Source organism: Colletotrichum fructicola, assembly GCF_000319635.2.
Source record: "Colletotrichum fructicola Nara gc5 chromosome Unknown KSG_Nara_v1_contig03, whole genome shotgun sequence".
In the NCBI taxonomy this organism is placed as follows: Eukaryota; Fungi; Ascomycota; class Sordariomycetes; order Glomerellales; family Glomerellaceae; genus Colletotrichum; species Colletotrichum fructicola.
This window is the reverse complement of record NW_027094053.1, coordinates 196-116,173: the sequence shown is the minus strand read 5'-3', so window position 1 is coordinate 116,173 and position 115,978 is coordinate 196. Positions and strand designations below refer to the sequence as shown.

General features: G+C 51.8%; 31 protein-coding genes across 31 annotated transcripts; 19 read left to right on the top strand and 12 right to left on the bottom strand.

Annotated features, from left to right (window-relative positions):
• Positions 1-2,867: 2,867 nt before the first annotated feature.
• Positions 2,868-4,599, top strand: CGGC5_v004782 (putative transporter; the record flags this gene model as incomplete). The annotated part of the gene is made up of 5 exons (XM_032025630.1): positions 2,868-3,155; positions 3,222-3,468; positions 3,529-3,987; positions 4,037-4,506; positions 4,564-4,599. 5 exons carry the CDS (start codon positions 2,868-2,870, stop codon positions 4,597-4,599), a joined length of 1,500 nt encoding a protein of 499 aa, XP_031893537.1.
• Positions 4,600-7,970: 3,371 nt separating this feature from the next.
• Positions 7,971-9,581, top strand: YTP1 (the record flags this gene model as incomplete). The annotated part of the gene is made up of 3 exons (XM_032025515.1): positions 7,971-8,219; positions 8,300-9,145; positions 9,201-9,581. The coding sequence occupies 3 exons, from the start codon at positions 7,971-7,973 to the stop codon at positions 9,579-9,581; spliced, it is 1,476 nt and encodes a 491-aa protein (XP_031893538.1).
• A 564-nt stretch (positions 9,582-10,145) lies between these two features.
• Positions 10,146-10,538, top strand: CGGC5_v004780 (uncharacterized protein; the record flags this gene model as incomplete). Its single annotated transcript, XM_032025402.1, has 2 exons — positions 10,146-10,413; positions 10,468-10,538. 2 exons carry the CDS (start codon positions 10,146-10,148, stop codon positions 10,536-10,538), a joined length of 339 nt encoding a protein of 112 aa, XP_031893539.1.
• Positions 10,539-10,953: 415 nt separating this feature from the next.
• Positions 10,954-13,107, bottom strand: CGGC5_v004779 (uncharacterized protein; the record flags this gene model as incomplete). The annotated part of the gene is made up of 1 exon (XM_032025287.1): positions 10,954-13,107. The coding sequence occupies one exon, from the start codon at positions 13,105-13,107 to the stop codon at positions 10,954-10,956; it is 2,154 nt and encodes a 717-aa protein (XP_031893540.1).
• Positions 13,108-13,503: 396 nt separating this feature from the next.
• Positions 13,504-14,949, bottom strand: CGGC5_v004778 (Uncharacterized protein; the record flags this gene model as incomplete). Its single annotated transcript, XM_032025174.2, has 1 exon — positions 13,504-14,949. One exon carries the CDS (start codon positions 14,947-14,949, stop codon positions 13,504-13,506), a length of 1,446 nt encoding a protein of 481 aa, XP_031893541.2.
• A 1,314-nt stretch (positions 14,950-16,263) lies between these two features.
• fabG-15 (3-oxoacyl-[acyl-carrier-protein] reductase FabG) lies at positions 16,264-17,073 on the top strand (the record flags this gene model as incomplete). Its single annotated transcript, XM_032025064.1, has 2 exons — positions 16,264-16,829; positions 16,881-17,073. 2 exons carry the CDS (start codon positions 16,264-16,266, stop codon positions 17,071-17,073), a joined length of 759 nt encoding a protein of 252 aa, XP_031893542.1.
• Positions 17,074-17,630: 557 nt separating this feature from the next.
• amt1-2 (Ammonium transporter 1) lies at positions 17,631-19,306 on the bottom strand (the record flags this gene model as incomplete). Its single annotated transcript, XM_032024952.1, has 4 exons — positions 17,631-17,976; positions 18,025-18,702; positions 18,846-19,165; positions 19,214-19,306. The coding sequence occupies 4 exons, from the start codon at positions 19,304-19,306 to the stop codon at positions 17,631-17,633; spliced, it is 1,437 nt and encodes a 478-aa protein (XP_031893543.1).
• Positions 19,307-23,485: 4,179 nt separating this feature from the next.
• On the bottom strand, positions 23,486-23,825 carry CGGC5_v004775 (uncharacterized protein; the record flags this gene model as incomplete). The annotated part of the gene is made up of 2 exons (XM_066151344.1): positions 23,486-23,724; positions 23,780-23,825. The coding sequence occupies 2 exons, from the start codon at positions 23,823-23,825 to the stop codon at positions 23,486-23,488; spliced, it is 285 nt and encodes a 94-aa protein (XP_066009222.1).
• A 1,553-nt stretch (positions 23,826-25,378) lies between these two features.
• Positions 25,379-26,160, top strand: CGGC5_v004774 (Zinc-type alcohol dehydrogenase-like protein; the record flags this gene model as incomplete). Its single annotated transcript, XM_032024837.1, has 2 exons — positions 25,379-25,549; positions 25,690-26,160. 2 exons carry the CDS (start codon positions 25,379-25,381, stop codon positions 26,158-26,160), a joined length of 642 nt encoding a protein of 213 aa, XP_031893168.1.
• A 1,329-nt stretch (positions 26,161-27,489) lies between these two features.
• Positions 27,490-30,225, bottom strand: CGGC5_v004773 (Vegetative incompatibility protein HET-E-1; the record flags this gene model as incomplete). Its single annotated transcript, XM_032024726.1, has 1 exon — positions 27,490-30,225. One exon carries the CDS (start codon positions 30,223-30,225, stop codon positions 27,490-27,492), a length of 2,736 nt encoding a protein of 911 aa, XP_031893167.1.
• Positions 30,226-31,185: 960 nt separating this feature from the next.
• Positions 31,186-32,697, bottom strand: CGGC5_v004772 (Satratoxin biosynthesis SC1 cluster protein 4; the record flags this gene model as incomplete). The annotated part of the gene is made up of 6 exons (XM_066151343.1): positions 31,186-31,598; positions 31,693-31,860; positions 31,919-32,013; positions 32,072-32,274; positions 32,339-32,584; positions 32,656-32,697. 6 exons carry the CDS (start codon positions 32,695-32,697, stop codon positions 31,186-31,188), a joined length of 1,167 nt encoding a protein of 388 aa, XP_066009221.1.
• Positions 32,698-36,222: 3,525 nt separating this feature from the next.
• On the top strand, positions 36,223-37,029 carry SR1A-2 (Spherulin-1A; the record flags this gene model as incomplete). The annotated part of the gene is made up of 3 exons (XM_032024612.1): positions 36,223-36,359; positions 36,407-36,549; positions 36,602-37,029. The coding sequence occupies 3 exons, from the start codon at positions 36,223-36,225 to the stop codon at positions 37,027-37,029; spliced, it is 708 nt and encodes a 235-aa protein (XP_031893172.1).
• Positions 37,030-37,950: 921 nt separating this feature from the next.
• On the top strand, positions 37,951-39,768 carry Padi2 (Protein-arginine deiminase type-2; the record flags this gene model as incomplete). Its single annotated transcript, XM_032024500.1, has 1 exon — positions 37,951-39,768. The coding sequence occupies one exon, from the start codon at positions 37,951-37,953 to the stop codon at positions 39,766-39,768; it is 1,818 nt and encodes a 605-aa protein (XP_031893171.1).
• A 1,829-nt stretch (positions 39,769-41,597) lies between these two features.
• Positions 41,598-42,929, top strand: CGGC5_v004769 (Zinc carboxypeptidase A 1; the record flags this gene model as incomplete). The annotated part of the gene is made up of 1 exon (XM_032024390.1): positions 41,598-42,929. The coding sequence occupies one exon, from the start codon at positions 41,598-41,600 to the stop codon at positions 42,927-42,929; it is 1,332 nt and encodes a 443-aa protein (XP_031893170.1).
• Positions 42,930-43,980: 1,051 nt separating this feature from the next.
• CGGC5_v004768 (uncharacterized protein) lies at positions 43,981-44,691 on the top strand (the record flags this gene model as incomplete). Its single annotated transcript, XM_032024279.1, has 1 exon — positions 43,981-44,691. One exon carries the CDS (start codon positions 43,981-43,983, stop codon positions 44,689-44,691), a length of 711 nt encoding a protein of 236 aa, XP_031893169.1.
• A 56-nt stretch (positions 44,692-44,747) lies between these two features.
• Positions 44,748-46,232, bottom strand: CGGC5_v004767 (uncharacterized protein; the record flags this gene model as incomplete). Its single annotated transcript, XM_032024167.1, has 1 exon — positions 44,748-46,232. The coding sequence occupies one exon, from the start codon at positions 46,230-46,232 to the stop codon at positions 44,748-44,750; it is 1,485 nt and encodes a 494-aa protein (XP_031893176.1).
• A 5,581-nt stretch (positions 46,233-51,813) lies between these two features.
• Positions 51,814-53,264, top strand: mug137 (Meiotically up-regulated gene 137 protein; the record flags this gene model as incomplete). The annotated part of the gene is made up of 4 exons (XM_032024056.1): positions 51,814-51,940; positions 52,023-52,193; positions 52,247-52,362; positions 52,431-53,264. 4 exons carry the CDS (start codon positions 51,814-51,816, stop codon positions 53,262-53,264), a joined length of 1,248 nt encoding a protein of 415 aa, XP_031893175.1.
• A 1,043-nt stretch (positions 53,265-54,307) lies between these two features.
• CCL1 (Cyclin CCL1) lies at positions 54,308-55,563 on the top strand (the record flags this gene model as incomplete). The annotated part of the gene is made up of 3 exons (XM_032023941.1): positions 54,308-54,859; positions 54,917-55,225; positions 55,306-55,563. 3 exons carry the CDS (start codon positions 54,308-54,310, stop codon positions 55,561-55,563), a joined length of 1,119 nt encoding a protein of 372 aa, XP_031893174.1.
• Positions 55,564-57,634: 2,071 nt separating this feature from the next.
• On the top strand, positions 57,635-58,859 carry CGGC5_v004764 (Fasciclin-like arabinogalactan protein; the record flags this gene model as incomplete). The annotated part of the gene is made up of 2 exons (XM_032023830.1): positions 57,635-58,518; positions 58,577-58,859. 2 exons carry the CDS (start codon positions 57,635-57,637, stop codon positions 58,857-58,859), a joined length of 1,167 nt encoding a protein of 388 aa, XP_031893173.1.
• Positions 58,860-60,696: 1,837 nt separating this feature from the next.
• CGGC5_v004763 (uncharacterized protein) lies at positions 60,697-62,216 on the top strand (the record flags this gene model as incomplete). The annotated part of the gene is made up of 7 exons (XM_066151342.1): positions 60,697-60,858; positions 60,907-61,045; positions 61,113-61,273; positions 61,346-61,382; positions 61,434-61,505; positions 61,565-62,103; positions 62,166-62,216. 7 exons carry the CDS (start codon positions 60,697-60,699, stop codon positions 62,214-62,216), a joined length of 1,161 nt encoding a protein of 386 aa, XP_066009248.1.
• Positions 62,217-63,067: 851 nt separating this feature from the next.
• CGGC5_v004762 (L-pipecolate oxidase) lies at positions 63,068-64,519 on the top strand (the record flags this gene model as incomplete). The annotated part of the gene is made up of 2 exons (XM_032023717.1): positions 63,068-64,239; positions 64,303-64,519. The coding sequence occupies 2 exons, from the start codon at positions 63,068-63,070 to the stop codon at positions 64,517-64,519; spliced, it is 1,389 nt and encodes a 462-aa protein (XP_031892905.1).
• A 117-nt stretch (positions 64,520-64,636) lies between these two features.
• msy2-2 (Mechanosensitive ion channel protein Msy2) lies at positions 64,637-69,271 on the bottom strand (the record flags this gene model as incomplete). Its single annotated transcript, XM_032023605.1, has 6 exons — positions 64,637-65,598; positions 65,651-66,437; positions 66,507-66,612; positions 66,663-67,008; positions 68,288-68,823; positions 68,892-69,271. The coding sequence occupies 6 exons, from the start codon at positions 69,269-69,271 to the stop codon at positions 64,637-64,639; spliced, it is 3,117 nt and encodes a 1,038-aa protein (XP_031892906.1).
• A 613-nt stretch (positions 69,272-69,884) lies between these two features.
• MUP1-6 (High-affinity methionine permease) lies at positions 69,885-71,657 on the bottom strand (the record flags this gene model as incomplete). Its single annotated transcript, XM_032023492.2, has 3 exons — positions 69,885-70,023; positions 70,082-70,479; positions 70,527-71,657. The coding sequence occupies 3 exons, from the start codon at positions 71,655-71,657 to the stop codon at positions 69,885-69,887; spliced, it is 1,668 nt and encodes a 555-aa protein (XP_031892913.2).
• A 1,893-nt stretch (positions 71,658-73,550) lies between these two features.
• On the bottom strand, positions 73,551-76,995 carry CGGC5_v004759 (putative serine/threonine-protein kinase; the record flags this gene model as incomplete). The annotated part of the gene is made up of 4 exons (XM_032023380.1): positions 73,551-73,579; positions 73,632-75,225; positions 75,286-75,334; positions 75,389-76,995. 4 exons carry the CDS (start codon positions 76,993-76,995, stop codon positions 73,551-73,553), a joined length of 3,279 nt encoding a protein of 1,092 aa, XP_031892914.1.
• Positions 76,996-79,442: 2,447 nt separating this feature from the next.
• On the bottom strand, positions 79,443-81,426 carry CGGC5_v004758 (Sugar transporter STL1; the record flags this gene model as incomplete). The annotated part of the gene is made up of 7 exons (XM_032023266.1): positions 79,443-79,751; positions 79,808-79,913; positions 79,970-80,178; positions 80,239-80,713; positions 80,763-80,916; positions 80,975-81,137; positions 81,187-81,426. 7 exons carry the CDS (start codon positions 81,424-81,426, stop codon positions 79,443-79,445), a joined length of 1,656 nt encoding a protein of 551 aa, XP_031892911.1.
• A 1,122-nt stretch (positions 81,427-82,548) lies between these two features.
• On the bottom strand, positions 82,549-83,478 carry LECC (Lectin-C; the record flags this gene model as incomplete). The annotated part of the gene is made up of 4 exons (XM_066151341.1): positions 82,549-82,689; positions 82,755-82,799; positions 83,024-83,276; positions 83,342-83,478. 4 exons carry the CDS (start codon positions 83,476-83,478, stop codon positions 82,549-82,551), a joined length of 576 nt encoding a protein of 191 aa, XP_066008892.1.
• Positions 83,479-84,825: 1,347 nt separating this feature from the next.
• On the top strand, positions 84,826-86,212 carry CGGC5_v004756 (uncharacterized protein; the record flags this gene model as incomplete). The annotated part of the gene is made up of 3 exons (XM_032023037.2): positions 84,826-85,617; positions 85,669-85,893; positions 86,189-86,212. The coding sequence occupies 3 exons, from the start codon at positions 84,826-84,828 to the stop codon at positions 86,210-86,212; spliced, it is 1,041 nt and encodes a 346-aa protein (XP_031892909.2).
• Positions 86,213-91,919: 5,707 nt separating this feature from the next.
• xptC-8 (Dehydrogenase xptC) lies at positions 91,920-94,047 on the top strand (the record flags this gene model as incomplete). Its single annotated transcript, XM_032022811.1, has 5 exons — positions 91,920-92,112; positions 92,175-92,476; positions 92,540-92,663; positions 92,726-93,963; positions 94,015-94,047. The coding sequence occupies 5 exons, from the start codon at positions 91,920-91,922 to the stop codon at positions 94,045-94,047; spliced, it is 1,890 nt and encodes a 629-aa protein (XP_031892907.1).
• A 1,090-nt stretch (positions 94,048-95,137) lies between these two features.
• dadD-1 (5'-deoxyadenosine deaminase) lies at positions 95,138-96,794 on the top strand (the record flags this gene model as incomplete). The annotated part of the gene is made up of 3 exons (XM_032022699.1): positions 95,138-95,835; positions 95,905-95,957; positions 96,040-96,794. The coding sequence occupies 3 exons, from the start codon at positions 95,138-95,140 to the stop codon at positions 96,792-96,794; spliced, it is 1,506 nt and encodes a 501-aa protein (XP_031892908.1).
• Positions 96,795-99,435: 2,641 nt separating this feature from the next.
• Positions 99,436-100,402, top strand: CGGC5_v004753 (putative phosphoglycerate mutase; the record flags this gene model as incomplete). Its single annotated transcript, XM_032022587.1, has 2 exons — positions 99,436-99,762; positions 99,815-100,402. The coding sequence occupies 2 exons, from the start codon at positions 99,436-99,438 to the stop codon at positions 100,400-100,402; spliced, it is 915 nt and encodes a 304-aa protein (XP_031893260.1).
• A 3,481-nt stretch (positions 100,403-103,883) lies between these two features.
• Positions 103,884-106,193, top strand: CGGC5_v004752 (uncharacterized protein; the record flags this gene model as incomplete). The annotated part of the gene is made up of 1 exon (XM_066151340.1): positions 103,884-106,193. The coding sequence occupies one exon, from the start codon at positions 103,884-103,886 to the stop codon at positions 106,191-106,193; it is 2,310 nt and encodes a 769-aa protein (XP_066008893.1).
• Positions 106,194-115,978: the final 9,785 nt, after the last annotated feature.

Here is a 115,978-nt window from a genome sequence, read left to right as displayed (position 1 = left end):
ACAGGAGACGGTGATCGTCGCCCAATGACACGCCGTAGAAGGGCTGAAGTTGCCGAGGTTGGGTGAGGGGAAAGGGTTGGTCGGCCAGGTCTGGAGCTGCTGGCTCCTTCTGGCGCGGGATCTGTGATGAGCGGCGGCTGGCTGATGGAGGGTGGTGTGTCTGCATCCTCCTCTGATTCGGAATGAGGGCAGAATCGTGCATGATCTGAGTTGCGGCGGTGCGGTGGCCAATGACACCGGGTTTTGTTGATGGCTGCACGAAGCGTGGCATGTAATTAGGGCGCAGGCGGCGAGCGGCATGGAGTCTAGGCCCGAGTATTGTCAACGTGCCAAGGCAAGGGAGACTGGACACGATGTCTGAACCGCGGGCACGGTAGTGGGAAATGTTGTTCGAGTCTTCTCTGTCTGGTATATCCTGGAGGAATGATTGGCGCTAGGGTGTTGCGCATGAGACATGCCTCTCGAAGACCGCTGCGACGGGAATGGACCGTGATTTTGGTCCGCTGGCGTGCCGTTCGATGCATTCGACGACTCGTTGACGAAGAGCTGCGCGGAAGAGGGTTGCACTTGGGTCTGCCAAGGGTAATAGGGCCATCTTGGCGCCATTAGCAGGCGAGGGTCGATGGTTGAAGAGACGGACTGGTTTGATGAGGTCTCGGTTGGTCTGCTGAACTCGGATAAAAAGTGTAATGGAAGCGAAGTTGGGTAGAAGATGGAGAAGTAGCCTCGGGGTCCGACGCGGAATCCATTTCCACACATCGTTGCTGCTGTTCTTCCGGTCATTCCAGCCCGAGCCAGATCTGCCATCTGAAGAGATGGGCAAAAAGATACGGTCAAGATGCATGGTGACAGATGTTCCATCTTGGCCATGTGTCTCCATAAGTTATGTCACTGCTGCAAGAGACCCTCAGATTTTGTCATTTGAATGGAGAACCAGGCAAATCATTGCTGGATGCTATGCGTAATCCGGGTGTCACTCATTGAGTGCCCTGTCTGCTCCGTCGATCTTCCCTCCCACCCCTTCCTCCCGCAACTCCTGCAACCTGTTCTTCCACTCCGCCCGGGGGTCGTATGTAGCGTTGAAGCAGGCAAGAAAGCCAAGAAGAAAGGCAAGACAGATATCCAGGTGTCACGTCGACATTGCTGGGCAGCTTAGTACGTTCTCGGGTCTCATCGCGTGGGCTTGCATGCCTTAGCCTGAGCTTCGCGTCTAACACCGAAACGGGCAATCGACCGGCGGGCCGTCCAATCGCATACCCGCCAAGCCGTCCCGGCGCAAAGTACCGAGTCGACCGGCCGAATCATGACTTTGCTGTTCGGACCACTCGAACTGCTTTGGGCTGTTGGCAGGTCCCGTTACCCCGGCTTTTGCGAACGTGTGGTTCTTTTCTTAGGCTTGGCCGCGCAGTCCATTTCTCTCCGCCATCTAATGATCCTTGATACGGGAAGAGAAAGCTGCGGTTGCGTGGGATGAAGAGAGAGAGGGAAAGGGGGGAGAACCCAGGTAAGACGAAGGGGAGAGTCGACAAGGGAGGCTCCAGACTCTCCACCTTGACCCCATGGCGAACCCCATCCATCTCCATCATCTCCCCCCTCCCCCATCCCATCGTGCGTTTTACCCCGCAGCCAGCGACCGGGACGAACCCACTCCCTCCTCGTACCCCGGATTTGACACTGGGCTGTTCTGTGTTTGCAGGTGGTCCGGGTTGACGGGGGTTTTCCACATTGGTAATTGTCAACTGACTGATTGATTGATTGTTGTCGAAGAGAAGGAGACAAGAAGACATGGGATTGTGGATTGTGGACGCGGGAGATTGCCAATTGACTTCTGGGAACGTGGGCAGTGTCTCTGCCGGGAGAACATTGCGCGCCTGTCTCTGTCTGCGTCTTGCTTTTCTTCGTGCTCTAATCCTGCGTCTTTCTCTGGGCCCTGAATGTCTCTGCCAGTTTGTGTGCTGTATGTACTTCGCCGCATGCCCTGCATCCTCTTCTCCTCCTGCCCATCCTTCCTTATGCCCTAATGCGGCCACACCTCGCCGTGCATCGTGACATGCCTCCATCCCCGGGGTCGGTCGCCGGTGCCGCCACCCTCGGTATCTTCTTGTCTTGTTTTGAGTTTGATTGGTTCCCCCGCAGCCAGCAACACACCCCAGAGCTAGCATCCAGGGTGGGTTCCCCCTCTCCCACCCCGGACGAAGGCGGGGATCTCGCGACTCAAACTGCGGTCCAAGTGTCTTGTCGTACGCACGCCGGAGGGCTGGCTTCGGAGGGCGGTATCCTCTTTTTTTCCTGGGGAAGAGACGAGAAACAAGGGGACGCCAGCGGTTTGGGATGGCTTCGTGGGGATTTCGTTAGCCTCAAAAGGGAGGTCGGGAGTTGTGGGCTGGGGTCGTGTTCACTCTGCCGTCGTCTTTGATGGAGGAGTATATATCTCCTTATCAACGTCGTGTCGTCTGATGCTACCCTCTCTTGTCTCCTCTCCTCTGTGTGCACCCTCCAAGATTTTGTCTTTTGGGTTGAATAACCTTCTGGCCTTTCCCGCCTTCCGAACCACGATTGTCCCTCCTCCTCGTGCCTCCTCCCTGTCCCACGTACGGCCCCAACACACAAAAACGAGCGGGATTCCAGCTCAGCCTCAAGCTCTGTTGTGCAACACCCACGACACGTACAGACAAACCCAGGTTCCAGACCCTTTGCCTGACCAGAGTCTCCCCCCCCTCCATCTCTTGGGCTGGGTAGACGCTCAACTCGCAGCTGCACGTCTGCGTCTTCTCCGTCGACGACTTATTCGTGACCGCCCACTCCCGGTCCTGATCTTCCTTTCCCAGACCACCAACTCAAATCGTCCACGGGAAAGCGCCGCCAACATGAGTCACAAGCACTCCGACCCGTACGCCGGCTCGGACCCCGAGAAGGTCGGCTTCGAGCACGCCGACAACCTTGCCAACTCCGTCACCGGCTCGCACGACGTCGACGACATCGATGGCGGCTTCACCAAAGAGGAGCAGCGCGCCATCATCCGCCGCGTGGACCGACGTCTCGTCGTGACCGTCGGCGCCATGTACTGCGTCTCGCTGATGGACCGCACGAACTTGTCTGCGGCCGCCATTGCGGGCATGACGGTGGAGCTGAAGCTCATGCTCGAGAACCGATACGTGAGTTGACATTGTATCCGGTGGTGCTGATTGGCGTGGGGTTTGCTAACAGATATGGCTGCGCAGAACATTGCCTCGCTTCTCTTCTTCATTCCGTACATCATCTTCCAGCCGCCCTCGACCATCATCGTCCGCAAGATCGGCCCGAGACTTCACCTTGGCGGACTCACTCTGCTCTGGGGTGCGGTGATGATCGGCATGGGTTTCGCGCGTACTTACTCTCACCTTTATGCGTGCAGAATCCTGCTCGGTATCTTGGAGGCTGGCTTTTTCCCGTCCTGTGTCTATCTTCTCAGCACATGGTACACGAGATGTGAGTGCCCCCACTCCCTCATCTAGACTGGAGATGAGAATGAACTGACGACAAAACCAGACGAGGTCGGCAAGCGATACTCCGTCTTCTACCTGCTCGGCTGCGTCGCCTCCGCCTTCGCCGGCATTCTCGCCTACGGCCTCATGCAGCTCAACGGCCGCGAGGGTCTCACGGGCTGGCGCTGGATCTTCATCATCGAGGGTGTCTTGACCTGCGCACTCGGAGTCGCAGGATACTGGCTGCTGGTCGACTTCCCCGACTCCAAGCGCAAGTCGTGGAACTTCCTCGGCGAGCGCGAGCGTGCCTGGGTTGTTGCCCGTGTGAACCGCGACCGTGGGGATGCGCACATGCCTGCGTTCAACTTGAAGAGATTCCTCAGCGCTGGCACCGACTGGAAGATTTGGGCCTACGCCATGATCTTCTTCAACACCACCACCGTGTCGTATGCGCTGGCGTACTTCCTCCCCATCATCCTCCAGGTCAACATGGGTTTCAGCGTCGCCAAGGCGCAGTGTCTCAGTAAGTTTTCTTGCGGAAGATCGGGCGGATGAGTGCTAACGTGGAGCAGTCGCACCCCCGTACGCCTTCGCCGGCATCGTCATGTACGCCACCGCCTGGCTCGGCGACAAGTACAAGTTCCGCGGCCCCGTGATCCTCATCAACATGCTCTTCCTCATCGTCGGCCTCCCGATTATGGGCTTCCATCCGAGCTCCGGAGTGCGCTACTTTGGCGTCTTCCTCACCACCGCCGGCGCCAACTCCAACATCCCCGCCGTTATGGCGTACCAGGCCAACAACATCCGCGGCCAATGGAAGCGCGCCTTCTGCAGCGCGACGCTGGTTTCCTTTGGTGGTATCGGCGGTATCGCGGGTAGTTTGCTGTTCCGCGAGCAGGACAAGCCGCACTACCGCCCCGGCATGTACGCCTGCATTGCGTGCAGCTTGTTGACGATGATTCTCGTGGGGTTGCTGAGCCTCGACTTTAAGCGCCAGAACGGTAAGGCGGACCGGGGTGAGAAGGAGCTTGAAGCGTCTGATGTGAGTATCTCCCCGAACCCTGGGGTTATGAGTTTTGTGCTGACTACTGTGTTGCAGGAGGGTGCCCAGCCTGGATTCCGGTATACCTACTAGTGGATGCGTGAGAGGGTGTCATGAGTATTTGGTAATGAGAGGGAATCGTGAATATTGCAAGATATCCATATTCTGAGGGCTGAGACTGAGATAGCATACCCGAGTGAGACGCGCCAATGAGTAATGAGAGAAAGCTGAAATGACATGCCGTGTCGTGCCTCCTCCCTTGTGATTATATGCCTGTACCATAGTAGAGTAATCGTTTAGTGATCGCCCGTCAAAGCCGAGGCATGCGACAGTTCTTGGTCCTCCCAGACGAACGGTGCATGGTGGCAGCTGCAGGGTTCGTGTAGCCACCCCGCGCTAGACGCTTCCGGCGTCGTGGTTGGATGGATCGCTCCGTTGCCGTGGGGGTTTCGGCGCCGGCGCCGGCCGGTGGGCTCCGAAGGGCAGGGAGGTAAGCACTATGGCGCCGTTGAGCTTAACGTCACGCAAAGTTGGTTAGAGTTGGCCGTTGCATTCGTTGACGCAAGGCAGGCAAAGGCTGCTGCCGACTTGAGGAATTCACGGTGATTACGAATGCATCTCAATAGATTCCCAAGCTATACTGCTTGTCATCTAGTTGGTTGGACTTTGGGGCATCCCGGAGAGTAAGCCGAGGCTTCTTCTGTGTGCTCTCCTCGATGGCATAACAGTAGTGCACTCGAGAAATGATGGAAGCAAAGATCTCCGGCGTAGCAAAAATTGGCTTTGAGGCAAAGCTGCTGTTTCCCTCTAATTTCCTTGCGGCAGCTGTGCTACGGGACATTCGGAAGGGGACATGAATGACGTGGCTGTGGCATGAAGCGGACTCTGATGACCTTACCATGGCAATATTGCAGCTCAATGGAGGTGCCACTGGGTCGACTCTCGATTGATTGTGATTTTCAACATCGCAAAGCACACAATGTCTCTCCAGCAAGCCTCTCGGACATGGTCTGGGTGGAAGGTTGGCCATCGCGGAATCATGCAATATCACGCAAACCGGTGATTTCCAAATTCGATCAGCAGTAACACAATGAACCACGAAGCAGGATGCCATCTGCCATCTGATCGTGGGTGACGTTTTCCCTAGTGAGGGCATGAACATCCGTCGCTCCCGAGAGAAGGTGATTCGATGGTTGAGACCAGGTGTTCGTGGACCCTATCATGCTGTGGTCTGTCACACTCGCTTGGCCGTCATCGTGTGAAATTAGGTCTCTTGGGGCAGGAACCGCTGGTCCATAACCCAGTCTGAGTCTGACGGCAGAGTTCTCGAAACCGAGGCAGCATTAATGGCACGTCCAGGTGTTCGTGAGGGTTCACACTTGCGTTGGCTCAGGTGCAGCCTCAAGGCATGCTCAGCAAAGCACGCTCGAGACCTGTTCATTCGATGCAGACGACGAGTACAGATGCCGCGAGACGAGCGGTTTATGATTGCATGAGATCCCCTACGTTCTGTGCATGTCGTCAAAAATGCAAGCAGATGGGACGAGGACCGTTGACCAAGACGGTATGACAGGCGGGAGGCGCTCAGAAGGTTGGTGGCAGGCGGTGCGGGTAATGCAAGCTATGGCGTGTCAGGGGGTCGAGTGACAGTGGGACCGTTTATTGACGTTTGCTCGTAAAGTCACGATGGGCAAGAAAAGGCAAGCTTGGCTCCTCCCTTGGGCCAAGGCGCTGTTTTTCTTGAGTTGCTCGGCTTGCCACTAGGGATGGGGATGCCGTCTTGGGAGTCTTGGGGAATAATAAGGGAGTGGACAGAACGGGGCGGCGAGCGGGTTTCTTTCGGGGCGGTTAGCGTGTTGTGATTGAGTTTGCAATATCCGCAGGCAATGTAGAATAATAATGAGGGTTCTTGGCAGGGGTTGGTGAGAACGGAGGCGGTGTTTCTGTGTTTTTCGTTCAACGTACGCGTTCCCGTCCTCGACACGTACAGCAGAATGGGAGACGGAGAATTGGGCAAACAGTTTTTGCCGGTGTCGACCGTCTGGAACTGGGACGGGGATTGGGCGATGACGGCATTACTCAGCGCCCCCGCTTAAAAGACGGGGAACGGACAGCTGTGGCCAATGGAAACGGACTCAATGCGGTTATGGTTATGCCACGAAGGGAAGGCAGCGTGGGCCAGGGGGTACGTACCGATGCAGCCGGTCCGAGAGGGTCAAACCGGGGGGACACTGCTCGGTGTTTTGGCTGGCGAATGGGGGGCCTCCTGGATGGATCGTTGCGAAGTGCTACCTGGAGGTAAGGTAACCTGGGGGATTATTATGTATAGTCAGCAGCTTTCAACTGGTAGAAAGGTGCAGGATGCAGGATGCCTGCATTGAATGATACTTTGTGTGGTTTCTTGAGAAGAACACCGAGTTACAGAGAGTTGCTGCAGAGACTCACCTACCTATAATTCTGCAGTGAGAAAAAGTCTAGAAAGGCGTCGCTTGTACCTCCCCTGCCAGATCTGGCGGGGAGAATACATCAGCTCTGCGTAATCGCCCCCGGCATCCCCTCCAGCGATCCGCCCCTTCCACAGCACACACACACACGCTCACTCAGCAGCAATGTACTGCGCCATACAAAAGTGTATGAAAAGTGACCTTGCACCCGCTAGTTCCACAGGCAATATGGGCGTTACCGAAGCCTCCGGGTGTCGCCCAGCAAAGCCACTCTGGTTTGATTTGAGCCAGCACTAGGAACAGAAGGAGCACCAGGACACCTCAGAAAGAGAGAGCGGCACTCCCGTCCTGCTGTCTCTCCTTGCCGTCTTCCGGTCTGCGAGCCTCACTGCTTCCTTTGTCTTTTTTCTTTTCTCCTCCGCCTCGCCGTTTTTCTTTCTTCCTCCTTCGCATCGCAAATTCCGACGACCAACAACACCGACAACAACAACACGGTTCCCGCGACCAACGAGCGAGCTGAAGATAGCGACTCCGGCCCCCCCTGGTCAGCGCGACCGAAGAGTCTTCCCCACGTACCATCCATCCATCCATTACATTACAGATACCGTGGTAGGCATTCGCTTGTTCTACCGGACGGATACAGTCTTCAACTCGACTCACCTCGCTTCTTGCTTGGCTTCCATCCCGCTCTCTGCGCGGTGCGGCACTCGAACCACCTCCTCGCCCGTACGATACTTTCACCACAGAGTCGAGACGACCGCCCGACACCACCCCTAAACACCCACCACTCGTCCGAACCTCGCCAATTGCGTTGCGACGCCGTGACGCCGCCCCGCTCACCAAGCCCAAGTCTGTGACACGTCTGGCTCCAGCCGCCTCCAGGGCCTCGCACTTGCACAGGGGAGCCTCTGCCTTTCGAAACGCCCTTCCGCACCAGCAACACCCTCTGTGCCTACCAAACAAGCTTGGTCTGGTCTGCTCGTGCTGGTAGCAGCCAGCCGCCGCCGTACGGGAGTAGTCATGGCGCTCAACCACTTTTCTACGGCCTCGTCGCCGCCTTCCAGAATCCCATCCTCGATCCGTGTCTCCGCAGCAGTTGCAGTCATCCTCACATCCCTCCCCATGGCTCTCGGTCACGAACACGGCGTCAGCCACATCCAGGAGGGCGAAACAGTCTCCCAAGAGCCCATCGACACGATACTATGGATTCACATCTTCATCATGATGCTGGCCTTCGGGGTCATCTTCCCCGTGGGCATGGTGCTAGGAGTAAGCCACTTCACCTCAATATCCGACACTTGCGCCAAAAGAATGCGCGATTGCTAACATGACCTCTTCTCCCTACCTAGCTCACCAAGAATCGCTGGCATGTTCCTACACAGGTCCTCGGCACCGCTCTCGCCATCCTCGGTTACTTCCTCGGCCACATGCACGGCGGTAGAGAATTCGTCCACGGCAACGTTCACTCGGGCTTCGCCGGATGGTTGATGTTGATGCTCGCCGTCCAGGTCGGCGTCGGAATCTACTTGAAATTGCATCTCGAGAAGGGCTTCAACGGAAAGATTCGCAGGGTCATCAAGCCCATCCACGGAGTTCTCGGAAAGGCGTTCCCCGTCCTCGGCTGGGTCCAATTCTTGTTTGGAGGCATCACTTCACTGGGTTTCTGCCAGGGCGACCATCTGGGACAGTGTCTGGCTCACTTCATCATGGGAAGCGCTTTCATCGCTTACGGCATCATCCTGACCCTGCTGCTTGTCGTGGGGCAGCTGTGGCTCCGACGATCCGGACGATCCCAGGAGTTCTTCGACAGCGTTGTCATTGCCGCGTGGGGCTGCGTCAACACCTTCACCGAGCACCGCTGGGGTACCGAATGGGTTAGGAACGACTGGCAGCACACGACCATGGGCATCATCTGGTGGTGCGCCGGCCTGGCAGGCGTTTGGCTTAGCCGCGATCGCGATGGCAACCCCCAGCGCAACTTCATCCCCGGCTTCGTCCTCTTCATGACTGGCTGGGCCATGTCGGCGCATCCCCAGGAGCTGCCCATCAGCGCCATGACCCACGCCATGTTCGGCAAGACGCTGATGGCCGCCGGCATCACTCGCATCATTGAGATTGCCTTTGTCGTCAAGGACGCCAGTGGCATGTCCGCCGACGGCCGCAAGACCAACAGCTTCCAGTACATTCCCGTATTCGTAAGTGCTAACCCCCCAAGGCCCTCTTTGAACGTTTCTGACATGCCTGTCGCAGCTGTTGTACGCCTCTGGATTTCTCTTCATGGGTGCGACCGAGGAGCAGATGGTACTCGTCGCCAACTCCGGACTGGATCACGTTTCCTACATCTTGATTCTCTACTCCTTTGCCTTCCTGGTGTTCCTCTTCGCCAACATGCTCATCCACCTCTTCGACCGTAACTCCAACGTGGATGGCAAAGTCAACCTGGACGCACCGGTGGCGAATGGGCGTGCGGAGAACCGCCAAGTACGAGACGCTGAGGAGTTTGAGCTGGAGGGCCTCATGAGCGATGACGAGGACGACGCGCAGAAGGGCCTGCGCGAGGATACCGACGACGACCAAGGCCTGGGCAGCCCGAGCACGGTGGGCAAGAACAGCGACCGAGTGGCGCGGTGATAAGAGCGGAAAGCGAAAGCTCGGTGGTAGTGGGACTATAGACAGGGATGGCATCATGCATTGAAGGTTGGCGTTTGGATCCGGTTGCCGCATACTTTTTAATGGGCTGGAAAGCGTCTGGACAAACAAGAATCCTCCTGGTTACGTCGACCTAGAAATGAAACCCTTTTTTGGTTAAAGATCTAATTCGCTTATCAAGACGCAAACTCTATCGATAGCTGGGAATCTTTTGTCATATGAGAAATGCATTAATCGCAATGTCAAATCTTGCATTCAGGATCCAGAGACTTTGGATATGCTCCGGGTGATTCCCTGTCCATGCCTCACCTCGGTGAAGTCAAGGTGTGGTCGGTGTGCGTTGTGTACTGTGGAGTAGCTCGGTGAGGGGTGCGGGGCGAACGGTGCCTGGACCCCGACCGCCCGGCGCATCCCACCAAGCTCCACTAAAAAAAATCCCAATCGCCAAATCCAATCCGCTATCAATCGCACTTCTCGCCCTCACATTCTCCCATCTTCACCTCCGACACCGCACCCGTAAAACACACCACACACAGCTCCGCCACGATGCCGTCCGTCAAGAACCCGAACCACCGCTCCAAGAACCGCCTCGCGGCGCAGGCGAACAAGGCCAAGAAGGTGCGCCAGAAGCGGTCCGAGGAGAACAAGCACAAGATCGCCAAGAGCGACGCGCAGAGGGGCGCGCGGCCGGGGCTGATGCCCAACAGCGGGCCGAACGCGCCGCTGAGCAAGAAGAAGGCCAAGAAGCTCGAGAAGAAGATTGCGCATGCGATTAGGAGGAAGATGGCGGAGGATGGGGAGGTGGAGATGGCGGGTGAGTGGTCTTGTGGAGAGGGTGGTAGTGGTGGTGGTTACTGACAAGTGGTAGATCTCGAGGAAGACGAGGAGGTGGAGGAGGGCAAGCCGGATAATGAGGTGGAGATGGACAACATTGCGTGAGGAGGTAAAGAGAAACATTTCTTCAGGGTGGGAGGACGTGGAGGGGATTCACGGGGGCGGATGTGGACATGCTTTGTGAGTTTTTCTGGTCTCTTCCTTCTATGGATCATGCACGAAAGCTAACTTTCCCCAAGTCTAGACACTGCACAAAAAGGCGAACGAATTCAGTCCGAATACAATACACACGATTTGATACCCCAATAACAAGATTGTTTGCGTTTAAGAGAGAGTTTTGCTGGCCGGGCAGTGAACCCTCTAACCCAGCGTACCTAATACTTCCCACAAGGACGACAGTAATAGAGATAGGTGTGGCGATGAGGACAACGACGATGGGTTACGAGGATAGACAACGACGACGACCACTCCTCGGATAGCCACCTGGCACCGCTATAGCAAAGAACTTGCGTTTTGGCGATTACGGGCCCTCTTTCTCGTCTGTAGACCTGCGTGATGACTCTTCCCTGGTGCTGTGGTACGGAAGCTGGGAGGCGAAGATGCCGGAGGGGCCTTGCTGGGACGGCGCTAGACCGGTACCGAAGAGACCACCTCCGGCACAAGGCCTGCGAGCCGATTCCCCAAAGAGGCTACTTCGGCCAGGAGCAGGGGCGGCGGCCTTTGGAATGATGGTGTTGTCTACGACGTTGCCCCGGGCTGGTGCTGGGTTGTAGAGAGCTTCCCCAAAGAGGCCCCCGCGGCCGGAAGCGGGACCTCCCCGGACTGGTGCCGGGTTGTACTCCTCCGGGCTGAGGGCTTTTTCGAAGAGAGAAGGCCGGCTGGGAGGCGTAGGAGCAGCAGCCTTCGGGGCGAGCTGCGTGTTGCATGCGTCCAGCTCCGCAGGTTCCGTGGAACTCGACGTCGGCGACGGTGATGGGGCTGTCATGAGGGAATCGCTGCTTTCCGGGGTGCACGTCTGCGCCTGCTCCATGGCCCTGCGGGCACGCACGCGGGCGCGGAGGTCACGGGCAGCTTGGCGGGCGAGCTCAGCCTGGCTTCGGCGGGTGGATCTGTCGGCAGTTGTGCGGCTGCCGGCATCGAAGTCAAGGAGGTGGTCGCCTTCGCGGTACATTGCTTCTATCTCGCGTTCGGAGACATCTTGCGACGGGACCATGGAAGAACTGGAGGAAGCTGGCTGCTGGCGAGGTGCCTGAGAAAGCGTACCCTGGGTTGAGGTTGGAATAGTAGAGGGTGTGGAATAGGTGACGTGGAATATGCTGCTGCGCGCTAACTGCTCACGGCGGGACTGACGCTGGCCACCATTAGATATACCGCCGGACCCCATGCGCCTCCCAAAGGTCTGGGGCGGGCCTGAAGATCCGAAGGACTTGGAAGATCCAGCAGAGGGCGTTGCGTCAGGGGGAGGGAGAAGCACCCCGTTACGCTCGATGAAGGAGGGGCCTGGCTGGTACGACTGCCACAACTCCTTCAGGTCGTGTGTGTCGTTCCGATCCTGCAGAAGCTGGTCGAGCTGCCATTCTAGGAGCGGAGCAGGTGGCGTCGGGTTGGGCTGGCTTCTCGGTGCAGTGGACTGCATCGAGGCATAGTTGAAGAGGGATGGCTGGCTCCGAGGAGGAGCTTGGTTGGTATTGTTGGGTTGAGACGGGCTGAAAATGGGGCTCCCGACGGAAGGACCCCCAAAGGTTCCCGCGTTGCCGGGCGACTGAGGCACTGCCGGTCTGTTGCTCTGCAGATTGCGCAATGCTCCTCCAAAGAGACCGAGGTTTCTGACGGTTGGCTCCGTGTGAGTAGGTCGAGTTGTCGGCGGCACTTGTACTCTCCAGTTGCGAAAGATCTGGTTCACGGCGTCGACGGCGCGATCCTCCTGCTGCTTGCTGACAAAGGAGCCATTGATACCAGCGGCCTCTTGATCCGGGAATAAGGGCGCCTTGCCGAAGAAGCGGTCCGAGAAGATGGCCTCGCGCATCAGGCTCATCTTAGCGATCTCCGCGGCAATTCTGTGCTCCGATTCGCGGGCCTCGCGCTCGTAGTTCATGAGGATGGTCTTGGTGTCCATGCCGGCGAGGATCTTGGAGGTCTGGAGTTGGGAGTCTTGAGCAGTGGGCGCAGACGAGGAGTTCTGGAGGAAAGAGCTTGTCGTGGGCGTGTTGAAGGGGGTGCCGGACGAGGAGCTCACGACAATGAAGCCGTCATCAGCCTGCTTCTCGGCTCCGCTGGGGGCAAAGAGCGGTCCTTCGGGGATGTGGAAGAGCGACACGGTGCCCCGGCTGGCGACTTGGATGGCGGCCTCCGGAATAGTGGCCGTGAGCGGAAACGACATGCACATGGGGACGTCGTGGATGTGCGTGTTCTTGTTCATGTGGAAGTCTCTCCGGGCGAGGATGAAGTTTCGGAGAGAGTGGATCGCGTCGTGCCAGCCCACGAGGTACGTTGCCTGGTCGAGGTTTTGCGAGCCCGTGTCGCGGCCTGCGTGGACCTTGGCCTCGACGCTGAGGATGCCGCAGACGGCTTCGAGGGCTTCGCCTGCATCGTCGATCTTGACTGCGTTGTAGATGAAATCTGTGGTGAGAACAAGGGAGTGTCTTGGGTGGAAGACGAGGCGCTGTTCGGACATCTTGGCGGCTTTGGTAAGAGTGGGAATGATTGGAGTTAGGAAGGTTGAGTTATGGATGATGATGGATGAGAGTGACCTGCAGCGAAAGACTGCATTTGTATGTAGCATAAACGGTCACTCTGGGGACGAACTTGATATCTACAAGCTTCTGGAGCTGCGTGGAGGGACGCAGGCTGAATGCGCGTTTGTCTGAGTTGAGACAAGATCCCGCACGACGGGTAAGTGCAGTTTCTAAGGCTTTCATCACTATCTGGCAGAGTGACACGTCTCAAACCCAAGACTTTTAAACGGGACAGTTCAGTCTTTGTTGCAACTTTTGATTTGAAGAAGGTGAGAGGAGTTTCTTATCATCACAGACACCCGCAGAAAGCATAGGCCTCCTCAAACGACCATCAATCAACTGCTAAAGGAAGCTTCGTCACCCCACCATTCAGACTCCCCCCATGGGCCAACCCCCGGTCCTTTGAAGATCTTCCCACCCTTCCACACCCAACCGATGTTATCAATCTTCTGGAGCACCTTGACATCTTCCACCGGGTTCTCCAATACGCCAATCACGTCCGCCTCATACCCAACCTTCAACTGCCCCGTCTTGGGTGCCTGGCTCCCGATGCTCAAAGGCCCGTTCGCTGTGGCCGCCTTGATAGCCTCCAGGTTGCTCATCCCGGCTTTGACAGCCGATTCAAGCTCCATGGCCATGTTGAACCCAGGTCCTGTATCCGTGCCCAATGCGATGGGAAGGCCCTGCTCGATGGCCATCTTGTATGCCACCAGGTGGTTTTCCGCGCAAATCTTGGCCTTCTCGTAGGCGTACTTCGGGATGCCCTCGCCGCCGCTGTCAATGATCATGTCCATGATGAGACGCGTGGCAATGTAGATGGTCCCCTTCTCCTTGATGAGATCGATGCACTCCTGGTCCGCAAACGAGACGTGTTCCACCGTGGTCACGCCGGCCTTGACCGCCGCCAGAATGCCAGGCTTGCCGTGCACATGCGCCGCGACGGCTCTCCCCTGCCTCGTCGCCTCCTCTACGATGGTCTGCAGCTCCTCGGGACTGAACTGCGCATACAACGGGTTATCGTCGCGAGACATGACGCCGCCCGAGGCAAGGATCTTGATGCACTTGGCCCCGCGCCGGATCTGCAGCCGAACCGCCTTCCGACACTCGTCCACCCCGTCCACGAGCATGGTCGAGAAGGTGCCAAAATGCCCAGGTGAAATCTGCGACACGCCGAGGTTAAGGAGGACATCCCCCGCCGGCAGCGAAAAGATATCGCCGTGTCCTGCCGTCTGGCTCAGGCACGACCCGGAGCTGTACACGTTCGGTCCCACAATGGTGCCTTCGTCAATGACTTTGCTGATTTCGCAGCCTAGGCCGGCGACGTCGCGCATGGAGGTGTAGCCGCGCTGGACGGCCAGCCAGCAGCCGCGGGTGAGGCGCGCGCCCATGGCGGAGGGGTGCTCGGTGAGGATGCCCAGGTACGCGTCGCCATTTCCGGCGTCGTTTGGGCTGCCCATCATGAAGTGCGCGTGGCAGTCCCATAGTCCCGGCATGAGGTAGGGCACGGCGTAGGATCTGTGGGGGGCATCGGTGTACTTTGACGGGATGTCGGATTGCGGGCCGATCCAGGCGATGAGCTTGTCCGTGATGACGAGGGCGGAGTCTTTGACGGGCTCACCGTCGCCTGGGATCAGAAGACCGGCTTTGATGACGGTGATGGTCACTTTCTTCTGGGGTTGAATGTCTTCATTTTGGAAGGGGACGGATGAGTATTTGGGGCGAAAGGTGCCGCCGAGGGATGTTGAGTACATTGGCGGCTGCTGAACTAGACGTCTGGTCATCTTGAGGAGATGCTGGGTTGTTGAGTGTGATGACACGTTGTATGTGAAGAGTAGTTGATTTAGAGATCTGTTTAAAAGCATCACAGAGCATTTTATGGGTGAATCTCAGCATTCCCCTTGGAGCTGTACCGCATTGGGATCGAGGGGGCTGACTGTGCGGTTGAGCTGACCTGAACAGGAAGGTGAGGTTGCTGAAGGATCGGTGGCGGGCCAATCGGGAACAAATGTTACACAGGGATTCAGGCCGCTTATCCGCTTGCTAGTGTATGACTGTGAGCAAAGATGAATGGTAAGTTGGCCTCTGACTCGTTCATTTGGGCACGATGCCGAACTTATAATTGTTACGCCGGGATTTCAAACGGAATGATGGACTACTTCAAGGACTTCTATCTTGTCAGATATGGTACTAGGTACGTATAAGCCGATGACATGGTCTGACTCAGTGGGACCGTTTTTCATCATTGCTTAATCCTCACCAGAGCTGCAAGACATCGTAAAAAGAAATTCCTTGTGTTGTCTTTGCTCATGTTCCTGCTGGATCTTGACATGAAGTCGCAGTATGTTCACTCAGCCCTACGGGGCCCCATCAAGGACCCTCTGTGGATGCCTTCCCCATCCTTCACAATGCCCTCATCTCCACCCCAACGCACAACTCGACATGAGATGCCGCAACCCTACCTGCCTCCAGCATCGAAACACGATCATCAACATAGCGCCGATGGTTTAGTGGTAAAATTCTCCGTTGCCATCAAGCAGCGTCGGGGAGCCGGGGGTTCGATTCCCCCTCGGCGCATCTTTTTGCTTCTGCTAATCAAATGAGGGCCACTTTTTTTCATATACGGGCACCCAGTTTCCTCAGCTCGATTATTCCAACGAGCTCGGAAGACTTCAACACACTTTGTGCGGCATAGTGGCGCGAATTCAACTGATTGCGTTACCCGGACCTAGTGTCCGGAAGCCGTCGCCGGATGACCCACCTTTGCCGGACGCGGCCCGGACCCCTCCCGTTCTTGGCCTTGGTCAATGTCCCAGCTGAGCGCCCTCCCACTAGTATATATATGACACAGCGCATGGAATATTGAGATAGAGTAGTTAGGAAGGAATTGGGAACCACAAAAGACACAGCGCATGGTCTGTTTAAACTTTGTCGACTTCGGACGGTCGTCACCTCTTATGCCTCACTGCGGGGGAAGCTCACTTGTGTTTCTCTGGCAGGCAACTCGGCTCCGAAGTCCTGAGCCATATTAACCTGCCATTCACGCTGTTGTCTATCGAAGATCCAAACAAGATCTAAGTACACGAATAGATTTAAAAATGTCTCCTTTATCAGGGAAAACAATCGCAATTACAGGCGCAGCCTCTGGAATAGGTCTCGCAACAGCACGCCGCCTTGTGGCCCTGGGTGCCAAGGTGTCGCTCTCAGACAACAACTCTGCCCTCCTCGCGAGCTCAACACTCAAGCTGTCCACTGCCTTTGGCCCAGAAAACATACATTCCAAGGTAGTGGATGTCCGAGACCGCGATGCCGTAAAGGCTTGGATCACGGAAACTGTTCAAAAGTTTGGCCCGCTGCACGGCGCCGCCAACGTGGCGGGCGTTCTCGGCGCCCAAGGTAACAATGTTCGCATCCCTGACATTGGAGATGAGGACTGGAACTTCGTGATGGATATCAATGCCGGCGGGGTTCGAAATTCGATGAGCGCTGAGATACCTGAGATGGTTGATGGAGGAAGCATCGTGAACGTGTCTTCTGTGGCGGGGAAGATTGGACTGCCGATGAACGGCGCGTATGTAGCAAGCAAACACGCGGTTGTTGGACTGACCAAAACAGCCGCAAAGGAATTCGGAGGGAGGGGGCTGAGGGTGAATGCTGTCTGTCCGTGAGTGCATCTGCTAGATGAGTGCACCGGTATCAAACTGATTGCTAGCAGTGGGACCATCGAGACACCGATTTTGACGCAGGCTCTGGCGGCGCCTCAGGCAGAGTTTGGTCCACCGCCGTGTTTGTTGGGGAGGTTCGGGAAGCCAGAGGAGGTCGCGGATTTGATTGCTTTCTTGTTGGGCGATGGAGCGTCGTATATCACCGGCCAAGCCATTTGCGTCGATGGCGGAATAGTAGTGTAGGGTATATGGCGATTCTGGATATATACCAAGACACGAAGAAAGACATGATGGACGGCTAGACGGGACTCAATGGAACACGGATCTTGGTGGTTGCATCGGGCAGGAGGTTTGGTGTCATCTTCTGCCCAAGTCAGCTTCACATAGGCGGACTCGGAGGCAGAAATCTGATTGTGTCTCTTGTGCTCATCTCAAACACCAATCATCGATCCATTGGTGTCGTGCAGGATTCAATATTGATGTGCCTAAGTCTTCAGACCACGTCAACATGACTGCCTAGGCAAGACATTACCCTGTAACAGTTCAAATTCTTCCAGAATGTGCGACAAGTGCCTCGAAACATCAAGTCATATGGGGACAAGTGAAAGTATGTTATGTGTGAATTGGTCCACAGGAACTAAAAGTAAATCTAGCAAGCGAATGCCATATTGGTATCAAAGCAAGATATGAACAAGAGTATTATAGACGATATCCCCCCTTTTTGATTGTCAATGTGACAGTCTATGAACATTCCACAGTTACCTCCATATTGATATTAGCGAGCTTCTTCCAAAAAGACTCTAAACGGTCTTCTCAGGGAGAGAGCTGTGGGCAGAGCCTCCAACGGTCTGGTCGTGGCTGCTACCGCTGCCAACGAGGTCGGAGACGTGGCGGGTGACCTCGACGTAGTCGTAGGCGAACTCGCCGAGCTGGGTGTCATCGAGACCGAGGTCCTCGTCATCGACGTGGACACGGAGGCTGAGACCGGGGATGAGGTTCATGAGGAAGAGGATCAGGCAGGTCAGGACGAAAGACCAGGCGAAACCGGCGACGGAACCAGCAAGCTGGTAGCCGAGCTGGACGTAGTTGTGCTCGATCCAGCCACCATCGATGACCAAGGCACCATCGAGAGCAGCAATGTAGGAACTGCATTTTGTTAGCTGTGTTCTCCACGAGGAGGTGCAAGGGACTTACGCAGCAAAGATACCGGTCATGATATTGCCGAGGATACCACCGACGCCGTGAACAGCGAAGACATCCAGGCCATCGTCAATGCCAAGGAGAAACTTGAGCTTGGTCGCAAAGTTGCAGCCAATTCCACCAACGATTCCGAAGATGACGGAAGCCCAGGGGGTGACGAAACCAGCACCGGGGGTAATAGCGACGAGGCCAGAAATGGCACCGGAGCAGAATCCGATCGTGGACCACTTCTTCTCGAGGCGGTAGTCGAGCAGCATCCAGGTCACACCACCGACACCAGCAGCGAGGTTGGTGTTGAAGCAGGCCATGACGGCACGGATGTTAGAGGCGAGGGCAGAACCGCCGTTGAAGCCGAACCAACCGACCCAGAGGAACACGGTGCCAAGCACAACATGGGTGACATTGTGGGGACGGTAGGGGAGACCGTGAACCTTGTTGTAACCGGTGCGCTTGCCGAGCATGAGGGAGTAGGCGAGAGCGGCGGAACCGGAGGAAATGTGGACGGGAGTACCTCCAGCAAAGTCGAGAGAGCCGAGGGTGAACAGCCAGCCGTTGCCGTTCCAGGTCCAGTAAGCAATCGGGTCGTAGACGATGGTGGCCCAGATGAAGGCGAAGACCATCGCGGGGAGAATGCGACCGCGGTCGGCGATGGCACCAAGAGCGAGGGCGGGACTTTTTTCGTGTTAGTTCCCGGTGCTTTCGGCAGAAATTGAGACCTGCGTCGCAGCGGGCGCTCTCATGCACATCTGCGGCGTAGACCAAAATCTCACCACAGATGCGCGATGGTATGACGGAGGGGGATGTGGTCTACTCACGTAATGGCAGCGAACATGCCCTGGTAGAGGCAGAACAGAATATCCGGGAGCTTAGTCGAGCCGACGGAGGGCTGGGCGACAACATCCTTGAGACCAAAGTTCGACATGTCGCCGAGGAAGACGGAGCCGGTGTGAGAGAAGGTCAAGGTGTAACCCCAGAAGAACCATTGGAAGCCCACCACTCCGACACATATCATCGATATCAGAATTAGGGACAGCGCCGACTTGCGGCGAGCCAGACCCGAGTAGAAGAAACCGACACCGGGAATCATGAGCAGCACGAGTGCTGAGCAGACCATGATCCAGGCCATATCACCAGACTACCAAAGTCAGACATGCTCGAAACCCCTTGTCGACAGTGAACTGACCTCGTAGAAGACATTGAAGTCGGTGACATTGGTCGAGTAGCCGGCGTCGGCCTCGCCCTCGGTTCCATTGTAAGGAAGGGCGTAGAGAGACATCTTGGTGGTTGTGCGCCGGCGCGAGTGCGGTCAATGGATATTAGTTGGCGAGATAGAACCTAAGAATCGTCTCTTCTTTCGCCGGGCCACTCGTCCTCGTGAACGGCGAGCAGACGTCGAAGAGGGTGGAATGGAAATGGGGTGCGGCAGGGAGGAAAGCAACGGAGGGAAGGGGGAGACCACGGCTATGAAGTCTGGCTGCCGGGTCTAGGCTAGATAAATAATACGGAGCAAAATTATCAGGCAGGCCTGGGCGTGGGCGTCGCCTTGGACCTTCGGTCCTCATGGTAAGCTGGCCGACATTGTGCATACAGTATCTCTTGATTCGAACTCCCCCGAACAGGGTAGGGATGGGCAGCCCATGGAACTGGTGCAGAAGAGATGATGAAGGGGAGCTCAGAGAGCGAAGTGATGGGACGGGGAGCAAGCTGATTGCTCAGTCCTCTATGCCGGGAACACCAATAGCGCAGGGCCAAGGGGTGGGGAGGAAAGCATAAAAAAGGGCGAGATGGATTCGAGCTGCATGCTGAGAAGGGCATCTTGGAACGAGCTTCCCAAATCCTTCTCTGTCTCCGAGAGACGAGACTAGGCCGCGCCGTGTTCCTCTGCCGGGTAGCAGTGGTACGAGGCCCGTCTGGCTACGAGAGAGCTTCATCGAGAACGCCCTACCCACGCTGATAGATACGTACCTGTACACCACATGCTTGCAAACCCATGCTCGTGGCCCATGTCTCCAGGTCTTGTGTGGGTCGGGAAATATGTGGGAACTGATAAGGAATTTGGAGTGAGAGAGACCGGGGTGTGGACGGTCGTGAGGTGAGTCGTCTAGGATCGGGGGACTAGGATGGAAGCTAATTCAGGCCCTTCGACGGTGCCGTGGTTCTTGGCAAGCTGGGCCATTGAACGTTCTTTTGTCCGTTGACCACAGTCAAACAACCTTTTTGGCGCTGAAGAGATCTTCAAAGGCCTGTAAATACGATGAAGTGTTTGCCCCCAACATCACTGATGGCTTGTGCTCAGTTGATCAGATCCCCGTATGCGGAGAGAATCAACAATCCCCAGGGCCATCCACAGGCCCAGCAGCCCGCGGGTCTGGATGCCCCATCGTCCGGTGTTGCTGTTCGTTTGTTTATCGGACGGCACGGAAAACTCTTAGGGAAACGGTAGGTAACTTCGGGGTCTTGCACCGCGGCGCAAGGTAGTCCCTCGGGCTCGAGAGTATGTCGACATTGAATGCAACACTGAAAACCAGGACAAAGTTTTCCTCGTCTAGCGCCCAGATTGCGACACGATCCAGACTGTGCTGGCGCAAGCAACAGCCTGACCCGAGACAGCCAAGGCTGCAAGAAGTAGGCGATCAGAACACTTTGAGATTGAAGGAAAACCGATGAGGAGGCATGCTGTGCCTCAGCAACGCGAGCCGCAACGGTAAAGACGTATTGATGAGGCGCGCGGCCAATTGAAAGTGTTTCATTTCCCTTCCCTGCGAGATGCTTAAGGCACCTCGTAAGCCCGCGCTCGCCGGCTCTTCCTGGCCACGGCCGAGTGGGGGTGAGTTCGGGGCAGCAGCAGGCATCGCCGTGCATCGGATTGCCTTTTTTCAGTTGACTTGCGTATTGTTTTGATGCAACAACATCTTTGTGGTGCCATTCGATAGAACGTCCAAGCATTAAATCTAACAAAGATGTTATTTGTTGCTATCCCTAGCCGCCGCCTGCTGTCTGAGAAGCAATGACAACACATAGCGGCACTGGTCCAAGATTAGAGCCAGGCGCCAAACGAATCCTGCGCGCTGCCGCATTCCAGAAGACTTCCGATCGGAGACGCGGACGGGACTTGGTTTGAAGCGGGCCGCTTGATGGGAGGATGCCTGTCATCGCACCGACTCAAATCTTCGCACGACCGATTGTGTGCGAAGGGATGCATGCGACCGTGCCTGTCGACAGGGTTGGGGGATGGTTTGCAGCTTGCGCGACGCCACAACCTCGTTGAATGTTGACATCAAACATGGAAAGCTGTGTCAGAGTTGCACGACTTGTTCAGGCGGACGTTGTATCTGATCCTTCCAGCTTCTACAAATATCAACCAATCGAGCATTGACAGACGACGCTGCCGGCAGGATCAGCAGTTCCGATTCCCAGATACATTGACGCAGCCACAAGCTTCTGTGCGCGGCGAGAAGGTTTGGATCGTCAGCAAACCGCCGTTAAGGTTTGACAAGACTAGCTTCGCGCCATCTGCTAAGCTATCGAGACGTTCGGGACGGAAAAGCAATAAGGAGGCGGCGTTTTGACATTGGAGAAGATAGCTTCCGGTCCCGTTTGTGCGGGAAGAAGCAACGATACCGGAGAGCCTATTCATCGACGCCCCGAGAGAAAGGTTTTACAAGAAGAAAGCCCGATGTCGCAGACCATGCTGAATCGCGGACTGCGACTTGGGTGCCAAACCTCTTCGAAGCTGGGCTAGGTCTCAAATGTCCAAAAGGTGCACTCAGCGAGACGGTCTGGGAGGCCCCAGGGCCGGTGGACAGAGACCGAATCGCTAATCTGAGCTTACATCGGAACGAGCTGGATGGGGATATGTCGGACCCCAGAAGCGGAAAGGTGGGTTGGTTAGGCGAGCGTGGCCGGGGCTGGTTCTGTGGATGGCTTTGATTGCAGCGGCTGGCCACGTTGATTCGCGCAGGACCGTTGGAAGGATCCTGCAAGACGCAAGACTTTTGCTTTTGTTGGTCTGACTTCTGGTGCTGCGCCGTAGGCTGAAATGTCGGGAATCCTTCAGGTCCACCAATAGATAAGACACTGGCACATGTGCAATAGGCAGGCCGCGGGTGCTCAAAGAACGTTGAGCGGTAAGTAATTGGAATGTCTAAGAGACGCCATCGCGTGTGGCCTGATATGGTGTATCTATTCAACTATGGGGTGGCTGTTGGATATCGATGGTTGACTGATGCAGCCAAGCGACTCGTGGATGACGGGGCTGACTGGTGGCCACTGGCAGGTGACGGCGGACAACTTGAGGGCAAGATAGTATGGGAGTCGCAGGCTTGAGGATATCCATTGATATTCAGAATGACTTTGCTTGATTTCACTTATCGAGCTGAAAAAACAGCCGTGGTTGTGGCGTCGTAGATTGCCCACGATGCGGGTGACGAGAACGCCCAATGGACGACTTCACAAGCCAAAAGTGTGAGGTGGTGTCTTGGAAGAAGCCAAAGTGTCGTCATGGTTGCCCGGATGGAGCACGGAGATGTTAAAGCCAAGACATTGAATTGCCTCCGAGACCTCTCATTTGATGGCAAAGTCTCCTGGTTGTTCAATATGATCCATCAAGAGGGAATGTTGTCGATGGTGGTGGCACGCAGTATGGATCATGGACGGGCTGAATGATTTGAAGTGGATGAACCAAGGCCAGTGCTCACCTCTTTTTCTCCGGATGCCCAGACCGAGGCTTCTCCAATAGCAGCACCGGGAAAGCGTCTTGTACTCACCATGTATCCAGAGGAAGGGTACGCTAATAGGAAGCTGCTGCGTCTGGCTCCATTTCTGCTGCCTTGTGGACAGTGGATAATCTCTTAAGTGACAGGACATGAACCACCCTCCACCCACCCGCCGCGAAAGACTCTCTCCACTGCCACGAAGCCTTTAAAAGAAGCTGCTTCACAGGTGCTTCCCCATTCGCCAAAGCTTCTTATCTCTCGGCACGGTGGAGGCTTGCGTTTAGCGTCATCTTGGCACTGATAAGGCCAGCCAGGGTCCGCTGGAACCAACCGAACCCATGCCCGTCATGCAAGGGTCCCCCCATGTCCCCCTTTCCCTTCTCACCTCGACCGGTTGAAATGGACTGGACCGTTGAAGGTGAGACTGACGGTCGACCAACTTTTACCGAAGGAAGCCTGAGGGAAGCATTGCAGGCAGCCTGTTGGGTGACATTGCACATCTATCCTGCTGCTGCATTTTACGGAGCCCTCGTCCAGTTCACAACCCAGGCCGTCGGGTTCATCCAAACATGGACCACCGGGAAATGCCCCTCATCGTCTAATTCATGCGCTCAACGTCACCAGCTCATCTCTATTCAATGAAATTCAGTCGTCTTATCTAGACATGAGGGATTCAATGTTTTCCATCGTCGATTGAGCACTTGTGAAGTCTTGTAAGAGACGGGTCGTAAAACTGGCCGTCATGCTGCACCTTTACGGTCGACCGCCACAATCCCTACCGTCTCATATCCGCGTCCCCATTCGCGTCCTGATTCGACTTCCATCCCCGCCCAGCCTGGACCGCTTCGGCTCAGAGAAGCCGGATAGCGCTTTTCTGCTCTTGTGATGCAGATAGTCTGATACCGCAGATATCGCAGCAATCTCTGATAGCTGGTCACCGATTGTCTGACACGTCTTTGCCCCTCCTTCTGGCCGTGCGCTGGCGCATTTTGATTCAGCTGTTGATCGCTTTCTGTCCTCGGGGTCAATCTCACCCCCCGCCATTCCCATGGACTTTTGGCCATCATTCTTGCCAAGCATGCCTCTAAGTGAAGATCAACTCAACGCCAGATCTCGACTTTGTGCCCAGCAGCCCCTCGCAACGCGAACAAAACTGTCAATATCGGAGGTCTACCATGGTTTCGAGAAGTGAAGTCGAAATAGGCCATCTTGAACTATTAAAACACTCTTCATCACGTCACACAGCGGCCGCACGGAGCTTTTAGAGTTCTTAGACCACACCTGTTCCTGCTCCTGCCGTCCCGTCAATCTGGTATCGTCCCACTGACTTGCGTTCTTGCGGGCGTTCTCACCCATCCATGTCTTGGCCGAACACCCGACCAGAACCACTCAAACCATCTGTTCGCCATCTGAGCGCTTGCCGTAGCCATTCACGTGTCTGCGGGCGCAAAACTCGCAGGTTACTTGTACCAGCTTGATCCCTCTCTTCAAATGTTTGGTGATTGCGCCGTGAGGGCTCATCTCCTAAGATATTCCAGCGATACTCGAACGATGCTCAATGACGGCATTCGCTCAAACTCCCTGACCACAACTGCAACAACCTCGCAAGCCGAGCCATGCTATATTTTGGAGAAGTCCACCGAACACGCTGATTACGATCCTGAATTGACAATGGATTATGCAAAAGGCTCACGCCGTGAGAGCGTTCTCTAGGTTTGACGGTGAGGGATACGATCAGCAACAGGTTGTTTCTCACTTTGGTCTACTGAAGAAACCAAAGTTCGTCTTACGAAATAGGCAAAACGAGCTTCAAATCGAGGTCTCTGACACCGATGCCAACCAGCGAACACAAGGTTCCGTTCGGTGGGAACGTGGACTCGAGATGAATTTCGCAAGTGCCACAAGGCTGATAAATTAGGCTTTCGAGTGAGCGCAGAAATGTATAGTAAGCAGACTAATCGCTGAAGCAAGTGAAGAGACTTGCAATTTGGCAGTCACATCCACTTTTGCATCTTTGAGATTTGAGACAGAAGACATTATTACTGTATGCAGCAAACACTGGTAGAGGATTCATCCATGCAAAACTTCATCTCTGGTATCCCTATGGATAATTATATCCCTCTTCTAGTCCTTAGCAGTGAAAAAAACGTCTAGAGAATATGGACGATAGTTGGCACGGCGTTGATGAAGAGGTTCTAGCTAGCAGTCTCGTGGGCATGGAGCAGCCCTTGTATGTTCTTCGTCACTAGCATTTGTAATCAATTCCGAGAACTATTTGTAAGGCTAAGAATCAGAAAGAAATTTTTTCCTTCATTGATTGATGTTAGGTTGTGTTGATGGTGGCGATTCCGTCAACGGCGTTTAAACAAGTTGCCGCTTGCTCTACGGGCTCTCGCAAGATACAGCAGCAGTGAGCGTGAACGGCGTCAAAACTACACCACGGGAGACAATATCCGTCCGCCATTCTTTTAGTGTCAAACTGACTCATAATGACTAAAGCAAATTGACAGAATAGCGACAGTAATTAGCTTGCAAGATTCTTCAAACATAGCATGTATATGTGGTTTCTAAAACACAAGCAACATCTTGCACACCTCTCTTGAGACTCTACTTACTGCAAAAGCCTTTTAAACATGTCTTTCCCCTCAAATACCCAGGCCTGGAAGGTCACCGACATTCGAAGCGACAACTTTGACGGACTTCAGCTGATTGAAGATGTTCCCGTAAGCAACCTAGGAGACCATGACGTTCTCGTCCAGATTGAGGCCGTTTCCCTCAACTACCGAGACCTGGCCATCCCCAGAGTACGCACTTCCGAAATTTACTCTAATCGCTTTCCGTTTCCCAAGTGCTGATAAACCCAAGGCTTATATCCGTTCGCGATGAAGACGCCTGTTATTGCGGGCTCAGATGGCGCAGGCACGGTTTTGGCTGTTGGGCCAAGGTCAAAGACTTCACTGCGAGTGATAAGGTCTGCACCTTGTTCAACGAACTTCATCAGACCAATCCTATCACACCTGAGGCCGTGGGTAGTGGTCTGGGCGGAGCCGTTGATGGCACTCTGCGCAAGTACGCCGTGTTCCCTGGCCATGGCCTGGTCACTGCTCCATCGACTTTGAGTTCCATTGAGGCTAGCACCTTCACTTGCGCGCCTTTGACGGCGTGGAACGCTCTTTTTGGTTTGAAGAAACTGAAGGCGGACGATTGGGTTCTCACTCAAGGCACTGGCGGCGTCAGCCTGGCTGCTATTCAATTCGCTGTCGCGACAGGGGCAACAGTCGTTGCAAGTACATCTTCGAGCGAAAAGGCTGACACCTTGAAGAAGACGGGTGTTTCTCAGGTCATCAACTGTCGAGATGTTGCCGAATGGAGATACCGCCAGAGTACTTACCCCGAAGGGACTTGGCTTCGATGATATTCTCGAGATTGGCGGAGCAGCTACTGTGGCCCAGGCATTAAAGGCAATCAAACTCAAAAGCCTCATCACGATAATTGACTTCTTGAACTCCGCCGGGAATGACAAACAGCCAAACTTCATTGAAGCTCTGAGCCATATTCCCGTCGTTTGGGGTATCTTTGTCGAGTCTCGGGAGCAATTTACGGAAATGAATCGTGCAATCGATGATTGGAAGGTCAAGACTGTTGTAGATGCCAAGGCCTTCCGCTTTGGAGAGGCAAAGGTGGCTTATGAGCACCTTTGGGGGAAGATGAACTTTGGAAACTTCGGAAGGTTATTGTCAATATACAACGTCATTTACTTGCCGCTTGAAAGAATCTTTGCAATCGGGCGACGACATATTAACTTGATTATCTACGTATATAACGTATGCCATAGCAAAGAGTGCGAGCTTAGTCCAATCTCATTTGCTGGGCTTATATTACATATGGCATGTGCGGTGAATTAGTGATTAGTTTAACCTCACATTTGTTATGCTTTTTCATTTGACGAAATATTACTAGCGAATTTGTTTTCACTTACAGCAAACTTATTTAGCAAAAGAAATTCAATCAATCCTGGTTGAGCATCTGTGACTTTCTATATGTCTGCTGTACTCCAGTAATAGTGCCTAGTTTGTAATGTTAGCTAGGTTGGTTCATGTCGGCATCGGTTGTGTCAAGTAGCTGGAAGCTTTACAACAGCCAAGGCATGACGGTTGGATGCGGCGGATAATGGGGGCGTTCGACCGTTGTTACATTTGGAGTTTGCGTCAATTGCAGTTGATCGAAACAGCAGGCCGAGAATAGCATACTTTCCAGTCTGTGCAACACGAGAGATTTCTGTTCGGCGATCTGTGTTGTTTTGCTTAATAACTAAGTTGACTAGTTGTAATAAGCAGCTTAATAATCGCCTCACACCCGTGTTTAGAAGTGTGAAATAGCAGTGTACGGCGATGCTCCTCGGCTTGATTAACATCGTAATTACTAGTCTTTAGGAGAAAGTATTAGTTTGCCGGACCTGCTCTACAGGAGGCAGATGATAGTAGGGCCGCATGTTGAGTGTCTATATCGGCAGCGCCGGCCTCTGCTAGCTCAAGAAGCAGAGCAACAAGCGTTTTGTTCCCAAGCTCTACAACATAAGATAAAAGGCCTCTTTTTTCAGAGAATGTGAACTCGCGACAATATTTGTGCCATATGTTTCCGTAGTGATGGTTTGATGTATGCAAGGCTTTGAGTGCCAAGCTGTTGGGATTATTCTCCTTATGGGCGGTCAGAAATGCGTGTACAGCTTCATAACTCTCTGTAACTAGAGCCGCGAGGACCGGAGCTCCATATCTCTCTCATCTTCGACTCTGAAGCATGCTAGCTTTGTGCGCTCAATGCTTATGAGGTGGGCTCTGTTGCGCTCAGCTAGGATGTATAGGAGAGTAGCATTTGCGGTGTGTCGACATCTTTCACGCCTTTCGAAAAGATTGTCCAGAACTATCCAACTAGCCAGATCAAATGTCTGAAGGAAGCTGACTTGACTGACTCCTGCTGCTTCCGCTGCATCGGAATGATACAGGACTTGCTGCGCCGCATACCGCAAAAAGGGCAATCTCTTCTCTGCCGAATTACGCAGCTCGTCGGCTTCTTCGGGCGAGGCGTTTCTAAGAGTCTTGCCAGTTTCCATGGACGTTGCAATACTTAGGTAATTGAGGCAGCACTGCTTCAATCTTTCGTGGCATTGGCCGGCAAAGTTGCTCCCAAACTCGGACCAAATCTGACTCAGCCCATTGTGCTTCAGAAGAAAATCTCTCACCGATTCGTGGATAAACTGGACTCTTGGGGCCTTTGATTTGGTAACTTCAGTGAGGCCCTTGGACGAGTCAAGGATGAATCGCTTCATGGTATTACTTGTTATACCCTCTGATTCCCAGCCAGATAAGGCTTCAGAACAAGTTTCGTCTCCAGACAGTATCGCAAAATACAACTGTTCTGGGCTCAGCGGCTCTTTTGCGAACAGCACCCATTGAATGCATAGAAGCAAGTTGTTTCTGCGGCGACAATCGCGGACCAAGACATCTCGAAACAGAGTATCAAGGTCGCCGGGAATTTCTCGAAGTCGTTGTCGAAGTTCGTGTGTGTGGCCACCATCGGATTCTTTGTTCAAGATATTCACAACTAGAACAACCCACATAAAAACTCCAGATGCCTTTTCTTGGAGTTCATCGCGGATCTTCTGGGCAGCGTTACTGTCCTCGATCTTCAACTTGTCACTTATATAGTTGACAATGTCGTTCTGATGCCCTCGCTGTGTTTCCAGAATGAGGCTTACTGCTTTCGAAATCGTGATGTGAGGGTAATGTCTGCTGGAGAGACAAACTTGGAACCAGATCTTTCTTTGTGAGGTTCTCTCGCCGAGGTGCTCGAAAAACGAGACCATGTCTCGAATTTGATCTTCATCGCATTCATCCAACGCATCTACAAAACAAGTAACGGATGAATCCTCAAGATATAGGACGGCATCTTCAAATATGTCTTTGAGGAAATCGACGGTCCACTCGCGGGATCCAGCGGTGCGTTGCACCAAAGTTGTAATAAAGTCCAAGCGCGTCTGAGGTTGCGGGAAGTCTTTAACAAGTTGGTAAAGTAGTGATCGGTACATCCCTAATGTCGACTTCTCCAACTGATTGCCTCGCGCATGGAAGAAGAAGGTAAGTAGAGTGCTTTCCTTAATTTCGTTTCGATGATGTTTAGAGAGAGCTTTCATCAGTGTTGATTTTCCCCCTCCTGGCTTTCCTTTGATCCACAAGAAGCCATGATGTTGGTCGCGTTTGGTATGATCCAGCCAGTCAAGATACTCCGAACTTGTCAGCACCCATTTGCAGGTGCTTTCGTGTGCTCTCTTAATATTATATTGTCGAGAATCCATTTGGTCGAATTCCAAAGACTCTAGCAGTTGTTTCTTACGTCTGCCAATTATACTTTCCTCGTCAACTGACGTCGCAACTGGTGACGAGGAGCGTGGTGGACTGAGCTCATGCAGGAAGTCTTTTGCATATGCAGCAGCAGCTATTGCTGCGTATCCTTGCCATTTCTTGTTCTTGTGGGAATCTGAGTAGTCGCATATGCCTCGAATAACTATGCAAGGAAAGCTGTTACTTAGGCCCGCAGCTTCCATCTCGAAGCATAGGAAATTGTGTTCAGTAGCAAGCTTGTCGCGAGTTATAGCGTCCTTCATCACCTGGTTGGCTGAGGCAATCACGCCGTAATGAACGACAAGTTTGTCCATAGCCCGTGGAGGTCTCTCTACGAGCTTTGAAGGGTCGTATCCACAGACTGCAACGCAGGGCCCTTCTGAATCTGCAGGATGGACAACATCGCTTTGGTACAGGTTGTCGCTGTCCGGGCCTGGGTGGGCATAATCATTCCTCAAGTTGGGGTTCTTGTCAAGAATGTCATTGATCGTTTCTTCGATTTGGTGCCCTTTCCTCCTGTGCCGAGCCTGGAGTCCATTGGCCGCGGTACTCAAGCGCCGTGGCGTTTGGTCCAATGTGCCAGTTTGCTGAAAGCTTTGACCTTGTATGGTTTTTCCAAAGTCGTATTGGACCACACTGCTCTGCCCATTACGAGCAGTACCGACTACAATATCGCCAAGGCGGATGTCGTTGTTCTCGGTTGGAGCGCCACCACCGATACCCACCATCAGGCCAATTGTGACGTTGGGAAAGCTGTGCATCATGTCCCTTGCAACAGCCGTCGCGGCGGACGTGCCATACCCTGGCAAGACGGCCATGACAACGTTATGTCGCCCAATCTTGCCCAGTGTATAATGGCCCGCATCTTGTGAGGGGAGGTTGTGAGGGCACTCGTGCTCTTCGTCCAAAAGCGCTTGTCCCGCAACGTATTCCGTCACTATGGCGCAGATCCAACCCACAGTATATTCGCGACGCGCGAGTCTAGGTCTCGCCTCTTGTACGGCCTTGCGCCGCTTATTAAGACCGGGTCGTAGTTCATGTTCGCGGTTGTCATGAACATATTCTCGTTTCGGGTGCTCCATTCGAACAGCTACGTAGTGGTACCGACTTCGTCACAGGAAACGGGAGACGCAAACGGGCGAGGGTGTGATGCATCAGGCTGTGAGGGAAGTTAGCGTCATTTGGCTTGTTGGAAATTCTGCCAGTTCCCTACTTTGCAGAGGCGTTGAGCTTCCAGACTGGATTTCATGGAAGTGGTATCAAGGCTTCCACGTATTTGTCGGCGAAGGCCAACGATGCACATTTGCAGCCATCAGGAGAATGCGCGCGAGCGGAGAAAATGGCGAGGGGCAGCAGAAAAAGAATCTTGTCGTGCTCTCCAGCCTGATTGAACCCGTTCCGTCTCACTGCAGCGACTGTGTCACCTTCACATCTACTGCAGGTGTTATTGGCGAGGGGCCCTACTAGCAGCACCCTGCCTTTTGTACTGGCAACTGCCTCATGATTCTCCGCCTAGTAGCCTGTCTTGGGTAGGTATCAGCCGCCAAGCTTCGCGCCTCACCGATTCGCTCGAAGTACCACCAATGGGAGCGGCAGGTTATTTTGCAGACAAGCGTGTGGCCAGTCCTTAAGGGACCGAGTGGCATTATCTCACGAAACTAGCGGGCGATCTCGACCAGCTTTTCATAATGTTGCCGAGCACGGGGGGCAATGTTAGCTTCTATCGTCTGGCACTTTCCAAGATACCGTCTGCAATACTGCGTTTAATCTAAATACGAGCATTATTTGACGAAACTTGGCGGCTGCGTAATTTGATAAGTCTACTGTACGATCTCGCCGCTGGCGACGTCCCGGGCGTCGAACTCGTGGCGTCGGCCGGGCATTTCACAGCGTACTCGAACAAGATCCCCAATTTCTTCACACTTGAGAGGACTCGCATTAGCAAGCTTTGGCTCCTAAAGAGAGTAGTAAGTAATGCGATGTATGATAGTATCATCTGTTTTAGGCCTGGCAGCACCATTCGATCTTCGATGGTAGTATTGCTACGGACTCATCACAGTAGTTGTAATTGTAAACTCTTGATCGACCCGGATGACAGAACGCGTCCTTCGAGACGCGTTGCCTTTCTGTCCTTCCCGCACTTGAATGGGAACAAGCTCCACGTCGCTACGATTGCTCTTCTTCCCATCTGACCAGGAATCGTCTTCCGATTCTCTGCCTCTGCGTCCTGAACGGCAGGTTTCTGCAAATGCAGGTCTATTGATCTCAATGCCGCTCTCGTCGTCACCTCCTGGTCTTGGATTGGCTTCGTGGTGTCTGTTATGTAAACTGTGGTTATGACCGTAAGACCGTTTAGCGGCAGAGTTAGCGTCAAACCGTAGTCGGAGGTATTGACGTAATGATGGGATACAAGCAACTATCAGCGCAATGTGCTCGTCAAGAATAGCCCATATTTCTTGGGTAGATGTCTGTTAGCACTTGAAGTCCCAGGGGTATCTTGAAAGTAGGTATAGGCTCAAGTTTGAGCTAAACTGATGGAGAAAGCTTACGAATCATGGTGAGCGATTTTGAGGACGTTGGCTCAAGTTGTATACTCAAAAACCTCGCTAAGCTAACGGCAATATCAATCAGACCCAGGGCGAAAGTTGTAGAAATGCCAATCATGGTGCTTCTCTTCATCTGTAAACCCTTGAGAATGAAGAATGGCATAGCCAGTACTTCCCACACTCGTTAGCACTCACTTGTGGAAGCCTGGCAGCGGAACTCTCGACTAACTGCATAGATTCGCACTGAAATGGAATGCCCACGACACATGGAAGATAGTTGTCATGATTTGGATGCTGCAGAGACCTGACGGGTTCAAAAACGACCTGGAGAGGCAGCATTAAGCAAGAGACTAGAGGAAGGGCTTTTCAAGGGTCACCATACCAATTACGCTCGATGGGCCAGCAAAGGAATAACTGTAATGAAATCGAAACGATATAACCCGAGACGCAATAGACAATTGTGGCGTAAAGCATTTTGCGCAAGACCGTCATAAATGGTGGGAATAATTGGAGGTATGTCGCGAGTAGTGCAAATTTGCAGAAGTAAAGAGCGCTGAAGAAGGGGAAAATGGTCACCCAGATTAACTGAACTCTAGACATGAGCCTCTTCTGATATTGGGTTCAAGTGGATGCATGCGTGTTCACTCACCTTTCTCACATGTTCAACCTTAGCAGGGTCGGCCTCCCAGTTGAAGAGGGTGTAATTGATATCAGGATGCAGTACGTCTTCGTTGCGCATAAGAATAACCAGAACAGCTTGTGCTAGACAGCTAAACCATGCGATGACCAAAAGTCCATCGCTGAGTGCGAGAGGCTGTGACTGGATCTGCAGCCGAAGCCACAGTCGTGCTAGGATGAGAAGACCTGACAAACCGAGCAGCGTGAACAAGCAGCCCTAACAACAGTGATCTCAATGTCAGCCTCGCCACATCTAAACTTTCACCGCTGAAAAGGTAGGAAGCATACTAGCACTCCAGCAGCAGAGGGTGCTGCCATACTACTGATCATTGGCGAGGAATCGTCGTTGTGATATGTGGAGAGTATTGGAAATGCACCATCTACTCGTAGTATAGATTACAACAAAAAAACAAAAGCGCCAAATGGAATGGATCGAGTTGAGAACTTATTCCGTGTCAAGCAGCATTCAATCGCAGTATCGTAGCAACTTGAGTTAGGATGCAATAGACCCGGAGACTGCATTCCAGATGGCTACACGGACAGTAAAGTCAACGCATCAGAAGATTGGGTCTGTTGATGAATTTTTCCAGGCCCTGGAAATTTAAAATCACACGAGGACTGTTCCTGCCAGGGTTCGACTGCCCCTTGTATTCGTAGTGACTTCTGCAGCAAGCAGTACTGGGAAACCAACGCAAGCGATGTCGACAAGGTTTATGACAAAGTGTTGCGAAATTTTTACCTTGCGATAACCCCCATGCTGTTGTTATCCGGATGTATCCGGCAGGTCTACGGAATTGGACTTACTAGCCACGTGGCCTGGGATTTTGTCGGACCTAACGTGTTCGAAAGAAAAAACGAGACCGCTTGAGAGTTGGGTCTAGCCTCAATTTTCTTGCTTGCGCGTATCTTTTCCATTCTTAAGGGGGAAAAAAGAAGAAAAAAAATAGAAGCGAAGTTGATTATCAGCTCCAAAGTTCTGTAAAGCTATAGATGTCTTGATCTAACATCCAGATGGCAGAGACTGAGCTTGGCTGGGCTACGCAGCCTCGCGCAACATGGCTCGCACCGCCAAGTGAGATCAGCAGTTCAGCACAGCTACCGTGCTCGTGTTCACGGAGACAAATGAGCTGCGGCCGTTTAAGATTGCAAGCCCCATCAAGCCGAGGCAGATCTGCGTACGAGTGTGCCGGATTTTGCAGGAAACGAGTCATTTTCACCGCTTCAGTCGGCCATCTTCGGCCCCACTACCCGGGATTCAGGCCCCATTTTCTATGCCGACCGGGGTTGGCATTCAGCATAGATTCGGAACTGTCCTCGGGGCCGCCTTCACTGGTGCAGACGTTGGTTATCCCCTGTGACCCTGGCAGATTGTGAGTCTGCTATCGGCGGCCCAAAGTCCTACAAAGCCGATGCTTATTCTCAACATGATAATCGATTACCGTTTACGGTGTGGCTTCTGTTGGCCTTGTTTCACTTCCTCCCAGTTAATCTCATGACCTCCATGATGCTTGAAGACTTTTTCGAAACCTCAGCTCTAGTTTCTGCCGTCTTCTTCGCGGGCTTAAACTTCTTCGGTTCGTTCAGTGTTCTTGCCAGCTGTTGCAGAAACAAACGCCCGGCTCGACGCCGTTCTACAATTACTCGCGGTGGCTTCTATTACCCAATGGGCCACCGCGCAAACCATCATTGTCGATGGGGTTACAGTTGGTGGATTTCTGAAAGACAGGCTCTGGGTAAGATATCATGTCACGCACTTTGAACGCAACGAAAGAAAAAGTCGCCCCGGCCGTTAGCTACGTCTCCCGAGAATTTCTCCCTGAAGAGTCTCTTCAACTGACGGATCAAGCTCTCGTCAATCTCACAAGGTTAGTTCATACTGAAGTCTCATATTTTGATTCCGGCGGCAATACCACTGGAAAATGTCAAGTTCATCTCAAAAGCGTGTTACTGAGCGCTGCAAGATGTGTTCCTGAGACCTCCTCTGGCCCAACAAAAGCTCCTGGAAAGCTTTCAATTTATTCCTGAGCGACATTTTAACCAAGACTGTTTCTATCGTTTCCTCATACGTTGATGATTTCGGTAATCAGGACGCCTCTAAATGCGCAATCAACAGTACTAGATAGAACGATTCGATGTTGTAATGAGTCAACTTCAGGGATATGGGCCTACCACGCGCACTATCTGAGCTGATACTCGTGTCCAGCATTTCTAACTCGACCTCGGTAATGATTTCCTTCTATCAAGGGCTCGGATGTCTCCCTTCTGAGAACTATTACACCAACTGCACTTTGAGAGGATTTCCGGAGTACGTTGTTAAAGCGTCCAAGGTAGCCCAGATGCAGCATGCGGCCAACTCCGCCCGCACTCATACCTTGCGCCTTGTGGCCACAAATACCGGCCACGATTTCAGCGGCCGATCTCTTGGTTCTGGTGCTCTAATAATCTGGACGAAAAAGCTGAAAAGACTTGAGTTCTACAAAGGTTACAGCCCCCCAACGCACACAAGATCTGCGATGAAGGTCGGAGATGGAGACCTTATCTACGAACTTGACGAAGCTGCAGATGCGCATGGTGTCGTTGTGATTGGAGGAGAGTTACATTGCGGGTGGCGGGCACTCCCTTGTCAGCCCATTGTACGGTCTTGCTGCTGGCCATGTCCTCGGCATCGACGTTGTGATGCCCGATGGTAAATCCATCCCAACGAGTGGGAAGAAGACACCTGTTTTGGGCTCTCCGGGGAGGTGGCAGAGGCACCTTTGGCGTTGTGACTTCGTAGTTCATCAAAGCCCATCCCAGCTTACCCGTCATCTTCGTTGCCAGTTTCAGCTTCGGTATCAACGGTTCTAGGGTCGGGCACCTATGAAGCATTCTGGGAAGCTGGGCGAGCTGACTGGGAGATGATGCCCACTTTCAACGCCCGTGGAAACTACCAAGATTGGTTATTTCACACCCAAATAGAGGTGGGTAGTGAGGATTGGTACGTGACGGGTCACTTGGACGGGTTGCCTACACCAAATGGTCGTCTTTGTCTTGTGTAGGGGGTCAGCCTGATCTGCCTGCATTGCTGCCATTCGTTCCAAGCATTGCTCAGTGATAGTCGACACAACGAGGAATGCAATAATCTCAAATAAAAAATGGACCCGCGGTGCTAAGCCCTGCTAGCTCAGCTGATTTGCTCTTGACTACTCCCCAGTCTGTTGTCATACTTGATTGGTTCCAAAGCAATTCCTCACGTTGAAATGGTCAACCGGCCAATGAGTTGAGACAAATGACCAAGACAGGCGTTATGCTCACGTCGAGTTAAGCTCGCCGAGACGACGGAAATCTTTCGCGACGTTGAACTGTCCGAATTGTCCGATCCCGATCGGTGAGCCAAACCGGCCCCGTGGGAGATCACACGTCAGCGTGTCAGACCCAGCCTCAAAGCCCATCGCAGGTCAATCGGTGATGCTGCGCCCACCACTAATACAAACCAATCATATTACACTAGTCTTTCGACTGAAATTTGTCATCCCTAACCTCTCGGGCGCTCATCAGCCTGCGTGCGGTAAGCTGGGCTGCGCGACGGGCAATGTTGAAGCACAGAGCAATCATCGTGGTTTATCCACATGAGAGTCAACGACGCTGATGTGATTGATTCGACGTGGAGATATTTGGAATACACACAAAAGGATATCATGATCGATTCTGTATCAGTTTCAACAGCTACCTATATATACGGATCTGCCGCGACGGGTCATCGATGGTCTTCACTCAGAGCAAGCACAACTACCAGCATAAGTAATACAGCTCGCTCAATTCTGAACACAATCATCACCTTCAAATTCAACTCCATCCTCACTTTCAAAACCAAAAATGCTCACCAGCGTCATTAACACCGTTTTCACGACCACCCTGGCTCTGTCTGCCCTGGGAGCCGCTGCTCCTCACCGCAGAGACAACGGCTCGACGCCAGGTCTCAGCCTGACAGCTCAATTGCAACTTGCCGACACGTATGTGAACTCGTGGATTGTGTAGGCATTGCTGACAAGACAATCAGTGCGGTCGACAGGTATCGCCTTCTTCCGAGCGACGAGGACTTTGTCTTTGACTTCAAAAAGACTCAGTCCTTCTTTGCCAACCGCCAAACCTTTCCTGCCCTGACCGGTCTTGGTGGCAGCATGGCTATCGCGGAAGTTCCTGGTAATTGTGGATCTCAGACCCGGCTTTTCATCAGACACTAAGAATTACACAGCCTGCAGTATGAGCTTCCTTCACACTCACCCGCGAGCCAGTGAGCTATTCGCCGTGGTCTCCGGGCGTATCCTCACCGAAATGGTCACTGAAGCCGACGTGGTTGGAGCCGATGGCAAGCCGCGAGTAATTCACGCCGACCTTGGGCCTAGTCAAATGACTGTTTTCCCTCAGGGCGCCTTCCATACTCAGGTTAACCCGGAGTGCAGTCCCGCCTCTGTTGCGGTCTCGTTCACCTCGGAGGAGGCAGGCGTGGGTCTCATCGCGAGCCAAACTTTTGCTCTGAGCGACGATGTCATTGAGCGTTCCTTCGGAAACACCATCGCCGGCGAAGACATTGACAAGGTGCGAGATGCTATTCCAAAGGGAATGGCTATCAAGGTGGATGAGTGCTTGAAGAAGTGCGGCATTCAGAAGCGTGCTGCTTAGGATCTGGCGCAGAAACATCTCTAGGTCCATGAGTGCAAGAAACATTGCGCTCTAAGGCTTTATACAACCATCCCTTTAACCTTTCCTTTTCTTTTGTTTTTCACAAATATTGGCCAAGTTTTCCTGTCCTTTCTCACAACATCAATCATTACCTTTTTACAATCACTTAACCACCTGTTGAATAGCTAGGTGGGATATATAGCAGAATAGAAGAGAACAAGCTCGGCGTCTGATGCTTCCTCACATACAAATTCGGGTCCCGACTGTTCCATAGCAATTGGTGTGTGACGCAAGAGAAGGGCCCAATTTCCCCTGAGGTCAGGCCCGAAGTCGGGGCAATATATCTTGGCAACATATCATCTGCGAGGCAAGACTTGCAGTTCTGAATAGGGCCGAACGTTCGGCAAATTTAACAAGCATGGTGTAGCCGGCAACGGGGCAGCAGCGGATGTCATGACGTGTGCGGAGCTCCGCTGGCATAGGGGGAGGGTCTGTGGTCCTTGGGTCTTGGGTCTGGAGCCGGTGATCTCGGCCCCCGACTACCGTTGCACGTGTTAGTCAATGTTACTTCGTGAGAGAGTAACGCCGACTTTTGTTATATCGTGAGCGGATCTCATGTACAGTTTTTTCCTAGTATGGCGTAGCGACGCGGTTGATTGGTGGAAACGTCTCTCTTAACCGTGATTGCTATTCTCTACGGCCTCTATACTGGATGCCGGTAACTCCAAGGGGAACTCTTGGGAGGAAGGCTGGAATCACCATAGTATTCTTTTCGATGATCGCGCTCATGATGAGAGTGATTTTTTTTTGGATATAAAGTGTGATCATGCAACCCAACTAGATAGTGTATGGAATGAGACCACCAGCGGCTTCTTCTCGATTGAGCTCTTTGTACAATCTCTTCAGCAAACCTTCCTCGAGATGTATCTGTCAGCCAAGGCTGTGGCTTTTGCCTTGCTCACGCTGCAATTCGGAGCAGTTCGTGGCCAGCAGCTTAAGCCCATGATTCTCGCAGATACCAACCGCGACGGCATCGTGGATGACAGCGACGCCACGGATAGAGCATTCTGGACCTCTTCTCGCGGCGCAATCTTCCTACCAAACGTCGGCGACTCTCTTAACCGTTGTCCTAATCAGGATCTTCAGGGAAATCCTCTCAGCATTCACGAACTAGCATCTTGCCACGATGCTTCTGGCCACCTACTCATTGAGCCAAGCCTGGTTGCTCCCCTGAAGACGATCCCATTGGAAGTTTCAAACGACACTATTGCCCATATCTATGCCACGCCTGACGCCGCATCTGAAAGGATTCGTCTCTTTTACATGAACGATTCGTCCGCCAACCCCGCCGAAACTGCCTCTTGGAGCTTTGTGGATCCCGAGTTTACCTTCAACGCAAGCCATGTCCAAGCCGGCATCACTCTCGGAATCGATGGGCGCGAGTTTGTGAAGGATTCGACAAAATGGGACGGCAAAGTGAGGGTGCATTTCGATGTTCACACTAACGGCACTGTCATTTCCGACGCCGTTGAGCTCAAGGTGGCCCCAGTTCTTACACACCACCATCTCCAACGTGTCAGCGCCTTTGTCAGTACCGCAGCAAACGAGTCCGATCCCGTACAGCTCGGTTTTATCGGCCAACTTGATGAAGTGCGGAAGGCAGCAGGGATTCAGGAGCCGTTGTATTTGTTCAATCAGAGTGACGATATTTGGGCACAGGACTTCGTGGAACCAGCGTATGCTAGCATGCCTGGACCCAACGGCCAACCAATCTCTCTCAGAATTATGCTGAGGTCGGCACAGTCAGTCCGCACTGCTGGCCGACAGGTCTTTGAGCAGCTTCGCGGAAAAGGCGTTGGCGGTTTCCAACCTGAGGGCGGACGTGGCGGCTACGGCGACCGAGAAATTAACGCATACGGCAACCTCGAAACAATCCCACCCTACACGTCCAAGAGTGGAGTAAAATATCCCGCCGGCCGGATCATCCATGGCAAGCATTACGACAAGATGCCAGCGGAAGCAACGATCGCCTTCTTGGAAGGCCAGGAGCTCCAAAAGCCTCTTTTCCTTGAGTCCGGCTGGCTAATTATCGGTCACGTTGATGAGTTCGTCCAGTTTCTACCTTCCAACGAGACAGGCCTTGGATTCACAATTGGTATCGCTGACACCACGTCCGCCCTCGACTTGCTCAGAAATACCTCAGCAGCGGGGCATGGTGGCGTGCGAGCAATTTCTTTCAACGGATCTGTTGAAGGGGCTTTTTCTATCACAGAAGAAGAGCTGACCATGACGATTGACGAGCTTCTCGCAAATGAAACCTTTCACGAGGTCAACGCTTACGCGCAGAGGCATATTGACGCCAATCTTGGAATCCTTCTCGCTGAGATACCTATCCTCAGAGACCATGTCATCCGTATTCCCTCGCTGTTTAAGGCTCCCAACGTGACCTCGATTTCATCCTTCACAGAAACGGTCATGAAGGATGAGTATCTTCTGGCCAGCTTCAACCCAGCGGCTATCAACGGCGTCGTGTTGGATAACTATTACGTGAGTCCCAAACCTTGGGGCCCGCTGGTTGAGGGGAAAGACATCTTCGAGGTTGCCGTGCGCGAGGCATATGCAAAGGCTGGCATGGAGGTCGGGTTTGTGGACGATTTCATGTCGCATCACCACACATTCGGTGAGGTTCATTGTGGAAGCAACACATTCAGAGAGACGAATGTAGCGTGGTGGGAGTAAGGCTGACATTCTCGTGGTGTACGGGAATGAGAGGAGAGGATGAGAGGGGCCTGGGGGTCATCATTCTAATAGGCTATGTAGCGGAGAGATCTGTAGCATAACTAGGACGATGTGCTCTGCAGTAAATCACATTCCGTTCGTCCTCCAAATCTTCCCCGGCGCCTATTCCGAACCTAGTCTGCCCCTTCCCGTGATTTCAGTGCATAACATCAACTCTCCTGGTCTGACTCGGATTGCTTCTCAATTTTTGGATTGCGGGGCAAATGGTTACTTCTCAGTGATAGCGGACACGATAGACGTCAACCATACCCTGTGTCATCAAGGCTCGAGCTGCGAGGATGGCAGTCTTAGGGCACGAGTGGTTTGATAAAACTAGCTGACTCGGGAGCATGCTTTTTCTGCTCAAAAGCGCCAGAATACCAATAATTTGAGTTTGTCAGTGGGTATTGTGCTCTAATTACCCTCAGTGTAAGAGCATCTTTATTTCTGACGAGTTAAGTTGCCCAGGCGAGAATCTGAATTATTGATCCGGTGGCCTTCTACGGATGTTCAGGTTATACGTTGACGTTGCCATGTTGGCCCTACAGGTTGGTTGCATCTATCTTGAGTGTGATCAATGTGACAAGACCAGCGTGTCGATGAAGAGGGCCAGAGAGAGTGATGCCACTGACGGATGAAGGCCGCTGCACGTGGGAACATCAAGCAAGGAAAACCAGGCTAGTTTTATCACCATGCCAAGCCAAATCTAAGCTTAAACGGGGTTACACGGGACGAACAGGGAAATGCTTGGATTCGTTTTGAGGAACTTTTGAACGGCCTAGATGAAGCCAGTGTTTCTGCCCTAGCTGTCGGACCAGGCGAATTTGTGGGCATCACCAAAGTCGTGTAAATGTGAGTCAGGGATGTTTCCAGGAATTGAACGGCGAAAAGTCTCATTCTCTGCCACTTAGAAAACATCATCAGTCCGACGCAGTCCCTTCCACAAACACCAACAGCAAGCAACAGGAAGGAAACGTCTCCGGCACCGACAAACAGAACCACGGGGGCGGCGCGCTGGGCCGCTAATTTCGGGGGTAGCATCGACCTGCCGAATCGGGGCAAACTCCCCCGCATCGAACGGAGCTCCCGCGGGGTCCCTGGCGTCTGGCCCAAGGTGACACTGGCGCAACTCGGTGAGGGGAACGGCGCGTGTGGCCCAGAGCTCCCTGGTCGCCTCGCGTGTCTGTCCTTGCAAGATGGCCTTGGCATCGCGGGATTCATCAGCCCATTGGTGAAAAAGAAACAGCGATAAATGATTGTCTGTGGTCGGGCAAACTTGTCATACCGCAAAAGTTCCTGATAAGTGGTTCCTGGGAAGAGAGGTGCGTCAGCAGCTGCATGTCTCGCCAGCTGCCTCGTCGAGTACACGTCGAGTGACGCTTGTCAATAATTGCGTCGGTGTTTTCCATTCTGAACCATCAAGATAAAGTATCTTGAACCAATCGCTAACGACACGCAGAACTGGTCTGTTGGCGACTGATTTCTTACTTGGTCAATTGTCCCTGAACACCGCAGGCGGCTGTCTTCGAGTCCATGCTCACCGGCGTTGGGGACGTTACAAGCCGCGAGGCAGGCAAGGACAGGCCTGGCCAAAGAGCCTGGCGATCAACATCATCATGCAGCTGCGCAAGCCCAGGGTATGATCCGGGCGGAGCAGGGCAAATGAGAAGGCTTGGCAGACATGCTATATAGCGCGCATCACCAGTTTTCGTCGAGTTTGCGACGCCTTTGCTCTCCAGGTCCCAGCCAAGCCTCCCCAGAATCATTCACTCGATCGTCGGTCCTTCACAATGAAGACTTCTGTCGGCGCCCTCCTCTCCCTCGCCCTTCTCGGCGAGGCCTGCCTCCTCCCCCACGAGGCAGCCGGCCGCAAGATCACCCGTCGCCAGATCAACAACAACACCGGCGTAGCCATCGGAACTGGCGACCGCTTCGACGGCGGCAACAAGGTCCCCCGTGGACTTGGCACGCAGCCCGCCGGCACCGACCTCGCGACTCTCTTGAACGTCAACGAGATCAAGAGCGCCGTCCGCGGACTGGTCAACGAGTACGACATCGAGTATTTCGAGGCGCCTTTCAAGACGTACCAGAATGCCACCATCTTCGGCGCAAAGGTCGGCGGCGCAGGCAACTGCACCGATGCGTACCGCGTGTACTTCAACGCGGCGATCCACGCCCGCGAGCGCGGCGCTGCGGACAACATCATCTACTTCATCTCCGACTTGCTGTACGCCAACAAGCACGGCGAGGGGCTGACGTACGGAGGACGGACCTACTCCAACTGCGACGTCCAGCGTGCGCTCGCGACTGGCATCGTCTTCACGCCGCTGAGCAACCCTGACGGTGTGGCGTACGACCAGGCCACCGGCAGCTGCTGGCGCAAGAACCGCAACCCGGCGGCATCAGGAGGAGACCCGGAAGCGGTGGGCATCGACCTCAACCGCAACTTCGATTTCCTGTTCGACTTCCTCGAGGACTTCGCGCCCACCGTCGGACCGAACGTCGCGTCGGAGAACCCTGCGGACGAGACGTACCACGGGGCGGCGCCGTTCTCGGAGCCCGAGACGCAGAGCATCAAGTGGGTGATGGACGAGCACAAGCAGGTGCAGTGGTTCATGGACATCCACTCGTACACCGGCACGGTGTTGTACAACTGGGGCAGCGACGAGAACCAGCTGCGGAAGCCGTACATGAACTTCATGAACGAGAGCTACGACGCCGTGAGGGGCTTGATGCCGGATACGCCCTCTGACGGCGGGTTCTACGGCGAGTATGTGCCGACGAAGGACTGGTCTGACAAGGTGTTTGCTGCGATGAGGATGGGCAACGCCATGGATGCGGCTGTGGGGAGGCATCATGAGGTGCAGCAGAGCGCGTACCTGTACCCGACGTCCGGTGCAAGCGATGACTATGCTTTCTCACGACACTTCTCGGATCCCAGCCTGAGCAAGATCCATGGCTTCACGGTTGAGTTCGGATTCGGAAATGAGGAGGTTGACTGCCCGTTCTACCCGACAGCCCAGCAGTATCACGACAACATGCTCGAGACGAACGCGGGTTTCATGGAGTATCTTCTCGCGGCGTCTGAGATTGGCGTTGGTGAGCCAGCCACCTGTGCTTGAAGAGCCTCCAAGGATGGTGAGAATTGAACATAGCAGAAGATGATATACAGAACTACCATAAGTCCTGAATGGAAGGGGCAAACGATAATGTAATGAGTGTATGAGATACCTGTCCTTCTGGATTTCGAAGTGGTGATGCCCCAGTGAGTTATGTTTCCGGCGTAAATCAATTTAACGAGTTCTGCAAGATGCCGCCATCGTTGGCTGGCAAGGTGACGGAGACTCAATCTTTCATCACGAATTAATGATATCTCACTTGATAGGTAAATTTTGAAGGAGATTGGTATTCGTGCTGACCAGACGACAGCAATGGCATCAATCATGGCACAAGGCCTCATCGCTGCTCGCCCAATCAATTTTTCGATCTCAGACGCAACAAGCCCATCTTAATGCGGTGGTCTCGTCCAGACAGGCTATGAGCCCGGTGCCGGCGACCGCGGGAGTGGAGCGATGGCAACGCCGCCCAGCCGGCCCAACCCCCTTAGGGACCAAATCTGGCCTAGCTTCTACCGGCTGTGTGTTCTAGTGGTTCATGATTTCTCGTTCACAAGATGTGCACTTGATCCCGAGAAGGTCGCAGGTTCGAGCCCTGCCACGGTCATGGCAAAATCTTTTTGCTGGATTTGCAAATGCTCTGTAAGGTGTTCCGCCTTGGACTCGCATGCGCCGCATGTCCGCAGCTCAAGGGCGATTGGTGTCGAGGATAAATGAGTGCAGACGCTGGCTGGCGCTTCTATGTACTTTTGTCGAGAGTCCAAGCGAACCATCTCCCCCAAGCTCAGAAGTACCCAACCGACGGCCGAACATTGGATCCTTCTAATGTTCCCCGCCTGCCGGTGACGACTGACCGAGCTCGCTTGGCACTCCGGACCATCTCCCGGGCTTGTCCGCATGAATCCTCCGGCGCCTCACCCTCCATGAGGGAAGCCCATTACCAATCCACCCAGATCACATCCGCCAGCTTCACAAGTAGATAAACACAATCACAAACAGATAGACGATTCATCCCAAGAGTACATTCTCATCCCCATCATCACCTACAACCAGCACCATGACGACAGCAACAGCCCCGCAACCCTTCCGGGTCCTGCTCTTCAGCAAAACAACCGGCTACCGCCACGACTGCATCCCCACAGCCGTATCCGCCCTCCGCGATCTCGGCGCCCGCACCGGTGTCTTCACCGCCGACGCCACGGAAGACGCCGAGACCGCACTTACCCCCACCTCCCTCGCCCGCTACAAGACCGTCGTGTTTCTCCACAACACCGGCACCGACGTCCTCAGCGCAGCGCAGGTAGAGGCGCTGAAGGGCTACATCCGCGCAGGCGGCGGGTTCGTGGGCGTGCACGCCGCCGCGTCGGGGCTGAAGGGGGATGAATGGTACGGCAAGCTCGTCGGCGCGCATTTCGATTTCCACCCGCCGCCCGAGGAGGGGACCGTCGTCGTGGAGGACGAGGGGCATTTCATCATGGGAGACTGCGGCTGTGAGAGGAAGGGCTGGATGGACGAATGGTACAATTTCACGTCGCACCCCAGGCGGAACGAGAACCTCCACATTCTGGCCCGGGGCGACCCGTCGAGTTTCTCCGGCGGCGCCATGGGGGATGATCACCCGCTTGCATGGTGTCAGGAATTCGAAGGCGGCCGGTCGTTTTACACTGCCCTCGGCCACTTCGATGAGGCTTACAACGACGAGTGGTTCATGGGCCAGCTTCTCAAGGGCATTATTTGGACTGCTCGCGCCGACCAAGGGCGGGCGTAACGTGTAAAGAGTAAAGGGTATCATACGTAAATACACGGCAACTCCGTAATGCCTGACTAGCCCGCCATCGCAATCCCGTTTTCAGGCCCCCCGCTAAATCGCACCTCAATCCTGGACTCTAGGGATTCAGACCAGATGTCATGTTCGAACCCGGGCAGATGAAGCAGAATGCCTAATTCCTGACTCGTATACCAGCTCGCCCGGTCCAGGTTGCCGGACCCCAAGAGGAGGAATTCCCTGTCAACGAGTGTCATCTTGAGGTGAGAGACGACAGGCTCTTCTGGGTCTCGTGCGGCTGTCGCTTGGAGATTGGGCCGGTAATAGAAGATGTCGAGACGGCCTGGGCGTTGGACCTGAGACTCGGCGTCTGCAGTGCGCTTACGAGAAAATTCCGTGCAGATTTGAGAATACTGTTTGATGAGAGATTTGAGGGTCCATTCCGTGGTTGTACACGCCGTGACGAGCTGCTCGATTAACATCATGTTTTTGCTTGTTCTAATGCGGACGTCGACACCACGCCGGATGGCATCTAAGAGGGCATCGACGACGGTCCGGCATGTTAGATTTGGTGTCACGATGTCGATGTCCTTGCGGGCATGGGCGAATAGTGAAAGCAGAGCCGCATTCAATGGGGTTGCGGGCGCTGTTGCGCGGCGCCAAAGAGGGATGTACCGGAAGCCGGGATACCAATGATGAGATGAAGGGAGAATGATGGCCGGACATGCTGGTAGATTCGCGAGGCTCAGCCGCCGATACGCGGTGTGCTCATCCGATGGTTGGCTGGTCTGGCCGGCATCCCCGCCTGCATCCTCCATTACCTGGCCAGCCTCATTCGTGAAATCGGGGAGTTCCCGCGCGCCGTTCGGCTCCCAAACGTTGGCGTAGAACTTCACAAGCTGGCCGACGGCTGGCCCATCGAACTCGATGCAACCCTCAAACCACGACTCCCAGCTCACGTTGCAGCTTGGCATCCAGGCGCGCTTGCGGTCGACAATGACAAACTTTGGGTGCATGACGCTGAAGGGTAAGAAGAATAGGCTCTTGACAGAGAGGTCGATGCGGGCCGCTCGGAGGGTGGTGTCTGGGGGCAGCCCAAGCTTTGGCCACGCGGCGTTCGGGTACGCGTACCCATCCCTGGACCATGGGTGAAAGATCTTTTGGAAGAAGCTGCGCGAAGAGAAGCAGATGCGGACGCGTAATGGGGCAACCGAGGCCTCGCCAGCCACGCGGATTGCCTCTTGTCGGCGCTCAGCTAGAGTTTGAAGGGTTTCGCGGAGGGCATCGAGCGTGTCGGACGGCGCCCAGAAGCACGTAACTAGGATGACCTCGTGTTGAGCGGTCAGGATGCCTGGAAGAATGGCGGTTCTGTAGATGGAAGCGCCGTTACCGACGGTGAGCGTTTTGGGACTGCATGTCGTCACCAGACTCTCAGGATCGGAGAGGTGGTAGTTTGGGAAATCGTTCAGCTGTTCTCCACGGTGAGACTTGAGCGTGTGAACCCAGTGGTCAAGAAAGGACGATGGGAACGCTGGTGATGTCATTTCGGAGATGGTGATTGGCGTGGGATGTGGTGTAAAGTCGATATTGAGGATCAGGGGTTTGTCCTGAAAGTTTTCAGTTCCATTCGGAGGACGGAAAGGCTGTGATTCGACTGGAGGGCTGGGATGTCGTCATGGAAGTGGTTAAGGAGGCCCGACAGCGCCGAGTCATCAGTCGAGAGCGGCTGTCAAGGCTCAATTTTCTCGTAAAGAGGGTTCAGTTGGTTAGATGAAAGGTACGATGATACGCGGTTAGGACATCGCATGGGCCTCGAATAGGAGGCGTTTATGCTGCTTCCAAACGGAGGCAGAGGCAAAGAGCATGAGGATGGGGTGAGATTATTGCCGAGACGCCGGCTTGATCCCAGCAGCGTGGGCCAAATTCGGTGAGAATTAATGAGGCGCAGTCGCGGGAAGCTTCAGCGATGCAGAGCCTCCGTGCGACGAATGAAACTGCACGGCGGTGTTTGACGTGAGGTAGAGCAGGAAGAGCAGGCAGGCTGCGGGTTGCTGACTGATGTGCGCTTGAAGGCGTGTGGGTATTCGTAGCTTGTAGCAGGAGTGATTGATAGGTATGGGCTAGAGGTGACAAGGCTGGGCCGCTAACCGGCGCATGAAGATAGATCGTCTGCTAAGCTCCGTTGCATATAGTTGTTTCCGAATTGTCAATGGAAAAGCGTCGCATGAGAAACAAAACGGTCGATTTCAGTGGCGGTAGAAAGTAATAATTGCAGTAGTAAGAATCTTTTTCGTTAAGTGGGAGACCGGTTGTTGGCGACAGCAAGCGAAGAGAATTAGTTGTTACGCTTCGCCGTAGCTGCTGCCACCGAGGCATCTGATATCGGACCGTGACGCTTGTCGGACATGTGTCGCTCTGCGAGCGGGATGAGTGAGAGACTGTTTTCAGCCTGTGGCACCCTTATGGTTCGGTTAGCACACCCTCACCGCAACGCAGAGAGAATACCTACGCTGCGGTTGGGTAACAGAAGCTTGCCCGGGTACAGGCGGGAGGATTGCTAGCGGATTGCGGCGAGGACAACCCCGGATTTCTACACCTTTCCAGCGTGTGTCAAGTGACCTAGGGCGAAAACTAAGTTTTGTCCTCGGGAACGATGGTTTGAGAAGTATTGAGAACGGCGTGTCGGTTGGTAACGGCGGTGTCTTGTTTTTCTCCAGAATAGTCGCAGTAGGGCCAGTGCCGTTGTGAAGTGAGGCGAGACAGTTGTCGATACAGAGGTCGAGAAACAACCGAGACCAGTTGGAGCAGTGCCAAGACGCCCGAGGAAAGGGCAGCTTGTCCAGTCGTCACCGGCGCATCTGCTGTATTCCAAGCGTCGAGGCACTTGCTGCAGTTGATGTGTCCAAATCATCCAGAGTCCCTTGGATCAGTGGAACCACTTGACCGATGAATTGACTCGTGGCAGCGGCAGGTGGCAGCATCGCTGGCGCCGGTTATCTGCCACTGGCACTGACCAGCGAGGCGACTGTGCAGTATTAGTGAACCTAGGGTCGCCGGCGTTGGACACGACCTGCAGCAGCTCGAGGCCTGGGTTGGTCTGGGCTACCAAGGGGCGTTCGGTACCTACACTGCCCTGCTCATCTACCATCAGATTACTTTGCAGCTAGCTGGTGAGCAGATTTTCAATGGGAAATGATGAAATACGTACCAGCGTTTGGGTCTCTTGATGACCGTCGATGGTCAATGAGCCCATCCATCCCATCCGTCACATCTTTCTAATGGGCAGTGCCAGGCGAGTGTGAGCTCATAATAAGCTCAACCTCCCGAGGAAGGAAATGCAGCCCAATACCTAGAAAAGCACTGGTCTTCCGATACGAGAGCTTCCTGGCAACTTAACCAAAAGCCAAGCCGAGGGAGCTGGGGGTTCCATTCTCGCCCGTTTCTGTCTCTCACGCACGCCTGAGGCTGCTTGGCGGCTCTGATAGCGGTTGGGTAGCCTTTAAAAAAAGTCCACGAGGCAGGGAAGGCAAGGGGAACGGGGTTGAGACCGTCTTGAATTCTGCCTCTGCCAGCGTCGGCGCCAGCAGCAGCAGGGAGAGATGGGAATGAGACTGTGGCCCTGGGATTGATGGATGGTGGACAGACAGCAGGGGGTTGCCCCGTCCCCAACGACCCGTCTCGATTTAGCAAAGCCATTGCTCCGTGTGGGTGGTGGGTGGATAAGATCGGTCGTGTTCCTGGAACCCAGTTGCGCGGCATGGCAGAGGGTGTGTTGATCATTGATCTGGACAATACGACTGGCTGTCATATTTTCGTTGACTGTCCATCGCTGAGACCAGCCAGCAGAGACCAACCAGACAAACAACCTAACGCCGGTCCCACAGGTGGTGGTGGTTGGTAGTTGGTGGTTGGTGGCAGGCTATGGAAGCCAGTTGAGAATGAGTCCAGGTCCAGGTCCAGGTCCGCGTCCCCGCGACATGGCGCCGGAAAAGTCGCCGATGAAATGCGGATGTGCGACTGCGACCCTGCGACCGCTCATCAACCGCCGGATGGCCACGATTGTAACGACAAGTGTGAGAGACCGTCAAACACGCCAGCGACGGTCAAACAAATCCACCTCGGGAAGCGGGCTAGGCTTTTTTCCCTTCGACTGGAGAATGGAGACTGACGGGAAGATGGGGACTGGAGAAAGCTGGAGTAGGTAGATGGGAAACATTGTCTCTCTCGTCGTCCACTCTCTTTTTCGCAAGAGGGCATGTCCCTGCTGGCGAAGACGATGCATTGCGAGAAGAAGTCCCGACAGGTCTGGCTGGCGTGGACGAGGCCGGGAAGGATCTTGAAAAGAGAGGAAAAAGGCGCTCGTTAGTGGTGGAGGAAGCGCGGCTTGTGGCGGTTGGCTGTTTTAGCTGGCTCAACGGTCTCGTCACTGGCGGCTGCGTTCCCTCCTTTTCTGGTCATTCCCTCCTTCCCCATGACGGCAACTGCTGGGGTGAGCCATGGGGGCGCTTTCCCTCATGATCATGGGAGTTCCTTCCCGCTTCGTTGTCATCGAATGACGAATGACGGGAGCAGAGCAGGTACAGCAGGTACAGCAGGTACAGCAGGTACAGCAGGTAGCAGGTACAGCAGGTACAGCAGGTACGTATCTTATGCGAATACCGTATTCCTTACGGAACGAACGAGAAAGCCAGCGAGAGTTCAGCTCAGTGTTCAGTCACATCTACGCCAAACACTCCATTAGACCCCCTCTCATCAACAGCACCTATCGCAACGAGCAATTGGATAATTAGCATCTCCCGTCTCCTCCCATCCACATTGTTCAAGCTGATGGCTGACGGGCGACAAGGAGACAAGCTTCAGGGGGGCAGCACTCCCTTCATATCAGAGGCAGGTAAAGTGCTTGCCTTGCCTGTCCTTAGGTTATCCGGCTAAAAAGCTCTCCACGGCACCATTTCCAACTGGGGCTTCTTGCAGAGGATGTGCAGATTGGCGGCACAGTCTTGCAGCTGCCAACCATTAACAACTACCTTATTCCACCGGCCATCTGCAAGCGAAGGATGGCAACAGACGGTTGACGGCTTCACCACGATCCAGGCCTTGCTTGAGCTGCATGTCGAGCTCCAGTGCGGCGTTGTAGGGTAGTATTCGCAGTATGCAGCAAGCAGCGTGGGCAGGGGGAGACGGCGACAATCTTGGGGTGGTCAGCTCCCAGTCCTTGGTCGTCTTGCAAGCTGTGGGCTGGACCCTTTTTTTCTCTCTCTGATGCTTGCCTGGTGCTCGGAGTTTGGTACCCGTTGAAGAAGAGATACCTGCATCTCCACCCAGTTTCGTGCGACACGAGGAGTAGCTCCCCTTTCTCAGGTACCGGTGGTGATGCTCCGTACCCCGCCTCCAATCTCTTTCCCATTCTCGAAGTCGTCGAAAAGGGTGGGGTCTTCTGTCGCCGTCGTCTTCTTTTTGTTCTCCCACCGATGCTCCCCAGCGGCCCAGCACCCAGCGGGTGGTAACGGCCGGGGCATGCAAGCAGGGCAGCAGGGCAGCAGGGCAACAACATGTTGACCACGTTGGATGGGAAACTGGAACTGGGAACTGGAAGCTGGACATGGCAATGATGGTGGTGTGTGTGTGCTCTGCTGCATGTCATTCATGGCAGTCTACTGATGGATAAGACGGACCTGATACGGTAAATATGAAAAGCAAGTCGAAACTCAGCATGCGCGTACCGTAACAGAAACTCTCTCTCTCTCTATATATCTCTCTCTCTGGACGGTGCTTCCAGCAAGCTCAAGCTTGCTCTTGCCTCCCCGACGGAGTGCCTGCCTGCCTGCCTGCCTGCCTTTTTCCCTCATGCGTGGGCAAGTACCATGTAAGAGTGTGTGAGTGATCCCAGGGAAGGTGCTGCTGCATCCATGATCCCCCCTTCTTTCCTTCCACTCAGGAGTGACACACGACCCACCCCACCAGGTGAGGCACGTACCGCGTGTGCCTTAGCCCATGCCTAGCTTGCCTCCAAAACCCACCTCCCGCAGCAGAACAGCACCACACCCCACCCAATGCTTGGGGACCGCTAGCGTTGTGTGAGGTCGAAACTGCCACAACGCCGCCGTACCGTTCCTGCTGTCTGTATTGGTATCTTGTACCGCCAAACAGCTCCTGCTCCTGCTCCCAATGCTGGACCTGTCTCGACCAGCAATTGCATCGGCTTCAGATGCACCTGCCGCACCTGCCTCTGCACCTGCATATCTGAGAGGTGAGGACCGTAAAGACTGGAAGTAAGTAAGGTAACTGCACACACACCACCTGCCACCAACGGTACAGAAGGTGGCACCTGCATCGCACCTCCTGCTGCTCCTGCTCCTCCTGCTGCTTCTGCTGCTGCCGCGAATGACGGAAATTTCCCAATCCATCAACCGTCCGTCGTCGTCCCTGCCCTCGTCCCCTCGTCCCTCCCCTCGTCTTCAGTCTCAAGAAGCTGCCCCTCTGGCAAGTGCACCTGGCAATCCGTGTTTACGTTCCCAATTTTTTCATCAGCATCTACCTTAGAGTACGGATACCTTACCACCTGGTCGTGCCTTCCCATTTTTAAACCATCTGCCATCCCTCCCACCCCCTTCCACGGCCCTTCCTCTACCTGTCCTTGCTTCCCACCAAACCCACGGTACCTCTCCCTCGCCTTCTACCCCCGTACCTACCACCAGCAGATACCCACGCCGTATATCTTTGCACACGAATCCCGTCACCCTCCCTGGCCCATGCATTGTCGACCATTGCCTGGCTCTGTCTCTGTCTCTGCTGCGTGATAATCGCCAATTCGCCACTGTATCCTCAATTCCTCTCTTCCTCTTCTACAACCCGCCGCCAGCCCTTCGTTCTCTCGATTCCTTTTCCACCAGACAGACACACCACTCTCACTTACCACGCGACACCACTACCCGCCGGCTCGATCCCACCATCGTTCGTCTCCTTTCATCAAGACACACCCGTTGAATGCTGGCATCGACCTGATCTCGACCCCGATCTCGACCCACCTCCCTCCTAATTGCCACGTAAAGCCAACAACCGGCTCCTAATTACCTACCACGAACCGCTATCGTTCTACCAACTGTCGAGACCAATACCGCAACCATGAACTTCACCAAGAAATTCGACCGCGCCTTCCAATGGGCCGGCGAGAAGATGGGCTCCGAGTCCAAGACCGGCCACTCGGACGAGTTCAAGATGCTGGAGCAGGAAATGGCCCTCCGATATGACGGTACGAAACTTTGTCCACCCAGAAACCATCCAACTGGTGGTCCCGATTTACACGCAAACATGCTAACGGTGCCGTTCTGCAGGAATGGAAAGGCTGCAAAAGTCGACCAGCACCTACGTCAAGTGGATTGCCCGCCGCGGCGAGGGCTTCGAAGACAAGGAGAAGGGACTCCCCATTGCCTTCGTCGGTCGCATGATGATTTCCCACGGAGAGGAATTCGAGTCTGATTCGGAATTTGGCGCTTGTCTGCTTGGTACGCTGCGTTCCGCACCCCGCAACCAGACCTGGCTAACTGAGGATTGACAGCTCTTGGCCGAACCAACGAGCGCCTGGCCGGCATCCAAGAAGGCTATGCAACGGAAATCACCAACAACTGGCTGGAATCCGTCGAAAGATCTTTGGCCATGATGAAAGAGTATCAGGTACGTACCGACGTCATTGCTTGCCCAAAAGTGGTTTCAGCCCGTCCCATCTGACACACTCCCCGCAGGCCGCACGGAAGAAGCTCGAGTCGCGTCGATTGGCCTACGATGCGAGTATCAGCAAAATGCAAAAAGCGAAGCGCGAGGATTTCCGCCTCGAGGAGGAACTCCGTACCGCACGTGCCAAATTTGAGGAGGCTGGCGAAGATGTGATGCGCCGCATGCAGGATATCAAGGAGGCCGAGGCCGACAACGTCCGCGACCTGACCGGCCTGCTTGACGCCGAGCTGGACTACCATGAGCGTTGCGCCGAGGAACTCCGCCGTCTCCGCAACGGCTGGGCCGGCAACGCACCCTCATCCCCGACAGACCGCCGTCTTGGCAATGGCCGCGGCCGCTCCAACACTTCGCGCTCTTACAACGACTACTCCTCCCGCAGCCAGCCAGTTGAAGAGGAACCCGAGCCGATGCCTGTTCGCATGCCCATCCGGTCGCAGCGCTCCGAGAGTACCCGAATTGGCGCCGCCGCGGAGCCCGCGAGACCGTCTATCGGTAGGTCCCAGACGTTTCAGGGTCCCGCTGCTGTCGAAAGACGAACGACCGCGAACCCTCCCGTACCGAGTGTGCCCAATGTGGGCTCTTTGCGTGGAAATTTGAGGCCTACAGGCAAGTCTCTGGGCAGAGACGATGTGTTTGCCGACCGGGATGATGACCACACGACAGCCAGCGGTAGCGGCAGTCCGGAATGGGGCGACCGCAGCGCCAGCCCTGCGACGAGCATGGGAAGCCTCACTAAGAGCACGAGTAACTTGCAGTCCAAGAAAGCGCCGCCCCCTCCTCCCCCGAGCCGTGCGAAGAAGCCGGCACCACCGATTCCTGCCAAGAGAGAGGTCGGGTACTAGATCTACAAGGCCTATTGACAATGGGTCTTTAGACTGTGCGGGCATTTTTCTGGCCGCAAAGTGTGCTATACTGTTTGTTTCCGTCTCGTTGCATAAATAGACTGTTCATTCCGTTGTCGGGGGTTAAGGGAATCCGACGGGAGCATGGCGTTGGGGCGCATTGATATCCGTGGGCTGGATCCGCAATCGTTGGTTCCCCTCCTCGCATAGCTTCTGCCGTTGGGAAGGGAGTGATTAGATGGATGGCTAGGCTCGGTTCGAACATGGATACTACTCTATAAACTAGTTGAAAAGCAAAGTTATCCCAGCTGACGCGGCCGAGTTACAAATGTTTAGTGTGACACACAAGGCAATGTAACTGTACGATCGCCCTCTGGAGCTCTTCATCAGCACTGTGGGTGGCTGTCAGAGGAGCGTGCCACGGCATTATGTTCCGAGTTGAAGCGCATCGAGAGGAACTCTCATTCGAAGCACCAAGCAGGCAGTTCGTGTGGTGCCATCTTCTTCCACCTGGGCTCGGGGACGATTGGTGTTGGACCCTGAAAATCTGACTCGTAAATCCCCCGGTGGATGTAAACCGTTCTAGGCATGTAGGCCGGGTGTGTTCCGACGTCAGGACCCGCATCGATCGGAGGTGTGCAGCCGTTCCTTGTCCTGAACTGCCGGTATCCGGGCTTGATGCCGGGAGTCAAGCCACAGCCAGACATGCTCCAAAGGGTGTGGCTGATTGTATCACGTGAGTGTTGTGGCTCGAGCTTCTTATCCGCTCAACCTAGGCAGCGATAAGCAGCCGCGCCTTCTGTGTGAATCGCGGCGCCTTTTCGAACGTCGATCTGCCAGCAGCTTTTCACACAACAAATATTCCCGTCCACCTTTGGTACTGGCGTTGCATTCTGCAGCGATTCAAGCAGACATTGCTTTCCGCGTCCGATTCGCCGTCGCAGCTTCTCCAAACGACGTCTAGCAACCCGCAGCTAGTCGACACTCCGTTTTCTCTCTGCAAGAGTCAATCGTCAGTCAGCCTAGCGCGGTCCGGCGCAACCATGGCGACCGAAGATGCGCGATACCGGCTTTCGACCCAGTACCGGCTGTGGTCCTTCTCCCCGTCCAAACTGGCCGAACTTCGAGAAACGACGAACAGCCTCGCCAAGACAAACATCAGCGCCCGGCTCCTCGAGCTGAGAGGTGGTAACCAGGATGAGCCTCTGCCTGAGTTCCTCTCAGCCGCCGAAGAGACCCAGCTGCTCAAGTTCTTCACCGTCGAGCTTATCCGCGCCGCCACCTTCTGCGGCCTGCCCACCGAAGTCAGAGCTACTGCCACGGTCTTCCTCCGCCGATTCTTCGTGACCAACTCCGTCATGACCTACCCGCCTACCGGATTGCTCAAGACGTGCCTGTTCTTCGGAAGCAAAGCAGAGGGAATTTACACGAGACTTGCCAAATTTGCCGACAAGTTTCCCAACACGAGCGAGGAGGAGATTCTGGCGGGAGAGTTCTTGCTGTGCCAAGGAGTGCGCTTTGCCTTTGATGTCAGACATCCGTTCCGTGCTCTGGAAGGAGCCATCTTGGAGCTGCGAAGGTATCCCGATCTTGAGGTGAGTTGACACATAATACTAGATTTGTGTGGAGGGCATAACACTGACCAAGGCCAGAAATCCCGAGTCGAGACCGCCCACCTTCGCGCTCGAGAGTACCTCAAGTTCAGCTCTCTCGTCACCGATGCCTATTTCCACTACACCCCCAGCCAGATCATGCTTGCCGCTCTCTCGCTCGCTGACAGAGAACTTGCCGAGAAATTCGTACAAGGAGCCTTTGCCCCTCCTCATAACGGCGAGGGCGCCCACAAGATGGATCCGACACCTCGATCTGACCTCAGAGACAAGGTAATGGGAACAATAGAGTCGTGCCGGGAGTTGCTGGCAACAGAGCCTCCAGAGCGGCTGGAAGAGTACTGGGGCCAGGTATGTTCATCAGACAAGTTCATGACGGACAACCGCGATCATGAAAAGCTGTGAACAGCCATTGCTAACAAGACACGTAGCCTGAGAGCACCAAGCTGATCCGGCCCCTTCTTCGAAAGCTGAAGAAGTGCAGAGACCCCGATCGCGCAGACCTGGTGGCCTTGCAGAAGGCCCGGCGGGAGATGGCGGCGCAAAAGGAGCCCCGCCGCCCGAAGGCCGAGGGAGACGGCTCAGCGTTCGGCGGAGAGATCGCAGCAGCAAATGGGAACGATGCAAGGGGGGCGAAACGCAGAAAGGTAGCCGAAGGAGGCGACGATGTCTTTGGCCCAGCGTTGTGATGAGATGAAAGTTCTGGACCGCGGCGTCGAGCTGGCATTCCTCACTGCCCTGGCGCGAATGCACATGGCGTAATAGAGCTCCAGCCACGGCGCTTATAGCCAGGACCAATGGCTGGGCCGGATGATTTGGCTCAATTATTACATACGAAGATACCCCCCAAGATTTTGTTGCACGGCTTGTTTGCTCTGGAAGGTGAAATTGCGACGCGGCAATGGACAAGTCGTCCCGGTTCTACCAGTTCCAAACACCGCCGTGGACGGTTGATGGGATTCCGAGGATGCGCTGCCTTGGGTTTCCCTGATTTTCAACATGTCAGTTCATCTAGACGACGCCCGGAGGCCTCAACGGGTCAACTTTAACGCATTCGGATGAGTCCTGGGGCAATCACCCGTCGAGATGGGAGCGCCAAGCTGGCGTGTCGGTGGCAGGAATGCGCCATTGCATCGACGGCTGGAACAAGCGCCAAAGTCGCGATCGTGTCAGCAGTATCGATGACGCACCCATTTGAAGATGACATCGCTTTTTACTATGAGGAGATGGGCAGAGTCGGCACAGCCGGCCCCTGGAAAGGCTTGGGGTCCCAAGAAGCTTCTCCATTATTCGTGCTTGGCCATGCTCCTCGAGGAGCTAGGCTTTTTACGGACAGCTGTCTTGGGGAGCTAGCAAGGATCTCCCCTCAAGGGCGAGCTCTCGCAGCTTCCACAGACTCGAGACATTTAAGACATGCTAGACATTGACTGGTCGAAGCGAACTCAGGGGACAGCGGGAATGGCCTGAATGGCCCTGCATCTGGTGTGGGATGCGGGTTGTTGGATGCGGGGAAGAAGTCTGCAGTCGATACCCTGCCCCGTCCCCCTTCATCTCTTCTGCTCTGCTGCCCGGGCAAATGAGATACAACACCAAGACACCATGATTGTATTCATCCCCAGTCTACGGCAATCAGCAACAGCAAGGTGCATGAGACTCTCAGTAATGATATGAGGCTTAGCATGCAGGAGAAGACACCCTTTGGGCTTTACGAATAATACATGACTAATTCGCCATGTTGCCGGGTAGCATTGGGAAGCGCGCCAGCACAGCTCGTCGCCGGCGCCGTCGGAGCCACTCCCGTCCCCAAATGGCGCTAGGCGGACTATCCTGACGACATTGACTTTTTTGCCCTCACTCGCCTGCGAGAAGCTGTGCCCAACGGGATGACAAGCTTACGCAGCTCCCAAGACATGGTGCGATGCCAATGGCCTGTTGCGTCTTGCGTCTACTACGTTCCCGGCGGCGATGCAATACTTTGCATTCCGCTCTTCGTTTGGTGCTCTTTTGCGATGACAGCTCCGGGAACGCCCAATTCCGCGGCAATGGCTTCGTCCCAGATTTGCATGTTCAGATGGAGCTTTCCCTGTAGAATCAAGCTCTATCGAAGTGTTCTCAGGGGCTCCATAGTAGCTTGTAGGTTTAAGAGACATAAGGTACCGGCTAGACCGTGTCACCACCGGCGAATCAGGCAACCGTTCCCCGGGATTCGATCCGATCATCACGGGGCCAACACACTCACTCTCGCCGTACCCCCCCGTACCACCGGCGCCCCCAGCTACTTGCACTTTCCCACGATCGACTTGGCACGCTGTTGGCGATCCCGTACCCAAGCCTGCCCAGCGCAGCAAGCGTCGTTGTTGTCGCGCAAAGCTAGGGAGGACTTCTCCACCCCCTTCCCACCCAAGGCGTGTTCGGTCTCAATCCCTGGCGCCGTCGTGATGTCGACCAAGACCCTTGTCTGGGGTTGCCGACGAAGTAGCCTGTGTTTGGGGGCCGCCGGGCAACAAGCTTGATTCTTCCGGCCCAGCGCGATGGGTATTGGCTCCCCTCTCGGTTTCGAGAAAGTGTTTGTCATGACTCTTCATCGGTTGGTCGCGCCAAGGAGTGAAGGAGACATGTTTCTTTAAAGAGTGTGCTCTTGCCCCTTCGCTCTCCCTCTCTGTGACAGCCAGTTCGACAAGCTTAGGATTTGAGTGGAACAGCAACACCTTCTTTACACAGCCCTACAGAAAGCAGCACGTCTGTCGACATCAACACAACATGCAGATCAAGAATCTCTCTCTCCTGGCTCTGGCCGGCACGGCCTTTGCCCAGCAGTCGAACCTCACCGAGGTCCTGACCTCTCAGAACTCGACTCTGTCGACGCTCATTGGGCTCCTTGGCCAACAGCCTGCCATCCTGCAGGGTCTCGCTCAGGCCCAGAACATCACCATCCTCGCTCCCTCCAACGCTGCTCTCGAGGAGTTCCTCAAGGCTCCTGCTGTTATGCAGGCTGTTGCCGCGGACCCGGGCTTGGTCGCGGCTATCCTCTCCTACCACGTTCTGAACGGCACGTACTACGCCTCTGCCTTCACCGAGCAGCCTCAATTCATCCCTACCCTGCTTCAGAACGAGACTTACACCAACATCACCGGCGGCCAGCGCGTGCAGGCCCAGACTGTCGGCGGCAACGTCACCTTCTTCACTGCCCTCCGTGAGAACTCCACCGTCTCGCAAGGCAACCTGAACTTCACCGCCGGCACCGTCCACATCATCGACAAGGTCCTCTCCGTCCCGGGATCCATCAACACCACTCTGCAGCAGGCCAACTTGACCGCTGCCGTCGGTGCCATCCGCGCCGCGAACGTCACAAGCACCCTTGCTGCCGCCAAGGACCTCACTATCTTTGTCCCGAACAACGCGGCCTTCGCTGCCATTGGAAGCTTGGCTGGCAGCATTGCCTCCGCTGAGCTTGCCCAGATCCTGTCGTACCACGTCGTCGGCTCGGTTCTGTACAGCCCCCAGATCACCAACACTTCTCTGACTACGCTCGGCGGCGGCAACGTCACCGTCAGGGTCATCAACGAGACTGTTTACGTCAACGAGGCCAAGGTCGTCGTCCCTAACATCCTGGTTGAGAACGGTGTTGTTCATGTTATTGACGGGTAAGCCAAACAACCATGTACCACAACGAGACGGTATGGAAGACTAACGTGTGAATAGCGTCCTGAACCCCAACAACACCTCTGTCCAGCCCGATACCTCTGCTTCGACTCGTGCCCCTGCCTACTCTGGCGCTAGCACCGCCACTGACGGAAGCAACCCCTTTACTAGCGGCGTTGAGGCTCCCTCCACCACCCCACCTGTTGCCACCGAGACTGGCGCTGGCAACGGCGGCGGCGCTGTCCAGACCACCACCAGCAGCACCCAGGCCGCGCCCATGAGGACCGCCGCCGTCGGCGCTGCTGCGCTGTTCGGTGGTATGGCCGCATACATGAACATTTAAGCAGGATTTATGGTGTAAGAAAAGCGTGAAGGGGTCGCAGGTGCGAGGAAGACTTGTTATATCACGAGAAAGAACGATGTTTTACCGTCTGACTTGCAGATGTTCATTCATTTATATTGTCAATACCCTGAGAGGAGTGTTTTGTAATAGTAGTACGAGAGTGGATGAGGGAAGGTTTTGTAGGATCGTAATGAGAATATCGTCATTGCAGAATCAGTGCCGAAACAAGTACCAGTGTGAAAGAAAAAAGTACCAATGTAGGTGTCGCATGTGAACTTGGATAAGGTACTATCATCCATCTCCGTGACCGTGGCTGACACAGTCCACTTTACGCTCAATTGAAAACGTCTCTCGCACAGATATAGGTCCCCAACACTTCTGACTATGACGCTTCAAGCGCAGGACTAGAGGTTCCTGGGGAGAGAAGCGCATTAGGTCGGACAGAAGAATGTAAAACGAGTTTCAACTGGGGTGTATATCAAGAAATCTGACATAATAGATGAACTTGAATGACCGCACCTAAAGTTGATAAGGGAACAACAAAATAAACGGACTTATGATGTGCCGTAAGATATGATTGGATTCGGCGATACGAGATTCGGACTTCGGTTAGAAACGCATGATTTGGTGCTGGAAATGCGGAAGTACCAACCTTCTTCCACCTCAACACCGCTGAACGTCCGGTCTTTTGAGTGGCCGTCCAGGATTCGCCCCAAGCCACACGACTCAGTATCCAAACAAGCCGTACTTTGAGATTAGTCGCGACTGTGCGGTTATATCAGCACTTGCGTGCTGTTTCAACGCTCTTTGGTGGTGGTGGCCTAGGAATCTTTCGAACCAAAAGAAGTACTAGGCGATGGCTGCTTATCACAATGAGAAAAGGAAACATTATCCATGGATGGCATTTGAATCGCCACTGTTTAAGCGAGAACGCCGAATATTGCCATGCGTTGCCAACTCCAGCTTGGGTGCATCTCCGGACACTCAGATGTTCATCTGTTGACAATACTATGCAGTGAATTCCACCGGCCAATGTACCGCACAAAGACCGCATAGATCAGCTTAACATACAGGCAACCAATTTGATGCCATGTCCAAAATCAGCATGAGCAAGTAATGGCTTCGAGAATAACGCGAGAATTTTACGATATCACTTCTGGATTGTTGGTAGATCAATTCCCCCTTTTGACTGAAGTAACTCCAAACTTTGCCAAACTAGAGCCAATGACGCTCCAACTGTTTGATGCCCGGGTTCGCACTTTCGTCCGTGAATCAAAAAAACGAAGAACCAACAGGTAAATTTTGCCGGCCCGGAAAGCCATCTGAATGTTGTCGCAACTCTTGCGGAAACCTTGTGGGGGAAGCCCAATGGGAGAAACTCCCACCGGCAGCCGGGCCAGTCTGGAGCGTGCCCGCCAGAAAGCATGAAACATAGGGTTCAACTCTGCTGCGCGTGCGGGCGAGTACGAGAGCTCCGTAAGGCAGCTGAAGTCCCTGCGCTTGTGCCTGGAGGCCCGAGCCTTGCATTACCACGCCATTTTCAAACTTGTAGGTGCCGTCGGCCGAAGATTGGCGCAACTTTCGGGTTTGTATGACGGCGATTGGGCCGGGATGGCTTTTCGTTCTCACCTCCCCCATATGTAGGCGGGGTACTTGATAGGCCAGTATTCAGGAGACATGTATTGACTACCGTCTTCTAGAGCTATTCCATTTGAGCCCAATCCTTTATTTCTGCCCACCAGAAAAATAGCTAAATGGTTCGTCGTCGCCACGTGGGCGGGCGGTAGTCGCATACGTCCAATGCTTGCTCCCTCAGCACTTCCGCCTGACGTTGATGATGGAGTTGAGGTTCCAGACACTCTGTATCTGGTTTCTCTGTGGTGTTGCCTTGGCCCAGAATGCGACTGAGCCGCCAGCACCGTTGCCGGTGAACGGTTCGCTGCCGACGAATGGCTCAAGCACTACGAATGGCACGTCTCCCGTCTTCGCTCCGTGCGCTGTACGTTCTCTAGCTATACAACCGTGGTTTCTTTGCTGATGTTGTCAGTTGGACTGCATATCTCGAGAGGTCGTCCTGTCACCCTGCCAGACTATCGACAACACAACATGCGTCTGCAACGACCAAGGGTTCTACAAGCAGGTGGAGAAATGCATCATGGCGGGATGCACTCCACGAGAAGGAATCGGTGAGCAGGACAACATCCCTCTTCCTTTCCGACCGCCATTGCCTCGTACTTATGCGCTGCATAACAGCTACGCAGAAGGCCAAGGCGGAGTACTGTCACGACCCCGTTCGCTCGCAAGTAAAAATGCTCTACGGACTTCGATCACTAGAGATAGCCGCCTGGTTTCTGGTTTTGTTTCGATTTTACGCTCGCTGGGCTACACGACTACGATACGGGTGGGACGACTATGTAATGATGGCAGTAGCGGCAAGCATATCCTTTCGAATCGACAGCAGAAGACGGAGAACTAACTTGTGGTAGATAATATACATTCCCGAGCTGGTCATCAGTCAGTTGAGTATGCTTGATCATATGGCCATTCGCAAGCAGGTTCTAACCATGCTGCTAGTGGATGACAATGCCTTCGGTCGTGACACTTGGAACTTGGAGTGGGACAAGATTATGCTGGGTCTGAAGGCAAGTCTATCCGATACACGACGCCTGCTTATCCTAACCCACCATAGCTCTTTTTCGTTCAAGAACCGCTCTACTTACTGCAGCTGGGACTTACGAAGATTTCTATCTTATTTCTGTACTTGCGAATCTTCCCTGGACGACGCTTCAAAAGAATCACATACGCCTTTATCATCTTCGTCGCCGGCACCACGGCTGCCCTCGTTGGCGGATCCATCGTCGAATGCTGGCCCATTGGATATTTCTGGGAGGCATGGAACACAGAATATCTGATTCACACCACCAAATGTCTCAACCTGACGGCGGCAGTGTTTGTCGCGGCGGGGGCTTCCATATTTCAAGACATCGTTATGATCATACTTCCCATACCACCCCTGCTGAAAACGCAACTACCGAGAAAGGACAAGATAGGAGTCTCTATCATGTTCATTCTTGGCCTCCTGATCACTGGCGCAAGTTGCTTTCGCATGCAATATATCAACGTTGCATACTCACCCAACCCTTTTTGGGACTTCGAGCCAGCCTTGCTTTGGTCTCTTGTCGAACTTGCCATGTCTTTCCTCGTCACAAGTCTTCCAGCAATACATAGCTATCATACCCAGATAGTAAGGCCTAAAGTTAGGGCTTATCTCCAATCACGGCGCGAGGCAAAGTCCTCTCAGAACAGCGGCAGTGGGCCAAGTGGGCAAATGCAGAGCAATGGACGATCTCGTTTTAGGACTGTACTGGTAGGAAGAGGGCAAAGACGCGCAAACAACAATCTAATATCGACACTTCTTTTCACGCCAATATCGTGGAAGTCATCTGCCGACCGGGAATCTCGTCAAACGAGAGAAGGGTTTCCGACGCCACAGGATGAAAGTGTTTTTGGGAGCAAAGCCCCACAGATCTCACTTAAAGATCTTGGTGGAACTCCAGGGCTACGAAGTCTGTCTGATGTGGTTAATAGGAGAGACTCAATACAGGAAGAAAGGGAAACGGCACACGGTTTGGCTTGGGCTAGTAGGTCCGCCCCTCAAAATACCGGGTCAAAGGTTGGAGGTGATGATACCATATCCCCGTCAAAAAGTACACAAACGCCAAAGAGTTGGCTTGTAGGGGATGACATCGTGTAGAAATCAAAGACATTGAAAACAACACTTGTGCATCCACTTCGAGTAGCGAAAGAGACGAAGCGAATTTGCTCAGTCAATCCTTTAGCTTTAGGAAATCCTCACGGCTTTTTGTAAGCGCCTCATAATCAATTTAGATGTCAGTTGAAAGGCTTGTTCTTGAAATATTCAGCCTGTGATAAGCCACGATTGTTTTCTGGATCATCTTAGATTAACAACATGCGTAAAAACAGTCCGTGGGAAGACAAGCTCTAACAGGACAGTACCGCATGGATTACCGTCCAGGACGAAAATCAGACCAAGGATGGAAAGAGGCATAGGATCGAATCATCCTAAGGATTGACTTTCCGAACAGCCGTTCAATTAATTGTCAATCATCACTGGTCAGCTACAAATCCGGTAATCCGAGTCACGTGCACATAAAGCGTGGGTAAAGGCTCCGCTTGGAGATCCGGCAATGTGGAGATTGATCCGGAGGAAAATATCTTTTGTGGAGCTCCGATTCGCCGATACCGGCTGCCGTCAGCCGGGTCAGGCAGCATCTGACGAACCTGGGAAAACTGTGGGAGACCTTTTCAACTCTTGCGAAGCTTACCTGAAATCTGACAGCTGCGATACGGTGCCTGCGTCAACCGTCCTTCAGGTTCCAGACGGATCGAGCTGCGATATCTCTCGCGTCATACGGTTTGATTACGCCGATGAAGACTATTTGAATGTTTCATACGAGGCCTACCTCAAATGGAGCAAAGATCCAAAGTTCAAAGACATCTTTCATCCCTCGCCATACATACTGACGGGTAGCATGACCGGCGGAGATGAATTTTGGATCGACAGGACGACCAGGCAACTGAGCAACAAGGGCTTGGCCTGGACCAAGCTTGATGATGCTGCAGCCGCGAAGAGAGCATTTCCAACTCTTTCCGGCAAGCTTGCTGAGCCAGGATTCAAAGGATACTACAACGACGCAGCAGGATGGGCAGACGCCACTAAGGCAATCATTCAGCTTCGAGATGAGTGTCTTGAACTAGGCGTTTCATTCATTTCGGGCCCAGCTGGAACCGTGGTTGGTCTTGATACGGACTCAGAGAATAAGATTCGATCAGTCCAAACACTCGGAGGCATATCAATCCCAGGCGACCACTTTGTCTTAGCCGCGGGCGCCTGGTCGTCTAACTTAGTTCCGATGTATAACTCAGTACTGGCGACAGCGCAGGTGATAGCGTACACCCCTCTGTCCGACACGGAAGTGCAAAGGTATGAGAAGTTGCCTATCTATGCGAATTTCAACACCGGCTGGTTCAACTTTCCTGCACACGCAGACACAAAAAGTCTGAAGATGGCGGTGCACGGATGGGGTTACACTCGTACTCCTAGCAAGGGGGAAGCGTTGATCGATGCAAACATCTCTACACACCGGGTGTATCTCAGTCGCGAGCGCCCCAACTTCTGTCCTTCCGAGGGAGAAGAAAGGCTCCGAAATGGCCTTCGCGAGATACTGCCGGAACTTGCCGATCGTCCTTTTGAAAAGGTGACCATGTGCTGGTACACCGACACTCCATCAGGGGACTTCATCATGGACTATCACCCTGACTACCAAAATTTGTTTGTGGGAGGAGCAGGAAGCGGACAGTAAGTTGGGATCATGATTAAATAACGGAACAAATAGGTTGTACTAACGGCTGTTGCTCACAGTGCTTTCAAGTTCCTCCCTGTCCTGGGACAATACATGTCACTAGGGCTGAAGAGAACGTTGCCTGCGAATCTGTCCTCGAAGTGGCGATTCAGAATGGAATACAAGGATCGACCCGATGTTTTCGAGGGAGACGGGAGCCGAGGGGGGCCTGCCCGACGTGAACTTAGCTTAGAAGAAAGAGCCCGCCTGGATTCGGCGGTAAAGAGTCACCTCTGAAGTCGTAGAGCATGAGGCTCACAAAGGTCATTATCTTGATTCGATACATATTCTCTGAGAAGGGCCGTCTGTCCCCTAACCCGATATCCCGTATTTCCTATTCCTCGAGAGCGCGGATCATTTACCAGCCCTTGTTTGTCGCATCCCAGTCGCGGATCCAGGAACATCGACAGCGGAACTAACCCCAACCTCTGTTGAAGGCATAGGCAATCGTGCTAGCTTTAAGAAGGCCTCCTCTTCCGCCACTTTGGCCAATCTCATTTTCTCAGCTTCCGCTGCCAAGCGGGACCGAGTAGCTTCCTCCTCGCTCATACCAGGATCGATACTCTCATGTGATTCACTTTTCACATCGTCCCATCGCAAACCTTGTCGGCGGTCCTTCTCTTTCTTGATGTTCTCCCCAAGCTCCGTAGTCGTATTAAGCTGCACAGTGTACATCGGGTTACCATTCTCACCCGCTGAAGGAAGCATTCCTCCAGGCTTTGATAACGGGATAGCCCTGCACGCTGCGACCAACGCACAGTGAAACCTATTGCTGCGTTGAGAGCGAAGCTTGTCGTCGGACCAGTTGTTACGATGAGTGAACGCAAGTCGAAGCTCCATCTTATTGAGTTCATGGAGGCTGACGACATTGAGACCCAAGCTGTCCGGAACGAAGTCTCGTGAATTGTTGCCGAGAAATTCTTCCATAATACTGCGTAGGCGTACAATATCCTTGAAGCCGGTCCTGAAGTCCACAAATATTGAGATTCCTTGTCGGTTAATGCCTGACCTTGAGAAGTTCTCAATGCGCTTCTGAGAAAGTCGGTCATTGGAAATTTGCAGATCACAACCGTTGTCGAGCCGCCTGAAGACCGTGTACAACAGGGACTGGCGTTTGACGACGCACTGAGTTCCAACAGTAGAACCAGGATTGTAGACGTTGACAACGTCCCCCACGTCGTAGGGATGATCAAAGAAGACGAACACGATACCCACCAAAAGATGATGGAACGTCCGGCCGACCGCAAAAGATAGTCCGATCGCCAGACTGGAGAGAATTGTCTGAATCTGTTTGATAGCCGGCACGTATGCGACCACTTTGACCAGTGTAAGCCTATGACCACGTGGAAGAATGTGCACGATACTCACTGATGAAGAATATCATTACAGCTGCAAGAATAAGCAGGAGGAACCAGTCGAATGTGTTGATGCAGTGGTCCATGTTGGTCATGTTGCGATAGATGTTGTGTCGAGTTTTCCCACCTTCGGTGATTATGCCAATGAACTCCTCAATTCGGATGTCGGGACTGTTGTTTTCGTTCACAGTCTTGAATATGCGAATGGCCTCTTCTTTCCGGTAAGGGCCAAGGACGTCGATGATGTCGTTAGCAGTGAGACCTAATTTGCCCTCTGCCACAAGTGGCAGCCATATGCGTCTTGCCAACGCTTCAGCTGAGACCGGACTAGCCCATGCCCGCTCGATAATTGCGTAAGTACTTGCAGGTCGAAGCCAATGTGCATTAGGATCGTCTGATATGAAATTGCCAAAGAGACTCGTCATTTTGTAGCCGTCGATACCCATCCGGGCGAGGTAGCTGCTGACCCTCGTTCGGCCAGACGCGTGGGCGTCACCTTTGGCGTTCCGAATGAGCATATCCTCTCGGGCAAATAAGGTGCGATGAGGAGGGTGAAGATAGACAGAAGCATCGTAAAGTGTGATCAGCGCGTTTTGCAACTCTCTTGTCCGGGTGAGTTTCACATTGTCACCCCGATAATGATAGTGAATCGTGATGTAAGTGATGAAGATCTTCTCGATGAAGTAGAAGCAGACCCAAAGAATTAACTGCTGAAAGACATCGGCAACGACGTCATCCCACCAAAAGGCGTCTGCCGGCTTGTTGATGTTGACTGCCAAAAGATCATTGTCGACAATGCACTGCAGCAAGCCAAATGTTAGCCAATATGCTTGAACCAGGGCTGGTATGCAGTTAATGAATTGACATACCGCTGCGAAGAAGATATAGGTAACCAGTGTTGTGCCGAGGAAGGCTATCGGTCGCCGCATGAACTTGAAAACCCTCCAGTACTTTTGGTGGGAGGGATTCGTGTATCTACACTGGTTAAGACTTGGCCGATTAGATATTCACACTAACCAACATACCTGGCAATAAGCCTGAACAGATACGGAAATCCAAGACCAATGAGGTCTGAACCCACAGCTGCTATCCATGTAACCATCAACCACAGGCAGATGTAGAACACAAGATTGCTGTATTGTTTCGCTTGAATGCTCTCAATGGTGCTGTCATCGGCAAACTCGGCGTCATTGCTCAGCACAATTGTAGGGACAAGAATTGCCACGAAGATAACAGCAGAAATGAGGAAATATCGAAGAGCCCACCAAAATAGTCGACGTCTGTGATGAGCCTTCACAACTGGTGGAACATGCTGTTGAATGGCCTCCGAATTCGTCTGAAATGCTTCCAAGCTTTCAATCTCCCGAGCCCCTGGGATAGGTTGGTATGCTTTGGAATCGGCCCATGTTTTGGTCGGTGAGTCTTGTGTTGTGATGGACCCAATTTGGGGAAGAATCTGAGGATTATAGTTCGTATTCGGCAGGCTCGATGAAGACGACCCGGGGGGGAAAGGTTGAGGCATTGATTGGACTGGCTCTCGTTGGCTCCCTGGAACAGGTTTCCGGTAGCTCGGTGGGAAGCTGTCTCGCGAATTCGAATCCATGTTTCCTCGCAGCCCCAGTAATTTCAACAAAGGTATGAAGGTAGTTCCAATCACTAGAAGAAAAGGTGTGCAAAGTAGTGGGTTACTCAACACTTTTGAGTCCCCCTCTATTTCAGCAAAGCAGCAAAGCTGCAAAGCTGCAGTGCAATGCGGCTTATTCGAGGGGCTGTGATGTACACCCCATACAAGCCACTCGTCAGACATGATACTTGTGGATATACTAGAGCGATTCTTGGCTTGAAGAAGTTGTTTGAGAATAAGTGAAGGGTCTCATGTGCGGCGACTTAGAGTCGTCTCTTGCGCCATCAAATTTTAAGCTCTAGCTTGCCAAGTATAGTGCTGACGGACCCAATCCTTTCATAGCCACCATGTGCACTCTAGACTGTCAATTTCCGCAATTTCCAACGAAAAAGGATCCCTGGCGGCGCAGGGCTGAAGGCCGGACTGTTCACAGACCGATGGCTGAAAGGGCACGGTTGCAAGCGGAAGTGGCATCAACGCGACGCTAGCCTAACGGTAAGAACTTTATGGTGTCGGCTTTGCTCTAACCGTTGATCATATCCCCCACTACTAAGTCGCTTTAAAACGTGGTCCAGCCGCTCGCTCCATCAGGACTCATGTCTTTTTATCTTGTTGCCTGGAGCACGTCCCGCCATGCAATTCTGACTCGAAAGCGGACTTGAATGTGGTGGCTAAGGCGGTGGTCCCAAATGTTTCTCGCGACTCAATGCTTTGTGTCCCTTGTGGGATGACTGGCCGAATCCCGCCTCAACGGCTTCAGTATTTCGACGCAACGGTGCAGTGACATGCTCTTACGGATTACGCGCAATCGCAACGTTAGACTGCAGGGTCTTATACATAAGGAGGTATAATGAGAAACAACATCAAGCTTGCTGTCAATCAGATGCAGGTACGATTGAGAGGGTCTCGAAGCTGTGGATTTCAACAAGCCGCTTAGAAGGAAACTGGTGTGGGCAACTATTGATCTGTGTAGAAACCGTTCATTGCTAGCAGGCTGTGAGAGATTGATGTATCGTACATGTTTACTCGTGGTCATCAGAATGAAAAACAAGAGCTCGAACTTCAATGCTCTCTCGCGGCGGCGCATCTGATCGAGCAGTGGGATCGACAAATGCCGTGTGGGGCACTCTTCGCCCCTTCCATCCGTCTTGGTATCAAAGCATTTGATCAAAATAACTTCCTCCGGCGTAAGGCCCGCTTTGTAATACCACCGGTGTTCAGCCCGATGCTTGACTTGATAAGTCTCTCCACGCCGGTTAGGATAGATGAGATCCGTCACAACCAAATCCGAGTCTGACACGGAGCCGGCCTCGGCGACGGCAAGTGGGTCTCGCAGGACCGTTTTGATGGGTCGCCAGACGTTGATGATCTGCACCCGGCCCTTGAGCAACTCTTCGGCATCCTCCGGCAGATGGTGGGGCACACGGGAGAGCGCGGCCTTGTACGACTGATCGATGTGAACTCTCTGAACGGGGCCGCTGGAGACCCGATCCTGGGTAGCGGCACTGGGCGGCTGTCGACGAATGGTGTGATCGAAGATGAAGATGCGATTTGCTCCAGTGCTATGTAAGTTGTCAGCCAATCTCTTTCTGGGCTTCCAGACGCCGCTATTACAAGGGGAAACCCGTACACGCTCTTCAACAGCTGTTCTACCTCCTTATAATATCCCGACTTGATCTGGGCGTCGTCAAGGAAGTGTTTCTCAGCGGATTGGTGACGATGGATCTGAAAGCCATGCTGGTCCAGAGTGTACTTCTCTTCATCCCCAGACACATCACGGATCTTGACTTGATGAGTCTCGAACGGTCTGTTGTAAGTCTCAGGCTTATCAACATAAGTGGGATGCGGCGGCGAGCCGTCCTCGTTTTCTTTGTGGTAGTGCAGCTCTGCAAGCACGTCTCTCTTCAATGCAAGTGGTGATGTGATGCTCTGGGTTGGTTGATTTTGTGTCGAACCAAAATATGGTGGACCCTCGGAATGGGCAAGATGTTGAATAACGGTCGTGGCCATTGGGCTGGTAGATCCAAATACAGTGGATATGGGAATGAATATCTGATGAATCCTGAGGCTGGTGCAAAGGCACAACATCCGGCAGAAGCAGGGGTCTGGTGTGAATATATACCCCAGATCTACATGGTCCCCGCAAGCACGCAATTCTCGTCCGACAATTAGTGTCTTTGGATTCATAAGCCGCCCAACGAAAATGATCTACGTTCATTACCAATTTCTCCGCACATGTTCCAGTTGTGCCGGGTAGACACAGATACCGGTTACACGTGATCTTGAAGCGATTTCAAATCAGCCCGAGGCTCAAAGGAGGCCAGTGGATTAGTCCGCCGGGGTAGCAGATGCGTCGTACGACACAGAAGACGGAGCAATCATCCGAGTGATTAATAATAATGATCTTGGTCATCCTCGCTGAGAGTTAAGGCGCGGCTATCTGTCGAAGATACTTTATCCACAGAGTAATGTAGGCTGTGAAATAAATTGAGTATCCGTTTGGACGATACAGGGGTTTCGAATATCAAGGCGCGCGTGAAATAGTTCTTATTAATAGAATAATGTACATGGTAACTCCAACTCAACGGCTTTGAACGCCAGTACGGCTTCACACATCTAGTTTTCAGTCTATTGGAGTATGAACAAGTTTGGTAATCGTTGTCCCATCGCCAAGCACCTCTTCCTTCTCTTCAATCCTGTAGCCTCTCCAACGCGGGACCAAAATGGTCCAGACGTACCAGTAAACCACGCCGGCACCCAAGCTTGTATAGTTGATCAGCAGTTAGCCACACAGAAGAGGGGCGTAAGATAGGAACGAACATGCTGACGCCAACGATCGCGTATGTTGCGTAGAATAAGCCGTTAGACGGCTTAACTTTGGGTGGAAAGAATGGTGCGGCTAGCAGAGCCAGACTCAGGCTGATTCTCAGAATCACAGCGGGGACCCAAGCCTTGAATGGTCTCTTCAGATCGGGTCGCTTGAACCTTAACCATAGAAGGCCACCCCCCACTGCCAATGCCATAAACTGGCCTGGATACCCCTCAACCTCTAGAATGAAGGAGTAGACTTCGCCAGAAGGAGGAAGCGCAATGACCAGGAATGACGGGATATAGTGAACCAAGAGACCACCTAAAGGTGAGTTGAACGGCTTTGTGGATGAAAGAATATCGGAGAAGGGGAGGAATCCTTGCCGAGCAATCTCTTGCTTCAGTCGAGCCTAATAATAGTTAGCAATCATCAACAGGTTCAGTCGATCGTCCTAACCTGAGCGAATGCGACCACAAGAACATTTCCTCCAGCACTCAGTGCAACAGCAAGTGGTAGGATAGTTCGACCAACACCTTGCCCAAATATCCGTTCAAAGAACAACGCTGCAATCAACTCGCCGCTTTGCTTGATTTCATCAATGGGGACAACGAGAAAGTACGCTACGTTGATGAGTAGGTACATTCCACAAGCCGTCGTCAATGCTGCCACAGTCACAGACCGTAGCGTGCGAACCGGGTCTTTTACCTCGTTGAGAACAAGGTTGGCGTTGTCGAGGCCGGCATAAGAGTAGAACACTTTAAACAGTGAGGTGGATATAATACCCCAGTTCCAATTCGTGCCTTCCCACAGGTTCTCCCAGGAGATGATCGGCATCGTCGTTTGAGCCGATTCTGTCGATGGCGCGAAGAGCACAACATAGAACCCACAGACGATCATGAAGACGACGAGGCCCACCTTGACCCAGCCCAAGAAGTTCTGAAGCTTGATCCCCAGTCTAGGTACACATCCGTGAATGAAGGTGACCGTCGTAAGCAGCCCAACGGCGAGCGCTTTGCGAAGTAAACCGCTTGGATTGTCACCTCCCAAAGCAAACAAAAGATACTCGCTGAAGACAATGCAGTTACTGGCGGTAAATCCTAGGAGGACGACGTGAATAGCGACGAGGGTTGATGCCAAGAACCGCGGTCGACGATAAGTGAATTCCAAGTAGACCTTATCCCCGCCGGACCGTGGTAGCATCGACCCAAACTCCAAGGATATCATCAGCCCACAGGCTGCGATGAGGGCCCCGACGAGCCAAAGTAAAAGAGACAAACCAGGACTGCCCACAGATCGGAGGATTGCACCTGGAGTGGCAAATATACCGCTTCCGATCACCCTTGAGATGACCAGAATGTAGGCGCTCTGCCAGGTGAGCGTGCGTCCCAGAGTCGAAGCTTCCGGGAGAACATCGTCTTCAATTGATCTCGATGGGTGTATGTTTCCCGTTGCGAGTTCTGCCTCCGAAATCGAGGGCTTCCCTGACGAAACCGAGTTCTTAGGAGCGCTAGCTGACGAGACAGGCGATGGAGGGGGCGGCGTTATCGACAGCAGAGGCCGCAGCTCGGGGTCGTCGAGGGCACTCATCATGGGGAACTTCGGAACGCGAGCCAGAGTAGTTTCTAGGGGTTGTTCCTTCGAGACAATCGTGAAGAAAAATTTGTTGGCGAAGAACCGGACATGCGCAACGGCGAGATTCACACACTGTTATCGAAATGATATCGCGAGCGGCAGCACATGGTTGGAGTCGGGCGAGTTATCATGCCGTCTGAAGAATGAGACAACTGGAGTGTAGGCGACAAGGATGTGGGATGCGGCCTCGTAGAAAGCTTACGCGCAGGGCAGCAAAGTGATCCAAGGGAGGGTCAGCGGCAAACGACACATGTCCACGGACGTCTGTTGATTGATAAGAATGTGGATACAACAACTCTTCGATTAAGTCCCGTGAGGTATGTCTCGAATGGCGCAATATTGTTTCAAGAATGTAAGTTTGGGAGGGCGAGCAAAGAGAATGCCGGATTGTATTGGGGCGCGGATTCGCACGCCATCATGGCGCAAGGTGACGAGACATGGGTGCGGCCTTCTTACCTCCCCGATATTGCCTGGCCTGTTTCGACACCTGTTGTAGGTACCGGACAGCCGCCCGTGCTATGGCCCGCCGTGTCCGTGCTACCGCGGAACTTCGGAAGCCCCCACTTCGGCCGAACTCTTCACATGCATGCTCAACGAGAAGAGCCGTTGCATCTTGTTGTCCTCACCACAGATATGTTATCTGAGTTTGCGAACTATGACTCTTCTAGGAGTTGTACTGCAGAGTTTCAGGGAACATCGTGCCTGAGTTCTCTTAACCCCGCAGCAGCTCCAAATCAATCCGGTAAACCGATTGCCGAACCTACCGAAGATCGTTCACAGAAATTGGCCGAGGCAACGAAACGAAATGGCATTGGGCCGAATGAAAGTTTTCTTTCCCAATAATTTTACTAACTGCTGCTTGGCTTGAACACGGACTTTCCAGGAAGAAAACAAATACCGTCGCATCCTTACTGACGGTGCAAAATGGACTCATATTGGTAGGGTCCTCGTCCTGTGCCGGCCCCCGATTGACAAGACCACATGCTTTTCCTGTGTCTGCGCGGCTATATTTCCTGTGTTCTCAAGTGCCCCTACCTTATCGATAACGATAGTAGCGACGACGACGACGACGACGACGGTGAGGTAGCGTGTAGCCACTGGAAAAGTAGTCGCTCTACCACAGGCGATTGACCCCCATTCACTTCTCGTGTGATGTTTCTGCAATACCAAGCTTATCGACGGCCTGAATGAAAGTCCCAATATCCTGGTCGTAATTCTCAACAGACTCCGATCCCAAGAGTCTAGGTATTAATAGCTCGACAGTGACAAGCCCAGCTTCTCCGCAGAACCAGTCTGGAAATTGACCCGGAGTTCCTGTTGCCCCGTAAGACACAAGCACACCAATGAGCTCAACTGTGTTCTCGTTAACCAATTTGAGATGCCTAGCAATTTCTTTCACTTGAGCGTGGTTGTCCCGGTGCTGTTTTAGCAAGAAGGTTGTTTCTGGCCGAAAGTACCTTTGCTTGGCCGCGTCCAGAGCAGAGAACCCATGACTGTTTCGTATCAGAGGATCGGCGCCTTTTTCTAAAAGCCGTTTGACTGACTTATATGCTCCCACCAAACTGGCCATATAAATCGGAGCCATCGCAAGAGCAGAGAAAACGTCATTGATTTGGTGTGGAGCATCGTACTTTTCAAGCAACTGGGCGAGTACTATGTCAGACATCTCGTGATGCCTGTGGGGAAAGCCAGCCTCTGTGATATTAGACAAGGCTAGGTGCAAAGCTGAAGTTGGTTCCTCAGGAGGGAAAGCAATCCGAAATCCGTCTGAGCCCCCTTTATCGGGTAGGTTCAAGAGGAACTTGATCCTTTCTGCCGCATTCCTGGTTCGCATACGGATCAACCCTCCTAGGAATGTCCTATGGCTGCGGGCCACCCTATGGTTCTCAGCACCTTGATCGTATAGATACCGAGCTACCGTCAAATTACCGGAGTAAACGGCCGTCTCGAATGGTGTCCTGTCCAGCGATGGTGAGGTACCGTCGATAGGAACTCCCGTTTCCAAAATGCTGCGCACGGTGGAAATGTCGTCTGACTCCTTGGCGGCTCTTACCAGAGAACTGTCTCCCCATCGACCTAGAATTGTCGCACTGGCTCCAGCATCCAGCAGTGCTTTGACCATTTCGTGATCACGATGATTGATGGCCATGAAAAGAGCAGTTTCTCCACCAAAACCAACATCGATCTCCGTATCAAATCCACAATCCAGACCAGCAAGCATGACGTCAGCTGCACATTGATGAAATGCAACAGCATAAACGGCGGGCATTTTGATGCTGCCTACTTCCAAAACAGCATCCGTGGGAGCTCCGTGGCCGACAAGTAGAGAAATAGTGTCTCTCGTCTCATCCTCAAAATTTAGACCGTGTCGTAGGAGCCGTGACCAACGGGAACTTCCTTGTAAAGGCCCAAAGAGGGGTCGAATGACTACCTCCTTTCCTTGGACCATCGGCACCGTGTCTAACACTCCTTCAATGGCCCCTGGGCTTTGTAGAATCCGACAGAGAATCGCCGAATGACACATGTAAGATGCCATCTGCAAGGAATTCAATGGCACCGAGTTGCTGACCTTGCAATCTGCATGGAACAGAGGGTCTGAACCAGCAGCTAGCAGTGCATCAACTGCTGCCAGATTCTTCGCTGCGACTGCCCAGTGCAACGGAGTCCATTCTTTCGTGGCATTGGCAGGTCGAGGTTGGAAATTTCTCAAGTACTCATCCCGCACATACGTAACTGCAAGTGCGTTCGGGTTTCCACCTTGCTTGTGCAGCAGGTGCGCTATAGGGCCTGTGTCGGAATCGGGAAAAACACAGAGCCAATGCAACGGACAGATACCCGAGGTGTCTCCTATGCTGGCATCTGCTTGCTTGTTGACCAGCAGCTTGACGATATCCACTCGGGCAAGTCTACATGCAACTAGCAGTGGGCTTTCACCAGCTTGCGAGACTGGCTGGTTTAGCAACTGGGGATTGTTGCGGATGAGTTCTTCCACCATGTCGCCCCTTTCTTGGATTATGGCCAACACCAGTGACTGCGATGTGGAAAGCTGTCCCTCACATTGCCCGTCAACGACTGCCTGCTGTGACTGAAGGAGACCAAAGCCCTCGGATTCTAAACGCCTCGTCTGGCTGACTTCCTGAGCTGATCTCCAAGACGAAGCTGATGCGGCTTTCAGCTTTTCGAGTGCCGTGTCACTGCCCAATTCAGCGGCTCTTTTGAGCCAATCGACCCACAGGCCCAAAGGTACCGTAGCATCTGGGGGTCCTTGATGGTCGAAAATGTTGATGAGCGTTGTCTGTGCTTGCTCGTGGCCCCATTTCGCGGCACGGAGTAGGAAGTCATGAGCCGTATTAATGTCGAAACGAACTCCAACACCATTGACGTGAGCAACAGCAATGCTGAATGCAGCAGCAGCTCTTAGCTTGTCGTCGGTGGAGGTGAAGCAGATGGACTCCAAGCTCTGAACGAGGTCTTTCTGGATGCGCTTGGGCATCTTTTGGTAAATACCGGCAGTATTTCGCAGCTTGAAATGCTTCAGCATACCAATCTAATCTGGCGACAAAGTAGACACTGGGGCACTTACATCGGGAATGAAGTCTAAGCCACGTCGAAAGTTGAGTTTGTCATGGACTCTGTTTGCTCTTAACATTAGTCTCTGCTTATGTGCCCTTGGTTACTCGGCTTACATTAGTTGCTGGGAGCTTACCGCCGACGCTTGCTCCGAAATAGAACCTGGGTCGGGTGTCAGACCTGTCAGGTCGACTAAGAACGAGACGAAAGACTTGACAGAAACCTCAGTGCTCTCTTGTTGTTCTCGGGCTCCACCACATGCCTGAACAAGGCCACCCATAACCCGCTTCTCAATGAGATTGTAGAGAGAATTCTCAAAGCTATCGCCCTGCATAGCTGTTTTGTTTATGAGGAGAAGCATCTGGACTACCTGTGCAGTAGTATCGTGGAGTTTCTTAGCATCAATTGCCGGCATTCTAACCGATCCAGAGCCCGGCGTGAGGTTTCCGATAACTCCTTCCGCGAGCCTGTGGCAAACGGTAGAAAACACATCCGCCGGTGTCCCCTGGATGATAGGAGTCTTGGAAGTGAGCTCCCGAAGTGAGTCGAGTGCTCGTTGTACCGGGGGACCATCCCCAGATTCCGAAGGGGCAGATTCGAGAGAGCTTGCTGCATGTCTCAAAACTTCGAGTAGACTCAGAATCCGATCCATGGATTGAAATCGTCTGGTGGGAGATGCTTGCAAACTGTAGCGCCATACTTTACAGAGTATCATCAGAGGTAGATCATCATTTTGATGACTATTGAGTACGCGTAAGGGGATGAGGGTTGACATGATACCCGAGGACTTCATCTTTCGTAGATTATCCTCGAGTCCTTCAGTAGGAAAGCTGTCATAGAAGGCCGAACCTGATTCGAAGATGGTGAGCAAAGTGAGGCCATAGCAGTAAATATCCAGCTGCTCTAAGTAGGGCGGACGAATGTTCTCTCCGTATGACTCAGGAGCACAGAAGAACTCCGAGTGTCCGATAATATGGATATCACCACTGGAGAGTGAAAATCCAAAATCGGAAAGTTTGACGATGAAGCTCCTAGTCTCGTGCCTGCAGACTAGAAGGTTGGAAGGCTTCACGTCGCCGTGAATAATACCGCAATCATGCAGCGCCTTGAGGCCTTGAGCAGTGTCGATAGCAATTTGAATTTGATCAACAAATGATGAACCGCCGCCCTGTTCCTGGAATGTTTTCAGGCTTCCGTGCTCTGCATATTCAAGGACCAGAGCGGGCATTATGCGTGGTACGCCTGGCAAGGGCTCCCCAGTGTCATGATACATGACAGCCAACAGTTCAATGATATTGTCGTGCCCTTTCAAAGGCGGGTGGCGTAGAATCTGGAGCTCAGTGGCCGCGTCCGCGAATGCACCGCTGTCCCCTTGTGCTGTTGCGAAGCTGGCTTTGGGATGCTTGACAATGACGAAGTCTCGCCCTTTAAGAATGCCCTCCCCCAGGCCGCTCAAGAATGATGAAGTTTTGACTTTTCTGACATCGAAAGACCCGCCACCGATTGTTACATCTTCAAATGTGGGGAGAATATTGGTGATGAATGGGTGTAGGCCCAGATCGGTGTCTCCACTGAGGCAAACACTCAGAAATCCAGCAAAGTGAGGGCATCTCGAGCTTCCACCAATATTGTCGGCACTGCTCCCGACGATCGAATCATCTATGGGGCTTGGAACGGGGGCTTTCTGCCGAAATGTCGGAAAACCACTCTGGGAAAAGTCCATGCTTCGTAGTCTGCAATAGTTTGGTCGGCCAGAGTGCTTGGTTGAGCACCGGAAATTGACAGCGGTTCTTAAAGTGCAGCTGGGGAACGGCAGCCTGCAGGTGGTTTTCAGCTCCTGGCCCCGCACCACCCGAGCTGAACACAAACACGTCATATGATCTCTGTGATTGAAGAAAACATGATCCGATAGGCCAAGCGAAGGATGACCCCTGACAACTTGTGCATATACGGACGCGCCACAATCTTTGAGGAAATCACATTTTCCCTCAAGCACAACACTCCTCACAATGTCCACTGAATTCCAGATTGGCGTTGCGGGCCTCGGTATTGGGGCCTTCAGCGGGATTCTCGATGTTCTGTCCTCTTGCAATAAGCTGTACGGGATGTGGCGAGCTATGCGCGGTCTCGACAGCCATTTGAACATACTTCGCGCAAAACTCCTATTGCAACATGCCCTCTTGGAACAGTGGCAGCGGGACTGGCTCATATTTCCAGTCACTCCACGCCAGACGCAAAATGTCAGGAGGCAAAGTTTGGTTAAACTTCACGAGCTTGCAATCATCGAGACGTTGAACGCGACTCACTCCTTGCTGCAGGATCTCGAACCCCTCCTGCATGCTACATCACAGAATGAGAAGATGAAAACAGGAATGATTGCTACTGCGAATCGAATGATATGGGCAAGCAGCAAAGCCTTAGACAGCCAGAAGACTTTGGACCAACTTGAATCTCTGCTTGGTGGTCTCTACCGACTCCTTCCACCCCGAATCCCGAACACTGAAGCATCGCAAGTCATCCTTTCCATCGAGGATATTACCGACGACATGGGAACCGCGGAAACGCTTTCAGGCACTGGAACTCCAAAGTTACAACTCGCAGGCCCTACATCTATATTTGGATGCTCGATATTGCAAAAGGCTATTAGCTTTCGAAATCTCAATACTGAGCTCGAACAAGATCTCAAAAATCGTATCAGCAATTTCATGCACCAAAGATCAACAAAGAACCTTGCCATCAAGGGATCGCGGATTCAAGTCAAGCGAAATGATGATATATCAGCTGGCTTGCGAAGCTTTGGAATTCTTGATGGGAAGGAATCCGTCATCATCGAATGGAAAACGTACGACGCTAGCTGGCAGGGCCAGAAAGGCATCGCTCTCACTGGCAGAATTCTCAATATCTCCCATCTCCTTAACTCCGAAACCAAGCCAGTGGAGCTTCTAACGTTGAAGTGCCTTGGAGTCTTTGATGACCCGCAACGGAACGCATACGGATTCGTATTCCGTTTACCCCCCGAGAGTACTTCGTCCTCGATCGAAGCCCAGGTGGTTTCGCTGAAAGCGCTACTGGACACGCCAAGTCCAGAGAACCTGCCGACATTGGAAGATCGATACAACGCTGCTTATGCACTTTCGCTGTCGCTTTCAGTCATTCACGGAGTGTCGTGGCTTCATAAAAGCATACGAAGTCACAACGTATTGTTTCCTGTCTCAGCCAGCGGGCGGCCTTTTTGGTCTCGACCTTATATCGTAGGCTTTGAGTTTTCCAGACCCGACAGCGTCGATGAATCATCAGAGAAGCCGGAACAAAGCGCCAGGTTCAATGTTTATAGGCATCCAAAAGCGCAAGGAACGCCTGGAGAGGGATATCAGAGAGCATTCGATATCTATAGCCTGGGTGTCATACTGGCTGAGCTTGCAATGTGGCGCCCGATATGGAAAATGTATAAAGATGGTATGGGATCCGAAACATTCCAGAAAGCATTGGTCAGTAAGGTACATGATTGGATTGCGCACTTGATGGGCTCACAGTATTCAAACGCGACGCTCACATGCTTGGGAGAAAACATTGAGAATGGCCAAGACCGAACTGTCCAGTCATTTTACATCAATGTTGTGGAAGTGCTGGGGCGTGTTGTAGCTGAAACTATGTGAGGTAACTACCCACTTTTTGAGCTATTTCATATATACCAATCCAAGCAGGCAAATTGAGCCGTAGTGTCAGCTCCAGTGGAGGCTGGCAGGCTTGAAGGATATGTTACTCGCCGGACACCGGACGGTGCAGCGTGTGATTTGTGGGGCCGAAACGCCGGGTTGGATTCCGAACACCGCCCGGTAGGCTCAGGTTATCGTCCCAACCCTGATGGGCGATGTATTGTATGGAGATGCAAACTGTGATGAGCCTTGTGTCAGTGAGGTTGATATTTCCGGATCGACAACCTTAACATTTATCATAGGCTTGTGTGCTGAAAGTTGAGACAAATGCGGACTCGGAACTACTGTTACGCGCTCCCTACTTCAATACATCTCGGGGTGGAAGAGTTGCTCGTGAGTTCGCAAGGTACATGAATAGCATATTTAATGTGCAGCCTCCTAAAGCTATTGTATCGTAGTATATAACGTAACAGCAAACTAGTCTCATGGATGCACATCCCATGCAGGCCACATCTCAAATGACTTTGTCGGGCGTCTCTGGAGAGGATGACACAACACCCGCCTCCGCGTGATCGATCGGGTGACCTTTCTTTGCTGCACGAACCAAGGCCGGATTCTCAGCCTTGAGCTCAGCAAATTTCTTCTCTGCGTCCCAGTTCCAGATGCTATCGCTGGCAAAAACGAGATCCATCTCCTCCAAAGTGCGCTGGTTGGACTCTGGATATAGTGCCCAAACGATAACGATACAGAGAACATTAACGGCGCCGAAGAGGTAGAGGGTTTTCTCGTTAAGTTTCTCGAAGATCGTTGGAAGAAGCAGTACCTAGGTTGCTCGTCAATGAGTAAACAGGGTGAGTGGTGTTTCTTGAGGATGCTAACCGTCCACCCATTTCCGATAGACCATCCAACAACACCCCAAGCATTACCCTTCGCGCGGACTTGAAGCGGGAATATTTCGGCCGGATAGAGCCAAGGAACAGTAAGCCTTCAAGAGGTGAATGTAAGTATGGACAACTCAAATAAGATGCGGGTTCGACTGACCATGTAGCACCGAAAATGGCAGTGTATAAGAAGACGAAGAATGTTGCAGCGCCACCGAGTCCAGAACGATTTCCGGGGTCGGCATTCAAAGTTGCGCGAGCTAATCCGCCGGCACAAAACATGCATATTCCTTGCCCGGCTGCGCCCCAGTACAAAGTCCAGCGCCGACCAATGCGATCAAGAGTGAATACACAAATCAGGGTCGCGAACTACCATCGATTAGTCAGTTGAAACAAAACGAACAGGAAATGAACAGATTGTTCACATACCATATAAGTAATGTTGTTGACACCACTAACCCAAAGGCGCTGTTCAGAGCTTATACCGGCAATGGTAAAGATCGTAGGCCCATAGATTGTGATGCCGGCAATGCCAACCCACTCCTGAAGAATCTGCAGCCAAACCACAAGCTGCACGCGACGAGCCGTGTGCAACTTTCCGGAGCCCCAGCCAAAGAACATCGCAATATAGCTCTGCTGCTTGGCAGTATCATGTTCCAAAGCTTTGATGTTGATGATATCCTGAAGTTCGGCCTCGGCGAGCTCACCGTCTTCACCTTCATTACCACGGAGTCTCCCAAGAATAAAACGGGCCTCTTCCTCACGCCCCACTTTCACGAGCCATCGTGGCGACTCGGGCATGAACCATATCATGAGAAATAGAGCAATCAAAGGGACAATCTGAAACGCAATCGGGAATCTCCAGATGAAAGAAGACGTAGGGTCCTTGTACTTTGATGTGCCGCTGAAGAACTGTTAGTTCAGTTGACTGTCCTTGTTTCTGTAAAACCCACAATTGCAGCCAGTATGCAACAACTACACCGAAAATGTTCAGCGTAAATTCCATAGCCACGAACATGCCTCGTGAAGTATGGGAGGCGATTTCAGTTGCCCAGACAGGCGTGATAGCGTTTAGCATGCCGGTGCCGATGCCGTTGAGGACTCGAGCTGTGGTCTTTATCAACAATGGTGATGCCAATATGAAGAGAGAACGGCGAGTCCTTACCACAAAACATCCAGTTCGCATTCTGAGCAGCTGACTGCAGCGCGGCTGTAAGAATGGACCAAATGCAAGCGACTCCGATAGTTTTGAGCCTTCCGTAGCGATCGCCAAACCAGCCACCAATGAGGCAGCCAACAAGTGTTCCGGGGAGGTAATACACGGCAACCTGGCGCTGAATGAGATATTGCAATATGACAATATGGTTGAGAACTCACAATTCCACCTTGCAGCAACGGCTTGTCTACCACGACAATTTGTTCGTCTTCGTCCCAATGGCCGAAACCCATGAGCTCGGCATAATCCCGCGCGGTGTTGACTCCTCCCATCAGTCCTTGGTCATAGCCAAAAAAGAAGATTGAAACACCGGCGACCAAACACACAGTGTTCAGTAACGAGGCCTTGTAAAGCCTGTTGGCGACGTTGTACCGCCCGAGGCGGCCCGGAATGCTGGACATTGTGACAGCTACTTGCACTGTTGGAATGGGAAGCCAGTAATTTGTCTTTCTGTTGGAGTGCAAATTTCTTAACTCTTGGGGACGAAGAGATGATGTGTGATCGGCTCACGGGCAATGAGAAACGGCAAAGGTCGGGTGAAGGCCGGGGCATTTTCCGAAGCCTGCAGCGGGGGTGGGGCATGGCGTTCATTCGCTCCACCGAACAAGAGTCCGCAACGGTTCGGGGGGATAATCATTTCTTTTTGTGGGTGGCATGATCAAGTGATGCTATGCACCTGTGAGCAGTGATCCAATTCGCACGCATAGCAGTCCGGGCAGAACCCCGAAATCCCCGATGTCGCTGAAAACCATCCCCAATGCACTGCGTTTTAGAGAAGGCTTCAGTGACGGAGATTGTTCATCTCGATTAAGCGATCCAACGGAACAGATCAACCCCGCTACCCACGATGTCGAACCGGCCATCCCCGCTCAAGAGTCAAGTGAATCGGTTCTTGACTGACCCCCGCACCGAACGTCGGAGCCGGGGAGGCTCTTCTGTTGCATGCATTCCGGTTCGGGAAGTTTGAAGCGCAGCAACATGTAGCTGGTGAACTCATCGCGAAGGGTACTTTTCGAAGACGTCCATGACGTTAGATCATCGGTGTTTGGCTTTGCAGCATTATTTGCGTGAATGTGGGGCGACGGTCGTATGGAACACCGCATGTTAAACCCGGAAAACATGCAGCGCATTTGCGCCAAAGAGCGCTGGAAATATGTGGTATTAAGGGACGAGCGGCCAAAACAAAATTGCGGCCGCGATCTTGAGATAAGAAATAAAAACGCTGTCAATTCATTCTGGTGGCAATGCACTTCTATTTACAGCCGGATGGTCGGACGTAGGCGTGGTTCTGGGAACCGCCAGCAGAGTTGCCAGAAGCTGGCCCTTGATAAGTGCTGAGCAAGCTGCAAGATGTGGAACTGCCCTGGTAGAATGATGCTGCAACGCAAGCTGCGTTTGCGGCACATTTTGAAATGCAATCGCCCAAGCTAGTGGCATCAACGTAACCAAGATAATCTCCGGAGGCCAGCCTGCCACAGTAGATTTGGAATTTCTTGGAGCTCGATGTCAAACAATAATTGTTGTTAGTGGAGCACGTCGGGCTGCTTGATGCCGTGCCGGCACATGCCGGTGCAGGGCAGGCCGAGCAAGTTCCAGGAGAGAACGATGTCTGGCACCCAAACCCGCAAAAGTCGCTTGATGTGCCACAATATCCGTTCTTTGAGCTAAAAAGAACAGATGTCAGTCATCTTGCTACTGGACCATGAGCAGCCGTATTCCATGAACTCACCAACACGTTCCCGATGGACAAGTATATCCGTTTGAGCCACCGCAGCTGTTATCTGGGCTTGTTTTGCTGCCCGTTGACGCAGGTTTCGCAGCGGAAGTAGTGGCGCCACCACCACTCGACGCAGAACAGGTTCCGAAGGAGCTTTGGCAGCCAGCAGCACAATGGTCGCTTGACGAGCCGCAGTATCCCCACTGGCTGCAGCAGTCGCCAAAACTGCTTCCTTGGCAGGTGAACCCCGCAGTCCCACCGCAAGTTCCATCCTGGCTTACTGATTTCCCACCGACGGTGATCGAGCTGCAATCTCCGAACTTGGACTGGCAGCCGTTGAGGCAATGGTCATCTGAGTTACCACAGTATCCCCACTGACTGCAGCAGTTGCCAAACGACCCTCCTGTGCAGGTGTATGCGTTGATCCCTCCGCAAGTCCCATCTGGAGAAATCTTCGTCGAAGAAGACGATGTTGTCGTGCATCTGCCAAACTTGGACTGGCACCCGGCCCCACAATGGTCATCGCTGACTCCACTGTCGACGGTGTCAGTCGCTGTTCTGTGAAGGCTCATCTCGTGCAGATCATGTGCAATACATACCACCAGTTGTATTGACTGCAACACAATGAACCGGGACATGTCAGCCCTTTGGTGCCTCCACAGGTGTTGTCAGTTGAGACGGCTGCCGCTGTAATTCCCGCCAGAGAGAAGAGCGCGGTGACGATAGAGTTGACCATTTTCTCCTAAGCACGATGTGTTTTGTTAACAGAACGTGTAAATCAATTATTTCTGAGACAAGTGGTCGTTCTTGAGTCTGGTTGATGAAGGAAGTGAGGATGGAAGCCGATGAGAAAGCAACTGGCTTGTAGCGACTTATTAAGGTAACTGGCTACTTCTGTGGTTGCTGCTTGCGAACAAAGACATTCCGACGCGCCCATTGCATTGCGTCGACACGGTTCTGAGGATATGTCATGATTGTCTATCGTGCGCAGAAATTAGAATTCGCCAAGTCATGAACTTTTAGGTAGCTACAATGTCTCTTACGCAAGTGGCTAGTAGATAGCCCACAGCTTAGCGTTCGTTTTGGGTTTGAGATGCTAGCTTGATTGCTTGCAATTGTCTGATGTCTCGACGTATCTCCACGCTAGTCCCAGCTGGTGACTGGCATTGTGACCCGTGCTCATTGTGTGAAATCATCGCTGCTTCCGTCGACTTTGTTTTCTCCTCTGTGGTATGGGAAAATAGACGTGCATGCCGTTGATGGCTGTGATTATCATTAATTACATCTGAGCTCCTTCATTCCCCTCTCGCGTCGAAGGACGCGATTAAGTTGCCACGGCCGGCCCGATGGCGCAGATCCGTTTCTGTCTAGCGCAACTGTGTGTTGTACTTGATTGATCTAAACCCAAGACGTCGGTATCGACAGTACTGTGCCTAATCTTGCGATGATAATACGCTAACAAAAAGCCCTTTGTTCCTGTTGTATTCTAGATGTGCTGTTATTGAAGTTAGGTTGGAGTGCTCGATATGTGGGCCCAATGAGAAAGTGTTGCAAGAACAGTGAGGATGTGACTGATCGTTATGCAAAGAGTCAAAGGCGTTATTGACCAGCGGCATGTTACGAGCCTCCAACTACAACACACTACATCCGCCATGATAGCAACCCATTTATTTGCTGGCAGGTATCCCCAGAAATGACGCCCGTAATGCCATCTTTGTGCGCTCCAACCTTTCATAGGACCAGGATCCAACTTCAGGACGTTGTTCATTAGTGTTTCCCCAACTCTCCGCATGTCGGTGTAGCTTTGCTTGAAATCCCTAGCAAACAGAGGCGCGTAACAATTCCTTATCAGGAACTTTGCACTCCCACCGGCAATGAGACGCTACACAACAATCCATCCTCATTTTGGGCTGGATTGCACATCAGGCAAAGTAAGCCCAGTCAAATGTTCGGTTATGGTTTTCCTTAGCCTAAGAAGCAAGAGCAAATTTCAGGTCTTGAAAGACCTTAAAAACCGCAGAACCCCTAGACACTTCCGGCTGGAATGTATTTGACATGATCGCACGAAGTTTATGCAATCGAAATGTATCTCTCATTTATCATTCTCTTTACAGCTTTTGCATTCCTGGCCCTCGCCTTGCCTGCGATCTCTGACGTGCCATGGGCCAACGTAACGATCTCAGCTTCCCCCGACCGACGGTATTTGTACCAGACCAAGACTGGTCGGCCATTTTTCTGGATTGCGGATACGAACTGGGAACTCTTCCATAAACTGAATAAAACTGATGTCGACATCTATCTTTCGGACCGCGCTGCCAAAGGCTTCAACGTAATTCAGGCAGTTGTCTTATCTAAGTACAACGTCACCACTATACCGAATTTCTATGGACATCTTGCCATAGATAACGCAAATGTCACTCAGCCCAACCTGCAGTATTTCGAACATGTCGACTGGATCGTTACCCGTGCTGCAGAGTATGGAATTCTAATCTGCTTTGTTCCAACCTGGGGTCGGTATGTTAACTGGGGCTGGTATGGCACCACCGGGTACAAATTATTTAACGAGGATACCGCTGAGTGGTTTGGCCGGTTTCTGGGTAATCGATACCCCGGAATTCCAAAAATGATGGGCGGTGATTCAAACGGTTTCTGGGCGAACAACGTACCTCAGGCTCGTGCGGCCTGGCGTGAGGATCCCGAGTCTGACCCGAAATCTCATCTCGGGCCAATTGAAGATACCAGATCAATATGGGCAGCCATGATGAGAGGATTCATAGAAGAGGAAGCGAAGATGGGTTACGACGCGTTTGTCACGTTCCAGCCTACCAGCCCTTGGATAGCTGACCCACCCACCCCTCTGCCATACGGACACAACGTAAGGAAATCAACCCGTGTCAAGAATGCGTTCTAACATACCTTATTGCAGTATATCAACGGAAGCTTAGGGAGCTTAAGTATGGATGCCGTTCAATCGGGGCACGAAAGTCCGGATCCCATGGGCGTTGACTCTGCCTTCACTGTCCTTCGGCCGTGGGACTCACGCAAGAACTACGAAAATATCATTCAAATGCGAAACGAGTTCTCCGGCCCTGTGATGGACGTCGAGAATCATTACGAGGGAGCTCACGATTCGTTCAACACAAGCAAACGAGTATGGAATGAATCGGATGTCCGGCATGGCTTTTACCCTGCTGTGTTTTCTGGGGCTTGCGGGATCACATTTGGTTCTCTTCCCGTCCAACAGTCTTACGAGAACATTTCTCTCATTGCTGGGCCCGAACATTATATGCCACCGCAACTTGGGCTGTCGGAGAATGCGAGTTGGCATGAAGCGCTCGACTGGCCCGGTGCAAGTCAAACTGGATATGTTGGCCATTTGCTGGCGGATCTGACAGACAGTCAATTCAAAAAAATCACTCCTGCTCGCGAGCTGATATCATCACCAGCAACTTCAGCAGATGACATACTAGCATTCGAGGCCGATCGGTACATTGCGAGCATGATAACAATCGGACGCTTCTGGGTATATAGTGGATGGGGCGACGCTTTTGAAGTTGATATTCAAGCTTTAACAGCGAGATGGGATTTGACTTCTGTACGGATGACTGTCAACTGGTTCGACCCACGAACGGCTGTGCTAACGAATGCGGGAACAATTGACACGTCGTCAACGGGTGGGAGGATGACTTTCACGCCTCCAAGTCGCGGAGGGATAGACTTTGACTGGGTATTATGTTTGATGGCTGTTTGAGTGCTGATGGAAGAGCTCAAGGGGAACCACGTTGGATTGGGTTGGTTCAGCGCTGCATCGCCGGTGAAATAAAATAAACGTTTCACGAAATGTTTTATTTCATCTAAACCCACCAAACCTTTTCAGTCCAAAAGAGTCCACCCCGGGTTTGTCTGGACGTTGCATTGCTCATAGACTACCTACAACTTCAAAGCAGTAGAAAATTACGCGGAAGCGGAGAACCCTCTCGAGGTTGTAGCTACTATATGAATAACACCTCTGCATCAATTTCGTAAACTCCATGGAGCCATGACAAATATGTGTTGCATTGGTCATCAAGTGCCATTCAGGTAGGTCTCTGCGAGGGATTAATGTACGGATCCTAGGAAATGCCCTGCATTCCTACTGTACACTACCCGAAGGCGGGGCGGGCTCAGGCACAAGACTACCGCTCCAACACTCAGCCTGCCAATGGACTTTAGGTAAAGTCGATTGCACAATCTCTTGGCGCCGAGATCCAGGTAAATGATCTACCAGGCTGACAAATCTTCTGGGAGTAAGTTTACAGCTGACGTTCGATTAAATGGGGGATTGCATTTGAAAGCTTTCTGATATACTTTGTGGATTGGCCTGTTAGTATCGTATCTCATTAGACAATTTGGACATTAACCGCCCAAACAAGCCTGACTTACGAAATGGGAGTTCCAAAGACATCGCTTATACCATAGGATCCTTCGAACGCTAAGCACTTCAAGCGGATGTTTAACCAAAGGGTTGCGTGCGGCTGGCGATGCGAGGAGGTTCCAGAATGGAGAAATAAAACCATCATGAATCAAAAGTTTCTTTACTGGATCGTCTGTTCTGGGTTTCCTCCAGAATGAATTAGTCTCCAGATGCTGACATTCGGAAGATACTCGCTGATGACTTTCCCCAGCGAGACGACCTGCTTGCGAAGCATACTAGTCAGTACCCGAATGTAGACAGAAAGATTATTGACACCCACATATGACAATGAAGATTGACTCAAGACGCCCAGGAGTCTGTTGAGCTGACAGATACGGCGAGTGCGGTTCTCCAAACATCTTGCAAAACCAACACATCGACCATCCGTACCCGTCGGCCATATTGCCCTTGAGCTGCTCCCCGAGCAAAACAAGCGGTTAAGTCTATCGTCTTCCACAATTTTGGTGATGCATCTCTACGTCTCGTGGGTAGGAGATGACGAGAAAGTTGGACGCATCTCGTCGGCTGTTGCTAAGCATATCAGGGCTCTCCAAAGTGCTGGCCTTGGCCGCTGTGCAATGGCCCAGATCGAGGATCTCGCTAAACTCCCACCATTCCACCATTCCACCATGACATGATCGCGCTTGACACGGTGCAGAAAAACTTTCAGTTGTCACAGAATAACTTTTGGAAAGCCCCTAATACACCTAGCAAAGGGACCCGCACAAGCGAGGAATGGTATACACGTCAAGGATACCAGGCCATCGCAAGAGTAGATACGATTGGATGGTGCCTGAAACGCAGGAGCATGTACCAGTGCCACTGGTGTATATGATTAAAAAGCTCGTCTAGACGCAAAGAGTCGGATCAGATTGCCTGTGAGAATTGCATAATCTGCTTCAGCATCTTAGAGTACGGCCCAGCTAACATGGTCTTGAACTGCCAAATGGCGTACGCACCAAAAACTAGAATTTCCAGTAAAGCAAAGTAAATGGGCAGATGTCTGCTCCAGCTGGTACTTGAAATCAGACGAACAGTCCATATTAGTATTGTTCATTGAGGCCAGCCCGTAGTGCAACCAAGTCTCATCTCTTTCTCAATAGCTTCTGAACCCGTACTCTTGTGCGACTATGGACCGAGCCAACTGCCTCGCTTTCTCTTATCCCTGCAACCGGAAGGGTATGACTGGTCGAGAACGTGCTCTAAAAAGCCAGCTACTTCCTTTTGTCCGTAATGCCGAGCCTCATCTGCAGCACTTCTTCCCGCGGTGTTTCTAGCTTCCATGAACATGATTCTCTCCGCATTCCAGTGAAACATCCGCCCCTCATCTCCGGTCACTTCATGGCGATCATATTTCCCAGGAACATCGACAGCGTCATCTGTGTCTCTGCCCTCAAAGGCACATAGCACAGGCTTTAGTAGCCGCAGCCCCCCCTTCCGTGCAGCGACAAGCAGCCCGTTATCACCCTCCCGATTCTGATGTCTGAGTAAAATGTGCCTCTCACGACGGCCTTGAACTGAGCTGGCCCATTTCCGCACGTCGGATAGAGTCGGCACGCCCCGAGAGCTCCTATGCGCCCTGGACGAACAATGGCGTGGATGAGCTAGTCGCCTGTCTCGGGGTTAATGGCCTGGAGCCAAATGTCAATGCCGTCGCATTTGTAGCGCTTGTAAGTGAACTTGAGTTACAAATCCTCCTTGTTCGACATGTCCAAACTTGGAACTGACCGGAGGATGTCGCGGATAAGCGGCACAGGCAGTGGGTCTGGCAGACTGGCAGAATGTTGACTCCGATCACTCCTGATAGTGGGATTCATACTGACAGGTACAGGTAGGGTTGGATAATCGATGAGAGTGGGGTGCTCTGAGGCCGAGCATGAGAGGCTGCCTAAGCTGGATCCGCGACTGCGTCGGGAGAGACTGGCTCGCGCCCGACCAGGTGGATCGGACGACTCTGACAGTGTCGCCAACGTCTCATCGTCGTCAGACGAATCATCGCTGCGTCGACAAAATCCGGACACATTGGACCGCGCACAGGAAAATGCGTGATCACAGTGTGAGGGAAGCTGTGATTGTTCTGTGGCGCCACGTAAGGATGTTGGAGTAAGTGAGATCTGTTCTGTCTTAAATAGCATGTGAATTCCGACCCAAACTGTCCTGGTCGTCCACGTTTTGTAATCTTGTCACCCAACCCTAGTTACCCGTGATGATGAATCTGTCGTTGCTCACTTCGCCTAAAGTCAATATTTCAACATTTGCCAATTCTACGACATACTGAAGAAGCTAGATCACTGACAAGCTTGCTTTGTATGCTGCCGATTCTATTAGTTTGTCACTCTGTGTCTTTTTTACACGTGTCCCAGCTCGAAGCCGTTCCCAAGACTCTGTGCTACATGGCCACATGTGAAATATTTCCGTTGACTACCTTGAGACGTGCAGGGCTGTGAGAAGTAAAAGTTGCCAAGAGGCCTGGCTGATGGTTAAACGACCTACTTAACACTTCGCAACTATTTCTAATTCTCAAAGGGAGCTTGATCCCCCTTGAGGAGTACCACCCGCATCACTGTTTTTAAAATATACCCATCCTCAAGTCCGCTCAGCGGTGGTTATCAGGTCTACGGAGGTTCTTTCAACTGTTCTTGCTTCTGGCAGCTTACAACAGCCCCATCCCCCAAGGGTGGACCGTTCCAAGACGAACAGAGCAAGAAATGTGCGCCACTTGGTTCACACGAATTCAGCAGGGCATTTGACCAGCAATATAGAGTTGCAGGCGAGGATCGATGCGAATGTCAGTCTGAAATCGCACGAGAAACTTCAGTGATTGTCCCAACAACCTTGACGCAAACAGATGATGAAGCTCGGCGAGGCCAAGGCGATAATTAGCCTCAATCAAAGGCCGGCCCGTGTCTGACGCCGCTTCAGTGCTTTGGGATGTCCCAAAAAGGCGGACACATGATTCGGCGGATTAGTAGCGTTAAACCGCCTCGACGCCTCGAGGACCAGCACAAAATCGATAGTGCAATCCGCCTTCAAAAAGTTCCCGAGCACGTTGAGGACCGGCGTGGTGTCAAACCAAGATCCCTTCTTGTCATATGTCAACCACACGTTCCAGAAGGCGCAGTACGGCGAGCCGAATATGATGTCTTTAATTTTCTGCTCGAGAATTTTAACAAGATCCTCGTCTGTTATCGCAAAGTGAATGAAGACGTCAATCTCACTGAATTGGACATAATGGTCGCCCTAAAATGCCGTGGCCTTGGTCGCCAAACAGACCTCCTGAAGAGCCCACATGGGAGTGAACCATGTGAGTTGATAGAACCTCTTGATAGAATCCGTATGGCGGACATCTAGGATTGATGGGAGGCTACCCTTCAGGTGCGTGACAGGATAGGGTGATTTTATATCCTCGGAAAGATGATTTCGTATGCTAGCAGACATGAAGCTTGCGTCCGGCACCACGGACCACTTATGCTGCGTGCCTTTCTTGACAACTGAAAGAGCAGGTACTACATCGTCAAAGGCCGTCTCTGCGAAACATTCGGAGTCGTGACCAAGCCAGACGACCACCTCGGCGGCTTGATCGTAGACGATACCCATGAGATTTACCTGATGCGCCTTCTCCGCGTCGTTGCATTGGTTAATGGCCTTCGCCCATGCTATCTACACGCAGTCGGTCCGTCTGATGTGTCGAAGGCCTTGCAATAGGCTGACGGTGACATCTCTATAGAAGGTAGAGCACTTCATGCACTTCATGCTCTCAACGTTGGTATAATCTCCCCAAACGTATGACAGAGCCTTGTACTTGGGGGCCTGGTCAATGGCAACGGCGGCAAGATCACAAACAAGTGGGTCAGATCGCTAGCCAGAATGGAGGTGAAGTTGACAAAATCATCAACCGGAAGGTAGCTCATCAAACTGACAAGTATTGTCCTGCATCATTCAGACATTAAGATGTTCCGAAACTAACGACTGTGCTAAAAAGGTTTTATGTGCGGTGGGGTGTGAATAGAGCCAATAGACATCGCACATCTCCATGCAACTCTGTTGGGACTACCGAGGACAAAAGTACCTGCAGTCAGCTTACTGAACACCCACGTCTTCTTGGCATCCACGCCCCATATTGTTCGCCCGGCTGTGGCGAGCCCTTTCCACGTGGCTATAAACCTAGACAAGAGGGAGTTGCCACAAAGTAGGGTGTACTGTACATGACAGGGTGGCACTGATGCTTACTCTCTGTATTCTACCAACTCTCGGTTCAATATCCAAGTCACAAATCCTACCCTGCCTGCCTTAGTTGTAAGTAATATCATAAATACCCTAGAGTGGACAGCCTTGGTTTCTTTCGCAATCCGGTTCCTTGACAGTAGCTTTTCATCCCCGGGCATCCCCGGACTTTTAACTGCCTAGAAGGTGATGATGATCTGATCCCTGGCAATGGTCTTGTCGTGGGGCGCATATTAGTTAGGGTGGGTGTCAATAGACGTCTGAAAGTCGTTTCTTTTTCTCTCTCGCAAAAGCGTGCGTAGAATTGACTGTGCATATCCCGTGCCAGCTCAAAAAAGAATGATTACCCTCTGATGGACTTTTCTTGGGCCACCTACGTCCTTCCCAAGAGCAACACGGCAAGACGGCTCTTCAGCCCTGTACATATCATTCACGTTCGTTTCCCCAGGGTGCTTGTCATCTGTACGGCTAAATCTTACCTTTAAACCATCTCTGGAACGATGCGTATTTTTAGGACCTTGTCCATCGGCGCCGGGGTGCTCAGTATCGCGGAGGCCTTTCCTGGCCGCGCCCAAAGCTTCGTCAAAAGGCAGATTACCGACCTTCGGGACGATGGTTATGACTTTGTTATCATTGGCGGTGGCACCGCAGGTCTCACAGTGGCTGACCGCGTCTCGGCTGCCTTCCCGGAAAGTACGTTGTGAAATTTCCGCTTATTTTGCCGCAGGTTCCGTGACCCTAAATTTTCGTTGCAGAGTTCGTCCTGGTGATCGAGTACGGCAAGATTGAGGAGACCGTCGGCTATTTTGACCCGTCCGAGGACGGCCGTGGTGCCAATCGCCTTGTCATCACTTCCCCCCCGGTCGCTAGCGTCAACAATCGCTCTGCCACCGTCATCCTAGGCATGACTGTCGGAGGCGGATCCGCAGTCAACGGCCAGTTCCTGGACCGCGGTTCGCGGTATGACTATGATGAGTGGGCGCGCCTCGGTAGCCCCCAGTTTGACGACAGCCCCCATCAATGGGACTGGGAGAACTTTGGTCCCGCGTTGAAAAAGGTCAGCTTGCTGCTTATCTCAGCCCCTCCCGTCCATCTGCCTCTTCTGACGACCCATTATCAGTCATTGTTTCTCACAGAGCCCAGCCATGAGCTCGCTGAGGAGTATGGCTACACCTGGGACGCCTCCCAATTCGAGGGCGAGGCCATCGAGGCTTCATTCCCGCCTTTCCAATGGCCGATTCAGAGTACGTAACTGTCACTTTAACTTCTGTCTCATATGAAAGAAAATAGTGTTGATGAGGCACAGAGTTCGGGTGGAAGGCGTTCGAAAAACTCGGTCTCGAGAGCCCCGTGACCTGTGATAACGGCGACAAGCATGGCCTCTGTTCGGTTGCCACAGCCCAGAACTCAGCGACGGTCGAGCGCTCTCACGCCGGCGTCGGTCACTTCACCAGGATCGCCGACTCACGACCCAACCTCGACCTTCTCGTCGAGCACAAGGTTAGTCGCCTAATCATCAGCAAGAATGAGACCGTTCCCACCATAGAGTTTCGCCCTGTCTCCGGCAGTAACGGCAGGGTCCGTACTATCCGCCCCCGCCACGAGGTCGTCTTGTCCGCCGGCGCGATTCACACCCCCCAGATTCTGCAGCGCAGCGGTGTCGCCTCAGCCGCCTACCTCGAGTCTGAGGGAATCCAGGTCGTCGAAGACCTCCCTGGGGTCGGCCAGAACTTCCAGGACCACTGCGCCGTGCCCATAACGTTCTCCTTCGAGAATGCCCCCTCCCCAAACGAGGCCGACATCACGACCAACACCACCTACGCCGCTGAGGCCGTCGCCCAGTTCCGCGAGCGTCCCGCCCGCGGCCCCTACACCCTCGCTATGGGCAATAGTGCTGCTTACGTCGCCCTCCAGAACGTCACTGCCCAGTGGCAGTACATTGTCGCCGACATCCGAGCCCAGATGGCCGACGGCACCGCTCTGCAATACCTCCCCGCTTCCGCAGACAACACCGTTCAGACCGGCTACCTCGCCCAGCTTCAGGCTATTGCCAAGGCCTTGGAAAACCCGGAGCACCCCGTTCTCGAGATGCCCTTCCACGCCGCGCCCAGCATGGCCTTTCTGCTCAAGCCTCTGAGCCGCGGCTCTGTCGTCCTCGATCCCGCTGACCACGACGCCACTCCTATTGTCAACTACGCCACCGGCACCAACCCCGTCGACCTTAATATCATGAGCTCTTACATAGACTACTTCCGCCGCCTTTATGCCATCGACACCTGGAAGGACCTCGGCCCAGTAGAAGTCGCACCCGGCGCCAACGTCACCCAGCACGCGGCTCTCTTAGACTGGGTCAAGGATAACGTAGTTCAGTCACTGATGCACCCCTGTTGCACCGCCGCCATGCTACCCCGCGAGAAGGGCGGTGTTGTGGACTCGAGCCTTGCTGTCTTCGGCATCTCTGGCCTCCGCGTCGCCGACTGCTCTATCATTCCCACAATCCCCGCGAGCCACACCACTACGACGGCGTATGCAATTGGTGAGAAGGTAAGTCTATGTTCTTATAGAGTTGAAGCGCTCACATAATAACTTCCGCAGGCTGCGGAGATTATTATCAGCAAGTGGAGATAGATCCACCACTGCTATGAGACGCACACAAGCTTTGTATAAGGGTTACTCGAATGTCAACCTCGGTGAGGGTTATGAACACGAAAAGCTTCAAGCTGCATATGGTATCGGATTCAATACGTCGCAAATAAAACGTTAACTAAAGGTTTACATATGCATAGAGTAATCAAGATTAATGACGCCGCACATAGCGCGGTGTTGTCTTCACAAGATCCAGTCACCTTGTGAACAAAACCCATCATCTGCCTCCAACTGATACCCAAACGCTAAGAGATTCATCTTGAAGAAGTAACATGTGTTGTCGAGGGTGATTACCTGCTTGCCATTCTCTCCCTCGCAGTTACATAAGCCGATGGCGACTCGGAGATGATGCCTGCACTCATTGCGATTCTCCAGCTACTTGCCGGTCCCACATACTGGACTTGACGTTGACGATGGGATCGTCTTCGGCCTAAGGTAGCAATGTTACTTGTCGAGGCTCGGATAACTTACGGTACGCCTCTTTTCGCAGTCGACAAACCGAGTAAAGAAGCCTAACGCTTTTAACTGCATGGAGTGAATACTGATAGAACTCTTGATCTGCCTGTGCAGTCTACCTATCCTTCTCGTGTGTCGCCCGCGAGCCCGGGCCACCGGCGCAGCTGCCGAGCAATCAGTCAGGCTACTTACAGCAGTACGCCGTGATTAAAGCTGTCGTCGGGCCCGATTGAAGCCCTCGTCCGACCAATGGAATGCGTCTATTACAAGGGTGGAGGTTCCTTACAGGCAAGATGGCGAGGCTGCATGGGCATTTTGACCAGACTCATTTCTGTAAAGAGTCTCTCAATGTAACGTGAGCTTACGCCGAGGATCGGTCAGCACTTGGCGCAGCAGGAACCTGACGCGCCTCGATAGTCTTGCCTCGTGGAGCTGCCCTTGGCAACCGCAACCAATCCCGCATGAGCGGGGATGTTTGTATGCAGGGTTATCTTGTTTCCACAATGCTACTCTCTGTTTACCTCTCTCCCCCTCTCTCTCCTGCATTTCGTCAAGACCAAGAAATAGCTCTACTCCAGGAAACTTTGAGTCCTCGTAGCACGAGAAGCAAACGACCATGAGGCTTGTCCACGGAATCGCTCTCTTGCCTGCATTCCTCACGGCAGCCTGCGCGTCATCGGTTCTCTTCAAAGGGGGCACAGTTGTCGCTTTCAATCAAGAGACGCAAGGGTTGAAGGTCATCCGCAATGGCTCGGTCTTCGTCGAGAACGACCGCATCACCCGTGTTTGCAGTTGTGCGATCACGGATATCCCACCGGATACCGAGATCGTCGATATTACCGACAAGATCATTACGCCGGGCTTCATCGACACCCATCGACATGGCTGGCAGACGGTCTTCAAGACTATGGCTTCTAATTCCACCCTGCTGGAGTTCTTCAGCCGCTACAGCTCCTACGTCGCGCCCTTCTTCTGGAATGCGACTGACGTGTACGACAGTCAACTTGCCGGCTTATATGAGGCGTTGAATGCGGGTGTTACGACGTCTCTTGACCATGCCACCAATACATGGTCTCGAGATGCATCTGATGCCGGTCTCCAGGCTTCCATTGATAGTGGAGCGAGAGTGTTTTGGGGTTTCACTTTTGCCAACATCTCAGGTCTAGTCACGGTTGACGACCTGTTTCCGATCTTCCGGGACATGGCCAAGAAAGCCGAGCTGGCAAACTCCCCTACTACTCTAAGCATCGCCTACGACGGCTGGGGTCCGAATCCAAATGTTGGAGAAATTAATAACATTATGGCACTTGCCGAGTACGTGAAGGCCGATAATTCCTGAAACTTAAGTCAACCCTTTGACATGAATAAAGCTAACTGGAACAGGGAGCTCAATGTATCAGCTATCACCACTCACTCTCTTCAAGGACCTTGGGGCTGTAAGTTTTGCCAAAGCATTTACCTCCGATGTCTCCTACGCCTTACAAGATCATAATTTTCCTAACTTGCGGTGCTTGATAGTCAGCAATTCTCCTGAAGACGTCCACGCCCTCAACTATCTCAACATTTCCAAGCCCTTCATCTTCTCCCATGCTTCATTCCTGACCTCCACTGGAGCGGACTTGCTGCGATCCACTAACCAGTATATCTCTATCACGCCTGAGTCCGAGATGCACTACGGCCAGACGCACCAAACCAGCCACCTCATCCAGGATCAGGCTTCTCTCGGGATCGATACACATATTACTTTCAGCACCGACATCCTGACGCAAGCCCGTATGTGGCTTCAATCGGTCCGCTATCGGCTGTATAACAACGTGGTTCAGGGGTGGAAGCTGCCAGGGACTAATCCCATGTCGGTCGAGCAGGCCTTCCTACTCGCTACGCGTCAAGGTGCTCTCGCCTTACGGCGCGATGACCTTGGTGTCATCGCTACCGGTGCCAAGGCCGATATACTCATCTGGGACGGCATCTCCCCGGCGATGCTTGGCTGGGTTGACCCCGTTGCTGCCGTTCTTCTCCATGCTAGCGTCGGTGACATCGAGGGCGTGCTGGTTGATGGCAAATGGGTCAAGCGCGATGGTAAGCTGGTGGCAAAGGGCTACTCGGCGGCTCGCGCCCGCTTCTTAGAGACCGCCCGACGTCTTCAAGCCGTCTGGCGAGCCATGCCACTGCCGGCGCCGCCGGCCGAGTACAACGGTCATCATGTGGTCCCCACGGAACGAGTCGATGTGCTACGGGGGCCCGGGGATGGCTACGGCGATCTTCACATTTAATATAGCTTCGGCTGTGGCCGATATTAGTTTACCCCTAACCAGCAAAGAACCCATTGAGTTTGAACCAAAAACTGCCTGATTTTCCCGTGTTTCATTAGCTATTTCCTGTGTATGTACTTTCATGTGCGTTTATCTAATGACAATGGCAACGACGACGACGATAACGACGACGTGTCAAGGCGACAACGACAGTAATGTAGAGCAAGGTATCCACAGGAAAAGCAGTGGCTCCAACAGAGGAAAAATAGGCTGTCTGTTAGACAACCCGCAGTGTCTGCCATTGCAAGCCCTCAGCATCCACACCTAACGCCTCACCATTCATAAAACCATGAACATACGCCCCTCCAACCAGACGGTATTCACAATCACCAACACTTCGAAAAATGAGTGGTACTCGTGAGCCGGGCACAATCCACACAGAGTCCCGTTCTTCAAGAGACTCAGATCCCACGCCTATGTGTTTTTGAGAAGTGCTGAAAAGCCTCAGGTGAACACCATGAGAAAATGAAGCCTCATAAGCAGCAGCTTTACCTTGTTGTGGTGTTTCCGCCAGCCCCAAACTTGCCAGTAGCTCATTACCCTCGCCAATGCTACCCGTAAGTCCTCGGGAAGAAGCCAGTTTGACCCCAAGCCAGTGTAAAAACGAAATCTCAAAGCTCGTGTCGACGGGGCATTGTGGTGGATCACCATCGGTGTCGGTGAGGAGGGCACGCCAAACCGCTTCCAGCCCAACTTTTCCCTGATGCCGGTGTTGTTGTCGAAGAATGTTTATTACACCTGGAAACGGTCGACTGGAAATGATATCGTGCTTGGTTTCTGCAGAAGTCTCAATGTCGTCAAGCTTTAGTCCTCGAATCTCGAGAATCTTCGAAGAATCATGGATGAACAAATTTCGTGGCAGGTCACCTGCTGCGCGGAAGCGTCGATAGCCAGTGACTCTTAATCCCAAAGGCTTCTCACATCGCCAATCGGGCACCCATGACGGCAAATCGGAGTACTGAAACTTTTGTCCTTCGATGTCGTAAAGCAGGAGCAAGTCATCACTGTCCTCCAGTATCTGGATAGCCGCATCAATGTAGACAGATTCTACAGATCGTCCACCATATACCGGATGCAATCGCCGTTTGTCTTTAAAAAGGTCCCCAAAGTCCACAAGCCCTAAAAGTCCATATACTTTATCGCGAGAATCTCGGCAGCGATAGGGGCGAGACCGAATCAGTGCATGAACTAGAGTCTCCGCATAGCTAAGCGCTTGTCTGGATTTTCTGTTTGCTTTAAGGCCCGTCGGGGTCATATGATAGCAAGGTCCTGGTATAGAATCTTCCGAGCTTAAGTTGGCGAAATGGCGAGACCAAGATGTAGTTGTTACGAAATGAGAGAATGATTCGAGATGTTCCCAGGATGTCATGTGGCTACCGCATAGAACCGTGGCTTTTTTGGCGAGGACGACCTCCTGAATTATCCAAACTCTGCTGAAGTAATTGCGACGGAAAAGCTTTCTAGCAGCTTCCCAGTATGTACGGTTGTGCAAAGGTGGAATTTGCGTAGAATTGGTGTTTTCGTCAACACACGTTTGATGTTGCATGACAAGATGAGGTGTCAAAAGGTGAAGCATCTCTGGCTTAGCTTCCGCGACAGACTCCATGAGGTGAAAAGACCTAGCAGTGTGTTCATCTTCTTCTCCGAGCCAAATCAAAACTGAGGTAGCCGACCTGAACACCCTGGCCATGAGACGAACCTGGCTGGATCGCTCTTGCAGGTTCCTCTGGTCTATGCATATCGCGTCAATCCAAAACCTCTTGCCTGAGAGATCTGAATTGTCTCGTAATCGGAGAAGCGCAGCTTTCAAGTTTGACGCGACGAAACCAACCTCTCCATGAGATATCCTTTCTGATGGTTTTCCCGTCTCCCAGACTATCCAGACAGGATTAGAGGGGTTGTCGGTGACACCCTTCGCGGCATCTTCAGGGCTCGCTGGCCCCCAAGTGTACGAGAGCGTATGGAATTCCGGGGCACATCTTCCCAGATTTACCACGCTCATCCTGCAAACAACTCTGTCCTCGTCGTTTTCATCTCGCGGGTCGATGGTTACGAGCCGTATATCACTAATTGTGAGTGGAAGTGCGGGGTACACTGCGGGAGGCGCCAGCGATGGAGTCTGGTTGTCCTCGTGCATTGTGACCAGGTGATACCAAACGGAATGCGCTTTGAAATTTCTGTGGAAGACGACAGAAATGAAGACACCACCGACTATGCGAAACGACAGAGACGACAAAGATGACTATGGGGACCGACCGAGACAGCGACATATCAACAGGCGACGGTGGGATGGGCGTGACGTGGCTTGATTAATGTAGCTACGAGCGTTGGGCGCGCCTGGCTACAAAGTGGTGTGGCCGATCTCTTACGTAAAGACGGGATTCGGGCGGCATTGGCCCGGGGCCGAGTTCCGTCTTGCAGGATGAGAGGCTGGGTCTTTTCCGCAAATGCCCTGAAGAATATGACTTAGTCATCAAAGTCGTTACCAAGCCAGCCTTCTCTGCTGCTTATCCCGCAGTCTACCCTATCTCTGCATCCGACCTCCAACCTCCGAAATATGCTTGCGCAAACCATCTTCCCCGCACTCCTTGCAGCGACAAAAATGGCCGCACCCGCTAATCCTATCTGTCGACACAAGTTCACCATTCTCCCGGAATACTTTATAGACTACCATAAAATAGCCGAGGACAGTCCCGGGGGCAAAGCGACGACGCAAGCCGGCCTAGGTCTGCTTGACAAGGTTTTTGGAGATTCGGCCCAAAGTCAAGAAGGCGGGAATAGTAAGCCGTGGGACCGTTTCGCGGCACACGTCAACCGACTCAACGATGAAAGTCCTGATGGGGTGGATTATAAAGTGCTTTACTTAACCAGACACGGCCTCGGGTACCACAATGTCCAGGCGGCCAAGGTTGGGACGGCGGAGTGGAATGTAAGCAACGTCTTCTGGAGATGCCGGCCTGACCCTTTCTAACGTGCAATAGAGATATTGGTCTCGACTTGACGGCGATGGAGTTGTTTCATGGCTCGACGCAGCGCTTGTAGATACGGGCATTACTCAGGCTACAGACCTGTGTACTTTCTGGAAAGCTGCTACAGCTGCCGAAGGGGTTCCCTTACCCGAGTCATTCTATACCAGTCCTCTTCGGCGTTGCCTCGAGACCAGCAAGCTTGTCTTTAGCGACCTGGTCGAGGGTAGAGGTCAGGAGTTTAGACCTGTTATCAAAGAAGGGCTGAGAGAGCGTATGACTGATCATACTTGTGACAAGAGAAGTTCGAGGACGTGGATCGAAGAAGCTTATCCTAGGTACATCATTGAACCTGGCTTCACTGAGGAAGACCAGCTCTGGAAGGCAGATCAGTTTGAGACCACAGAGAGTCATGTCGCAAGGAAGCAGCAGGTTCTGGATGAGATATTCTCGACCAATCCGAGCCAGTTTGTGTCATTGACAGTCCACTCTTATGCCATATCTGCCATCTTGCGGGCTGGGGGCCAGGAAGAGTTCCGCGTTCGAGAGGGCTCCAGCATCGCAGTGCTAGTCCGAGGAAAAAGAGTTACGACGCCAACATGATGATCTCATTTGGTTTAGAGATTAACAACAAGTCAGATACATTTCAACCTTCCTCTTGACTATTCTGCTGTGAAAAATGTGCTGGGTCAGCAGTTCTGGTAGATCAAGTGGTGAATACCGCCCACCACATACCAAGCTGGATCGTATTGACACTATTGCCAGGATGTCCACCACGCACGAGGAAGACAACTACGCTGACGACCTCAGTCTGACGTCGACCAGCCTACGGCCTCCGGCCTTACTCAGTTATTCCATGCCGGAACGCGTCGAGATACGGCCATCCGTGTACACCTTACCTTCGTCCAGGTGATGCGTTTCTCCACCAGCCTCTCTTGCTGAGCCATCACGCGGGGGACACGTCGACTGTCGTGTCGAAAGGTTGTGTATCTTGCCAACAGGACTATTGTCCTGAGGAAGGAGAGTATAAACGGGGATTGGAGATACGAGAGACCAAGATATAGTATATAATGTGAGGCTAGGCGGTTCCTTGCAGGAGAGGAAATTTCATGAACATGTTCCCAAGTATACGTAAGGTATCGCACTCTGATGGCTTAGAACTGAGAGTATAAACGAAATAAACCCTAAAACAAGGGATTTCTTGCCAACGGAGAGGCCTATGACAAAACGGATTGGATATTTGAGATCAGGGCAAAAAAGAGGCCCACCCGGGACTCGAACCCGGATCTTCTCCTTAGCTAGAGGAGTGCTCGACCGATTAAGCTGATAGGCCCTCGACTGGGGATTCTATCTCTCACCGTTGTTATACTTGGCCTTTTCGACGTACGTCCAGCTCGGCGAGGGGGCCCGACGGGTCACAGAGCAAGCGAGGCGCACCGCGTCTCAGTTGTGTAGCGCATGCTTATGGACGACGTTGTCGCATGTTTCCGAAGTGGGTATGGCCGAGATTACGCGGCCGCGGCGGCGGCACCGAGCGGGGTGGTACGACCGGTCGGGGCGGGGCAGCCGGTCGCGGACGACGTCAACCACACTCACCGCACAGCGCAAAAGAGGGAAGGGGGAAAAAAAAAAAAGGAGGGAAAAAAAGGAAACAAAAGGAAAGCTAACGACCCCACATGGATCTTCTACGACTGTCGGTGTATAACTGTTGGTCTAACTCGTCCTGTCCCACCTATCACCCCCTGCCTAACCCTAACCCTAAACGCCTTCCCTGGTGCCTCTTAGGGTACAGGTCAAGGTTCGGCTTGTTCACTGCAATCTCAGATGAGTCGAGATGAAGGGCACCAGTTGCCAGAGCCATCACAGCTCCTCCTCGTTCCTGGACGGGCTAACCTTACGACTTGGGGTTTTGGACTATACTATAAGCAATCTCACTACGCTCCTTTAGAGGCATAAACTAACGCTTTGAGTTTAGTCTTGAGTCTGCCAATCTCATAGGAAAGGGGCTAGATAGTTAGTTATTGGTGGTAGGATTTCCACGACACGAGCTGTTAGTGGAGGCGCTGACAGCTACCGTGGGGTTTGTTTTCGCGAGGATGCAGAACACTAAATAACTGTTACGACCCGACAGGCATGACACGTTGGAACAGCCCCGCCTGGCATCTCGGCGGCTAACGCAGAACATATGTACGCAGTAACACAGGTGTAACCAGGAACCATCGGGAAAGGAAGAACTATGGTACAGGTCACGTGACTTCGGGAACAGCACGGATACAGGGCAAAGATGGATATGTTGGATATGTCCGCTATCCCAGCTATCCATGGATATGTTGGATAGCACGGATATCCTACATAGCCACCACAAGAGATACTGTGCAGAACTTGTATATAGTATGACCTGAGCCTGGCTCATCGTCAGACTTCCATAGCTCTTCAGCAATCAACTTAGTATTCATCCTCAGGATACTCTCAGCTTACCTTCACTGCGAATTACTTGTTGAGTCTAAGACTGATCACCTTAGCCTCTGAAGATCTGATCTACTGTTAGCCTACGACCTATGACCCAGACCACGACCAAGTGTACTGTTATTACGTCTCAATCTCCAGCTTCTGTTAGCAGACCCTACTGTCGGATAGCTGACCGTAACAATAACCACCACGCTGCTTGGCTCTGTGTATATAGAGAACCCTCAGGAGCTGGATGGACTGGTCGTAGAGCTTGAGCATGTAGAAAAGCAAAAAGATGCTAAGGCTTATAGCGACTACAACTGCATACTGAAGTAATTCTAGCGCATAACTATTTCTCAAAGTCCTTGACCTAAGGCGAGGAGTTAGTTGACGGGATGGGGTAGTGTTAGGATTAAGAGCCAGCCCGGCCGCCCTTCTGCCACATACGACCATACCTACTGGAGAATTCGGGATCCCGTCCGCTCTCCCATAGACAAGCCAGTGAGGGCTGGAGTAGTAGTCGGGTCGGTGACGACCGGCGAATGCCCGGTGTTGTATGTTTCGCCCTTCTTTGGTGATTCTTTTTTTTTTGCGCCTTCGAGCCGCAGCAGGTGGCAGTGTCTCTGTATCTACTCAGTTATTCCATGCCGGAACGCGTCGAGATACGGCCATCCGTGTACAGCCATTGGCCCGACTTGTCCGGAGCCCCACCGGTCCCCCCCTGCCCGACTTGGAAATCTCGACGCGTTCCCTGGGTCCTCTGATTGGCCGGGATTGACTTCAGTGTCTCCACCTTCAATTGAAATCTCGACGCGTTCCGAAAGGGAACCCTGACCCTAACCCTAACCCTGCTACCTGCCATTACGTGGGCGATGGCTTGAAGTCAAAGCCGTTGTGGCCACCACCAGAATTGAAAGTGGGGCCAGGGAGAGGGGGGGTCAAAGCCGGCACGTAGAGGGGGTACAAAGCCGTAGAGATTCCCCAGAGTAAAATAGACAAAAGTAGCATGCAATTGAAGCCACAAACCGGGTCATTACGGGAATCCAGTTTTCAGTGTTTTGTTTCGCCATTTGAGTCCAGAAATAGGGAAATAGGGTAGTAGATATTTTTGTGATGTCGTCCCGATCCCCGCATTAACCAGCCAATCACATAACAGGGCCACCAGCCAGGCCAGAAAGCCCGACCGAGCGATGGAACGTAAGCAGGGAGGAAAGTAGATCAAGGAGAAAGTATATGGAATTAAGGGGCAGGAAGGTGAGTTTATAAAGAGAGGACAGGAGGAATCAGTCAGAAACAGTAGATAGAAGAAAGTAACCAATACATATAGCCAAAGATGGAGCCATTCGTTCACGACACGCAGTATTCCATTTTGATATGCACGTTATGTAAGTATGCAGTCGTAGCCAACGAAGTCACAGCACATTTACGCAATCACCATCGGTCAATCACCGCCAAGGCCAGGAGCAAGGTCGCCGGATTAGTCGGCGATATTCCCGGCATCATCCGCAGCCATGCCGATTTGCAGTCGTTTCAATACCCAGACTCCACAGTCAAACCCATCGCCCACATCGCACCACCCCAAGTCGATGGATTACGTTGCCATTCATGCCGTTATATGTGTCGCCGCGTGCGGAACATGCAGGAGCATTGCCGGGTGGAACATGGATGGCAGAATGATTGGCAGAAGGGGGGTAATGTGCAGAAGAGGGTCATGGCAGCAAGGGATTTGCCGTGGGCGACGGGGGTGCCATGCCAGCGGTTTTTCCCATCACGCGCCGGGAGCCGGTGGTTCGAGGTCGGGCGGGGGTTAGGGGTGGCCGTTCGAAGCGAGCCATCGGGGCCGGGGACGGACGACACGGCGTGGTTTGTCGCGTTGCATGAGAACCAAGAGAAGCGGTTCGAGGCCGACGCGCGCGAGGAGGTTAGTATAGTAGACGAAAAGTTGGAGCCGAACGGGTGGTTATACCGCGTCGGGTGGACGAGGGATTTGGAAGGGTTGAACAGGACGCAGTTGCAGGAGGCCACGCAACCGATCGAGGACGGCGAGGAGACGTTACGAAATATGTGGGCCGTGTTCAACAGCGTCGCGGACAAGGCACGCGCAACAGCAGCACCGCACAAGGTCGGGCACGACGCGTTGTTCGAGGCGGAGCGGAAGGAGATCGGCCAGAAGCCGGTGCGGCCGTTCGATAACCGCATGGAGGACGACACGTGGCAGCGGTACAAGGAGGTTTGGCGCAAGATGGTGAGCATATGGTTCCGCATGGACGAGTGGCCGGAGCGCGAGCGGCCGCCGTACCGGTTCACCATGCGGCAGGGGTCGTTGTGGGATGCGTTCACCAGCCGTGTCGAGGCGGACGTCGGCAGCAGGCAGGCCGCGCAGGCGGAGGAGGTCGAGGAGGTTGAGAGGATGTGTTTGGACGCCATCATCGCCATCATCGAGGACCCGTACAAGCAGAGCCAGAAGGAGAGCGCGATGATCGGCGCGTTGGCGGTGTTAGGCATCCGCGAGGACGGCGGGTGGCACCAGGCGACGGAGTACACGACGAATTATTCAGCCGTGATCAAGGTGGCCAAGATGTTCGTCGTGTACCAGGCGTGGTTGGAGCGGCAGGACGAGGTGGTGGCGTTGACGGCGACCAAAGGGGCCGAGGCGGCGTACGAGGAGGCCAGCAGCGTGTTCCATTTGGTGCGCGACAAGGTGCGGCGGTTCATGACGCGGATGCCCGGGCGGCCGGACGACGAGCCCAGGGCGATGAATTGGATTTACGACGCGCGCACGTACGGGATGCACATCCGGTTCAACACGGTGGCGCCGGGGATGGTGGATTGGAGCGGCGACCGGATATCGTTCCGGCGGGTGCGGGTGCGGGTGTGCGAGTTGGCCGAGATGTTCCACGGGTTGGCGCAGGAGGCGCGGTCGTTGTTGGCGCAGTTGGCGGTGGTGGATGGGCATGGGGACAGGGATAATGAGCACGGCGACGAGCATGGCGATGGGTATGGAGGCCGATCAGCGTTGGCAGCAGCGTTGCCCGCCATCAGGTGGGAGAGCATGCACGACGACCACAGCCAGGACCGGCCGGGGTATTCGTTTTTGCACGACGACCGCAACGAGGCGTGGGTGGGCAAGGGGAAGGGGTGGATCGCACGGCGCATCGCAGAGTCGGAGGCACGGCGGCGGGCGTGGTTAGACCCGACGCGAGGGACGGCGGCGGCGGCGGCGGCGGCGGCGGCGGCGGCAGTGGCAGCAGCAGGAGAGGCGGAGGAGGCCACGTCCAACCACAGCAATAGTCACCACCCGTACCGCGAGAGGACGGAGGAGGCCACGTCCAACCGCAGCAATAGTCACCACCCATATCGCGAGAGGACGGTGCAGGCATACAGACAGGCGTTGGAATCGTTCCGGGAGCGGTTGTGGATGTTGATGCACATGGTGGCAGGGCAGCCGGCGCGGGCGCCCGAGTTAGCAGGCATCAGACACAGCAACACGGCCAACGGCGGGGTCAGGAACGTGTTCGCACACGACGGCATGATGTGTTTCGTCACGTCGTACCACAAGAATTACCGCCAGACGGGGACGGCCAAGGTGATACACCGGTATTTGCCGCGCGAGGTCGGCGAGTTGTTGGTGTGGTATTTATGGTTGGTGTTGCCGTTTTGGCAGCAGGTAGGAGGCATCATCCATCAGACGGACCGGAAGAGCGCATTTTTATGGGCGGACGACGTGGTTGTAAGGGGCAGGGCGGCGGGCGAGGCGAGCCGTGATAACACCAGGGGCGACGAGCGCCGCAAGAACACCAAGGACAACGACGCCCGTGACAACACCGAGGACGACGACGAGTGGTTAGGGCAGATGATCCAATGGGGAGGGGTGCAGTCAAGCAAGTTGTGCCGTTTGACGAGTCAGTTGTGGCAGAGGGCAGTAGAGGGCGTAGCAGAGGGGTGATCAGGCAGGGCAAGGCGGGGCGAGTAGGCGCCGTACATAGGAGTACGACAGTTTAGGGTAGGGAGTAGGGAAGTATAGTAGTAAAGGATAATAGAAAACAGAGCATCAGATGTTTTTTCACACAGAAAGATTTAATAGCACCAGAGAGCAGGAGGTGGAAGATGACAAAGAGTAACAGAGGGGATGAATAATAAGCAAGGAGCAAGAAGGGGGGAATACAAGGAGCAGCAAAAGGTATAGGCAACAGTGGAAGGATGGAAAGAGCAGAGAAAGGGGCCGGAGAGAAGGGAAAAAACAGAAGTAAAAAGGGGATGTAAGAGCGTAAATATAATACAGATGTAGTGTTAAAGATTTCAGGGCCAGTTTTAGGTTAGATAGCGTAGCAGAACAAAAGGGCAGAACAGTAAGAGGTCAGTTAACAAAGGCGAATTAGTAAGAGTATAGGAGTTATAATAAAGCAGATTAGGGGGCAAGCAGAGGGAAAGAGAATAGTATTAAGATAATAGGAAAGAGTAAAAGATTTATTATAGAAAGAGAGCAAAGTACGCCGAGAAAAATTACAGCCAAGAAGGGGTAGCAAGGTCAACAAGAGAGGGGGGATTAAAGAATCACATACCAAAGATAGCAGAATTATACAGCAGACAGTAGTTAAAGATAAAGGGAGGTAGAAAGAAGGTAGACAGAGAGAAATAGAAATACAAACAGATGGAAGACCAAGGGGGGAAGAGTAAAGAAACAGATTTCAGTAAAAGAGAAGGAGGGAGATTGATTTAGCAGCCCATAGAGGTAGAGTATAGGGGAGCCAGGGATAGTACACAGTAAGGGTCAGAGATAGGTTAAAGAGAAGGATTAAGGTCAGAGTAGGAATCAAAGTCAGGAATACAGCAAAGAGAAGGGTTAAGAATAGGGCAGAAATAGAAGTCAGCAATAAAGTAAAGTTTAGGAGGGATAGAGTAGAGAAAAAGTAGGAGATAGAGTAGAGAAACAGATAATAGAGGGGATATACAATTAGCAAGCAACAAGAAAGGGGGGATCCAAGGAGCAGAGGAAAGTAGAGGCAAGAAGGGTAAAGCATAGAGAGGAGAGAAGGGATAGGGAAGAAGGGAGGAATATAAAGAGCAGAGAAAGAGACAAAAGTAAAGTGGGCAAGGATAGGAGCGAAAAGGGAACATAGGAATATAAGCATAATATGGACAGATACAGAGTTGAAGATAACAGGACCAGTTTTAGATTAGATAGCATAGTAGCATAGTATAACAAAAGGGCCGAGTAGTAAGGTGTTCGTCCGTAGAGGCGAGTTCATAAGAGTATAGGAGTCATAATAAAGAAGATTAAAGAGTAAATAGAGAGAAAGAGATAAGGGAGTAAGATAGTAAAAAAGAGTTATAAGTTGTTCACAAAACAACAAGAAAGTACGACGAGAAAGGTTATAAACCAAAAGGTTAGAAGAGTAAGTAAGAGAGGAGAAGTTAATAAGTAACAAACCAAAGATAGCAGATTCATAAGGTAGATGGTTAATGTATATAATAGAGTAGGAAAGGGAAGAAAGGAGTTAGAGGGAGAAAGGAAACATATACAGACAGGATAACAAGGAGGAATAATAAGTAAACAGAGTTAGGTAAGAAAGAAGGAGGAAGGTTCATATAGCAGCCCACAGAGGGAGAGCATAAGCAAGTCAGAGATCGTACAGAGTTAAGGTTAGGGATAGGTCAAAAGGAAAGGGTTAGGGATAAAGCAGGAATTAAAGTGAGAGTTAGAATAAAGGCAAGTATTAGAGATAGGTCAAAAGTAAAGTTTGGGATATATTATAGGGAAAGGGTTAGAGATAGAGCAGGATTAGAAGTTAGGATAGAGTAAAAAAAAGGGGTGAGGGATAGAGCAGGAATAAGAGTTAGGGATAGAGCAGAAATAAAGGGCAGGATTAGAGTAGAGAAAAGGATAAAGGATAGGTTAAAAGAAAAGGGTCAGAGATAAAGCAGAAATAAAGGTGAGGGTTAGAATGAAGAAAAGGGTTAGGGATAGGTTAAAAGAAAGTTAGAAATAGAGCAGAAATAAAAGTTGAGGATAGAATAGAGAAAAGGTAAGGGATAAGTTAAAAGAAAAAGGTTAGGGTTAGAGCAGAAATAAAGGTAAGGGTTAGAATAAAGAAGAGGGTTAGGGATAGGTTAAAAGAAAAGGGTTTGGGATAGAGTAGAAATAAAGGTGAGAGGAAAAAGGGTTAAGGATAGGGTAGAAATAGAAAGTTGGGAACAGAGCAGAAATAAAAGTAAGAGTTAGAGTGGAGAAAAAGTTAAAAATAGAGTAGGAATAAAAGTTAAGGATAAAGTAAAGGAAAAACAAGAGGGGTGTTTATATTAATAAAGTAAGGTAGTCAGTATAAGCAGGCATAAGTAAGAGAGAGAGAGATTCCAGTCCAAAGCCAGAGTCAAAAGTTCCAATTCAAATAGAATTGTAAAGGCATATAAGGATATAGATGAAGATAAGGGGGTAAACAGGACGACAAATACAAGTAGATAGTCAGCATTATACAAAATTCCAAGTTCATAATATATACAGATTAAATAACACCAAGATATAGAAGAATAGTAAGCACCAGATAAATTAACACAGAACAAGCCGAATAAGGTTCCAAAGACAACCATTTTATCATAAGGTCAGGGGCATGGCAAGAAGGGGTAGCAGGACACATTTTACCAGTAGGCAGGAGTACAGGGGAATCAGGTTATATATTAGTTAGTTATTTAGAAGAGGATTTACAATATAGCAGTAGATAGTCGATAAAGCAGGGCGTTAAAAGTTATAATAATAAGGAAAGAATTAATTTAATAGAGAGAGTAGGGAAGAAAAGAGGTATTAGTAGTAGAGGTAATAAAGGAGCAATACAGCATAAGCCAGCAATTATATAAGAGGAGGTATAAGGGTTTATATAACAAGAGGGGTAACATAGGTAGGAAGGATAAGATAATAAAGGGAGAGGAGTAGAGAATAATAAGGATAACAGAGGGGTTATAAGAGGAGAAGGCAAGAGAAAACAGGCCAGGCAGTTAGATAGAAGAAGGCATACATATAAGAAGGAGAAACAGGAAAAGAGAGTAAGAGAGGGTTAGATTAGTAAGAAAAGGGTTACAAGATAATCAAAAGACAGTATAAGTTGTAAGTTATAGAGGCATAAAGGAAAGAATTACAAAGTTAAGAAGATATAAAGTTAAAGAGGATCAATATTTTAAGGTTAAGGATAGATAAAAGAAAAGAATAGATAGTTAGAAGTAGGGATAAATAAGAGAAAAGAGTAGGGGTAAAAAGAAAAAAAGGATAGGGATAGATAGAGGAATAAGTTAGGGACAGGTAAAAGAAGCAAATTAGGAATAGATTAGAGGAAACGTTTAAGTATAGGGGAGCACCATAAGGACGTAATTCAGATAAAAGGTGTTTAGAATTATAAGGATATATATAGTAGGGAAGAGATTTAGTTAATAAAGCATAGGAATAAAGTAGAAGTTTAAAATAAGTAGAGGAAGGAGAGTTCAAAGTAAACAAGTAGTAGCAACAGAAATATTTCAGTACATATAAACGAAAACGCCAGGAAATACAGGATATAAATAAGATAAATAAGTTAGGGATAAGGGTTAAGCATTAATAGAATAGCATAAATACATCGTGTAGAAGAGGTACATAGTAACATGGCGAAAATCAAATATAGGCATAAGTTAAAGAGTAGAGAAAAGAGGGAGATATAAAAGGGAGGATATAACAGCAAATTGTAGGGTTAAGTATAGGAGCATATAGTTTATATTATAAAGCAAAATAGAGAATTAAAGCAGACGTCCAAAGTTTAAGGTCAAGATTGGATAAAAGAGACATAAGATAGGAAGAGAAAAGAAAGAGAAGGAAAGGCAAAAGAAAAAGGGGTAAGAGATATAAGAAGTAGATATCAAATAGAGGTAGACAAGAGAGAGTAAGATAGCAACAAAAACAATAGGAAACAAAAAGACAATCATTTAGATAGGGTCATAAGCATATACATAAAGATAAGCCGTTCCACAAAGTTTATAAATAGAGGAGTAGTACAGCAAAAGCCAGTAAAAATCGAGGAGGAGATAGAAGAGTTTAGATTTAGAGAGGTACGATAAGGGTTAAGAAGAAGTAGAGGAACAGGACAGGTTAGAACAAGTAAGTAACAAGGGTAGAGGAGAATAAAGATGAGAGAGAGGTTAGGGAGAAGGAGGTAGGTATTTAAGGTTCAGGTAAGTAGGAGTATAGCAGGTAATAAAATAAGAAATAGTTAGGAAGATAGTTCGGCAAAAGTATAAGTATAAGGAAGATAGAGATAAGTAGCAGGAGAGAATAGAGCAGAGAAGTAGTACGATTAAAGGGGATAGATAGGGAGAGATAGAAGAGGAGAGTAAATATTGCGAGGCAAGGGACAGAGAAAAGGAAAGGGTTAGGGATAGAGAAAAGGAAAGGGTTAGGGATAGAGAAAGGAAGAGTGTTGGGGATAGAGAAAGGAAGAGTGTTTGGGATAGAGAAAGGAAGAGTGTTGGGGATAGAGAAAGGAAGAGTGTTGGGGATAGAGAAAAGGAAAGGGTTAGGGACAGATAAAGGCAAAAGGTTAGGGATAAATAGAAGAAAGAGGTAAGTAAGGGAAAGGGGCAAGAATAAAATAGTAATAGAAAGATATAGTCAGGGTTATAAGTATTTAGAATTATAAGGACGTTAGAAGCAAGGAATAAGTTTAATTAAAGGAGCAAAAAGGATAGGAGAGAGGTTGATGATAAGTAGATAGAGGAGATTATAGAATAAGGAGTTCATGGCAAGGAGAATATTTCAGTACATAGGGACGAAAGGGTCAGGGAATAAAGGGAGTAAAAATAATCAACAAGTTAAAGTTTAAAAGAGGTAGATAAAAATATAGTAAGATAAAGCGTAAGTATAAGTTAAGGATAAGAGAAGGCGTGAAGATATAAAAGGGAAGAGATAGTAAAAAGGAAGAGGTAAGGTTTAGAAGGGCGTAGTTTACAATACAAAGGACGAACGAGAATTAAAGTAGAGGTCCAAGGGAAAGGATTAGGAGGAGAAAAATACGGATGGAATAAAGGATGAGCAAGAGAGAGAAAGAAGAAGGAAGAGAAAAAAGAGTTAGGGGTAGTATATAGCAAAGAGGTTAGTAACAAAGCAAGAGTTAGAGGGATATAGACAAAGCAGGAGCAAAGCAGAGACAAGGGAAAATACAAAAACAGGAATTTAGATAGAGAAAGGACGGCAGGTAGATAGTAAAGGCGTTTTAAGAGGGCAGATAATCAGGAGTAAGAGAGGATAGAGAGAGAGCAACAGGAAAGGGTTAGGGTCAGAGGGAGCAAGAGAAGGGTTAGGGACAGGGGAACAGGAAAAGGTTAGGGATAGAGAAAAGAAGAAGGTTAGGGATAGATGAAAGGAAAGGGTTAGGGATAGATGAAAGGAAAGGGTTAGGGATAGAATAAAAGAACAAGGTTAGGGACAGGTGAAAGGAAAAGGTTACGGCCAGAGCAGAGGGAATAGTCATGATTGAAGATGAAGATAGGGAATATATTTCAGAGATAGGGGTGGTTTGGTTATTTACGAAAATTTACGAAATTGGAACAGCAGTTCAAGAGCAAAAAAAGAAAACAGGAACAGAAAAAGAAAAGGAAAAAGAAGAGAGAAGAAATCAAAACAGGTTAAAGGATAGAAGAGAGTATTATAGTTAGAGAGGAAGGAGTAGAGAAGTGTAGTAGGGAAGCAGAATAGAAAACAGAGTATGAGACGTTTTTACACAGGAAAGGTTTATATAACAGGAGAGGGGATAAAGGAGATAGCAAAGAGTGATAGAGGGGACCCAGGGTAAGCAAGGGGGAGGAAGAGAAGAATGGAAGGGTTAGGGATAGATAAGCAGAGATGGGTGGGGGGGAAGACGGAGGGGAAGGGTTAGGAACCAAACAAAATAAAAAGGTTAGGGATCGATAGGAGGAAAGGGTCAGGGGCAGGTGGTAGTAAAGGGTCAGGGACAGCGCAGAGAGGTCAACCAAAACAGCAGGAGAATAAGGTATACATACACCACAGGGCAACACAGTGCATAGTCAGGTTCGAAGGATTTGCGCAAGGTGAAGTAGCGTTCAGTTCGTACACATCACAGAGAAGCGAGAAAACAAAGCATGTATACCAGATAGTTTTGAAGAGGACAGGGAGATATATAAGGTATCAAAATAAAAATTAAAAAGATGAAAAAACAACAAAACAAAAAGAAAAAGAGAAAGGAAAAAAGACATAAAAGTAAGAACGGGAGGTTCAAAGTAGATACAGACAATATATCAAACAGCACGAGGCCAGAGGCATATAAAAAAGAGGGAGCAAAGAGAGGGAACATTCACACATATATAAAACGTATAAGTAGGATTAAGGTAAGATAAATAGAGATAAGCATCCGAAGTTAGGGTTATACATTAAAGATAGTTAGATTTTAGGGTTATACGTAAAATTGTAACATAATGAGGGTACAGACGCCAAGATAATGGTAATCATTCAGGAAATGCAAAAGGAACGTCGATATATGGCCAAAAGCAGAGTAGCATAATAGAGAAACGAGAGGAGATAGTAAGAAGGATATAGTTAAAGGGTTCGCAGTTATATAAGACATACATAGATGTTTCATTCATTAGTAAGGCCATATTCAGAAGAGAAAGAACAGAATCAGTTTATACATCATTCAACATACGGTTCAGTAGAAGCAATATCAATCCAGAGAGGACGTTAAGATAGGACAATAGCAGTATATAAGATGATTTTCCATGCATATTTCAAGATTATTATAGTTATTACAAGAAGAATAAGCAAGCAGCAGGTTATATTATAGATATAGGTGACAAAGACAATATAGTTTAAATATTAAAACGTGCCCACAAGCCCATGGCACATGGTGTATAATCAGAGTAGTAGGATAGACAGGTCAAAGTATAAGGCATTTTGAGATCATATAGTTCAATATGAAAAGAGAGTCAAAGAAAGAAAAGTCACAGAGGGAATAAGGAGTAGAAGAGCAGCAAGAAAAAAGAGAAGAAGAGGGAGGGCAAGAGGTTTAGGGTTGAAGGAGAGATCAAGCAGGGAAGAAGAGCAAAGATATTAATTTAGGGTTAGAGTAGAAGTGTAGTTTGCAATTTTTAGGGTTAGATAATAAATCAGGGTTAAAGGAAAGGTTAGAGTGATGGGGTAAAGTAGGTCAAAAGGTCAAAGAGAAAGTGTAAGAGAAGGGAGGTAGTAATAGAGGAAAGGGAATTCAACAGGAAATGAAGGGATAAAGACAATAGAGGTTATGTAGAATAAGTCAGAAGATAAGGGAGTCCGCAGGTCAAGACCATATTAAGATAGGGTTAGCAGAAATGGCGAGGAGGGGGAAGAGAATGAAGGATGATAAAGGAAGGTTACATAGTCACCATTTAGGAGGAATTTTAGAACAGAGGAAATAAAGTAGAGAGAGGTAGGGAACAAGTAAGACGAATAAACAGAGAAGTTAAGACGAGGAGGTAAGCGAGAGAAACAAGTCATATAGCAGGTTAAGTTATTTATTCGTAAGTTCACATTTAACACGGACAGGAATGGAAGTTTAGAGTTATTATTGTAGGAGTAGGTAGAAATAGATAAAAGAAAAGGGTTAAGGTCAGAGCAGGAGGAGGTAGTCAGGAACAGATAAGAGGGAAGGGTTAGGGATAGACAAGGAAGATTAGAAACAAAAGGTCCGGGTTATAAAAATAGAGTGAGGGAGCAGAAGGGTTAGGATTATAATTCAAGATGAAGAGGAGAGGAGTATAGGGAAGGGACAAATGGGGAAGAAAGGTTAGGGATAGGGCAGAGAGAAAGGATAGGGATTCATAAGAAAGATGAGAGACAAAAGGTTAGGGTTTTTTTGGGGTTAAGGGTGAGAGCAGAAGGAAACAGTCACAGTTCAATATAAAGAGGACAGGAGAGGGGATAAATAGGGGGGAAAGGTTAGGGATAGATAGGAGGAAAAGGGTAGAGATAGAGCGGAGGGAACGGTGAGAATGAAATGGAAAGAAAACGTTACAGATGGAAGAGAAGTATTTAGCGTTAATCCAGATAGAGGTCGTCAGGAACAGATAAGAGGAGAGGTCAGGGATAGACGAGAAAGATTGGAAACAAAAGGTTAGGGTTATAAGCGTAGAGGGAGAGAGCAGAAGGAAAGAGTTATAATTAAATATAAAGAGAAGAGGGATTCGGGATAGGTAGAGGGAAAAGGTTTAGGGTTAGATAGAAAAAAGAAAAAGGAAAAGGTTAAAATAGAGCAGAGGAAATAGTAGTGATCAAGTACGAAGGAAATGGTAAAGATAGAACAGAAGTATTTGGCGTTCATTCAGAGAAAGGTGATTCATAATAAATATAAGGGAAAGAGTAAGGAAGAGGTTCAGTCAAAGGAGCATAAGGAGAAGAGCAAAAGTTCAAAACAAACAAAGCAATAGAAAATAGAAATAGCAGTCAAAAAGGAAGAGGAAAAGAAAGAAACAAAAGCAGAACGAAAACAGGTTAACAGGTAGAAGAGTTAAGAGGAGGAAGGAAGGAAGCAAAATAATAAACAAAGAAGGAAGCAAAGTGATTACATGATAAGTTCACGTCAAATATGGACAGAAGAGTTAGAGAAAAAGTAGAGATAAGACAAAGGTTCAAGAAAGATAAAAGCAAAGGGTTAGGGATAGATGCAGAAGAAAGAGATAGAAGGTCAGGGTTATAATAGAGGGACAGGGTTAAGGACGGAGAAAAGAACAAGGTTAGGGACAGATGAAGGGAAAAGGTTAGGGATAGAGCAGAGGGGATAGTTAGGGTTAGATATGAAGAAAACGTTAAGGATAGAACAGACGTATTTAGCGTCAATCCAGAGGGATAAAGATGGTTAAGAATGAACATAAGGGAAAGAGTAAGGAAGAGGGCAAAGGTTGAGAAGAAATAAAGTGGTTAAAATGACAAAGTAAATAGTATAGTTTACGCAGACATAATTACACAGCAAAACGCATAAGACATATAAGAGTAGGAGAATAGGATGGAAGCAAGAGAGGCAGGTGTTAGGGTTAGGGAGTATATTTCAGAGAGAGGGGCGGTTTTATGGTTTAGAAGATAGGGATAGGAGTTAAGGAAAGCAAAAAAAAGGAAAAGGGAAAAATAAAATCAAAAAGAAAAGAAGAAAGAAAAACAGGTTAATAGGTGGAGGAGTTGAGAGGGGGAAAGGGATAAGGATAAGCAAAAAAAGGAACAAAGAAGGAGGAAAAGGGATTAAATGACAAGTTCAGGTTCGATATAGGCAGGAGGGATGAGGAGAAAGTAGAGATAAAAGGTCAGGTTGGTGGCAGGGGGGACAGGGGTGGAGATAGATGTAAGAAAAAGGTAAGATATAGAGCAGAAGGAGATAGTTAGGGGTAGATAAAAGCAAAGGGTTAGGGACAGATGAAAGGAAAAGGTTAGGGACAGATGAAGGGAAAAGGTTAGGGATAGAGAAAGAAGATAGAAATACAGGTAAGGGATAGATGAGAAATAAAAGGTTAGGGACACATAGAATGAAATAGGCAGGGGCGGACAGAGTTAGGGTTAGAGATAAAATCAAACAAACAGGTTCGGGATAGATGGAGGGAAAAGATTAGTAACAGTTGAAAGAAAAAGGGCAGGGAAAGGGCGGGGAGGTCAAGTCAAAAGAGCAGGAAAACAAGGTATACATACGTAACAGGTTAATACAGTAAACAGTCAGGTTAGAAGCATTTCCACAAGGTGAAACA